Source organism: Lynx canadensis, chromosome C1, assembly GCF_007474595.2.
Source record: "Lynx canadensis isolate LIC74 chromosome C1, mLynCan4.pri.v2, whole genome shotgun sequence".
Lineage (NCBI taxonomy): Eukaryota > Metazoa > Chordata > Mammalia > Carnivora > Felidae > Lynx > Lynx canadensis.
This window is the reverse complement of record NC_044310.1, coordinates 96,152,349-96,296,527: the sequence shown is the minus strand read 5'-3', so window position 1 is coordinate 96,296,527 and position 144,179 is coordinate 96,152,349. Positions and strand designations below refer to the sequence as shown.

General features: G+C 42.3%; 1 protein-coding gene across 3 annotated transcripts; it reads right to left on the bottom strand.

The window, feature by feature from the left end:
- Window positions 1-56,162: 56,162 nt before the first annotated feature.
- Window positions 56,163-121,369, bottom strand: LRIG2 (leucine rich repeats and immunoglobulin like domains 2). 3 transcript variants are annotated; one of them, XM_030324684.2, is made up of 19 exons: window positions 120,900-121,366; window positions 117,566-117,742; window positions 88,144-88,209; window positions 86,499-86,573; window positions 86,200-86,334; window positions 85,553-85,696; window positions 85,291-85,434; window positions 84,413-84,556; window positions 84,064-84,207; window positions 81,662-81,742; window positions 80,449-80,520; window positions 80,243-80,311; window positions 75,596-75,759; window positions 69,898-70,218; window positions 68,321-68,602; window positions 66,388-66,837; window positions 65,412-65,561; window positions 63,478-63,768; window positions 56,163-61,283 (listed from the first exon to the last, which is right to left on the bottom strand). In XM_030324684.2, the coding sequence occupies exons 4-19, from the start codon at window positions 86,567-86,569 to the stop codon at window positions 61,057-61,059; spliced, it is 2,889 nt and encodes a 962-aa protein (XP_030180544.1). In that variant the 5' UTR covers window positions 86,570-86,573; window positions 88,144-88,209; window positions 117,566-117,742; window positions 120,900-121,366; the 3' UTR covers window positions 56,163-61,056. The 3 variants fall into 3 exon arrangements, with proteins under 3 accessions (XP_030180544.1, XP_030180543.1, XP_030180545.1); XM_030324683.1 differs by lacking the exon at window positions 117,566-117,742 and having other exon boundaries at window positions 120,900-121,369; XM_030324685.1 differs by lacking the exon at window positions 120,900-121,366 and having other exon boundaries at window positions 117,566-119,278.
- Window positions 121,370-144,179: the final 22,810 nt, after the last annotated feature.

The following is a 144,179-nucleotide window of genomic DNA, read 5'->3' as shown; positions in this document are numbered from 1 at the left end:
TTGTGCCCCCTCCCCCCGCCCCCAGGGTCTACCACTGTGCTTGGCACACAATTAGCACTCAGTATAAACTAGTTGAATGAGTGGTTCTCTCTCTGGCATGTGAAGTAGGTGGAACAGGTTCTTTTTTTATTTTTATTTTTAATTTTTTGAGAGAAAGAGAGAGCATGTGCACACGCGTGTGCGAGTGGTAGAGGAGCAGAGTGGGGAGAGAGAGAATCTCCAGCAGGCTCCACACTCAGCATGGAGCCACATGCGGGGCTCAATCTCACTGCTGTGAGATCATGACCTGAGCCAAAATCAAGAGTCAGATGCTTAACCGACTGAGCCACCCAGGCGCCCCAGAACAGGTTCTATAATGCCTTTTCTCTGGTAAAGAAACAGAAATGATTCATGACTTGTCCACTGTCACAGCTATCCAATGGTGGAGCTGAGCCTCAAACCCGGGTCTTCTGAGTCCAAATCACAGAGTTCTTCCCATCAAAGTACAGCTTCCCCTTAATAACTGCCAGAAAATCGTGACCATGTCCCCAGCCAGAGGCTGAACTGTGTCCAACCTATCCCCCAAAGTCTCCATTTCACAGAGTGGGGAAATGCATCCAGTTTTCACAGTTTTGAGCTAGAAGGAGGTAAGTTAGAAAGGAAAGATCAGCCTTCATCACTCTGGAAGATAAACCAGTGTTCAGGGAGTGACCTGACACGGGGTTCGGTTCCGTTTGGCCACGCTGACAGAACTATGGGCATCTCTTAGCTGACGTTCCCATACCCCTGGGCTCCCGGCCACACACAATTAGCTACAGGACTTAGGCAAGCTTGGGTCTCCGTGGTGTCCTGCTGCGGGTGAGGCTCTACACGTGTGCCCTGCGGTGCAGTGAGGCTCCACATGCCAGTTGACTGCAGAATGATTTTTCTGTCCAAACCCTCAAGGCTGGCCAAGGAGTAATTGAAACTGGAATTGGTCCAGAAATTCTCAGGCATGCGGCTCCTGGGAAGAGACTGACCTCCCAAATGACTCTCTCTTGTGGTATAATCCTTTTTTTTCCACCCCCCTGCCACTCTTGCATAGAACTTACCTCCTTTATTTTCAGAGGGGACAATTTTTTTCAGGGAGAAATGGTGCCAATTCTTCCACAATAATGTTGCAACTCAAAGGATATTTGTCTTTCTTCCCTTGTTTTGATTTTACATTAAGCCAGTTTCAGTTGGTAATTCTGGTACAGAATCGATAAAGGCAGCCCTTTCAACACTCATGGCTTTAATCACAGAAAAACAAATCTTTTCCCCCCTCTGTTCTTTTTCTTCTCTCTTCTCCCTATCTTTTTCTTAACTCCCTTTCCATTCTCCGTCTCCCATCCCTTCCTTCATGCTCTTCCTTTCTATATAGAACATTTTAAAAGACATTGTTTTATAAAGTGCCTTGTTCATAGAAGACATTGGTTTTATATATTTTTTCAAAAATAGTACACAAGACTGACTTAACCAGATATTTAAAAGGTCCCAGTCATTAAAGCAATGAGATTAGATGGGTCTGATCACGGACAGATCAAGAGCATAAAAATCATACATGGTTGCAAGTATATATGGAAATAAAGTACATTTCTAATATTCACACTTTTTCGAATCAATAGAGAAAAGATGGATTATTCAATAAATGGTGATCAAAAACACTGGCTAGCCATTTGGAAAAAGTAAGCCCAGTTCCAAACCTCATTTTTTATATCAAAATAAAATCCAGAAATATCATTTTAAAAGTTCACGTAACAAGTGAAACCGTGAAAATACTACAAAATAAGTGAGCACTTTTAAATTCGGGCGTGGAAAGAACTTTATGACATTAAAAAATTAAGATTAGAAAGTACTGGTAGATTTTGCAATATAAAAATTAAATCTCCTCACGAAAAGGAAATGTACTCTTAAAAAGTTGAATGATAAGAGGACAAACTAGGAAAATATATGTGACCCACATAAGGTTAATATCAATATGAAAAATGCTTTTATAAATCAATAAAATTTAGTCATCTATCCTTCCATCACAGTAGTAGGATTTGGGATAATTTTTACTTTCTTCTTTATAGTTCTATAGCTATACTTTTGATTTTTTTTAGTATTTTTAATACATCAAATTCATTATCAGTTTGAAAAAAAATACTTAAAAACATGCGAATTGGCATCTTTTTAAAAAATACTTGAATCTAAAGACCAAAATAACTTTTCCAGAATTGTCCCATGGTTCTGCTTTATAATATTAGTCATTACACTTAACCTTCAATATTCTCACATTATAAGACCAACTAAAAAAAATAAGATACACGAGAAATAGTAAGAAAAACTCATAAGACAAAAGAATTTTAAAATGAAAGGGCACACCCCACATTGAAGTTAGGTGTTCTTTCAAAACCTGATTTGAATTTAAATCTTTGGATTAAAATTTGGCCTTTCTTTTTGTAAGGACAAGAGTCCATTGAACAAAGCTCTTTTACCCCTCAAATAGTTATTTTTAGCACTAAGATCTTCTCTTCTTAATGCAGGGTGTTTTTTTTTCCCCTTTTTCCCCTCCCGACCATCTAAGTTGTACCATTAAATGAAATGTATGATTTAAATTTCAATTCTACTGAAGCTGCAGGTAGCATTAAAGCGATCATACAGATGAGCGATTTCATTGAATGTCACTTCACATAAATTTACATAAAGCTGCAAAAATCTACACCGCCTCTAGAAATTCTTCGGAAGGAGAAAAGAGAGAAAAATGTGTATTTATTGAGCACCTACAGTTTGTCAAGCCCTCTCTTGGACTGCTTTATTCATGTCACCTGATCTAATCCTTAAAGCCAAGAGGTGAAATCAGCATTATCATCCTCATTCTATAGGTTAGACAACAGGCTCTGAGAAATTAAAAGATTTGCTGGAAATCACACCCATGTGACTCAAGCACCCACGCATGACCTTTTCCCTATGCCCCTGAACTTTCTCCAGCATATATGTCTTCTATTATAGAAGAGAACTTATACAATCTAAGTTCCCTATGTGGTCCTGGAGGTGTCTCGAATGTTCTGCAGACTACAGATGCATTCTTCCAGCTGCTCTGAGGATCCACATCTCCTTCCTATGCTCAGCTCACTGTGGGGCGTGTCCAGGCTTGGAGTGGGGGGGAGGGTGCATCTTTTGTCTCAGCCAAGGCCACTGCAGCCCTGGCTTCCTTCACCACAGAATCTGACCACCAGCAGCTGCTAACTTCAATGACACTCAGATTTTGTGTTTTGGTTCCTTATGTCATTATTTGTCAGTGCTTATGTCTCATGTCCACAGAAGACTGGCAGAGAGGCCCAGTCACCGGGCTGGCTCTACCAGTTACTAGCTGTGTGCCCCTGAGCACTGACATAAGCTCTCTAAGGCTGTTTCCTTACCTGGAAAAGGGAGGTATCACCTGTACATGCCTGATGCTATTGTGGCCTTAATGACAGAACGCAAGGAAAGTATTTATCACAGTGCCTGGTGCCACCTACGTGCTTCATAAACATGATCTGTTGCAGCCCATCAGCCTGATGTCTAAGGCCCGGAGGTTGGCAGACCTCAAAATCACCCTTTCCTGGGGCACCTGGGCGGCTCAGTCGGTTAAGCGTCTGACTTCGGCTCAGGTCATGATCTCTTGGTTCACGACTCTGAGCCCCGCGTTGGGCTCCATGCTGACAGCTCAGAGCCTGGAGCCTGCTTTGGATTCTGTGTCTCCCTTTCTCTCTTGGCTCCTCCCCTGCTCATGCTCCATCTCTCTCTCTCTCAGAAATAAACACACATAAAAAACTTAAAAAAAATTCATTCTTTCCTGCTGTTCAGGCCATTGTGCCTGAACCAAACCTGACTTCTGCCTTTAGGACCTAACTTGTGCCAGGGAGCTCCATAAGCCCAGGCAGGCCCGCCCTCTCACCGAGGCTATGGCCATTCCAGGCTCACCTGGCTTCTGGGATGGCCCCAATCCAGGCACAAGCCTCATCTGGGGATAGACTCTGGTCTCCCCTAGAACATAAGATAACTAACACAGGGCTGATGTATCATGAAATCAACAATGAATTAAATCGTTCCCTTCTGACAGTTCCTCCTGAAACTTGTTTCAACCAGAGTTAATGGTGGCTAGCTGGTGAATGAGCTTCATCTGGGGGAGCAGTCAGCTACTGATGGTGAGCTGCCTCTATCTCTGCACATCAGAGCTCCCAGCGTGGCTGTCCCGGAGCAAAACAGAGCTGCTGTGAGATACCCTCCTCCCAGGTCTTTCTTGCCGTCCTTAGCGCCATTCACTTTTCTGAACTTCCTTAGCAGATAACTGATGAGTGATAGTCGCTAAAGGCTCACTTTCCCATTACCAGTGGACTGACTGAGAGAAGGACAGGTAAATTCACTGCGAATGTGGTCCACTATGGGCCGGGACTCTAAGAGGCAGAGAGAGGAGCCAGTCGTAAGTTGTTCAGTGTTTCCCAGCCTCACTTGATTGTTTCCTTAACCTATCTGCATTCCTTTGTTTCCAAGTGTTTGCTCATGCCGTTCCCTCTGCATGGAATGCTCTCCTCCTACCTCTGTCCTTGGAAGCCCTCAACATCTCCACAAAGTTTCCAGACACCCACCACCATTATGACCTTCTTGCCCCCTACATTAGCAATACATTCCTCGATGTGTGCATGAGACCTCATATATTTTGATCTAATTGGTTCCCTTGGTTATCTTATTTCATTTTATACACTTGAAAACATCATTCTGAGAAGAGGTCCATACTTTCTCTCATTTCCAAAGACACCAAAAAGGTTAAAAATCCTTGATCTAGGGGTGGGTGCCTGGGGGGCTCAGTCAGTTAAGCATCCAACTCTTGATTTCGGCTCAGGTCACGATCTCATGAGTTTGTGAGATTGAGCCATGTCAGGCTCCATGCTAACAGTGTGGAGGCTGCTTGGGATTCTCTCTCTCCCTCTCTCTCTCCACCCCTCCCCTGCATTTGTGCGTGAGCACACGTGCACGCATTCTCTCTCAAAATAAATAAATAAACTTAAAAAAAAAAAAATCCCTGATCTAGATCGCGTTTAATGACTCAGTAGGGTGGAGACTATGTGGTAGTCCTCTTTGCCCTCTGTGTCTAATACTACCCAGCACACAGTGAGCTCTCAGTGCCTATTTGTTGACTTGAACCGGGTCAATGTCAGCGACAGCACACAACAAACAGTTGTGCCAGTGAGTCCCCAAGCATCATGCACGTGTCTGGTATCAAAGTCCGGGGTCACTCTAATTTTACATGTGCTGCTCGGCCACTCTGGTGACCAGGCCCCAGACTGGCCTTTGGGGCTCCCATGCTGCTGACCCAGCTATGACCACATCGGGCAGGGATCCAGCTGTGAGCATGGACGTGGCTTCTCAAGGTCACACAGAAGACTCCATCTTAGGCCTCAGGAGCTCAAGTACTAAATACAGTTTCAGCAGAATTTCCTTTTGGCTAGTTTGTCTTCTTTAGTGTCCAAGGAGGAAAATCAGACTCATTGTTCTGCTCTTAATCAAATTCAATCTGGAGAAGCAGAAGAAAGCTGGGTATCTGCTCCGTCATGCAAGCCTGCTTTTCACTAAAACTGATTGATAGTTACATGAACATACAAAACTGATATAACTTTTATGTCCCTAGAAATTCCTCATTACACATTTTACCCCTCCTTGAGGATTTTCAGTGCTGAATGGTTCAGATTCAGAAATGTTCTAGGAAAATCTGACTAATGAAATACAAGAAGTTGGAGCCAAGAGGGAAGGCGGAGGGGACAGCTGTCTTTGAGCATTTATTGCACCCCAGAGCCTGCATTAGGCTTGTTACATTCTCTTAGCCACCCTCTGGGCTCAGTATGATGATCCTCACTTTACAAGTGGGCAAGCTATGGTTCAGAGAGTGCAATAAACGTCCGAGGCCACACAGGAGTGAGGAGCAGGGCCAGGTCTGACTTCACCTTATCCTAAAGCCTGTGCACTTTCCTATCTGCCCAATGGCCTAGGGTGAGCGCAGCTTTGAGCTTGACCTACATCCCTGGAGTGACAGGTGTTTGGTTTTGATCTAATTGGTTCCCTTGGTTATCTTATTTCATTTTATACACTTGAAAACATCATTCTGAGAAGATCATCTTTCATCTGGGTCCATCTAATTGTCCACGGCCCCTGGGGCTGTCTGACCCAGTCCTTCCTGACTGGGTAAAACATCCATGGCTTTACGGATGGTAGACTGACCAACAGGCAAAGTAAATGCCAAAAAGCCCCCAGAGCACGTGGCAGCAGCTCTCAGCCAGCCTTCCCCAGAATCATGGACAGAATATTGGCTTTTCTGAAATCCCCAAATTCCTGGCCATCTTTGCCCTTTGGGACTTCTGTCCCTTCCAGCCCCCATCTTTTCTCTTCTCTCAACATCCTGCCAGTGGCTTGCTCTTTTTTTCTTCTTGTAAAGCTGCCCTAGCTAGCAGAAGATAAGGCCTAGACTGTATCCCTCCTAGAGATAGTCATATTTTCCAGGAGCAAAAAAGCCTTATGCAGAAGAAATGAATTTATAACTGTGAAGTCTTTGGAGGCAATGGGTTACAAAACCTGAGAGAAGGGATAGGGACAGGGGAGGGAAGGAACTTCTTCTCTGTGAAGCCCCTGAAATTGTATTTGTTGGGAAGTTGCCCATAGTAAAGTTAGTCCTTTAGAAGGCAGCATCCAGATGGGAATCCTGGGCTCGGTTGCATAACCATTAGACCAGTCTTCCCTGAACCCTTTTCTTGTATCCTTTTAAATTCCCTGTAGGGTTTGCATGGAGCCATTACTTTGCCCTTTGTTCCTGATCTTTGCCTCTGTGCCCTGGTGTCTCTTCTGTAGCCGCCCACCTGGCTGGCAAGTGGTCTGCAAACGTATCAGGATCCTAGGACGAAAGGGAACGTCTGAGGAGCTGGTGCAGGCCTGTAACCGTTATGTCTCCGGCAGGGTCAGCTTCGAGTCAGGCTGGCGACTTCAGGGCAAGACAGAGGCCAAAACTCAGTCCCCACCTCAAGGAGCTTTCAGTCTGGCTGGGGCACGCAGGGACTTGAAAACACATCCACATACCTTGGGTTCGTGGAGGTGGTAGGCTGCCCCAACAAAAACGTGAGAATGGCTTTGGAACCGGGCCCGGTGAGGAAATAAATGCGCACATGGATGGATGGATGAAAACAGGTACAAAAAGAACGTGGCATGTTCTAGGAACTGAAATTATTTTGAATTTACTAGAGCAGGGGGTCTATTTTGACGGGGGACTGCAGGAACTTTCTGCATTCGGAAACTATTTATTGCCAATTTTGTTCCTGATACTACGGTACTAGCTGAGACGGCAGTGATGAGCAGATGCACATGGCCCGGGAGGCTGGCCACGCAAGCTCTCCGTCTTCACAGCCTCCTCTCTTTCCCCTTCTCCTTCGGCTTCACAGACTGTGCACCTCTGCCCCTCATCTCACTCGGCCTCCTCACTCACTCCCTTGGTTTCCAGACGTTTATTTCTGGCCCGGACGCTGCCTGGGCTTGAGTGCACCTCTGGTCTCCGGATGAACTGAGTGCCACGGAGAAAAACCTGGAGGACCCCCTGCTGGGCGCGCCATTGGGCTTCTGTCCTGCTCCCTGGGACACCCAGGCTCAGGGCCAACGATGAGAAGCCCAGTTCATGGGAGAGGTCAGGGTTCTCGCAGGGAAAAGGAAAGAGGAGGCAGGAGTGAAGAGACATTTGTTTCCACTCTCTGGTTGGCAATGTCATGATTATTCCCTGATTCCCCTGGAAATCTTTGGCATATCATCTATTTATATAGGATACTTATTATTAATATAATATCTAGTGTATATTAATGTTAGTAACAATACGTTTACTGTTTATCATTAATATATAATTATATATTTATATATTTAATATAAATCATTAATTTATTAAAATATAAATTGTTAAAAACAAATAATTTAGCATATAATAAATATATAAATATCTATTGAGCACCTACCATGTGACAGGTGCGGTTTATTAACGTGCGGTGGAGCTGGCTCTGGTCAGAGGTGGGGGTGGGGCCACAGTCGAGGCCTTCCATGGGGCCACCCCACAACTGAGTGATGCACCCATTGCCCAAATAGTCATCAAGCAGTTCATGTGTGCTAGGCGCTCTTGTAGGTGCCGGGGAGGCACAACTGGACATGGTAGGCAGAAAGTCCTTTGGGAAGAATAAAGCATCCCTTCTCGTGGCATTTCTATCCAATGGCCATCCCCTTGGGGTCCCACCTCAAATGCAATGTGTCCAACATCCAACTCCCATCCTTACTGCCACCAAACTGGCTTCTTTGGTATTTTCCATCTTGCTTTGGGGCACCTGCGTTCCATGTTTCAGCAAAGAATCTTCTTCTACGTGCGGGCGCTTAAAACACGAACATGGAGCCATCCCTCACTTCTCCTATGAACTCCCTAGCCTACTCTGTGCTGCCACAACCCCATTTGTGAGACAAACGCTAACTGTTGTGTTCTCCTCCATGATCCCTGTATCGTGGCACCTGGCATTTAGAAGCAGCTCAGTAAAGGCTTACCCAATACAGGAAGGAAGGACTTGTAATAAAGTTGGCACAGACAAAATCCATCCCCCAGACCTTGGGAAATGCCTGGTTATGATCCTGCTCCCCTCCTCTCCCTTCTGCCCTCTCCCTCCTGCCGCTCCGAAGGCGCTGGCTCTGGTCAGTTCATGACCAGATTGGTAGCCTCCGATCACTTCACCCTCCGTATTCCCAAATCATCACACCCAGACCTCTCAAAACCCATGCTGAATTCCTGCCAAGGCCCGGGCTCACCCTCACTCCAGGAGCCCACCCTGCCAAACATACCCTTACTTCTCAAGCAGCCTCTTCCATGACTGCTCCCCTCCCCCACCAGGCGTACAGGACACTCTCACTCCAGGGCTACCTGCTCCCCTCAACTCAGCAGCCTATTCAGATATGTTACCTGCATGCATGCATTCATTCTGCACCTCTCCTTGCTCTGCAAAGGGTTTCTGCAGCTTAAGGAGATGGAAGAAAATGGAAAGCCTTAACAGGCCACCACTTTCAGCTGTGCAGGGTGTTCACTGCACAAGAACACCCGTTGAGAGGGAAAATGGGAGCCCAGATACAGGCCTCATCCGTTCACCAAATCATGCAGCCCAGCACAGGTGACACTGGCCCAGAGGGGGCTTCTTTTCCTAGCCTGCCCACCATCTTCCATGGGCCCCCGGGGCAAGAACTAAAAGTAGAACAAAAGAAGAAAGAAATAAGACTGAGGACAAACAGCAGCCAGGTGCTCAAGATGAGAAAACGCCCTAGGGTAGATATGTGCCCAAATCCCTGCCCAAGTGTGTCATGTAGGAAAAAGAGAGCCATAAGTGACTCCCAAGACACATCCATGGGCTTAAGCAAAAAGAAAGGCTAACATTGTCACTCTATGGGAAAAGACAAGCAGGATTTTCAAGAACGCATGCCACACTGCTTTGCATTCTGCCTGCCTTTGGCCTTCTTCCTGCCACAGTGTAACTGGAGAGTCTAAACCAGGTAAAGCAAATCCTTATGGATGCAAAGGCAGTGCCTCTTCCTCCCACGTGTAAAAGTCATCATGGCGAGTTGACTCAAATATATTTACACTGGCAAATGCTTGTGCCTGGGCCCTGGCCACACCCTCCAGCATACCTCCCCGGTGAGCTCAGGATTACGGTGTTATCCTGGATATTTCCCTTTGCCCGTTCCTGCTTCTAACTCTGATACGAATTCTGTAGGTGCAGAGAACAGGCAATAGATTCTGTAAGGCTACAAGACTCTCAAAGGTGAGAAATTAGAATCAGTGGCGCTTCCTAGCCCTCCCATGCCTGGGCCCTACATACTGGCTTCCCTCTACTTGGCAAAACAATTAAAAAGGGCTTTTGCTTGAGGATCTAAGAGTCGGGACTGCAATAATATCTCACTCTAGCTGACTGACATTTTACTGCTATGCTGATAACTCAGAGCTACTCAGGAATTTAACTCATGGATGGGACTGAGAAAGGAGGGTAACCTCTGTTTACTGGCCCAAGGAGCTCCGATTAAGAATTTTATAAGTATTTTGCTTCGTGTGATGTCATGCCTGAGAATAACTACTACAATAGACTGGATGATAGCTTTGTACCTCAGGCCCACATCTCATAAGACACATGGGCACAAAATTATATTAACAAATGCAATCAACAAAAACTACAAAATCTAACATTAACTAAGCAGGTGTTTCAGGAAGGTGATATAGCCCCTCAACTGCCACCCCACTGGGGAGTGCATCTGGCTTTGTGGGTGAGCTGCCACTCCAGGGAAAGCTGGGAATCAGGGAGGTTCTCACACAGGCCACCTTCCTGGATCTCTCCCTTCTATGGGTCTGCAGGCTACCCAGCAGCTCCCACCTACCTGCTGGCCACCTGCCAACTCTCAAAAGCCCAGAGCCACCTCTGGCTTCACCAGATCCTTTCTTTTTTAAATTTATTTGAGACAGAGAGAGAGAGAGAGAGAGAGAGAGAGAGCGCACCCAGGAGGGGCAGAGAGAGAGAGGGAGAGAGAGAATCCCAAGCAGGCTCCACACTGCCAGCACAGAGCCCGACACAGGGCTCGAACTCTCAAACCGTGAGATCATGACCTGAGCTGAAACCACGAGTCAGACGCTTAACCAACTGAGCCACCCAGGTGCCCTTTCCCAAGAGCCTTTTACTCTCTTTTAGGTATTCCCTCAGCATCTGAGTCCGTTAATTTATAAAATAAGAATAATACTCCCCACCCCATACAATTCTTTTGAGGTTTTTTTTTTTGAGATAACATATACCAAGCACTTAAAGTACCTGGCACATTAGCAGATCCTCAATAAATCATAATCTAAGAGAAACAGAAGGGTGGGATGTACAGGTTACTAGTCAAAATCTAGTAACACACTTTCATTGGTGTTCCTCCTCTGGGCTTGCTAGAATCCCAGAAGCTAAAGCAGAAAGGGGGCCTCTTCTTGCTGCATACCAGAGGCTGCATGTGGGTAAAGGCCTGTGTACTGAACACTTGCAATGAAGATTCCTTTGTATTCACAGCATTGTGGGACTGGAGGCTGAACACAGCCTGGAGAAAGGTGCCAGCTCTTGACCTGCAGAAGCAGGTGAGTCTCCTGGAATAGTATATCTTCATCAATAATAAAAGGCTTTTTATACAGATAGGGCAAAAGATACATAACCACGTTTTTTTGTGTGTTTTTTTTATCTGCTCCAAAGAAAGGACAAGAAGCAACCTTTAAGGAAGTGCAATCTGACAATAACACAAACAAAAACATTAAAGGAAGAATAACCGTCAGGCTCTTGTCCAAACCCTCATGATGCGTCTCACAGCAGGGAGAGAAACCCAAGCTGTCGGGCTTACATAGCAGAGGGGAAACAATTCAAGTACCTTGTGCAAAAGGAAACAGAGGATCCTGCAGATCAAATGTTCAAGGGTGCCTCTGCTTATTACCTCTGAAAATTGAGTTAGAAAAGCTTCATTAAGGCCTTGGAGTCAGAACCGACTCTCATTTTGCAAACCTAAATGAAAGTGAAAATTGGAGGAGAAGCCATTCCCCTCAGTGGATCTCGAGCCCCAGTCACAAACCAAACCCAAATGTAAACTGTTACTGTCACTGGGGGAGATAATCCTGGAGTGAACCTGGTCTCCATATTCGGCCCATAGTTAAGTTTTATAAAAATCGGGGCTCCAGCCAAGGGGAAACACGATGGGCTGAGCATGAGAAAGGCTGATGTCTCCGAGGAGGCTTGGTACAAACCCTGCCCCACCAGTCAGGAGTCTCCCCTTCGCAAGTAACAGAAACCCAGCTCTAAAAAGTGTGAGCAGAATAGGAGATACAAACATTGGATACAAACATTTGTCTTTAAGGTCTGCTTTAGCACTCCATCTCTCAGCTCTGTTTCTCCTTGCACATTGGCTTCATTTACTCCAGAGATACGACTTCCTCCGTGACTCTGTATCCTGGAGGAGAGGACTACAGCCAACTCCAAAATCATCCACGCCGTTAGGTAGCCAGAAGGAAGGCGGAGCAACTCTCCCCTGGCTTCTGTATCAATGCCTGAAGCAGAGTGATTGGCTGTGCTTGAGTCACGAGCCTAACTCTGTACCAATCACCGTGTCAAACACAAGAGGGCTATTCTCATTGGCCAGGCTGAAGGCAGGTACAGGAAGGGGAGGTGAGCGCCACCTGACCACGTGGAATAGGTTCCTCCAAGAGAAAGTGTGGTTTTATTTCCGGGAGAAGCGAGAGGTAAGCTGGGCAGGCAAAGACAACAAAAGTTCTCCACTTCAGGTCAATAGGAGGGCTCCGTTTGGAATCCAGGTTTCCAGGAAGAGTACTGAACCCTCTCTCCACCCCCACGCCACTTCCCCCGCACCTTGGAACCATTAGGACCCGGAGTGCTGTGATTGCACTGTTGGGATGGGTTTCGCTCCCCCCACCCCACCCCGCCCGGAGTTGGCTTGCAGGTAGCCTGGGCACATCCACATCCCGAAAGAACCAAAACAGCGTAGCAGGCCCAGACAGCCTGACTTACTGACAACGGCCCTTCTCCATTTTGCTTGCAGTGCCTGAATTCCCAGCTCCTGATGCTGTAGGCTCTGTGCCCTCCCTGTGGGTCAGGCAATGTGTGTGTTTACTAAATAGGACTTGGATTCATTCCACTCCCCAGCACAAGCCCAGGCACCAAGGATGTCCTTGATAGAGGTTTGTTGAGGCCCTTTCCTAGCAGTTAAAGTAAATACTTTGGGAAAAATTTGGAGGAAAGGTGACCGGGCCTCCCTATTGGTAGTTTATCCTTAGGCTGATGAGAGCTTCTTAGAGGATGTGGATGGGGTGTTCCAGAAGACACTCACACGTGTAAACAGATACAAACATCCACACCTGTTTCCCAAGTTAGTAGCTGTTAACTGTTGACAGTTCCTTTGGTGTACAAAAGCATTCCAAGCCAAAAGGAAGACGGGTCATTTATTTGCTAACAAGACTGGAGGCAGAATAGCCTCGGAAGATTCCAGCCCTTCAGCAGCAGGGAATAAGCTCAGAGTTTCTGGCAGGTATCTTGTCTGTATCTTGATGCTATAATGGAAAACAGTCAGCAAGGCACCAAATGCTGAGTAAGTCCAGAAAAATATATGTGCTGCTATGGGCTGAATCTACCCAAAATTCATATGGTGAAGTCCTAAACCCAGGACTTCAGAATATGACTATTTGAAGATGGGGTTTAAAATGAGGTCATTAAGATGGGTCCTAATCCAAATAGGACTGCTGTCCCTACAAGAGGAGGAGATTAGGACACAGACAATGGAAAAACCACTTGAAGACACAGAAGGTGGCCGTCTATAAACCAAGAAGGGGTCTCGGAAGAAATCAGTGCTTAATCTGACCCCTTAACCACAGATTTTCAGCTTCCAGAATTATGAGAAAATAAATTTCTGTTGTTTAAACCACCCAGTCTCTTGTATCTTGTTTTGGCAGCCCTAGTAAAGTAATGCCTATGCTTTACAATTTACAAAGCTATTTTTCATACCTGAGCTCACTTAATTTTCACAACAATCCGGTTGAGCAGAGAGTATTCTCATTTTATTGATGAGGAAACTAAAAAATCCTTTTAGCCTGAAGTGTTAATGAGTGGCAGAGCCTTGGCCTGAACCCAAACTTCCTTTCTCCAGGTCCCATGTTCTTTCCAACAGACTTGCTTCCTATTTGCAAAGCACTCAGTGTCCTTGTTGTCATTCATTTCTCTGCCCATCGGTATTTAGAGGCCAGATACAATGGTTCCCCTTAATCTGAAGAGTGGCTGAGCGATTCCCTCTGCTTTACACAATGGGTTGGTGGCAGAAATGGTATTAAAGTGGCTCCTGAAATTCTGGGTCACTGTTAAGTGATGATTTCTTATTTCTCCTGTTTACTCATCAAATCCAAAGTGTCAAGAGCTTTCCAGCCAGCAGCTCTGTTCCAGTGCGGGACAGTAATGGGCCCCACCTCTCATGCCTGCATCAGATGAGCGTGCTGTGGGTGATCCTGGACTTCAGAAGTTCCTGTGTTTCCAGCTGCATTGCAAAGGGTGGGATTGATTTGGCCCTTAAGGAGCTGCTTTCATCAGTCACCACCCACTGAGAGGAGAATTGAATAGGCAACCCGGTTCATCTGGGGTTTGCTTTCAACCTAAAATAGTCCTGTCTTTTCCTGAGAATATTGATTGAAAAGTTGATATCAAAATAAGCAAAGGAGACAGACTAACAAATTCCAGTGGTTCAGGTTCTTTTTCCTTTTTTGGGGTGGGATGAGAGTATATGAATAGGGCAGTAAGCAAGATTTTAAAACTATTTTTGTATTTAATAGTGCACAAACAGCAGGAATCGTTATCAGAATACATTTTTAAAAGGGGAAATTGTACCCACGATCTTATCACCCCATTTTTTTTCCTCTTTTGGTGTTCCCACCTGCCCTTGCCCAGATGCACAGATAATTTTTACATTACACTCATGGCAAAGACAAGAATTCATATTTTCATTTAACCTTACAACGTAAGGAATTTTCCAAGTTGCCACGTAATTTTCATGATTATATTAAATGGCTCGCTGTTAAAAAAAAAAAAAAAAAGGCTGCCTGTTATCACTACTCAAAGGGACAGAACCATCATCTGCACATTCTTCCCTTAGCCATTTAGGTGGTTTCCAATTTTTTGTTTCAAGCGATATACTCCCTTATAGACTGCAGAAAAACAGCAGATCTTCACCTAGCTGGGAGTTTTCTGGTGTCAAGCAGTAGCTTCATTTACAGGTGGGGACACAGGAGGAGCCCCGCAGCCGCGGTAACCATTGGAGGGGTCACCCTGGAGCGAAGGCTGAGTGCAAAGGGCACCCTGGGAGCTGCCAGGTGAGAGCAGGGCCATGATCATCCATTTCCTCACCCCCACCTCCAGTCTTTCTGGCCTCGCAGGGACCCCTGGCAGCTACTTCAGCTAGCACTGAGGTAGGAAGCAGCCTGTGAACACAGAGGGTCCCAATTCAGCTCTTGCAAGAAACAGGGCCGTCAACAAGCTTCCTGGGAGTCTCTGTGCCTTTGATTCTTTCCACTCCTCCGAGTGCTGCGTCTTCTGAGACTAAACACACAGGAGCCTTGAGGGACCTAACCGTTAATCCTAGGAGCCCAAGCAGAAGAAAAATGGCATGTTTTGCTCATTTTATCAAGCTGCAGTCTGTCTGACCTGATCCTGGCATATTTTCTGCTCCCCTGCAACTTCTGCCTGAGGGGACAGGAGTCCCAGCCCAAATGCAGCCTGAGCACAGCCCCCCAGTCCTGCTGGAGCCAGAAATTCATCCTGGAGCTTCTTGCCTGACCCCTTTGGGAACCCCCCCCCCCCGTAAATGAGAGAATTGCTGACCACTCTGGAAGATGAAAATAAGCAGGAAGGCAGAGAAACTTCCCGTTGCATTTAAAGTCAGCTCCATTTGGAGATGATTCAAAATGCAAACGTACTAATGCAGTTACTGTAGGCCAAATTAATTATTGCCTCCTGGTTACAAAATTGGTCCCGCCCCCTTGGGATGAGTCGCATTTTGGGCAGAATCCTAAAAATCTTCATTATCCTCCTCATGGCCAATCTCAGGGCTTGCTGTGACTAGTAATAATAGAAGACAACACTGACAGAATATTTTTTTAATGTTTATTTATGAGAGACAGAAAGAGAGAGAGAGAGAGCAGGGAAGGGCAGAGAGAGAGAGGGAAACACAGAATCCTAAGTAGGCTCCAGGCTTCGAGCTGTCGGCACAGAGCCCGGCGCAGGGCTCGAACTCACGAACCATGAGATCGTGACCTGAGCCGAAGTCGGACACTCAACCAACTGAGCTACCTAGGCGCCCCAACACTGACAGAATATTTATTGCTAGGTGCTATGCTAACTACCTTACATAAAATATGTCAATCCTCACAACGACCCTATGAAGAAAGAGTTATTATTACCCCCATCCTATAGATGAGAAGACCAAGGCTCAGAAAGGTGAAGTAACCCCAGGTCACAGAGCAGGTGAACAGTATTGATTACGACTCAGGTTCAGGCAGGCTGACTTGAGTGCACAGGCTCCCTGCTGGGAACAACTCCTCCAGCCAGCCTAGCCACACTAAGTCCTAGCTGAACACTTAGTAAATGCCGGGCACTTTGCTAAGGTATTTGCTTGCATTCCCTTAACTCTTGAAGGAGGAAACTGAGAATCAGAGAGGTTAATTCACTTCCCCAAAGTCACACAGTGAGTATAGCAGAGACTGTTTTTCTCTAAAATCTAGTTTCTCCTTCTTCCAGAATCATAGATTCCCATTACAAGCTGAGCACATGGCCTTCTGGAATTAAGACATTTTCCAGACTCTGTTGAAACGAAGCGTGTCCATGTGACTAACTCGTGGGTAACAGGATCTAAACAAAGGCGACTTCCTGGCCTCGTGAGCCTTCTCCCCTTTCCTCCTTCCTGCTGGTGGAATGTAGTTATGAGAGCCAGAGCTGGAGGGGTGCCAGCTTGAGCCATGACATGACAAAGGGTACACAGCAGAGCCACAAGGTAGAAGGAGCCTGGGTCCCCAGAGACTCCGCAGAACTGAGTCAACTCAGCCATCTTGAGATGACCACCCCGAGACTTTTGACATGAAAGAGAAATGAGAGAAATGAACCTGTTTGAGCCACCACTGCTTTGGGTTTTCAGTCCTTCACAGCGAAACCTAATCTTAATTGACATCGTAGTAGAGCTGGAATTTAAACCAGTTGGACTCCAAAGGCCACACACTTCACCACTTGGCATGCTATTTCTACTGTAAGACTTTATGCCCACATTGGTTCATCTTATTATTCCCAACATCTTCCATCCCCTTCATCTGGAGAGTCACTCGATAGATAATTGCCAAGTGCCAGGCTCTGTGCTAGTGAATAAACCAATAATATAAATAAGAATAAGATTTGGTCAGTGCCCTCGAGGAGTTGGCGGTCCATCTCGAAAGGCAGATGGCTAGGCAAATAAATAAAACACAGTGCAGTGAGTCCTGTAATAGGGGCATGCGCCAAGAGCCGTGGAGCACACAGGGTGTAACTCACTGCCTGAGGGTCAAGAAGGCTTCAGCAGAGCGCAGCAGAGGAGCTGGGCATGACAAGTGGCTGCAAGAAAGTATGAAGCGTACTTGGTTCTCATACACCAGTATCGCTGAAACCACTGGCCTGTAGTGGCCACCTTCGGTCTAGAAACGCAGCCCAACTCTCCTTACCTGGAGTTGTTTTTTTTTTTAATTTTTTTTTTAATGTTTTTATTTATTTTTGCAACAGAGAGAGACAGAGCATGAGCAGGGGAGGGACAGAGAGAGAGGGAGACACAGAATCAGAAGCAGGCTCCAGGCTCTGAGCTGTCAGCACAGAGCCCGATGCAGGGCTCGAACCCACAGAGTGTGAGATCATGACCTGAGCCGAAGTCGGACGCTTAACCAGCTGAGCCACCCAGGCGCCCCATTACCTGGAATTTTCGACGAGTTCTTCAGCACCGAACACCCCTCTAACGCTTTGGGAATCCAGACTGCTTCTGCTCCCGCGCCCAAGGTCATGAAGAGAAAAGAATGTGGATCCTTAAGGCCAGCAGCCTCACAACGCGGAAGAAAATGGAAGCGGGAAACCGGGAGGCCCCAGTGGCAGGGCTGGATAAATAAAGATCCTTCAGCAGAGCTGCAGAAGCCAGAATGAGTTCTGTCTGTAATTACCCCGTGCTTGAAAACAGTGTTTCCAACATGACCTTTCTACCTGCAATTCTAACGGTGGGGCTGCTGTCACTGTTAATAAAGCCCAGGCCTGGCTCTCCCTGATTGGAGCCAATTAGAATTACCTGGAGAGGGCAGTCAGGGCAGCTGATGGCTAATGAGGGCAGCTGAGGTACTGGCGTTGGTTTATTTGCCCGGCGACGAGGGGATGGAAAGCTTACCCCACCAAATAGTCCTCTTCTCCCTCCTCCTGCCCCCCTGCATCCAATAATTCTCCTCAACCATTCCATGAGCACCAGCTTTAAATTAAAGCAATGAGGGGCGCCTGGGTGGCTCAGCTGGTTAAACGTCCGACTTCGGCTCAGGTCATGATCAGGTCAGGTTCTTGAGTTCGATCCCCACATCAGGCTCTGTGCTGACAGCTCTGAGCCTGGAGCCTGCTTTGAATTCTGTGTCTCCCTCTCTCTCTGCTCCTCCTCCATTTGCACTCTGTCTCTCTCTCTCTCAAAAATAAATAAAATGTAAAAACAAATTTAAAAAATTAAGGCAATGAGATCTACTGGGGGAGAAGAATATCTCCTGAATAATAAGGCCAAGCAACACTTTTCCCTCACTCAGCATGTATTTAGTAAAGCAACTACTATGTGCCAGGGTTGGTGCCAGGGGGAGCACATAACAGTGAATAAGATACAGACAGAGACAAACTCACCATGAAGTTAAAGATGCTCAGGTTTTAGGGCCTCCCATTGGCACAAGTTCTGAGAGGGGCCCTAGCGGTGTGTTCCCATGGCAACATGTTTTTGTAAACTTTGCAAAAGCAAGCTATTGGATTAGAAGAATAAATATTGTTAAAATGTCAATACTACCCAAAGCAATCTACACCTTCAATACAATCCCAATCAAAATTGCACTGGCATTCTTCTTGAAGCTAGAATAAGCAATCCTAAAATTTGTATGGAACCACAAAAGACCCCGAAGAGCCAAAGTAATATTGAAGAAGAAGACCAAAGTGGGAGGCATCACAATCCCAGACTTTAGCGTCATCTACAAAGCTGTAATCATCAAGACAGCATGGCATTGACACAAAAACAGACACATAGACCAATGGAATAGAATAGACTCCAGAATTGGACCCACAAAAGTATGGCCAACTAATCTTTGACAAAGCAGGAAAGAATAGCCAATGGAAAAAGTCTAACAAATGGTGCTGGGAGAACTGGACAGCAACATGCAGAAGAATGAAACTAGACCACTTTCTTACACCATTCACAAAAATAAACCCAAAATGGATGAAGGACCTGAATATGAGACAGGAAACCATCAAAACCCTAGAGGAGAAAGCAGGAAAAAACCTCTCTGACTTCAGCCGCAGCAATTTCTTACTCGACACATCTCCAAAGGCAAGGGAATTAAAAGCAAAAATGAACTATTGGAACCTCATGAAGATAAAAAGCTTCTGCACTGCAAAGGAAACAATTAACAAAACTAAAAGGCAACTAACGGAATGGGAAAAGATATTTGCAAATGACATATCAGACAAAGGGCTAGTATCCAAAATCTACAAAGAACTCACCAAACTCCACACCCGAAAAACAAATAATTCAGTGAAGAAATGGGCAGGAAACATGAATAGACACTTCTTTAAAGAAGACATCCAGATGGCCAACAGGCACATGAAAAGATGCTCAACGTCACTCCTCATCAGGAAAATACAAATCAAAACCACAATCAGATACCACCTCACGCCAGTCAGAATGGCTAAAATGAACAAATCAGGAGACTATAGGTGCTGGAGAGGATGTAGAGAAACAGAAACCCTCTTGCACTGTTGGTGGGAATGCAAACTCATGCAGCCGCTCTGGAAAACAGTGTGGAGGTTCCTCAAAAAATTAAAAATAGAGGGGCGCCTGGGTGGCTCAGTCGGCTAAGCATCCGACTTCAGCTCAGGTCACGATCTCGCGGTCCACAGGTTTGAGCCCCGCGTCGGGCTCTGGGCTGATGGCTCAGAGCCTGGAGCCTGCTTCCGATTCTGTGCCTCCCTCTCTCTCTGCCCCTCCCCCATTCATGCTGTGTCTCTCTCTGTCTCAAAAATAAATAAATGTTAAAAAAAATTAAAAAAAAAATTAAAAATAGATGTACCCTATGACCCAGCAATAGTGCTGCTAGGAATTTACCCAAGGAACACAGGAGTGTTGATGCATAGGGGCACTTGCACCCCAATGTTTATAGCAGCACTTTCAATAATAGCCAAATTATGGAAAGAGCCTAAATGTCCATCAACTGACAAATGGATAAAGAAGATGTGGTTTATATATACAATGGAATACTACTTGGCAATGAGAAAGAATGAAACATGGCCTTTTGTAGCAACGTGGATGGAACTGGAGAGTGTTATGCTAAGTAAAATAAGTCATACAGAGAAAGACACATACCATATGTTTTCACTCTTGTGGGGATCCTGAGAAACTTACCAGAAGACCATGGGGGAGGGGAAGGAAAAAAAAAGTTAGAGAGGGAGGGAGCCAAACCATAAGAGACTCTTAAAAACTGAGAATAAACTGAGGGTTGATGGGGGGGTGGGTGATGGGCATTGAGGAGGGCACCTGTTGGGATGAGCACTGGGTGTTGTATGGAAACCAATCTGACAATAAATTTCATATTAAAAAAATAAAATTAAAAAAAAAAACAAGCTGTTTCCGCCCACTTGGTTAAGAATGCTGTCTCCTCCCACTCCGCTTTTCCCTCTGTCATGTTTCCCCTGGTGTAGGGTGGCCCTGAAGTGACCAGGGGCTCTTGTGGGATTTGGCACAGGGGAAGTGAAGTCGGGCATGTATGTGGGTCTGTGTTTCGCGGGCTGTATTTAGGTGGTGGGCAGTCACTTTTGCGTATAATCATTTATGCTGGCCCTCTCAGGGTGGTAACAGCTGCCAGGAATCTTCCTACTGCTCATGGTGCCGACTCACTGGGCGCTGTGGCACAAGGAGCAGGGCCAAAGATCGTAGCAGATTGAAGAGTGTCCTATGGAACCTGGCCACCGGGAAGCATGTGGGTAGTGGGGAGAAACACAGTTTGCATTGTATAGCACCAAACGCTAGTCTAGGGGAATTTCTTCCAATCATCAGATGTGCAAGATTTCGTTCTCACAGCTACCTAGTCATATATACTAGGAATATTCAGTGATACAACTCCATGCTATACCTTTTTCTTTCTCCGTGAGAATTATGTCAAATAAGATTTCTCGTTTGTAGAGTACAAACGATCGCAGTCCTACAAGCAGCAAGTATGTCTGGTTGTGAAATCACATGTTTTATGCATCCCAACTATTAATAATAAATACCATTTTTGGCTATTTCAAGGGAAAGACTTCATTTTCTTTCCTATCTCTGTATACAAATCATTACAAAATTGTTGTCATATGAAGAGAACCCAGATAAAAGGGTAGCCAGCGAGGAAGAAAGTCTTATAGCAGTGTGCTAGGCAGTTAATTAATAAAAACATTGTTGGAGTGCCCGGCTGGCTCAGTTGGTGGAGGGTGCAACTCTTGATCTTGGGGTTGTGAGTTCGAGCCCCATGCTGGGTACAGAGAATACCTAAAACGTAAAATCTTTAAAAATAACAAGAAAAATGAAAGCATTGTTATTTTTCTGTATTTTGTGATCTTTTCAGTATTTTCAGCTTTGAAAGCCTTATGATTTAATTGTCCTTTCTTTTCCGCATCCAATAAAGGTCCACTTTCAGGCCTAATTTTTTTTTGTATTTTACTTAACTAGTAAAATTTACTTTCCAGTCCTTATTCCTTGTCACGGTCTAACGGGAGAACCCTATTGCTCCTCTCCCCTCACCACATACGTGATCAGTGCTCACTGCCTGCCGGGCTGTAAGCTAGAGATGGGCACACTGTGGTGGATGAAGCAGATCTGGCACCTTCCCACGTGAAGAGGGGGACACAGATATCAGATAAAACAAATCAGACAGGATGCTGTTTGGCAGAATAAGAGGGGAGAACTCCTTGTAGGAAATAACATTTCAGCTGAGACCCAAAGGCTAAGAGTCAGTCAGATGAAGAATTAAAAAATACATCAAGCAGAAAGAACAGCATAAGTGAAGGCCCTGAGGTGGTAAGAGCGTGAGGCATTACAGGTATTCAATAAATATCTGTTGGATTTTAAAAGTAAATATTATGGTTTGGGCAGGGCCAGGGTGTTATGGGAACATATAGGAGAGGCACTGAAGCCTTGCCAAGGGTAACCAGGAATGAAGGAATGAGGAAGAAGAAAAAGGTTAGAATTGACTTCCTGACTTTCAGGAGACGAAACAGCAGGTGCAACGGCCTGGGGGTCAGAGAGAGATCAAAGAGTAACTCTGTATCACAGTGGGCTGGATTTGGGGAGAAAGGTTTGGCTGGGGGGAGGTTGAAAATAGACAGGGAGGAGAACTGGGTAGAATTGGCAAGAAATGAGGCCAGACCATGAAAATCTGAATAAGCCGTGGTAAGATGCTTGGACTTCATGTTGGCTGCTATGGTGACATAGTCTTAGGACAGGAAATGACAGGCTCAGATCAGCATGTTGAAAGGATCTGGTTGCAAGATAGAGAACAGACTGGATGAGGGGTCAAGGCAGGAAGACCAGTCAGGAAGCTGTTAAGAGAAAGGCAGTCATGAGAAGGTGGTGGCCAGGGGTAGAGGCAGTGGGGGTGGGAAGAAACAGATCCAGAGAAGAAAATTGTGGTACCATTAGCCAGGCAAGATAAAAGAATCACTCAGGGGCTGGTACCAGGCTGATTTGTAGTTCCTCTTCCATCATGAACCCAGCTGGTCTCAAGGGAGGCAGCGTTCTTGTTTACAACGGATGGTTTCTTTCCAGGAATAGGACTGCCTGCGCCTTTGGCCATGGGTCACTGTGTGCTGTTTACCTTCTGGACCCCTTGACCCTGCTCTGTCCTCTCCCTTTTCTTGCTTTTTTTTGAATTTATAACTTGCATATTTTATATTGCAATAAAAGGAACATTCACAGCAGACATAAATTTTAGTAACAGCATATCATCTTAGAAACAAACTCAGAGTCCCAAACTCCACTATAATGGACACAGATAGGATTAGCTGCCTAGCACCCTTTTTTTGTTGTTCTCTTCTTAATTTTATTTTATTTTTTAATTTACATCCAAGTTAGTTAGCATATAGTGCAACGATGATTTCAGGAGTAAATTCCTTAATGCCCCTTACCCATTTAGCCCATCCCCCCTCCAGTAACCCTCTGTTTGTTCTCCATATTTATGAGTCTCTTCTGTTTTGTCCCCCTCCCTGTTTTTATATAGTTTTTGTTTCCCTTCCCTTATGTTCCTCTGTTTTGTCTCTTAAAGTCCTCATAGGAGTGAAGTCATATGATTTTTTTCTTTCTCTGACTAATTTCACTTAGCATAATACCCTCCAGTTCCATCCACGTAGTTGCAAATGGCAAGATTTCATTCTTTTTGATTGCCGAGTAATACTCCATTGTATATATATATACCACATCTTTTTTATCCATTCATCCATCAATGGACATCTGGGCTCTTTCCATACTTTGGCTATTGTTGATAGCACTGCTATAAACATTGGGGTGTATGTGTCCCTTTGAAACAGCACACCTGTATCCCTTGGATAAATACCTAGTAGTGCAATTTTTGGGTTGTAGCGTAGTTCTATTTTTAGTTTTTTGAGGAACCTCTGTACTGTTTTCCAGAGTGGCTGCACCAGCTTACATTCCCACCAACAATGCAAAAGAGATCCTCTTTCTCCACATCCTCGCCAACATCTGTTGTTGCCTGAGTTGTTAATGGTAGCCATTCTGACAGGTGTAAGGTGGTATCTCATGATTTGTATTTCCCTGATGATGAGTGATGTTGAGCATTTTTTCATGTGTCGGTTGGCCATCTGGATGTCTTCTTTGGAGAAGTGTCTATTCACGTCTTTTGCTCATTTCTGGATTATTTGTTATCTGTCCTCTCCCTTTTCACTGGGTTTGACCAAGGGGGAGCTGACAGAAGACTGGAGAGCAAGGAAGTAAGGTCACAGTATTCTCCATTGCATCCCTGTGAGGATGCCCCAGTATCTCTCAAGACAACCTTCTCACCTCTACCTTTCTCTGTCTGATTCTTCTTCCTGGTTTCCTATCTACTTCCCCACCCTTCACTCTGGGCTGACACAGGAGTGGGATCATCCCAACATCCCTGTGGTTCCCCCACGCCTTACCCACGCCTGTGTCAATTCCCCTTCTTCACTTATTCCAATGAAGATGTCATCTGTTTTCTGTTGGGGCCCTAACCCAGTCACGCATGTCCCCGCCCTTCTCCATAACACCGCCTTGTTCTTTTAAACCAGGCCACGCCCCCACACGCCTGGCAGCCAATGAGGCAAAGACCACGCCCATCAGCCCTCTCCTAGTAGCCAACCAGGATTTTCCTGTGCCCCTCCTCTCGGGTCCCACCCCACTCCACCCCTAGACTGGAGTTTGGCTCCACTTCCCTGGCTCTGACCCTTGGGTTTTCCCTAGTGTTTAGCTTCACCCTTGGTCAGCCCCTCGGGGCTTTCCTCCAGCCCTGGTGAGACCTGGGAAGCCAGTCATCAAGTGACCAGTGATCAAGATCCCGCCTGTCCCTCCTCAGAGGGCTGGATAAACCTGCTGAACTGTTCTCAGACTCACGGTCTCTCTAGGCTCCCTCGCTGACCTGTAACCATCTTCTTGATGCCTGTCTGGATACACACGTGTGTGACCTATGACTGTAGCATTTTTTCCTGTTTCCTCCTCCCCGACCCTGAGAGCAGGGATACCAGGTGCTGTATCCCAGCGCCCAGCCCAGTGCCTGGAACATAGTAATTAACTATTTGTCAACTAACAGACTGACCAACTGGCTTCCCATCGTCTGTTACAGTCTTCCCCCAAACAAGATAGAGCACCATTAATTAGGCTTTAGGTTTCCTAACTAGTTTTTTCCAGTCTTGCCTCCCTAAGACCAACCTCTCGCAATAGCGACTATTTCTAGCAACTGCTCAGTCATACATGTATAGGATTCTTCTGGGACATTCCCAGGGCCCAATTAATGGCTTTATCAGCCCTAATCCCTGATAAGTTCACAGGGACTCCTGTCACATGAAATTCAAAATAAAATTTTATCTTTTTGATCTAACAATAAACATTAATTTGTGTTAAAATTTAAAAAACAACAACTTTCTAGAATTTGCAAAATCATGCCTGCAAAATTGTGAGTAAGCTCAATGCAGCTGAACTGACCCTTCTTTCTGGCTGGGGCCCCATGCCATGTGTTTGAGTCTGTCCATTGGGCCCTAGTTACCATGATACAAGGGTGATTCCATTCACTCTGTGTGGGTTTTACTAGTGTGACTTGGCAAAGTCAAGCCAAGGTGGGGTTGGGGGGAGGAGGATCCCGTTTTTCAACTTCTTGGGAGGATGGAGGTGGCAAGGAGGAGTCAATTATCACATGTGTTTTTCAACCTTGGTGCTACTGTCAGGACGATTCTTTGCATGAGACTAACCTCGTCACTGCAAGATATTTATCATTTCTGATTTCCAGGCACTAAATGCTAATAGCACTCCTCAGTCATTGTGACAGCTCACCAAAAAAACCCTCCACAATCTCCCTAGGGGAGCAAGGTAAAAAAACGTGAAGAAGTGTTGTGACCTATGTGGTTGAATACAGGTGGAAAGAATGTTCTCTGAATGGTCTTGTCTTCCCCTATTCTTGTCTGAAATGAACACCCTTTTCTGCCCCTCCCTACTGAACTTGCTGACCCACGTTCTGCAGGACCTTCCTGGGCAAGAGCGTGCCCAGCTTCCCCCCCCACCCCCCGCTTCTTCCCCCAGTCCCCTCCCCATGAGCAATGGTATTGGCAATACCACTCATTTACCATTCTGTCGTGTGGTGTGACTCTTGTTATATCAGCACCTTTAATTTTAATTAAGTCTCAGGGTTTGTTACAGAACATTTCAGGGGCGCCTGGATGGCTCAGTCGGTTAAGCGTCCAACTTCAGCTCAGGTCATGATCTCACGGGTTTGTGAGTTCGAGCCCTGCGTCGGGCTCTGTGCTGACAGCTCAGAGCCTGGAGCCTCCTTCGGATTCTGTGTCTCCCTCTCTCTCTCTGCCCCTGCCCTGCTCACATTCTCCCTCTTTCCCTCTGTCTCTCTCTCCCTCAAAAATGAATAAACTTAAAAAGAATTAAAAAAAAAAAAAAAGAATATTTCGGAACCGGCACATGTATCTCTCTGACCAAATTATAAGCTCCCAGAGGGCAGAGCCCACGTTTCATGCCTCTTTCCTTGCGGGACGAGGGTTTAGGTGGAAGGTGACCCAGGCGGAAGCATCTGGCAAGCTACTTGGACTGCAGGACTGCAGGCTGAGGACAACAGGGAGCTTGGAGCTGCCCACAGGGATAGCTGACAATGTGGTAGAAGAAGGCATGTCATTGGCCCAAAGACACCGCTTGGAGGAATGACCACCTTCAAGGTGTGGGAGGAAAAATAAAGCCCATAAAAGGAAAAGCGTTGTGGGAGGTGACAGGAATGTTGCGGAGTCACAAAAGTCACCAGAGAAGGGACTGGTCATCAGTACCAGAGGAGGCAGGAGGAAAGCTACGAAGTTCACGGTGGCCTTCTGGCCCCTCACAGTGCAGTGGGGAGGGTGGGCCATGCTGTAAGGGCCCAGCAAGTGAGGAAACTAAGGCAGAGATAGCAGGCTTCTGGAAGGGAAGGGAAGGGAGGGCAACCACACGAAAGGACAACTTGGCACATGTGGACATTCCATAAACGTGTCCATTTATATAAATGTGTAATCGATCTGTGTGTTTATTTTTGTAACTGGGTCTGAATATTATAGGAAAGATAGAAACAGTGTTTGTGAGCGGAGTTGGAAGAACCATTTGCAGTGGAGGCTATGCAGATTGAGCCAGCTCTGGGAGGGAGAGCATGGGGTACAGACAGCATGGGGGCCTCAGCCTTGGGAAGGAAAAGGACATTCCTGGGAAACAGGGATGACGACACGCAGGGAATTTTATTTTAAAAGTGGGTACTTTAGGGGCGCCTGGGTGGCGCAGTCGGTTAAACGTCCGACTTCAGCCAGGTCACGATCTCGCGGTCCGTGAGTTCGAGCCCCGCGTCAGGCTCTGGGCTGATGGCTCAGAGCCTGGAGCCTGTTTCCGATTCTGTGTCTCCCTCTCTCTCTGCCCCTCCCCCGTTCATGCTCTGTCTCTCTCTGTCCCAAAAATAAATAAACGTTGAAAAAAAAAAATTTTATAAAAAAAAAAAAAAGTGGGTACTTTAGGGGCGCCTGGGTGGCTCAGTCGGTTGAGCTTCCGACTTCGGCTCAGGTCATGATCTCACAGTTTGTGAGTTCGAGCCCTGTGTCAGGCTCTGTGCTGACAGCTCAGAGCCTGGAGCCTGTTTCGGATCCTCTGTCCCCCCATCTCTCTCTCTGCCCCTCCCCCGATCTCTCTCTCCCCATCTCTCTCTTTCTCAAAAATAAATAAACATTTTTAATGGGTATTTTGAAGTGAATGGGTTGTTTTCCTGGTAATTTTACCAAAAACATGAAGTAACTGACCCTTTCTTATTTATGCAGAGACATTTTGGTGAATCGCAGCAGCCCCTAAGCCTTACAGAATGCAGAATTTCTGTCATTGGATTTAAAATGCTTTTTCTTAGTACATCATAGCTCTAGCTTGGATAGGTCATGTGAGGGCAAGCTCAGAAAAAGGAGGTAACATTACCAAAGTGTCCAGAAAACGAAAATGCTTCCTTCATTCCAAGCACGGAGGTCAGTAATAAAAAAGCGCTTATCATAGATTAATCCACAGCCTGAATGCAAAGGTTTGTTGGGGGAGCAGGTGGGGGGGGGGGGTGCGAAGCAACCCTAAACTATATGACATGCACTCTGCCTTTTTACGACCTTGGCAAAAACAAGCAGGAGACAAATCCCATTTACAAGGACAGCAAAAGCCCAGTCTCCTCTCTGACCCAGGCCCTCTCCATGCATCATAAATATTTCCATAGTCATAAATATCGCTGACGAGGAAGCAGAAGGCTCTTAATTGGCTTCAACTCATTTCATGGTGGAGGAAGCTAGGAAGAATGCACTGAATAAGAATAAGACAGGGTGAGAGATCTCCCAGGAGGAAACTAAAATCGATTCTTCCATCAACATGATGCTCTCTATGTGCACTGACTTCAGCCAGGAAAGAACCTGCTGTTGTGAGGGGTGCCTTCTCCTGCCGGCCCAGGGCCTTCCTGTCCCAGAGGTGCCAAACCCCTTCAGGTCGAGTTTTGTGGTGGTTAATGTTGCTGATGACAAGCTGGTCGTAAGGAAAGAAGGGAGATAACTAGCATTTATTAAAAATTAATAGGAGCATAATGGATAAACAAATGGGGGTGTATTCATCCAATGGAATCCCATCCAGCAATAAAAAAGATGAACCACTAATCACACAACAGCATGGATGAGCTTACATAGAGTACAGACTATATGATTCCATGTATATGACTTTCTGTAATGGGTGATCAGGGCCGAGAAAAAAAAAAAATCCAAACAATGGTTCCTTCTATCAGTGGGTGAGGGATGAACTGGAAAAGGGTTTGAGGGAACTTTTGTAGGGATGGAAAAGTTCTGTATATGTCGACGGGAGTGGGGGTGGGGGGGAGCGGGCTGGATTACACAGGTGTTTGCATTTGTAAAAACTCAGTAAGTGTACAATTAAGATTCATGCATTTCATTACAATTAAATTCTACAGCAAATGAAAAACTAAACAAATCTCGAACCCTACTTAATGATATGCATGCTGAAGTATTTAGGGGGAAGTGTCCTGATGTCTGCAATTTCCTGTGAAATGCATCACTAAAATAAAATAGATTCATGGCTGGATAGAGGGATAGAGAGATGGACTGATATGTGAAGAAGCAGTTTTAGATGTCAATGGTGGGATCTACGTGCTTAGTAGACAGCTGTTCGTTGTACAGTTCTTTCTACTTGGTTGCGTGTTTGAAATGTCTCACAACGAAATGGAAGAAATAAGGATGTTGCAATAAAAGACAAGAAAAGAAAACAGACATCTATGAGTACCTAGGTGTACCAAGTGCCGTAGGTACATTTCCCCAATCCCCACATGGGCTTGATTTTGCAGACCAGCAGGTTGACATTCAGAAAAACAGCCTCAGGATGGAGGGATGTTTCTTCTTTCACAAGCGCCCTCCAGAGGTGGGATCTGGCACTTGTACTTTGGGTAGCAGACAGTCTCGTCCACGGCTGCTCCCCCTCAGCCTTCCTCTCAGCGCTGGCTTCTGATTAACTTCACAAGCGAAGAGCCAGCTTCAACCACCAGCTAATCAATGACTCCACAACTATTAATTGAACACCTACTATGTGGAGGGGATTCCAAGAGCTGTAAAACACAGTCTCTGCCTTCAAGAAGCAACCAGAGTATTAAACCCAGCCTGGAGATCTGGCCCCTAGATGTGACTTGGGCATTAATTATCCGTGGGACCATGAGCAAGTTACACCAGCCCTCAAGCTTCCGCCTCCTCATCTATGAAATCAGGGCTTGAACTAGACCATCTCTCAGGTTCCTGGCACCCCTCATGTTTCTGTGACTTTTGATCCATCAGAATTTTGAGGGTCAATGGCTGGTCCAGGGAGTGTGTGCTAAAGGAACACTGAGGAGGAGAAGTCGCCTTGGACAGGGTGTCGCCTCGTAGGAAATGGGGTCTAAGTGTGCCTGGTGGATGGGGGGAGGAGATGGGGTTCCAGGTGGAAGAAATGCAAACACAGGGCCTAGAGGCAGGGGGACACATGGGGACAGTAAGGAGAAAGTGACTGGAGAGGGGGCTCCGTGTTCAGGTAGCGGAGATGACACTGAGAAAGACACTTTGACTTTAGCTTCTGAGAGAGAGGCAGCCTCCCGTGAGGAACATTAAGCACGGGAACTGTAGACGAGATGGTGTCTGAGGAAGATTCATCTAGTTATTTGCAGTCATGGAGGAAAACGGCAGTGCAAACGTTCACAAATGACAGATTATTAAAACAGTGTGGCAGACTCTGGAACATCCTCAATCTGTGGTTCCCCAGCTATGATCTTCGGAACGTTAGGTTTCCTGGGAAGGGCCTTAGGGACAGTAAGGGGGGGGGGGGGGCGGAGAGGCGAGGGCAAGCGGAGGGAAGGCCGGACCCAGCACCCTCTCTCATCCTGGCCTTGACCTCACCAGCACAACTTGTATTGGATTGATACCTGGAAGCTCCAGATCAAATTTATTTTCAAACAAGAATTCAACAGACCTCAACTGAACCGTATCAACTCATTACAGAAATAAGTAGCCAAACAAACGTGGGGGCTGTTTGAGGAGAATTTGCTGGGCATGCGCCTCGCACTGCTACTTGAGATGATTGCACATTTTCACCAGTGAGATGCCAGCTCTGACAAAGGCGGGGAGTCTCAGGAAGAAGGCAGATTCGGAGGACGGCTGTGCCCGGGCCCCAGGAAGTTACTGAAATGGTCTCATTCTGGGCGTCACCCAGATGCAATGGGCTTTCAGCTGTGAGGCCCTGCAGGCCTGCCTCTCGGTAGTCCTGACTTAATTCCCTCAGCAGGGTCTCCCCACCCCCACCCCCACTCGGTTCCCCTCCTGGTGGGCCCCACCATTGGGTGGGACAGAATCTCTCCCCGAACCTTTGTTGTTTGTCGTCCTAAACAGATATTCAACAGCATCTCACCCCATAAAACTGAACCAGGAGAAAACAAAAGCCGCCAACTTGGAGAAGTTACACAGGTTCTAGATTCTTACAGATATATTTTGGTTGAATCCCCTGGCTCCTGGCTCCTTCACAGGAGACAATAACTGATAAATTCTGCCCTCCACATTTATTCTTAAATAATCTCATTAACAGTCTCTTCTTACCGACCTGCTCCTAGATGCCCACAGGGCAGAGCATTTGCCCTCCCCTTACCTCAGGTGTCCCTCGCCCTCCGTTCCACATGGCAGGGCCACAGTTGAGCACTTCCTCATGGCTGTGCTCCCACCCGCAGTAGCTACCGCGTGCCTGACCTTCTGAGAGGCGTTCTGGTTATCTGTCACCGCCTAACAGATCACCCAACACTCAATGGCTCAAAAAAACCAGCCTCTATTATCTCACATAGTTCCTGTTGGTTAGGAATCTGGGAAGGACTCAGCTGGGTAATTCCGGCCCAGGGTCAGTTTGCAGTCATGTGTTAGCAGGGACAGGAGGATCTACTTCCAAGGTGGCTCACTGACAGGACTGGCAAATTGTCGCTGGCTCTTGTTGGGGGGCCTGAGATCCTGTCCACGTGGGCCTCGCCACATCGCTGCTTGAGAGTCCCCGTGGCATGGCAGCTGGCTTCTCTTGGAAGCCAAGAGGCGAAGCCAGGTGCTGTGATGACTTTAGGGCCTATCTTGAGGCTCATACATTACACCTTCTACTTCATTTTACTGGTCACACAGGGCAAGCCCTGACTCGATGTGAAAGGAGGTGACACAAGAAGGCAAGGGTCTTTGGAGGCTGTCCCACCACACGACAGAAGGGTCAGAAGAAGAGGGATCCCTGTTTGAGCCATTAAGTAGTTTGCAACTTATTTGCAGGGAGAAAACTTACATACTTATACCTATAATACTAAAGGGATTAAAGAAAAGAAGAAGAAGAAGAAGAAAAGAAGAGTAATAATGACAAGGCAGACAGCACACGTCCTGGAATGCAACCTAGGTATTGAGTGAGCAAGATCGATATAGACTCTGCCCTCTGGATGCTTGGAATCTACTGGGAATGACAGGTTTCACATGCAGAATTGCACTTGGAATAAAACCCTATCGCCTTAACCTTACCTTTCTCCATTCTTTTCTTCTACTACTCATCTCCTTTTTCACTGAGCTCCAACCACTTAACCTGTTCTCCATTCCTCCAACAGATTAAGCTCCTCCCTCCCTCGGGACTTTGCACTTGCTGTCCCCCTCCCCCCCCCTGCCCCGACCCCGCCAACCCCGACTGCCCCCCAGGTCTTTGCACAACCAGCTCTTTCTCACCACCCAGGTCTCTGCGTTTAGTTGCCACCTGATCTTGTCCTCCACCTCCCCCAACTAGAATGCGTGAGAACAGAGACTGTGAAACCTCCCTCACTGCTGTGTCTCCAGACAGACCAGGCTGGCACTCGTTCCATAATAAGTGATGAATATATACTACAGTGAGTGAAAGAAGTACCCCCTTTCGGACCATGTTCTAAAACCGTATAAAATCCTCTCTTTAGGATATCAAAAGCTTAAGCTCCAGACCTGTCACTTGGCCATCTCGTAATCCAAACCAAGGTGGGTCAATTGTCTCCGTGGTGGTGAGCAAACAGCATATGCCACACCTGCCTTTTCCCCCACTTCTGGTTTCAGCGGATCCAGCCCAGGCTAACCGTGTTATTTGTACTTCTCCTCCGGGACGGTCCTCAGTCTCTCACTGCCTTTGGTTGGCTTCCCAAAAGCATCCCTCTCCTCCAGGGGAAGGGCAACTCCAGCCTTGTTTTGCTGCACTGGCACTCGGGGGTTCGGCTTTCCTGGGCAAGAAAAATATTGAAAACGGTTGTTCATTAACATCCCAGCTTTCCCGCTTTTCGGGAGAAACCACACGACAAACAGAGACCCCACACGTATTTATTTTGAAAATACGTTTTTTAATTTGAAAGCAAATGGACGCTGCTGGTCTGCAGGTCATTTCACCTGCTGTGGCGTGTGATTAGCGAGGCCTTTTCTCGCTGGGTGGTGGTGCCAGCTAATGGACTCACGCTCCCTCTGTATGTTTATCTTCAGTTAATTAAAATTTTGCCAAGTCTTCCTCGCAGCCCCTGTGCACAGCAAGGCTGACCCTTGGCTTGTGGCACCGATCTGGGCTGGCAGGCTGGGAGGGGGGCGGTCATCCTATTAAATATTAATCTGAAAGGGCAATCGGGCCTGTGGGCTTCCACCCCTGAGGTTCTCTCACTGGGAAGGCACAGATCGATGCCAAAACCCAGTGCCTGTGACAACTCTCCCTGCCAGGCCTGAGTCAGCATCAGATGCAATTTTTCAGAACTGTTATTCGACAATAAATCTGAGCAGAATTCTGGGAGATCTCTCTTAAAAACTGGAATGAATTACACGCACATCCACCTTTGAAGCCATCCTGCGAAACTGTACCTTATAAATGATGAACAGGTCAATTTGCCAGATGAATTTTGAAGTTACGGGTCAGGTTAAGACTAGCACTTCAGATGTTAGTTTTGAAAATCTGCCTTTGCCAGGAAGAGGGGAGGATAGGAAAGACTGAGCTGGCACTCAGCCTTCCATTGCCCTATTTTTGAAAATGCGGGAGCTGCTCCCCACAAGTTCACCTTCCCACCCCCATCCCTTCCTTCCATCACTGTTAGCTAGGTACTACCTACTGAATCACTTCAGCAAACACCTTTGCCAGGAAACTTGGAACAGCACCCTGTTGGGGCGCCTGGGTAGCTCAGTACGTTAAGAGTCTGACTTCGGCTCGGGTCACGATCTCACGGTTCATGGGTTCGAGCCCCGCATTGGGCTCTGTGCCGACAGCTCGGAGCCTGGAGCCTGCTTCAGATTCTGTGTCTCCCTCTCTCTACCTTTCCCCCACTCACTCTCTGTCTTTCTCTCTCTCAAAAATAAATAAGCATTAAAAAAATTAAATAAGGAAGAGCACTCTGTTACGGGTTCAATTGTGTCTCTCGAAACAGTAAGTTGAAGTCCTAATCCCCAAGACCTGTGAATGTGACCTTTGGGGGACTCAGTCAGTCAAGAGTCTGACTTTGGCTCGGGTCATGATCTCAAGTTTCATGAGTTCGAGCCCTGAGTCAGACTCTAAGCTGACAGCGTAGAGCCTGCTTCAGATCCTCTGCCTCCCTCTCTCTCTGCTCCTCTCCTGCTCACATGCACGTGTGCACACGCGCTTTCTTTCTCTCTCAAAAATAAATAAACATTAAGAAGAAGAAGAAGAAGAAGAAGAAGAAGAAGAAGAAGAAGAAAGAAAATAGAATCTTTGCAGGTGTGATTACTTAAGGTGAGGTCATCCTAGCTTGGGTGGGCCTGATCCGATGATCGGTGTCTTTATAAGAAGAGATAACAGAGATACAGAGACACACAGGGAGACCACCATGTGACATTAGAGGCAGAGGTTGAAGCGATGTGTCTACCAGCCAAGGGATGCCAAGGATTCCTGGCAACACCAGAAAGTAGGAAGAGGCAAGGAAGGATCCTCCCCCAGCACTTTCAGAGAGAGCACGGCCCTGGCAGTGCCTTGGTTTTTTTTTTTACTTCCAGCCTCTAGAAATGCGAAGAGGAACGTGTGTTGCTTTAAGGCACCATGTCCGTGGTACTTCGCTGCAGCAGATCTAGGAAACTAATATACACTCTCCTCCGGGTCCTACTGCTGACCGTCTTCCCTGGCTTGCCTCTCTGCCAACCCCATGGATAGGCTTGCTCATTCTGATTCCCTTCCCTTCCCTTTATCTACAATGAAGTCCCAACTTGCTGGGAGGCTTAGGAAGTGGGACACCAGGCCAAGAAGAAAACCTTATCACATCCCACATCTTGCAGATGAGTTTTGAAACATCTCAGTCTACGTTCTTGCCTGAGCAGAAGTCAACGTACATAATGAGATGGCTCTTTGATGATGGAGGATGTCACTCTGCCTCAGGGGTCATCACTCTAAGTTCAGGTCTCCCTGGCTGGCATCACAGATACACAGAGAGCAAGACTTTGGCGTGAATTTGTACTGACCCCAGCATATACTCTGAAGACTGTCTTTGTCTCTTCTGAAATTGAATGTAACAACAACAGAACTAGGAATCAAGATTCTACAATATTCTGTTGTCTTGAAATACCTGTGGGCAGGCATGTTGCACTTGAGGTCAGAAAGCTTGGACCTGAATTCCAGCTCTACCCATCCTCACAATGCATTTGCACAGTAAGTATTATCATCCCCCATTTACGTGTGGCAGGTTGGACAGAGGTCACCTCATCCCACCTGTGGAGAGACACAGTCAAGGAGAGGAACTTCTGCTCGGTCTTTGTTTTGCTGAGTGGGGCACACCAGCTGAGGGTAGAGATGAACTGCTCTGGATGACAGAAGGAGTTTAAAGAAGTCATAGAGGTGAAGGGAAGGAAAGAGGAATTTGGGAGATCTGATGGAGAATTTGACTTAATTTTTATTGTGTGGTATGATCTGTATCTTCTCCCCCGTATCTGCCCAAAAAGATTTCTGGTTAATACATTATGGAATTGGATCTGGTTTGGGAGATGGGCATCAGATAAGAAACAAAGACCACTCACAAGGATCCAATCATCCCAAGGCTGATTAGGAGCTGAAGCTCAGAAACATCGAGTGCCCTGCTCAGGGTTACACAGCCTTAGGTTCTGAAGTCAGATCTGTCTGACTCCACACCTATGTTCCTCCCTCTAACATATGGGTTATTCTCATGGTGGACTTACCAAACTATTTCAGGCCTAGGAGGTAGTCCAGATTGAAAAATTATTTGTATAAATGCCGTGGCCAAAAAGCAATAATAACTTACTGATTGTAGTTTTCATATGGCTAGAGCTTTGCAGTCTGGAAAACTGCCTTCTGTTTACTGAGCATTTAATAAATGCCAAGCTCTTTTCATGTGCATGATGTGATCTAATCTTCTGAGTAGGACTGAGAGGCAGACATTTTTATCCTCATTTTACAAATGAGGAAACACTAAAGAGTGGCTAGCCCAGGTCACTGTTGGGAAGCAGCAGACGCGTGACCTAAATGCCAACAATCATTTAGTTTATTTACTTTCTGAGTAGGTAAGACACACACATACTACGATGTTTAGCAAGGAAAGGGCCAGCAGTGAAAAGTGTCTGTTTCTTCCTCCCCCTCAGTGGCCAGCCTCCCTTCCCTGGCACCCTCAGATCACCGTCTATGACCGGTGTCCTTCAAAGATATACTTGGTATTTACAAATATGACCATGTTCTTCTGATACCACAGTTGCCTCCCTCGGGGAAAAAGAACATTTGAAGTTAACCTGAGGAGACAGTGCCTTCCCTCAGCCTTCCTGGTAAGCTTCTGTTTAAACTTTTAGAGCTGAAGTACCGAAGGAGTAAATATCCTCTTTTTTTAATGTTTATTTTTGAGAGAGACAGAGAGAGACAGAGTGTGAGAGGCGGAGGGGCAGAGAGAGAAGGAGTCACAGTCCGAAGCAGGCTCCAGGCTCTGAGCTGTCAGCACAGAGCCCGACGCAGGGCTCGAACTCACAGACTGTGAGATCGTGACCTGAGCTGAAGTCGGACGCTTAACCGACTGAGCCACCCAGCGCCCCTGGAGTACATATCTTTTTATGTTTTTCTGGGAGCTGGCGGGGGTTGGGGGTGTACTGAAAAGAGCATGGGGTCTGGAATCTCATGGCACTAAGTTCAAGTTCATACCCAGAGGTGACTTCACCTCTTGGAACCATTTCTGCATCTGAGAAATGGAGGCAAACCTCCCTACCTACCTGCTGTGAGGACAATCGAAGAGAAGAAAGTAAAACGCATCTGGCGCCCTCTTTCCTTCTCCCCCTGAAGGAGAGCCTACCATTTCCCTGGGCTTCTTTAAGAACACAGAGACAAGGAAAAAGCAAACTCCCCAAATCTACACACTGTTTAATGATCAGCTTTGACCTAATTCTACTTCAAAGCGTTTCCGTCTCCTTCCTACCTCCCACTACCTCCCACCCAGCTGCCAAGTATAGAGAACACATGAAAACTTAGGCCAAATGGGAACCTGGAATGTTAAAGCCTTTGAGAAAACAGCTGTTTGTTTGTTCATTTATTGCCCTGTTTTTGGCCCTGTCTTGTTTGATTACAAGGGCCTGTGGGGAAGAAGAATCCTTTGCACTTTCGTCTACGCGGTACTCGTACACCCTTCGTTTCACTCCACAACAGTTCTTGTGAGAAAAAGCCAAACTGTGGTTCAGAGGTTAATGCTTTGGTAGGAGGCACAAGGCAGAAACGGGGCTAGAACCCAGGTCTTCCCTCTGATTTCCTCACCTTTCACTGTCTCCATATGTAATTGTTTCTGCCTCAGTTAGGGTGCCTTTGGCTGCTAGCAACAGACCATCCAAGTAACTCTCGCTCATGTACCTGGAAATCAGGCACATGGATAGCTTCAGAATCAGCTTAGGACAGTGGCTTGGCACTCTTTCTCTGCTCCCCTCTTGCTTTTCCCCCCGTCCTCTGTGTATTGGCTGCATTTTCAGGCTGGCTTCCCTCATGCCAGAGTGATTTATTGCTCTCCAGACTCCACATCAACACATCACAATGTCCGGAGAAAAGAGTCTCCTCTTGTGTCCCTTTTATGAATAAAGAGGATCCTTTATAAGAAGTCCCAACAAACAACCCCCTTGTGCCTCATTTTCTCAAACTGGAACAAATCTTGTGGTAGGCATCTGTCATGCTTGCGGTCACCCTGGCTCTTTTGAACACTCATCCTTTGTTACGACAAGTTCAAAATTATAAGTTCCACCTCTCCAAGGTAGAAGCCAGATTTTGTTCTCCCTTTGTTAGGACAAGTTTGAAATTATAAGTCCCACCTCCCCAAAGTAGAAACTAGATGATTCTGCTCTCCCGCTACAGCCTGCCACACACACACACACACACACACACACACACACACACACACACACATACACACAGCAGAGGCATTTGTGGCTGCAGAGTAAAGTCAAGCTCCTGGCACAGATGCATCTAGAATAGTCTGTAGCGCCTTCATCCAGAGCTTGGTGTTGGTGGCACCTGTCAGCTGTGACCTGTGGAATGGTTTGGGCCAGTTTTCCCAGCAGCCTGGCTTTCCAGCTCTCCCTATGATCTTGTGAGCCACCCACTGTCCTTTCTATAAACTTTCCAAGTGCTGAATCACCCAGATGGGCTTCTGCTATTGCAGCTAAGAACCTGATTGATGCATATACCCGTTCCTGAGCACATGGCTGGTGCCAGCCCTGTGCCCTCTGCTGACCGGCTTACACCTGAGTTCCTGAGCCAATGGGTGGCAAGAGACTTGGGATTTCCCTTATGCCAGTCACGACTGGCTCTGAAGTTCAGGGTGTGGTCAGCTTCCCAGGGAGCACAGGAGGACATATGGGAAACCTAAATAAAAACTGGTGTAAGAAACGGGGGAATCGATGCTTTGTGGGCAGCCAACAACGTTACCAAGCCCTGCTGTGTGAGAGGCTCTGCGCCTAACCACGTTCACCCTCGAGCAACTCTATCCCACCTTAAAGACGTGGAAACAGACCCGAGACGTTAAGTAACAAGATGATAGAATTAAAAAGCTGGAATTCAAATGAGGCATGTTTGACTCCAAAGTCACTTACACGTTTATACACTGATGTTTCTGCCTCACAGTTCTGTGGATCATCTGTGGCTCTTTCGGGTTGGGCTCCAGGTACAGGTTGGGTTTGGGTTGACTCCATGAACCTCCTCATTTTTCTTGGACTGGTGGCTACTCAGCGGCTACCCAGATTCTCAAGGTGACAATGGAAAGTTCTAAAATTGGATTGCGCTGTTGGTTACACAACTCTATGAACTTCCTAAAACCCACTAAATTAGACACTTTTAAAAGGTTGCATTTTGTGGTATGTGAGTTCCATCTCAATAAAACTTTTAATAATAACAAAACAAAAAAAAAGAACCCTAAGCAAAGTACCTTCTAGTGTAGGTTGCCCAACGAAGGGAGAGAGCCCTGGCTGCTCAGAGGAGCACCACCTGGAGCTCCGAGGACCTGGTTCAAGTCCCAGGTCTGTTTCTTGACCTCAGTTTCTTCGCTACTAATATAAAGAGGCTTATTAGATCAATGTTCCTCAAATTTTAGTCATTTGTGAACCCCCTTTATGATTTTTCTTCTATCACTGTGCCAGATGAACAAGCATTTACCTATTTTTTAAAATTAACTCACCTTTTGGGGCACCTGGGTGGCTCAGTCGGTTGAGCATCCGATTTTGGTTCAGGTCATGATGTCACAGTTTGTGGGTTCGAGCCCCACGTCGGGCTCTGTGCTGATGGCTCAGAGCCTGGAGCCTGCTTCGGATTCTGTGTCTCCCTCTCTCCCCGCCTCTCCCCCACTCATGCTCTCCCTCTCTCTCTCAAAAATAAATAAACAGTAGCAAAATTTTTTAAATAAAAATTTAAAAAAAAACAAAATTCTTTTTAAAAACCTAACATCATTCTAAACAAAAATGTTCATACAATCTTGAGTTTGCTATGCTACTTGTATTTTCCCAAAACACATCAAAATCACTGATAGATTGCAAAATCAGAAATGTTCATCCACTCCCCATGTCACCAGTGTTACCCCTACCATATGGGAACCCTGACCTAGGGTCGCTAAGGCTTGTCTACAAACTAGCCCATCAGGGAGAGGACAAGCTTCTGCCTTTGCTTGTCCCTCAACCAACATGGACATTTAATCATTGCTTCTTAGGACACAGCCTTGTCTGTGGCCTAACCTTGCTCTGGCTGTGGGGCTTTCTGGTCTCATAGAAGAGGAGGGCTGTCCCAAGGCTGACTCTGTTTAGTAACTCAACTTCCAGTCCCAAGAGGTACCCGCTGAGTCACTAAACAGAGTCAACCTTGCTGGGGATGGTTATTGTTATTCAAATTTTACAGATGGGGAAGTTTCTCTCAGAGACATTAACATACCGGAAGAGGAAGAGGCAGAATTCAAAACCAGATCTTTTCTAAATTCCCATAGTTTTGTAACTGTATCCTACTAGGCCCTGGACCTGGACGTTTTTGGGGTGGATGCATTTGTAGTCTCCATGAAATCAGGCCATGCACATAACTCCCACCTTTGCCTATGGGCGACCTCAGCACTGAGGAATGGTACACAAGTGTGGCTTCTAAGATAAAAATTGTATCCATTGGGGGCGACTGGGTCTCAGTAGACTAAGCATCTGACTCTTGATTTCACCTCAGGTCATGATCTCACAGCGTGTGAGTTCAAGCCCCACATCATGGTGTGGAGCCTTCTTGGGATTCTCTTTCTCTTTCCCTCTCTGCCTCTCTCTCTCTTTCTCAAAAATAAAATAAATAAGCATTTAAAAAAAATGTATCCATTGAATTTCTAGTATTTCTATGTATCAGCAGCAAACAGTGACAATCTCCCCTGTACTTCTTCTTTCATTACACGCATCCCCCTTGTAGTTGCTAGTGCAAAATCTCTACTCCCGCTAGTCAGGGACCATGCCTTTCTCATTAATTGCTGTGTCTGCAACACTCAGCCCAGTATTTGGCACAGAGCAGGTTCCTAATAACTCTGAGTGTAATTCACTAATAGCCCCTGGCCTCCAAGATCCTCTAGCCCAGGGAGGTGGAATGGGGTAGGCGGACTCAAGCCCGCAGACAAGGGGCAGGACTGTGTCCAGGTGCCCGCACAGCAGGCAGGAAGACACTGGTAAGCCGTCAGCCATGTACCCCATACAATCGACATGTATCCCGCATCCTCTGGCCTGGAGCAGACTGCTGCCACCACCTGAGTCCATCTGTGGAAATGGCTTCGATCTGTCCAGACAGGGGAGCAGAGCGGAGAGCAGTGATGCATTTGTTCCATCCAACAAGTAACTATTGACAACCAGCCCCGTGAAAGCCCCGTGCCAGGCACCACAGAGGAGACAAATGTAACTCAGGCCTGCAGTGAGCCCCACGCAGGGCTTCTGAGTACACAAACCAGCAGCCTCGGCCTGCCAATTCCTTGTGCAGTGTTCTTTCCACAAGAGCACCGCCTTCCAAAAGAGATGCCCTAGCTGCCAGAATCAGGAGCTTTCTTCTAGCAGTGTGCTCCAGGAGGCTGCAAGGGAGATTTCTGTATTTGCACAAAAGAAACAGGACTCCTCCTGCTTCAGGGAGCTTCAGTATCTAGATGAGATGCGGGGGTAAGAGGGATCTGCTCCCGGAGACCTGCCAGGCAGATGTGGGGTTCAGTGCCTGGGATGCTGGGAGAAAGGAAGCCACAGGCAGAGTGCGGGGGCGAGGACCAGGTGTGCAGGGGCACGCAGAGCACTCTGTGTGGGGCATCAGTTACCTGGGGTTCTCCGGCCGGCCCTTGTCATGGGATGGGGCGCTGCTCCCCATGTAACAAGCCCAGCAGCTCCTTCTGCAGCCCCTGCCCCTCTTTGGACCCGCAATAACAATGGACATGAAGGCTTTCCGGGTTTCGCTTCCTGCCTTCAGAAATCGTTTCCTGTGAGGTCTGCGCTCTTTGGGCTACGTGAACACCAGCATGCATCCCCTGGAATGCCTGCACTCCTTGACCTGTCAGCATGTGTCGCTCTGGCTACAATCGCCCACCCTATCCTGAGGCATTTTCAGTTAAACAGGCAGATCAAGGACAGAGAACCAGGCTAAAGCGCTTTGCGGAAGCCCAAGGAGATGATATACACTAATGGCTGCTCTACACAGGGTTCCTCAGCCTCAGCACTATTAACTTCTGCGCCAGACCATTCTTTGTTGTGGGGGCTGGCCTGTGCACTGGAGGATGTTTCGCAGGGTCCCTGGGCTCTACTCACTACATAATAGAAGCCACTCTCCAGTTGTGACAATCAAAAATGTCTCCAGGGGCACCTGAGTGGCTCAGTTGGTTAAGCGTCCCACTTTGGCTCAGGTCATGATCTCGCCATCTGTGAGTTCGAGTCCCGCGTCGGGCTCTGTGCTGACAGCTCAGAGCCTGGAGCCTGCTTCAGCTTCTGTGTCTTCCTCTCTCTCTGCCCTTCCTCCTCTCATGCTCTCTCTCTCTCAAAAATAAATAAACATTAAAAAAAATTTTTTTTAAATGTCTCCAGACATTTCCTATATTCCCTGGAGGTAAAAGTTATCCCTGGTTAAGAACCACTGGAGTAGTGGGGCACCTGGCTGGCTCAGTCGGTTAAGTGTCCAACTCTTGATTTCGGTTCAGGTCATGATCTCACAGTTTGGAGTCCAAGTTCTACATCAGGCTCTTTGCAGTGTGGAGCCTGCTTGGGGTTCTCTCTCTCCCTCTCTCTTTGCCCCTCCCACTCTCACTCTCTCTCTCAAAATATATAAATAAACTTAAAAAAAAAAAAGGAACACTGGTGTACTGTCTTTGAGTTTGCATCCTGGCTCTACCATTTGTTAGCTATGTGAGCACAGCAAGTTATTTAACTAATCTGTGCCTCAGTTTTCCTATCTGTAAAGTGGGGATGATAATAATAATCACCTCATAAGATTGTTGTGTTGTTTTCTGCCCTGCTTATTTCTGGTAAACTATTTGAGGCAACTTAAAATAGAAGCACATACACTAACGGGAAATTAAAAAAAAAAAATTTACAACACAAAGGTAAATAATTTTAATACTTGAAGAATTCATACACATTAGTGAACCACTAATTTCACCTAGATTAGAAAGACAGGAGATAAACACAAAAGTTTATAGGAGAAAATAGCTTAACATTGAAAAATGCCCAACAAAGACATAAGAATTTAAATAGCCACCAAAAACAACCTATTAAAAATGTCAGATTAGCAGATAAGAGGGCAATGAAACAGACGCTCTCATATGTTATAGTTAGAAACATGGCAAATTAGGGGCATCTGGGTGACTTGTGTGGCTCACTCGGTTGAATGACTGACTCTTGATATCGGCTCAGGTCATGATCTCACAGTCGTGGGACTGGGCCCGTGTCGGGCTGATCATGGAGATTGCTTGGGATTCTCTCTCTCTCCTTCTGCCCTTAGCCCACTTGCATGCATGTGTGCACACTTTCTCTCCATCAAAATAAATAAGTAAAATTGAAAGAAAAAGAAACATGGCAAATTAAGATTAGTTCAGAGGTTAAATAACCATTAAAACTGGAGGAAAAACTATAGGGAGGAAGCTAATTTTGTCACCAACTCAAAATCAGATGGCGCATTCACTTAAGCAACGAAGAGAATCCTGAACTTCCCAGCAGCCACTGCAAAAATAAGAACACAGCTAAGAGAACTCACCACCGGCACCTCCAGGAGAGAGAAATTGTGTTCACTAGGCCCAAAAGGAAACATGTGAGTTCTAACACAGGGACATGACTCACAGAATTAGACAAGGTCTCAACAGTGATATAACATGTGCCTCAGCTGTAATAAAGCTTATCTAAAGCGCCACACACAACTCCCCTCTGCTCTGGCCAAGAATGTGCCCCTACCCAGCCACTCCCCACCGAAGAATGGATTCCCCGACAAGGGAATGTGGCAGCAAGGGGGGGCCGGCAGGAGAAGCGGCCTCTCTCTCCTACCTGCCTGGCTGAGCTGCAGTCCCCTCCAGGCTCACTGGCCTCAGTAAAGGGAGGTCTATAGTGGAGCTTGGCACCGGGGGAGATGCTGTGGCCAAACCACCCACCTCCCCCAGCTCAGTTCTGAGTGGCTCCCTGGGCTGACAATGAGGGCGGTGTGGAGGGGAAGGAACCAGCTCTAAATGTGTGGAATAAAGGAAGTAGAGGCTCAGAGTGGCCCAAGGAAGGAAAACAATCACCTGAACGTGACATGGTCAAAGTAGCTCCTTGCCCTCTTAGCTTCCCTGTGCCTCGGTTTCCTCTTCTCTAAAATAGGGAAAATATTCACCTCATGGGTTAATGTGAGGATTAAAAGAGTTCGACATGTAAAGTGCTTGGAGCAATGCCTGGCACACAGTAAATGTTAGCTGCTATTATCATTATTATTGTTATTACCCTCAACATGCTTCTGTGTATGTCCTAGACCTAAGCAACATGTCTCCTGGAGGACCGCACAGTGTGGGCGATAGGAGAACCGTGTGAACCATTTAATCGCTGTATAGCTCTCAGCCTAGAGCCAAGCAATGGGACCAAGTACTGGTCCATGATGTGCCAGAGGAGGCCTGAGCCTGGGGATTAGTCCCAGCCCTGCCACTAACTGGTGCCCTGTGCAAGGGCCTTGGGCAAACCCTGGCTCCAATGTGGGCCTCAGTTCACTCACCTGTCAAATGTAGGGACAGGACTAAATATTTCCTAAATTTGATATCAGAACCACTTCAGGACATCGTAAAATGCAGATTCCCAGGCTCTACCAATTGAATCCAAGTCTCTAGAAATGGAAATGAGAATCTGAATTTCAATGAGTTCTTTGGAGGATCTTTTTTTAAATTTTTTTTTCAAGTTTATTTACTTATTCTGAGAGAGAGAGAGAGGGAGAGAGAGAATCCCAAACAGGCTCTGCACGATCAGCTCAGAGCCCCATATGGGTCTCAAACCCACAAACCATGAGATCATGACCTGAGCCGAAACCAAGAGTCAGACGCTCAACTCAATGAGCCCCCGAGGTGCCCCTCTTTGGAGGATCTTGAGGTTCAGTCAGATTTGAAAGCCTCTGACTAGCTGAGCTCTAAGGCCTCTCAGACATTCACGTGCTAATAGTAATTACAGACTCTCCGGGAGCAGGATGGGGCCGGTGAGAGAGCTCCACGAGAGTCAAGCTAGTGCTCTTGGGGCTCTTCCAGGATTTAACCAGCTCTAGCAGCAAGAAGTTTTACTTTCTGCCTAATCAAACACTCCATCTCAGCATTCTACCTCCCACTCTGTGGGGTTCACTCTCATGATTACAGGAAAGTTCTGGTCGGTGTCCTTGAACACAACGCCTCATGAACTTGAGGGCTACTTGAAGCCAGCCTGGTCCTGCCAATACCACCGGTGAGATGGCTCTTGACTCTGGCCCTCCCTTTCCATTCCCATCGCTACTGCCCTCGGTCAGCGTGTTAAAACCTCTTGTTTGGACCATGTAACAGTTTCTTAGCTCTCCTTTCTTCAATCTTTTCTTCACAGTATCAGCAGTTATTTCCCTAACCCCAACTTTGATTGCATTATGTCTCTAGCACACAACCGTCCACATCTCCAACCAAAACCTAACGCCTCAGACTGTCTCAAGGCCTTTCAGAGCCGAAACCAACAGACATTTTTGCTTTCATAGCTTATTACATTTCTCTTCTATAACCTCCTCTGGCCAAGAGCCACCTTGGGCTACAGTTAACTCCTTAAAATTTTCTTGATAGGGGTTTCCCAAACTTGTATACTGTGGAACTCTCTCTCTGTACCCCTGCTTATTTTTCAAGGCAAAAGACCCATAACAGCTCATGGACAGTAAGTGATTCATGGTCCTCCATTTGAGAGACACTCTCTATGCTTTTCCATCTGCTTGTCAATGACTTGACTCTCTAGTCTAGAATCTGCTCAGGTCTTGAACTCCAACTCAGAACAACCATCGAATGTTGTCATGCCAGTTATCTCTCCACCTGACCATTTTTGAATACTGTCAGGGTTCTACAGAGGCAGGGAAACCAGAACACTAGTCTGTCCCCACCCTTATTCCTTCTTTGCCTTCCTTCCTGAGATGGTACCACATTTCCCCCCAAAAGTTGAATTGCTCGACGTCTGTCTTGATTTACTTAAATGAGCATATTTGACCATTCAACCATCTTTGTTTTCCCAACTTCCAAATAAACAGCCTCCACTTCTCATTAGCAACCCAAGCAGGTAAGTATCTACCTCTCCTGGGGCCACTCCCTTTCCTGCATCTCTGACAGACATTGTTGATTGATCACAGCACTTGGTCCTAAGCCCCAGGTGTGATGGTGTAGATTCAGAATCCCTCTCCAACGCAATTCCCCAGGCAGATATCATCCATCAATCAGAGTTGGCATGCCAGTTGAGACAGTCCTACTTACCATCAACGACCTAGCTGATTAAATAGCGAGGGTGTTTACTAGAAAAGCTCTGTTGAGTTTCAATTTCAAGTCCCTCACAGAACCTCAAACTAGAGTAGTCTCTAGTTACACTCCATCTACTCTAAGCCTTTCAGGCTAGAGGATCTGTGTTGTGGGTGAGGATCTATTAGGAGTCTAATTTGGGCTAAGAATTGGAATAAGATTGCCAAGGTCAGAAAGCCTTCCACTGAAGAATTGTCCTGAAGCATTGTCCACCTCCCATCTCTTTCTCTTGCCAAACCTCACAGAGGTGTCTGGTGAGCTGGCTGGTCTCTAGACATAAAGAAGGGCACCAGAGAGGCTAGGCTATCAGACAAAGGACAAACTACCCCTAGAAAAACAACTCTCTGGGGCAGACAGCAATTGGAGATGCCCTCCATGTCCCAGAGCGGCAGAAAGGGTTTCATCTTGGCCTGAGCTGATGCAACCATCAGCAATGGAACCATGTACAGTGGAAAGACTGGTATCTTCGGTCAGATAACAGGCCGCTCCAGTTTCTCCTCTCTCGTCCCCCGCCCTCCTTCTCTGCCAAGCTGATCACATTTCTTTGGTGATTTTCATGCTTAGTCAGTAGGTCTTAGGGGACAAGTGTGAATTCCATAGGGACCTTGTCTGTATAAAGCACTCTGTGCGAATATTATTCTCTGTATCTTCCTTCCTTCCTTCCTTTCTTCCTTCCTTCCTGCCATAAGCATTTATGAAACACCTACTATGTGCTATGTGGTGAGCACTGCTGTAGAAAAGAAAGCACTTGAACTCTGACTGGAGCCACCAGGAGAGGCTGTACATTAAACAAAGATAATGTCACTGCTCCAATCAGCAGAAAAATGCATTTCAAGTTGTTTCTTCTCTTCTTTAGACCTCCAAAGAGCTGTAACTGTGTGGGAGAAAATTGAGAGCCTGGAAGCTAAAAAGCAGGAATTCCAAGGAATGCTACAAAATCATGAAGAGCTCCCAGAGGGTGAACACAAGCCAGTTCTCAAATCCAGGATGCTATAGAGAGATCAGTGGAACACTTCCTAGAGCCTTTAATTATTGCCAGGTACTGTTTTAATTGTTATAATACATATCAATTCCCTAAATCCCTAAAGTAGCTGTATGAATCAAATACTCTTAGGGGCGCCTGAGTGGCTGAGTCGGTTTAATGTCCGACTTAGGCTCAGGTGATGATCTTGTAGTTCGTGGGTTTGAGCCCCGCATAGGGCTCTGTGCTGATAGCTCAGAGCCTGGATCCTGCTTCAGATTCTGTGTCTCCCTCTCTCTCTGCCCCTTACCTGCTCTCTCTCTCTCTCTCTCAAAAATAAATAAACATCTTTTAAAAGGTAAAAAAAAAAATACTCTTACTATCATCACTTAAAAGATAAGAAATCGAGGGACAAAGAAGTTACTGTCTTGCCCAAGGCCAACAGCTAAAAAGTGGGGGGAGCTAGGATTTAAATCTATGTAGTCTCCTTGCAGAGTCCTAAGCTACCTGAAATATGTACATTTAAATAAACAACAGAGTGCTAATTCATGGGTTGGAGTCAGGTAGAGTGGACATCTGGATGAGCTTTTTACCCCCCAGACTGTCTAGCAGTTAAAGACAGCAAGGTTTTGATAGCTGGGAGCTCGGGGTACCTACCATCCCTCCCCCATACTTTTGAGGAAGGCTTCTTAAAGGCTGGCCCCGCCCCCAGACCCGATCACATCCCAAGTCCATCTAACAGACAGCAAACTGGAGCCCTGGCGCCTGACCCAGAGTACAGCTCTCATGTTCTTGAGTGCCGGACATGAAGACAGGTCTGCATGGGTCCCTTTATGTACTAGCAAACTCTACGGCTGACTGAAAAACCACACAATGTCATTAGCACCGAGTACAACCATGTCTCTGGTCCCAGAAGCCTGAAGCTCTGACTTCTACACTGGACTCTACCATGTACTGTCCCTGGATTAGGTTTTTTTCATCCGTAAATATTTATTCATTCAGGGGCACCTGAGTGACTCAGTCGGTTAAGCGTCTGACTTTGGCTCAGGTCACGATCTCACAGTTTGTGGGTTTAAGCCCCGCATTCGGCTCTGTGCTAACAGCTCGGAGTCCGGAGTCTGCTTCAGATTCTGTGTCTCCCTCTCTCTCTGCCCTCCCCCCTGCTCACACTCTGTCTCTCTCTCAGAAATAAACAAACATTAAAAAAATTAAACATATATATTTACTCATTCAGTAAACAATTTTGAACACCTCCAGCGTGCCAAGAACCTAGCACTAAGCCCTGAAACCACCACATTGAATTCAGTAGTTGCCCCCAGGGAACTTGAGATTTGCTGGGAGAGACAGACCAGGAAGGGGATCTTCATGATGCACTGTGTCCTCCCAGGGCTCCTGAGAGCAAGGGAGGGCCCCACCCTGCCCCTCCTCCCGGGGAATTTGTGAGCAGCAAATGAGATCACACAAGAAAAAGTGCTTTGTAAATAGGAGAGGGCGAGAATGAGGTGTGTGGGGGAGCAGAGGGAGAGGATTTAAACCCAAGTGCTATCTACCACGTCTGCAGATCTTGGGCAGGCTGCCGGCCAATCTAAGCACCTCGTCTGGGGCTGTGAGCCTGGGCAAGGCCTCCTGGATGTAAGAAGACGCAGCCTGAAGCTCTGGGCTCGTTATCCCAGCAGGCCAAGCCCAAACCTTGCTGCCCTGGCCAAGCTGCTCTGGGCTCCGTCCCGGCCGGAGCCTAAACCTATGTATGTTCCTTTGCTTGGAGCCAGGAGCTTTTGCGGCCCCCTGCGCCCCCTGACCTCTTCAGGGTCCTAGCTTGAACAGTGACAAAGGCCAGATCTTCCCTGTATCGTGCAGCTAGAGAAGCCTGATTTCCGTGAATCCCCCTTATATAAGGATATCGCCGGAGGTGCTGCCAGCAGCTGCCGTTCGCTGTACTGAAGCGCCCCCTGGAGGCCAGTTCTGGTTCAAACGAATGTGTAGGTGTTTCACAATCTGCCTCAGCAGGATAAAGGGAAAAAAAAAGATGCTCAGAGGATTAAAAGGCAAGAAATGGCAGCGGACCCTGAAGAGGACCACATCAGTCCCTTTACCAGCCTCCCATGGTTTACTGATGAGACAGTCAAGGGCTGAGATGTCTTGGCTTGTCACTGGGACGGGATTTCCTCTGTGGCCAGGGACCTGTGTGACGCCGCTGTTCCTGACATATTCTAAAATCTGGATCTCAAGAGCAAACATGCAAGAAACCCCTCCAGTTTTCCCTGCAGCCCCACCCTGCAGGTGAAAACCCATCTGATCCTCTTCTCCTATCCTAAACCTCAGACTGTCTGGCTAGCTTGGGAAAGGGGATTTTCGGTGGATAAAGCCTCCTTCTGGGGAGAGTTTGCTGATTCTCCTTACATTTCTGAAATGAGCTGCCCTACACCAAGCAAGGACACACATTTCATTGTGAGCCACTTATTCAGTCATAGCTGGGGCGCCTGGGTGGCTCAGTCGGTTAAGCCTCTGACTTTGGCTCAGGTCATGATCTCATGGTTCATGGGTTTGAGCCCTATGTCGGGATCTCTGCTATCAGCACAGAGCCCACTTCAGATCCTCTGTCCTCCTCTCCCTCTGCGCCCCCCCCCCCCCCCCCCCCTCCACCTTGGCTAATGCTCTCTCTCTCTCAAAAATAAACATTAAAAAAAATACTTATTCAGTAGTAGCTTGATGAGTCTATAAAGACATCAATAATAAACCAATAGTTCAAAATCAGCATGGAGTTATTTTTGCCTGAAGAAAATCCAAGCCAGATGGTAGCAGAGTATCAGGAAAAGTAAGCCAAGCTCCCAAACTGAGCAAGGAGATTTTATTTTTAAAAAAATCCTCTTACTTTAGGTTCTTCTGCTCAATCCTTTGCCAGACCAGTAACTTAGCTTCCTACCAACTGGGTTTGTTGAATTCTTGAGTATCACTGGAAAACAAGATACATAAAGTTTTCAAGCTCTCATTGTCGACAAAGCCACAGTTCATGCTACTGGGGGCAGCAGCTGCGTGCAGTATCCAGGGAGGGCCCTCAGAGGACAAGTCTTTGCCTACAAGCTGTTGCTGGGCCCTCTTCAGGCCAAAGACCATTCAAACAAGGGGCACCCTTTAGAGTCAACCCTGAGGAGCCTTGGGTAAACTAGAATGGTGTTTGAATCTATTAAAAAAGCTACATCTGTCCCTCATGGAACAAGTGCAGTCCACTGACTGGCCAAAGGGCTCAGAAGAAGCCATACTCCAAAATAAGTCAGACTGACTGAAACTGAAGTGTTTGCTTCTCCATAGTAGAAACGATTCCACTTGGTGCTCACAACAGTCTTGATGTGAGATCTTGAGGTGAGTATTATTATCACTGCTGTCTTGCAGAGAAGGAAGCGGACACCTAAAGAAATTGAGTGATTTTCCTGTAAGCAAAGTAGCCAAGATTTGAACCAAGGGTTCTGCTTCTAGTTTTCCCTATGGCATCATCTACCTTGGCATGAGGCCAACATATTAAGTAGCGAAGAGAATATTCTGAAAAGCAATTCAGTTTGCCACAGATTGCTGGGAGAGAATTCTTACATAATCATTAGAATAACGTTACAGGGTGGAATCTGTGGTCCGAGGAAGACCCTGATTGAGGAATAGTGCTCATTGGAGGTCAGTTCACACAATATACTTTCTGGGAGGCTCAAAACTTCTCGATTAGGGGCGCCTGGGTGGCGCAGTCGGTTAAGCGTCCGACTTCAGCCAGGTCACGATCTCGCGCTCCGCGAGTTCGAGCCCCGCGTCGGGCTCTGGGCTGATGGCTCAGAGCCTGGAGCCTGCTTCCGATTCTGTGTTTCCCTCTCTCTCTGCCCCTCCTCCGTTCATGCTCTGTCTCTCTGTCCCAAAAATAAATAAACGTTGAAAAAAAAAAAATTAAAAAAAAAAAACTTCTCGATTAAACAATAAGATTTCTCCTTTGTTTCCCACTTCCTTCATTTAAACCACATGGGCACTTTGTCCCCTATAAAGTCCCATGCAAGTGTTTGTGGTTATTATTCTTCGGATAAAGTAAGTTCCCTCTTGGAAGAGTTAAGAAGAACCACTAACAATTGGAAGAAACAAATATACAATGGGGACAGTGGTGAGGGTGGGTTTATGCACCTGGAAAAACTACAGTAAAACTCAGAGCTGGAAGGGGCCTCTTGAGAGCACCTGTTTTGGTGGATGACATTAAGACCCAGCGGTCAAGTGACTTCCCAAGATCATGTGGTCAGCGAGTGGCAGAGCCAGTCAGAATCCCGGTCCAATGGACTCCTGGCTCAGGGCACTTTTCACCTGATCATCATTTGAAGAGACTGTGTCTGGTTTCTAAATAAAATCCAGCTAGCAATCCACATCTCCAGGGCTACCCTTGAATGACTCTTTGAGGAAACTGTTGTGCTGTTCTGGATAGGGAAAGGAAGGAAGGGAAAATGGAGCTCTCCATCCCAAGTCCCCATAACAATAGCTAACAGCCGCCAAAACTTACTGAGTGCAGTGCTGGGCACTGTGCTTAGTACTTTATATGTATTAACTCATCTAATCCTCTCAACAACGGTATCAGGTAGGCGTGATTATTTCTACTTTACAGATAAGGAGAAACTGGTTTCACAAACAACCTAAGGAACTCACTTAAGCTCCCACAAGTGGTCAGAGTGGTAGGGATTGGAAGATTGTAGTCCAACTCTGTTCTACATCAAAGCCAGTGCTCCTAACCACTGACTTCTAAAACCATATGGTAAATGCAGGAGCGCCCAGGGAAACTCAAATTAAATTTTGGCTGACCACAGGGAATCCTCATGCCCTGGCCAGCTGTCCCAGCAGAAAACTGCAGCCCCTGCCTAGCTAAAAGAGGGGATTTCCACCACAGTGGCAGCTTCCAGACTTCAGTTTCTAGCTTCTTCTGCCCAGACTCTCTCACTGGGAGTGGGGGAAGGGTAAGACCAGCAATAAGGGAGGAAACATTCAGAACTGGAGGTTTTAGTAGAGACAGAAAGAAAACAGGCAGGTTTGTTTTCTAAAGCAAAGGTATCCTAAAGCCACACCCTGCCTTCAAGGGCTACACAAGAAATTCTACGCCTTTCGTAAATTCTCCCGCCACCCTCAGGAACCATTTCAACAGGTCTTGGCATCCACTAGAACTTAGGACACAAGAAAGGACTTCAGGGCAAAATGAATCAGTCCTCTTTCAATTGGAATTTCCCTTTATAAAAAACCCCTTCCCCGGAGGGAAGAAAGTAATGTGCCCAGCCAGCTCCTAGGGTCTTCTCTAAATTAAGGCTGCCCAAAGGAAGGAACACTGACACTTTCCACAAGGGAAGATCAAGAGGTGCTTTTCAAACTTCTTACCTCGCTGGGTATTAGTCTTTCAAGCTCAAGGGACCTTTAGGAAATAGCACACATTTGGCAGGTGAGACAGGCAACTAAGGTCTAGACAAGCTGTGGGAAAAAACTGGTGCTTAGGAGGAGTGGGGTCCAGTAGGCAAAAGTCCTGCCAGCACAATGCATTGCTTTTTCTCCGGGTCTGCTGTTTATTGTTATTTTGCGCTTCTCCAAAATTCTCAGCACCGCACACTTGAATCTTAACCTTGAAGTTCCTTTCCAGTGAAAGCATACATGTGTGGTCCCTGAGCCACCCTCAGGTTCCATGTATAAAGAACAGGGTCCCGGAAGCAACAGTAATTCAGTTTGACAATTGTACTGCCTCTCTACACGGTTTCTGGCATAGAATATACACTCGTGCACTTGTCTCTGGAGCTTGCCCAAAAGAATAAATAATTCGCGCTAGCCTAGATCACTGCTGACCTTAACCGCAAGCCTATTGTTTTTGAGATGGATGAATTTGCACTGGTTTTGATGGAACATTTAAAAGGGACATGGAATTAAACTACTTGAGCTGGCAAAGAACTCAAGAGCAGCCGGTCATCCCACACACGGGATTCTACTTATTGATTTAAAAACCTGGTTTCTTGTGAGAGAAGAATAAAATAGGAGCTTAAAGGCACTTACTCTTGAATGCTTCAAATACCTGCCTCTTTGTTCCCAGATGCACTCTACTTGCACTTACGCTGTAAACACACGTCCGTTTCCAGCGTTCTGGCAAGCACTGTTCGGAGCTGCAGTTGCCTTTTGTTTGAATTTCGGTGAGGCTAGTGATGTGTGCACGTTGCATTGCGTCAGAACTACAAGCACGCCAACCAGTGTTCCTCGGTTTCATTTCCAGTTTCTCTACAGGGCTTTTCAGTATATAAAGCACCAACTGGGGTCAGAGGACAATGTGGTCCAGTATAAAGAACATGGGCTCTTGGGAAGCCTGGGTGGCTCACTTGGTTAAGTGTCCAACTTTGGCTCAGGTCATGATGTCACAGTTCATAGATTTGAGCCCCGCATCGGGTTCTGTGCTGACAGCTCAGAGCCTGGAGCCTACTTCGGGTTCTGTGTCTCCCTCTCTCTCTGCCCCTCGCCTGCTCTCTCTCACTCTCTCAAAAATAAACATTAAAAAAAAAAAAAAAATCTGGGCTCTGGAGTACGTGACCACAGGCAAATCACATAGCCTGAGTTACAACAAAATTCTGCCGACCTGCTTGGGTTACTGAAGACTATTAGTTTGCTCGGGCTGGCATAACAAGGTACCCCACACTTGGTGGTTGAAACAACAGTTGATTTTTTTTCACAGTTCTAGGGGCTAGAAGTTCAAGATCAGTGTGTCAGCAGCTTTGATTTCTTCTGAGTTCTCTCTTGTTGGCCTGCGGATGGCTGCCTTCTTGCTACGTCCTCACACGGTCTTTCCTCGGTGAACATGCATGTCTGGTGATTACATTTTTTCCCTTTTATTTTCCTTTAATGTTTACTTATTTTTGATGGGGGAATGCAGAGAGAGAGGGAGAGAATCCCAAGCAGGCTGCATGCTGTCAGCACAAACCATGAGATCATGATCTGAGCCAAAATCAATAGCCGGACACTTAACCAACTCAGGCGCCCCTACATTTCTTCTTAGAAGGACACCAGTCATACTGGATTAGCACCGACCCTAAAGGTCTCATCTTAACCTCATTACCTCTTTAAGAGATTGTCCAGTCACATTCTGAGGTACTAGAGATTGAGGGCTGCAACATATGAATTTGGGGGACACACAGTTCAGCCTCTAACAAAGACTAAATGACAAAGGTGATAAAAGCTCACATTTTCCCTGTCTTTGGCATAAGGAAAAAATGTGTGCTTTGGAATCATGCAGTGTTAATTTCAGCTCCTGGTTCTGTTGCTTGCTAATTAGATAAATTTGGACAAGTTGCTTGTTGGACAAGTTGTAAAATGGGAGTAAGAATATCTCCCTCAAAGGGACAGTTGTGAAGATCAAGGGCCAAAGCACTTAACAGTATCTGGAAAGGGTAGCAGACAGAATGTATTTGCTATTATTGCATTATTTCCTGCTGGCAATAATTGTGATCAATGCTTCCTATTTGCCTCTTTTTGTCAAAGTGCAACTAGTCTTGGTGATGGTCGGTGAACTAAATGAAGTGAGAACCTTCTGTCCTGGGGATTTCAAGAAATATTTCTTGGTTGGCTGAACACCTCCAAAAGCAGCTGAAACTTCCCCAATGGAGCCTTACTATCGCGATTACCCAAGTCCACATCAGATCCCCCGTGTCGGACCATGTCCCTCCCAGCATGATGTACTTCCTCTTCCCTTAGCCTTATGATGACCCATGCACTTCCTTTTCCCCTTAACCTATCTTGTGACAGTTTCCCTTATAACAAAAGTCACAAGCAGCCCAGCCGGAGCGCGTTGGCCAGAAAGACAGCAGGACTGGAAAACAAGCAGGATGCTACCAAAAACTCCACCATGCAGGGTGCCTGGGTGGCTCAGTTGGTTAAGCATCCTGACTTTGGCTCAGGTCATGATCTCACCGTTCGTGAGTTCGAGCCCCACATCGGGCTTTGTGCTGACAGCTCAGAGCCTGGAGCCTGCTTCAGATTCCATTGTCTCCCTCTCTCTCTCTGCCCCTCCCCTGCTTGCGCTGCCTCTCAAAAATAAACATTAAAAAAAAATTAAAAAGCAAAACAAACAAAACACTCCATCATGCAAGCAAGCAGCTTTAGGGCAGGGGTTGGTGGCTGAGCTGAAAAGGTGTTTTAAATCGCTGCTTCCAGTCAGGAAGGCCTCAAGGGACAGAAGCCCAGTCCTCAGTTTCAAACTAGTAAGAATAAAAGGAATCTCCAGAAATGAGGGAGACCAATCCCCATCATGACTCATAACCATGTCATTACGTGGTTACAGCACTGTTCCCGTAAAAGTGGTCTGCAGATCAGTGCCTATCCATAAACTATTTGCTACTGGTCCATGACAAAGCACAGAAATCAAGAGTAACATTTAGAAACTTTAACAGCAGTTTGACAGAGTGATTTTATGTCTGTTAAATCTGTAATTTAGTAAAATTATTAATAAAATTAATAAAATTAATAAAATAATGTAATAAAAATGTTATGGTTGTCTTTTGTCTTGTTTCGTTTTTCTAGAAATTCATTCTTCCTGTACTTTACGCAAGTGTTGGTCCATGGCCACTAGCCCAGCAGCACAGGCAGCTTAAGCACTGGGTCAGAAGCTTCTAAACAGCCGAGTGTGAACAAGTCTCTCGCATAACTCAGCAGGATGCAGCTACTTGGACTCCAGTACATCCCCTTCCAAAACAAAAAATACTGAAGAAACTATAGCATTTTCCTTCATTCCACCTTGTCAGAGAAGAAATTGAGTGTTTTCTTAATCAGGAATATTGTAAAAATCAGCTTCCAGTATACATCCCCGTCCAAACTTCACCATATTGGAAATTATCGATGTCCAGAGGGCTTTGTATTCAAATAGTTCTGAAGACTACAGACACAGTATCTGTCCCGAGCTAGAAGGTATCAGTGGGGCAAATGCTGAATGTGTATCAGAAAATCTGGATTCAAGTCCTGGCTTTACTGCCCAAAAGCGTTTTGACGTGTGTAAATGATCATCTCAAGCCAATTTCCTTAACTACAAAAAAATGGAGATTAAAATGATCTATCCAATCTACATTTTAGAGAAGCTTTGTGAGATTCGAATAGATGATGTCTGTGGAGCGTGCCCCATAAAGTGCAGCAGAAGTGCACGATGGGTCCAGCCCTCAAGGAATAAAAGAGGGGCTTCTGACAGTCTCAAAAGAAATAGCCCCTAACACAGTACAGTGAGGAAGCAGACCAGAAAACAGACCTTCTTCAAGTATTTTGCTAATTTTGAATTCGAAAATGCTGCCTTCAAATCCTTCCTTGTGTAGGAAGCATTCTTATTTTTTAATGAACTATGAAGTGTGTTTCCATTCTGCCAGGCATCGCTAGATGCCAGGGTGGACAATAGGAGGGAGGCAGAGAGCCCCGGCCCTTGGGCAGCTCATGGGTGCAGAGTGTTCCAGAGGCAGGCTCAAGAAAGTCTGTGACTCAAACACAGCAGAAATTAGAGAGGGGCAATAACTTGCACAACTATTTGGAGACCCTCTCAAAGGACCACAAACTGAAAAATGCACCATTTCCCTCCTATACTTCAGGCAAGAGAAGACCAGAAAATGATAATGTATTTTAGCTTTATTGAAGACATATTACAGTAGACAAACAGGTAGACAAACAAACACATGCTTTATAAAATATACATTCTCATGTGTGAGAAAATATAAATAGATACTAGGAAAGGATCACACTGAACACCAACTTGGCTTTTAACACTCTTTAGGTACATCTAGTACCAGGGCTACTTGGACCGATGTCCTCCGGTGGGATAAAGAGGGAAAAGGAGAGGGTAGAAATAGTCTTTCTATGGATCAAGAGGCCACTTTAAGCAGCCAAGAGATATTCCAAGAGCACTTGACCACCTGATGATCAATTTCTCTTTCAAGACAGTTACAGTTGATAAAACATCACTTTACTCTTTGTATCTAAAAACAGGCTCAAATCAAGATGATTTTTCACCTTCACCCCACTCATTGGTGGAGATATTAGGATTGCTAAAACACACTCAACACACAACCTTGAGGGAGCAGGTCCAAAGATTACTACACACACACACACACACACACACACACACACACACACACACACACCCTGACCTCTTATCACTCACAGAATCTCCAGATGATTCATGGGTTCAAGGGTGTTGTTTTGTAAAGAGCAGCTTGTAATACATCTCTTAATTCAGAACCTGTTATTTTTGTCAACAAACCAGGCAGTTGTCCAAAAAAGAAAAAAAAAAAAATTAAGGCTAACTCATGGTGGTTTAGACTGCACTCTATACAAAAAAGTTCTAAGTTAGAAGCAGGAGGGAAAAACATCTGCCAGACTGGAAAGAGGCCATGTCACAGAAGAATGAGACATTCCCTACAGGTTGCCAAAAATCTCAGCACAACCTCATAAGGCCCAACTGCTTCACAATTACCCCTGTAATCTGCACTGAGGAGCAAACTCAGAAGTGGAGCACGTAGCATGAAATGGCAGTAAATTTACCTCTGTGGCTCCATTACCTTCTAGCATTTCTGTGGATATTAAAATTATTTTGGAAAAGGCTGTAACACACTTGGGTAAAATACTGGGTGTGAACACCACAATTCCAACCCCATTCCAATCGGAGTCCTGCTGGTAAGAAGAAACAGGAATAAAATTAAAGAGTAAAAAGGACGGTTATAATATTATATAGACTTTTAAAGTTTTTATTATGGTAATGCCATTTGTGTTAGTAACTAGTTATAGATTTCTGCAGAATAAGCCCAGAGTTTCATGGTTTCAGCCATTAGCACAGAACAGGCTCCTTATGTAAACCCAACACCAAAACTCTTTAGTTGAAAAAAAATGTCTTTAGTGCTCTATACTTACTGTATATAAGACTTTGAAGGAAAAAGTTTTAAGACTGTCAGATTGCTTCTGGAAATTTCCAATGATAAAATTGAGAGAGATCTAACAGTCATCTCGCCCATATTCTCATTCTCAATGTAGAAATTTCTTCAATGCTACGAACCGATGATTATTTGGCTTCTGAGTGTACTTTTCCCACAAAACACTGATTATTCCAATTACTGGACGAATTTGTTAGAGAATTAGTTAATACAGAATTACTGGCAAGTGTATACTGCACTTCCCTGTAACTTCTGCCCCACAGAATGGGGGCAGATACGACCCCGGTCCTCAGGAATAAAAAGAGTGAATTTAATCCTATTTCATGGCAAAACTTCAAGTAATTAAAGACTTATCGCATCTCCCATCTCTTAGGAAAATGGGTAAGAGTCTAAGTTGCTCAATATCTTAATGTTCCTTTTACAACCCACCAACAGGCAGTGTGAAGGCAACTCTTTTTAAATATTAAAGTTACCTTTCGGAAAAATACACATAAAACACTCTGAGATGGCACATTAGAGGGTTTCTGATACTTTGTATCCCATAGAGTAACTTGCACACTAGGGAAAGCACTTTAGAAGCTGCTGAATGACAGAAAGCCAATGGCTTAGGTGTAGACCATGTGCCAGGAAGGCATGGAGTTAAAGAAAGATGCTATTTCTTCTTCTAGATAGACTTAAAGAATCAGTCTAAGAGGGGCACAAATTAAGAGGACTTAGGCATCCCTACTGATACAGGGTGATAACTGGGTGAGGGGTAAGAGAGTATTTCTCTCCGCATTTTGACTTGCTTGGCTTTGCAACATCCCTGATTCAAGAAGCATTAGGCAGACCTTACATGCTGGGAGGAAACACTGATGAGCCACTAACCCTGTCTACGGGTAAGGGTTAAATCACTTCTTGGTCAAAAGCATATGCAATAATGAAAAATTTCAGGAATTTCTTTTCCTAAGATTAGAATTTATTAAATTTATTATTATTTTTTAAGACCATGGGTAAGGCTCTTGATATTTAAACAAATTCTTGACTCGTTTTTTTTTTTTTTTTTTTTTTTTTTTTTTTGGTTATTTAGGCAAGCTAGGAGTATCTAGGAGGACATCTCAGCTGTTTGAGGTGATGTAAGGGTGAACCTGGCTGTTCAGGAGACCAGACCAGTCCTAGAAGTAGTAGGACCATTGCTAGGGCAGAGGCAGCGCTCTTGTCTTCGAAGTTTTCTAGAATACTGGTTCGCAGCCTGTTTGTTGGCCCTGTCACCCTTAACAGTCTTGCTATAACTACACCTTTACACTCAAGAAAGTCTGCCAGATTCTGAGTGGGAGTTCAGGGTAGTGACAGGGTAACCTTGAATACACTGGAAAGGTGAGGGAGTCACGAACTAGCCACAAATCAGCCACAGTGCGGCCTCAACAGACTCTGATGCTGTGGTATGCTGGGGCACTAGCCTTCAGAGCTGCTGCTCGAGAGAGCAGTTGGTGGCTTCCATCGAGTCAAGACTCTTTGTTTGCTGAGACTGGTTCAAAGCAGAGTGTTTCTTCTAGTTGTGAGTATTTCTTACACTGTCACCCCTGCTATGGAGGAAGGGAGTCTGGCTCAAGTCAGAGGAAGCAGCACCACCCCTGTTACTCTAACAAACGTCCCATGAAAGCAGCTTTTTATTGGAGTAGCCTAATCCTCCTTGGCTCCTGGAGGGATCACAGATTCACAAGACGTTACAGCTGGAAAGGGCTTTGGACTAGCTAGCAGAATGCCCTCATTTCATAAGCGAGAAAATCAGGCTGGAAGTGAAGAGACTTGCCCCCGACTGCACAGCCAGTAAGGAGCAGAGCTGGGAACAAAATCCAGGTCCTGACTCTAAGTCAGTCCCGTACAGATCACAGTACACGCTGGTAAGGAAGAAGAGGAGTCACAAACTGGAAGGAGAGAAAAATGGTGATATTTAAGAAGTTCAAAGTAAAAATGAACAGAGGTTGACAGTTTAAAAAGGAAAGAGAGAAAGGCTTGGCAGGAGAAACAGCTAAAGAGGTGCTGCTGTCTATGGGAGAAAAAAACTGAGGATTGAAAACCAGTGTGCAATTCAACTTTCTGGCAAAAAGCGAAGATATTATGTGAGTTTAGAACCCCTGAAATGCGCAGTAACTTAGAAACAGAGATTTGCATTTTAGTGATGGAAGTTATCCAGGATGTAACTAGTGCTCACTAGGTTTGGAGGACAGGATCTGACAGCCTAGGTAAGAAAATCTGAAAGCACAGACAAAAAAAGAACTTTGGTCCATTACATTCCATTAGAGTGTGAAGACCTTTGTTCACAGAAAGTTTTTTGCTATCACAGAAATTCAAGAGAACTTTTTGGCTTAAATAATCACTTGTACAAAACAAGGACCACTCTAAAGCTTTATAATGTAAGAATCTGTGCACATTCAATGACTCCCAAAAGCACTCTTCCCTTCTTAAGATATACCGTGCATTGGTAGAAGAGATATTACTTAAAAAAAACAAACAAATAGAAAAGAAGCAATCTTTGGTTTCCTCGTCAACAACGTACTTTGCTGAAAGAAGATATTCCCAAAAGAAAATTTCCTTTGTCTATGTGCACACGGCTATAACAAGACTGCTAGTCTTTTGAGTCTTTTTATGCTTAGAAAGGTAGTATTACCCGGCACTCGTAAACAGATGGCAAATGACTAGATGTATGAACTTTTAGGTATGAAGAAAGTGGTTAATTACACCAAGATCGTGTTTGTGTGTACGCAATCACTAGGTACCCTGCCTCTGTACATATACTTCTTAACAAATACATTTTTAAAACTTTAAGCAAAGTCTTTAGGTTCGCTAAACCGAGTTATACAAAATCTGTGGTCTGAGAAGCTGCTGTCAATATTATAACTGGATATTATATATAATTTTGGCATATCAAAAATATTTACAATACAGCCAACACATATGGTCAATGAATACAAAAATTATTTATAAATGCACATGTATTTACAATAAGATCCCTGGGCGATAGGGACAAAAAAAAAAAAAGAAAAAAGATTCACAAGAATACAACACCCACTGACATGGTAACAGTTGGTCATGCCTGGGATTCTTATCAAAGACCTTGAATATCAAAGCCCAGTCTCAACTATATGCTTAAAACCACTGAAGAATCCCAGACACACTTCCCAGAGGGCTCCAAAGTTATTTGTATTCCTTGGAAGACAAAACAGAACAGTGATGTTTTCTTAGAATCATTCCGCAGGTTGAGACAATCCAGCATGTTAAGCAGCAATGAGACTCTTCCTAATAGGCAATGCACAACTGGGCACATCCCCGTGGAACCATCAGGAGGCACATTTGTCCTGTATTTTCCTCTGCCCGTGCTGCATGTGTTTTATTAGATGAACCCATTTCTGTCAGCCATTACCCCTTCTTCATCAGGTATAAGCCCAAACAAATGCCCGGCCCACCTTGGTGTGGTCAGATGTAACTGCAGATAGGGAAAGCAAATGCTGACTTCGGGGTTTCTTCTGAACTCTGAGGTAGTAAATACAAAATTAATTACCTTGAGTCTTTGCCCAGATTTCATCCTGGAGTGGGTTTCATGTGCCCTCACAACCGTCTTGAATGTTCCGAGTCCTACTAAAGTCAAAAGCGTGGTCGTGCAACCTGTGACAGGGCATGGAGGATGTGGAACAGTCTGGACCACTCTCTGCCAGACCCTCGCTCTGATGGAGTTGCGGTGACTCAATTACCGGCTGCTGGGAAAAGGGAGGATGAGGCAGGCCTCGTTCTTTGCTTGCGTTCCACAGAGGCCGCTGCAATGTTTCTGACAATGAAAGACAATAATCAGTGGCAAACGGAAGTTCAAAACGAATGGTCTAAAACTTAATTTTCTTCTACCCAAATCCTCCAAAAAAAGATGCTCAATATTCCTGAATAAGGACACTGAGAGCAAATGTATACTTGCCATCTTCTTAGCAACAATTAACAAAAGAAAACAAAATAGAAACGGGAACCATGGTCTTTCAAGCCCTTCTACCCAACAAACTTCACCAATTATTTACTGAAACCAGGAGCTATGTCCTCTCCTTTCATCTATTATTAGTGGTTCTGCCGCTACAAAAATTTAAAAATAAAATGCTTTAGACACATGGAAACAGACTAAAATAGCATCCATATTGTCGTGAAAGTTGCATGACACACAGACAAAAATCGCTCGTTCAATGCAGCCATTACATCTTTAAATAACAAATGCCCATGTTAAAAAAAATTCTTTTAAAAATAAACAACCACTTCCCTCCAGCTTCTAGCATGCCAATAATTCTAACAACAAAATAATAACCCAAAGCAGCAATTTTAAATCAGATTATCTGTACTTTGTGGTTTCAAAAATACTCATTTCTCATTCACCTTATCTACTGCAGTGGTGAACTCTTTCCCCAAATATCAGTTGCTGAAAGTTATATTAACTTCATGGGGATGCATTTTGGAAAAAGTTAGCAAAACATTCTGGAAACAAACATTCAGAAATAAAAACAAAACCCAAGGGAAAAGTAGACCAGCACAGGGCTTTTTAAGCTTTAATATGCATACAAATAACCTGGGGATCTTGTTAAAATGAAGACTCTGGTTCACTGGGTCTGGGGTGGGAACCTTGGTCTGCATTTCTAAAAGCTCCTAGGTGATGCCGAAGCTGACACCACACTTTGAGTGAGAAGGAGCTAGAACACCCCACTTAGGAATGAGCAGGGCACCAGAGCATTCATTTGCACACTTCCTCACTTACAGACCAGCTTAACAATAAGATGTCCCCAAAGTTAGGAAAAAGATGCACTGCATTTTTGCTTTTACTAAAATTTTTTCGTATGTGTGTACCTCTTTCAAGACACAGGAACATGTATTTACCGTTGGCACACTTCTAACATGGGCACTGAACTTCAGTGACAATATACTCTTCTCTGACTTGTATTCTCTTTAGAAATCTTTGGAGAGGCTTTCTTAATTAATTATTATATATTTATTCAAAATTCAGGGGCTCCTGGGTGGCTCAGTCGGTTAAGCGTCCTACTCTTGACTGGCTCAGGTCATGATCTCCTGGTTCGTGAGATCGAGACTTGCTTCAGGCTCTGTGCTGACAATGCAGAGCCTGCTTGAGATTCTTTCTCTCCCTCTCTCTGCCACGCCCTTCCCTCTCAAAATAAATAAACAAACTTAAGAAAAAATGTACTGCTAAAAATAAGAACTTAAATAAAAAAAAAAAAAAGAACAGAGCATGTATCTTAAAAGTCCCATGTCAGATCATTTACTCCCACCAGACCCACCCCAGAATGCACCTATAGTCCTCCCCCTCCCCAATTTCCTGTGCTCTTCCATTTCAGGTTGACAAGAGGGTGACAGATGATGAAAAGCCTGGAGGGACAGGAAGACATGCTAAGGAGGGCCCTTCATGGTCTAGAAAGAGTTGTCAGCAAATGCCTCATCTGCACAATGTAACATATACTTCTTTTCCCAGGCCATGTGGGCCAGCAGACACTATCCCAAAACTGCCTCCTCACTTATGGCCCTGGATCGTAACACCCCACAGCACCAGCTAAGTGATCCTGGCACTCGATGTTTACCTGAGAGAACAGTGACCAAAACATTTTTAAATCTTCTCCATAAAAACCTCCACCGAATTATGCCCAGATTATATCCTTAGCATTTCCAATCTCCATTATTTACATAAAGATGGAAGAAACAATTAACACCCATATGACCCCTTTTAGAAGCTTTCTCTGTACGGCTTCTGAAGCTTTAGGAGTGTGACCTTGATACTCCCACAAAAGCTGTTTCCACCCTACAGATACAGACTTCTTTGTAACCCTTATCCCTAAAAATCTCTGGCTCCAGTTTACACCAGCTAATAGTAGCTCGTTACTACATTATACCAATTGGCTTGCTTCCTGTCAAATCAGAAGGAAAAATCAAGTAGGGGAGGGTAAAAACAAAGCAAAATAAACAAAAAACGCTGTGCCCTTTACCACTGTTCATCTGTGTGGAGGGAAGTTTCTTCTCATTTATCCTCTCATGGTTGGCGGGAAAGGCGGCCAACTCTCTGTCTGCTGATGACACCAGGCTCTCCAAGATAGGGGCATCTTGGGGAGCATGTGCCAAATATGTTTCTTTGGGCATCTGGACCATGAGGCCGGACAGCGTGTGATCCAGAACATCCTCCTCGGCAATATAGGTGTACGGACAGTATTCTCGGGTCCTGGAGTAGATGTTGGCATTGTCGTAACAATCGGAGCAAATAACCCGGGTGCCAGTGCCACCTGATGACAACAAAGGAAAGAATCCTTCAGTTAAGGAATCAGCTTTGCCAATAACCAGTTTCCTTCACCAGCCGCCATCATTATCATCATAGTTGGCACTGATTCAGCACTTATTCAATACACCGTTTCACGGTCTTTCTGTGAATTAACTAATTTAATCCTCACAACCTCCCTATGAGGTAGGTACTATGGTTATCCCCATTTAACAGATGGGATAACTGTAACACAGAGAAATGAGGTAACTTGCTCATAGATGCCTCCACCTTGTTATGGTAAGGAGGTGAAATCTGAACTCAGGCACTCTGGCTCCAGAGCCCATGCTCTTGAATGCTAGGTTAAACCATCTCTGTCCAGCCTGTACAGGTCAGGCCCAAATCAAGGGCCAAGATAAGGCTGCACTGTGCTACAAGTCACATGTTTGAGTTCAGCAAACTAAAGCAGAGAACAAGGAGTTATGATGACTTCACAAAAACCCGCATCCCTTTCGTGCCATCAGGGAGTTAAGCAACACTCATTACTAAAAGTACCCCTCGAGAAGGCCTCTGATGGTCAAGAGTCCTGCCTGATACACACGTGTTTGGCAGAAGTAAAGTTTAATAATGAGCTCCCTGGCCAGTTATGTGTTTTGAAAACTGATGAAAGACAGGAAAGAGAGTGAGAAATAAAGAACAAGTAATTGTTCTTGACCAGGGAACAGTGTTAGAACTGGAAGAGACCTAGAAGTAATTTAGTTTAGCCCAGAAAGCAGTGTTATTGCCCACCAATTTCAAAGAGTAGAGACATTTAAAGATGCTTTTAAATGCTAGCAGTAGCTCCCTTTCCATGGAAAGCCAAAACAAAATCCAATTTATCGATTAAACCGAGAAATTCTGTTAACCCTCGGCCTAAACAATCTCTGTACAAATAGAATAGGCCTTTCATTTGAACAATACTTGAAGAACTACACAGATTTGTTGAAAGGATCTATGAAAATCTTGAGAGAAGTGCTTTATAAGATACTGCTTATTTATTTTAAAAATTAGAAAGTTACAAAGCTCAGATTTAAGTAACTTGTTCGTGGTCCCAGAGCTGTAAAGAGAAACTAGGAATCAAACCCAATTCCTCCATCCCTTAATTCATCTCCCTGAGCTCTGTCACTCCCTGCAGGAAGGGTGGAGCGAGGGAAAGAAGTAGTATTGAGAAGTGGGATTCATTTAACTAGGGAACATGTTGTATCTCTCTGCTGTTCTCCAACATATGCTGATAATCATCACTGCCCTTCAAACTTTAGTATCAACCTGCCAGCAGGAGACCCAAACCTCCCTGGATATGGTCTGAAGAGTGCTCATGCCTTAAAGGATCAGACACCCGAGAAAAGTTTCTAGAGCATCTCCTACTTTGGTTTGGGAGCCTTTGCTGTGTACACCAATCCCTTGATTTGGGATGTGTTTCTCCTTTCTGTCAGATGGTTTTCTTCTCTGTTAAGATTTCCATCCAATCAACTTCCAGTCAATTTCCATCCTATTTTGCATGCAGCCAAATGTTTTCCGTGAGTATCTTACTTTTAAAATGTTGCCTCAGGTTAATGGGGAAAACGGTACACTGAAAACTAAACTCAACAGAATAAGCTGAAATTGTAAGCATATACAACAAAGAGTCATTACCATCAGTGCCTTTGTGTAAATATCCACTGGTGGGAGGCATAAGTTGCTGATGACTGCCTGCCTCAGAGTTACTGTAGCCTTCCTGTGGCTCCGACAGTGTTCCTTGGGAAGACAAGTAGCTGGGAATGTCTGCAGGCAGATTAAGCTCCTCTGTAAAAGAGACATCTATAACTCTCAAATAAAGTTAGGTGACTGAAGCCAACACTCAGAAGACACTGTGCAAATGTGTTCACTTTGATACTCTTGGCCAGGAAAATGCTATGTACCTAGGAACTCGACAGCTCTTAGAATTTTCCCCTAAACTATTTCTCACTAAAATTCTTTTCAAAGCTTCATTTTAAGGGGCACCTTGGTGGCTCAGTCAATTAAGCATCCTACTCCTGATTTCAGCTCAAGTCATGAGATCACAGTTCGTGGGATCGAGCCTTACATTGGGCTATGCACTGAGAGTGCAGAGCCTGCATGGATTCTCTCTCTCTGCCCCTTCCCCGCTCATGTGTGCACGCGCTCTCTCTCAAAATAAATAAACATTAAAAAAAAAAAAAGTATTACTAAAAGAAGCAGAACCTGAAGTCTGAAATCTTATCCATAGGCAAACTTTCACCATCTATCTGACTGAGCCTCTTCTCTTTCAGGATTTCCGGGGGAGGGGTATGAAAGGCTGATCCCAGTCATAAGAGCTCCACTCTTTCCCAAAGGGAAGCTATGATGGAAATGAGCCCTTGGCATTAAAGAAAGAAGGTGTACCTGTAATGTGTTTATGAAAGCAAAGTCTTGGGGGAGTATCTACAAATTCTTAAAATTATTAATCAGAAAGGTTCTATTATATGGAGGAAGTGGACACTTTAAGAAAGAAACTCTTCCTTCTACCACATGTAAAGTATCAAAGCTCCATAGCTTTTTATATTTTACGACAAATCCTACATTATGTTCCTGACTCAAGTACAAGCCATTGGTGTTAACTGGTACCACTCACCTGTGTTTGTGATACTATAGTCTTCATTCTTCCTTCTCATGTGGTAAATAACAATGACCCAGATCAAAGAGGTGCCCACAACACAGCAGACCACAACAATGATGACAATGCCAACTGTGGTCCAGCCATCGTCTTCATGCCCAATGCTACTCTGGGAAGAGTCACAATTGGGGGATGAAATGACATTGAGGTAAATGTGACCACGTTCTGTTCCAAGGGTGTTAGACATGATGCAGGTATATTTTCCAGCATCTTCCAGGCCAGCATCTACAATGATGAGAAGCTGGTTGGCTGCAGCAAAGAAGTGCCGTTCTGTCACCAGCAGTGGCCCATCATCTTTGGTCCAGTTGAGGCGAGGAGCAGGACTTCCTCCCGCTATGCACTGTAATACCGCAGTTTCACCTCGGGTTACTGTCTTGTCCTCCAGGGGTCTGATAAATGAAGGTGTCTCTTACAGAAAGATGTACAAAAGAATCATGTTAAACAATTTTATTTATTGATTTCTACTGAATTAGACAAATGAGTTGTTAATGAAGTAAGTAAGCACTTTCATATGCCCGTAGGAGGATTGAAGTTCATGTTCCAGAAAAGCAAAAGCCTCAAAAATCACTAATTCTACCTTGGGCAAGCTATCCTAAGCAAGGAAGTCAAAGATTTATACACAAAGATGTTTATTATGAAATTGGTGCAATTTTTAAACATAAAAGAAAGAGATCTTTTTTAAAAAAAATTTTTTTTAATGTTTATTTTTGAGAGAGAGAGACAGAGTGTGAGCTGGGGAGGGGCAGAGAGACAGGGAGACACAGAATCTGAAGCAGGCTCCATGCAGGCTCTGAGCTGTCAGCGCAGAGCCTGATGTGGGGCTTGAACTCACAAACTGTGAGATCATGACCCGAGCCGAGGTCGGACGCTCAACCGACTGAGCCACCCAGGTGCCCCAAAAGAAAAAGAAAAGATCTTTAAATCTAGCGGGAAAATGAGTGAGTATAGTACAGCCACATGGTATTCTTTCAAGACTTAATGACAGAGTAACCCTTTTGACACAATATTTAAGAGGAAAGAAGTAGGTATACATAACTACGTGAAAATGTATAAAAAAAAAAAAAAAAAAAAAAAAGGTCCAGAACACGCCAAAATCTTTAACAGTGTTTTGGTGACTTTCCCTTTTTCTAATCTTCTGTATATTCTAAATTTTTAAAACAACAAACTTATTTTTCTGATTATGCGAGTAAATAGCACAAAGCAACAAACTTAAAAAAACCTAACATCTAGGGGAATAGAGAACTAGAAAGCAGACTCTGCCTGTGATTTGAGTCCCATGAAGAAAAGTATTCTCATAAGGAAAAAAAAAAAAAACAGGCTTGTCAAGGGAACTCTTTAGGGAAAAGACACTTTACCAGAACACAGGAAGAAGAGGGACACAATGGAAGGAAAACAGGACATCTAACCAAAAGACAGGTCATTTTTGGTGCATTTAATTAAAAAAAAAAAAAATGAACTAAGGGATGCACTGTATGTTAGCTAACTTGACATTATATTAAAAAATAATAAAATATGGGAAAAACAATTACATTGCCCTGAGTTCCCTATGAAGCAGTATAAAACAACTGCCAACTCACTGCTGAACAGGTAAAAAAACATATATATGAAGTAGAAACCTTCCAGAGGGACAGGATAAAGGGATCCGAATTTTCAATTCATGCGATGAAGATCTCTAATTCTGCCTTCATTACTTTCACAGATTTCAGTTATCTGATCCACAGATATCCTAGGCTGACATAACCCCATGTGTATTGGCAAAATACAGTGACAGAGATACAAGGATCACAATTAAAATCTGAAACTTAGACTTTTTTTTCACCATGAAGATCAGAGCAGGCCCCCTATAAAAAGGTTCCAAGCAAAGCAGGGACCCACAGGGCAGCACACATACCCAATACTGTGAGTGAGGCATTTGCTGAGAGACCTCCTGCTCTGTTTTGTGCCATGCAGCTATAGATTCCCATGTCTTCTATTTTCACGTTGGCAATGAAGAAGACGTCATCTTCGGGCATGACATGCATGCGCCTTTCTCGAGCCGCAGGAAAGTCAGTACCACCATCTTTCTGCCAGGAAATCTGAGGTGCAGGGTGCCCCTCTGCAGCACACTCTAATCTGGCCATGGCACCAGTGCGAATGGTTAGATCCATTGGAGTTTTCAGGAAAGATGGCATCTCTGTTCCAAGAAAAGATTACCGAAAAAAGTGGGTGGGTGGGGAAATACACATACACATATTTACATACACACATAAATGAGACAATCTGTTAGGCACAATACCAACTGTTGTAAATACTCTATTTCTTTGAGAAGACATGCTCTCTGGATGAACAGTAAATACAAGTTCAGAGGGCATCTCTTCTCCCAAAACCTCAGAATACTTGGAGTACAGTGATGACTAAATTCTTCCAGAATGCATGCCACATCCACCTGATGTCTCTGATGGGGACAAGGAAGGCAGAAGGCCACAAACCTTTCTGGGCTCCATATTTTAGAACTCACTATTTGCTATGCTTACTTAAGATACTAAATGGTGTTTTCCAAACTAACATCTACAAAGCTGGCATGGCAAATGCATGATAAGAAAAAATTTATGCTTTCAAAAATCTCATAAAACAACACAGAAGTAACACACAAATACATCCTGGGGCACCTCAGGTGGTTAAGTGTTCAACTTTGGCTCAGGTCATGATCTCACAGTTTGTGAGTTCGAGCCTCACGTCAAGCTCTGTGCTAACAGCTCAGAGCCTGGAACCTGCTTCAGATGGATTCTGTGTCTCCCTCTCTCTCTGCACCTCCCTGGCTCGCATTCTGTCTCTTTCTCTCAAAAACAAACTTCAAAAAAAATTTTTTTTTAAATCTTTAGAAAAAAAAAAAAGAGAAAGACACAAATACATCTTTTGGTTGTACAAAACCCAAAATATTTTAATTATTCAATCTGATAGGGGATAGATTAAACTATTTTGGAGAAGTTTTATTTTCTTTAATTAATTAATTTATTTATTTTTAAAACCACAGTGAAAAAGAGCATTAATTTAAAAAATGATTCTGTGTGACTACACTCAGACAATGATAATGATACTGTACCTAGAAATGCCCTAAATACTCCCAATTATTAGAAAGCCCTGTGAACAGTGTCAGGAATAAATTTCATAGTTTTCAGAGCCAAATTATGGTTCTAGAAAGAATAGAGAATTTCTAAAGAATTTTTTCAAAAGCATAAATAACAATAAATGTAGCCTATTTCCTGGGGCCATGGAATTGCCCCTTATCCTCCACCAAAGAGCAGTTAGGGACAGTAAGTAGGCAAAATGGTAATCCAGTCTATATATTATCACAACCCTAAAGACAAAACAGTAAAATGCCCCCTTAAATGTCAGGTTTAGCCTCATTTTCTTGGTTAGGTGGTTCAAAAATTGAACATGAAAAACACTTCTATAACTATAAAACTATCAGGGAGCAGAATTCCTTACCATTCACAGTCAGTTTGGCTTTAAGAGAATAATTAGAACCAAAGTGGTTAGTAACAATGCACTGATATTTTCCTTCATCTGTGAAATTCACGTTGAAAAGATGTAGGACACTCGTATACTCCAGAGCTTCTCCAGCTTGCTGCTGGTAACGAACAAAATTCTCAACATCGACATCATACAAGATTTCACTGTCTTTGCGCCACACAGTAGACGTGGGCGAATCGCTGCTGCTCACTGCGGTGCATGTCAGAGTCGCGTTCGTGCCTCTTAGAGCAACTGTAGTTTCAGGATGCATTCTTATCTGTGGCTTGAGAAAATCATCTAAGAGAAAAAAAATGGGGCAGGAGCCAAGTCACTTACTTATTTTTGCTTCCACAGCTTTTGAAACAAATAATGTAAAATTGTGCATTGTTTACAAAATGGCATATTAAGACAGAGACTACAGAACTAGCATCCAATTCTTTGGTTTAAGGATGAGGAAAATGAGGCCCAGAGAGGATCAAACAACTTATTCAGAGACATGTGCTGAACTGGAACCCAGGTTTTCAGACTTTAGGGCTTAGCACCATTTTCTACTATCCCTTACAGTCACGTATGCTTAGAATGTCCTTCCTTAAGTATTACCAGTTACAGGGAAAAAAGAAAAACCCAGATTCAAATTTCAAGACAAGTTCTAATCCTATTAGCTCTTGTGTATACACAGAGCTTACATATGAAAATATGTATATAACAACACTCATTCTTTTCTGTGCCAATATAGAAAATAGGGATTATGATTCTATTTTATGGGGAGTAACAAACATAATATACTTTGTATGTGGGTAACTCTCACCTAAAATAGTGAGAAATATCAAACATGTTAAATGTCCAACTGAAGACAGGCTTAGACTTAGAACTGGCTAATATACTATGATTCATAAATAATATGTCATTAATATGTAAAAAAAAAAAATAAGCATTTTGTGGGCCTGAACTTCCAAGTGTCCTCAGTATCTTTAAGGAGATTATAAAAACAGATCTGGCCATACATGGGTATCTAAATGATCAGATACTAGAGACATGCAACACAAACACACTGATCTAAAAGTTCTGCTGCCAAGGCTAAGAACCAGTTATTCCACTTTAAACGAAATGTAAGTGTAAAGGAAAAATGTCCAAGCTTGAGAAAAGAACAATGTAGATATATACTTGAAATTATGAGTGTCAGAATCATGACAACTTTTCCATGACTGTCCACCATTCCCCTCCCAAAAATTCCAACACCTTAGTCTTAAGAAACTGCATGAAAAACAGAAACAACATGAACCTGGTATATTCATCCATTGCTGGTGACAACATAAACAAGTGCTATCTTTCTGTAAAATACCTGGTAGCACTTTTTAAGATCTACTTTAAAAAAAATCATTACTTTTTTGTTTCAGGAATCTTACTACTGGAAATTTATTTTAAGGTTAACAACTCCCTAAAAGTGAAAGGCCTACATTCATAAAGATGCTATTATACTGACATTAAAAATGATCACTGAAGAACACACAGAGGAAAAAAACTACTTATGAAATACTAAGTCAAAGAACACAAAATTTAACCTACGATTAACAACAAGATAAAAATTTCAGAGAAGAACACAGAGAAATGGAAATAGATATGCTAGTGAGAAAGCATTCTGGTTTAATTTCTTTTTTTTTACTTTTGTTATTAAGACAGTGTGTACTATGCATCTTTTCTGACCACAACGCTATGAAATTAGAAATCAACCACAAGAAAAAATCTGGAAAGAGCACAATACATGGGGGTTAAATAACATGCCATTAAAACAATGAATGGGGGGCACCTGGGTGGCTCAGTCCGTTGAGCATCCAACTCCAGATTTCAGCTCAGGTCATGATCCCAGGGTCATGGGATTGAGCCCCGTGTCAGGCTCCACGCTGAGCATGGAGCCTGCTTAGGAATCAATCTCTCTCTCTCTCTCTCTCTCTCTCTCAATCTCTCTCTCTCTCCCTCTTCCCCTGTCCCCTACTTGTGCTTTCTCTCTCTAAAATTAAAAGAAACAAAGACAAAACAAAACAAAAACAATGAATGTGTCAGGCCACGTGGCTGGCTCAGTTGTAGAGCATGCAACTCTTGTCCTCAGGGTCGTTAAGTTTTAGCCCCACCCTGGGTGTAGAGATTACTTAAAAATAAAATCTTTATGCAAATGAATGAATGAATGAATGAGTTAACGAAGAAATAAAAAATTACATGAAAACAAATGAAAATGAAAACATAAGCGTCCAAAATCTTTGGGATGCAGCAAAAGTGGTTCTAAGAGGGAAGTTTATAGCAATACAAGCCTACCTCAAGAAGCAAGAAAAATTTCAAATAAACAACCTAACCTTACATCTAAAGGAACTAGAAAAAGAAGAAAACCAAAACCTAGCAAAAGGAAGGAAACAGTGCCAATTAGAGCAGAAATAAATGACATACAAACTAAAAAAACAATAGAACAGATCAATGAAACCAGGAGCTGGTTCTTTGAAAACCAATAAATTGATAAACCTCTAGGCAAGACTCATTAAAAAAAAGAAGACCCAAATAAACAAAATTACTAATTAAATAGAAATAACAACACCACAGAAATACAAATAACTATAAAAGAATATTATGAAAATCCGTATGCCAACAAATTAGACAACTTAGAAGAAATAGATAAATTTCCAGAAATATATAATCTACCAAAACCAAAGCAGGAAGAAATACAAAATTTGTACAGACTAATTATCAGCAATGAAATTGAATCAATAATCAAAAACCTCCCCAAAAACAAAAGTGCAAGACTAGACAGCCTCACAGATGAATTGCAGCAAACATTTAAAGAGGGGTTAATACCTATCTTTCTCAAACTATTCCAAAAAATACAAGAGGAAGGAAAACTTCCAAATTCATTCTACAAGGCCAGTATCACCCTGATACCAAGTAAAGACACTATAAAAAAAGAGAACTACAGACCACGATCTCTCATGAATATAGACGTAGAAATCCTCAACAAAATATTAGCAAACCAAATCCAAGAATATATTTTAAAAAATCATATACCACAACCAAGAGGGATTTATTCCTGGGATGCAAGCATGGTTTAATATTCACAAAACAATCAATGTGATGCATCACATCAATAAGAGAAAGGAAAGCAATCATATGATCATTTCAATAGATGCAGAAAAACCATTTGACAAAGTACAACATCCATTCATGATAAAAACCCTCTGTAAAGTAGGTTTAGAGGGAATATATCTCAACATAATAAAAACCTTATATGAAAAACCCCACTCAGCATCATACTCAATGGTGAAAAACTGGAAGCTTTTCCCCCAAGGTCAGGAACAAGACACGGACGTCCACTCTCACCACTTTTATTCAACAGACTACTGGAAGTCCTAGCCACAGTAATCAGACAATATAGAGAAGTAAAAGGCATCCAAATTGGTAAGGAAGAAGTAAAACTTTCACTATTTGTGGATGACATGATAATACATATAGAAAACCCTAAGGACTCAACCAAAAAACTACTAGAACTGATAAATGAATTCAGTAAGTTTGCAGGATACAAAACCAATGTACAGATATCTGTTCCATTCCTATACGCTAATAATGAAGCAGCAGAAAGTGAAATTAAGAAAACAATCTCAGGGGCGCCTGGGTGGTGCAGTCGGTTAAGCATCCGACTTCAGCCAGGTCACGATCTCGCGGTCCGTGAGTTCGAGCCCCGCGTCAGGCTCTGGGCTGATGGCTCGGAGCCTGGAGCCTGTTTCCGATTCTGTGTCTCCCTCTCTCTCTGCCCCTCCCCCGTTCATGCTCTGTCTCTCTCTGTCCCAAAAATAAATAAAAAACCTAAAAAAAAAAAAAAAAAAAAAAAAAAACAATCTCATTTACTACTGTACCAAAAATAATAAAACATCTAGGAATAAACTTAACCAAAGAGGTGAAAGACCCGTACTTTGAAAAGTGTAAAACACTGGTGAAAGATATTCAAAGAAATGGAAAGACATTCCATGCTCATGTGTTAGAAAAATATTGTTAAAGTATCTATACTACCCAAAGCAATCTACACATTTAATGCAATCCCAATGAAAATACAAAGAGCACTTTACACAGAACTAGAACAAACAATCCTGAAATCTGAATGGGACTGCAAAAGACCTCAAGTAGCCAAAGCAATCTTAACAAAGAGAAACAAAACTGGAGTATCACACTGCAGAGTTCAAGTTATATTACAAAGTGGTAGTAATTACTATGGTACTGACATAAAAACAGACCTATAAATCAATGGAATAGAACAGAAAACCTAGAAACAACCCCACAACTATATGGTCAATTAATCTTTGACAAAGGAGGAATGAATACACCATGGGAAACAGTCTCTTCAACCAATGGTGTTGGAAAAACTGGACAGCTACATACAAAAGAATGAAATTGAAAATCGAATCACTTTCTGATACCATACACAAACATAAACTCAAAATGGATTAAAGACCTAAAATGTGAGACCCGAAACCATAAAAATCCTTGAATAGAGCACAGGGAGTAATCTCTTTGACACTGGCCACAGCAACATTTTTTCTAGCTATGTCTCCTGAGGCAAGGGAAACAAAAGCAAAAATAAACTATTGGGACTACATCAAAATAAAAAATTTTTGCAGAGCAAAGGAAACCATCAACAAAACTAAAAGGCAACCTATTGAATGGGAGAAGATATTTGCAAATGACATATCTGACAAAGGGTTAATATCCAAAATATATGAAGAATTGATACAAGGGCATACTCCCAAAACAAATAATCCAATTAAAAAATGGGCAGAAGACATGAAAAGACATTTCTCCAAAGACACACAGATGGCCAACAGACACATGAAAAGATGCTCAACAGCAGTCATCATCAGGTAAATGCAAACCAAAACCACAATGAGATATCACCCCTACACATGTCAGAATGGTCAAAATCAAAAACACAAGACATAACAAATGTTGGCGAGGATGTGGAAATTGCACTGTTACACTGTTGAGGAAGTGCAAACTGGTGCAGCCATTGTGGAAGAAGACAGTATGGAAGTTCCTCAAAATATTAAAAACAGAACTACTCTACGATCCAGAAACCACACTACTAGGTATCTACCCAAAGAATACAAAAACACGAACTGAAAGGGATACATGCACCCCTATGTTTACTGCAGCATTATTTACCACAGCCAAATTATGGAAGTAGCACAAGTGTCCATTTATAATGAATGAATAAAGAAGATGTGATACATATACACAATGGGATATTATTCAACCATGAAAAACAATGAAATCTTGCCATCTGCAATGACATGGATGGAGCTAGAGAGTATAATGCTAAGTGAAATAAGTCAGTCAGAGAAAGACGATTACCATATGATTTCACTCATATGTGGAATTTAGGAAACACAACAAGCGAGCAAAGTTTAAAAAATAAAAGAGAGAGAGAGAGAGAGAGAGAGAGAAACCAAGAAACAGATTCTTAGCTATAGAGAACAAACTGATGGTTACCAGAGGTGGGGGGAGAGGTAGGGGAGATAGGGGAAATAGGGGATGGGGATTAAAGAGTATACCTATCATGATGAAAATATAACAATAATAAAATAAAATAATAAAAAAGACAGTAGATGTATAGTATACAAAATTTTAAAACAAAAATACAAACCGCAGACAAAATCTTTCAGATCCACATTCAGGATGCTCTGCCCTGCTAGCCATTCAGGGTGTGCACAGCTTACATTCACAGAATGTTGGAAGTTATTATCAACCAGCCACTGAAGCAACCACTTCAAATGACAGTCACAGAGTAAGCTGCTTGTGTTCAGAATCCTGCGGAAACAAAGAGGAAAACAAATACTCTTTACTTTTCATTCTCAGTTTCTTGACTACTGAGAGCTTACTGCGCACCTATGCACTTTTCTCACCAAAAAAATGTTTAACCTGAATTGAACCACAAGAAAAACTCAAACTGTCAGCCTCGATTCCTCAAATATGTTGGTGTCATGAAAGACATTAAGAAAAAGGTAAAACAAGGGTAAAGGACCTATGTTAGATTAAAGGAGACTAACAAGTCATTACAACCAAATATGGTACATGATTCTTGATTGGAAAAACTATCTATAAGAACACTTTTTGACATTGGGGAAATCTGAGTATGGACTGCAGGTCAATTAATATTACTTTATCAATGTTAATTTCACCGACTAACAGTGCTGTGGCTATACATAGGAAAACACCCTTGTTCTTGGGAAATACATACTGAGATATTTAGGGGTAAATTACGATATCTGCAACTTACTATCAAATGGCTAAGTAAAACAACAGTGTGTGTGAAGAGGAGAGAGAGACAAAGATAGAAAGAGATGGAGAGGGAGAGAGGGAAGGGAGCAGGGAAAGAGAGAAACAGATCACAAATTTAGCAAAAAGTTAACAAGTGGTAAAAAGGGAATATGGTTGTTAACTGTACCTTCTTTTCAATTTTTGAGGTTTAAACTTTTTCCCAGAAAAGTTTGGAGAAAAGTTTACCATATACACTGGAGTACAGAGCATGTCTGTTGTGGAGAGGACAGAACTCTTTTCAAATTATTTCATCAAGACTGAAAACACTTCACCCTGTGACAATGTGTACTGCAACTCTAAGAGGCAGTGAAATTTTGTTTGTTGTCTGTATATAATAGGCCTATAAAACACATCTGAAAAAATCAGATAGCTTTTCTCTTACTGACCCATGAATGTCCCATCCACTTGGCAGCAGTGAGAGCAAATGATTTTGAGAACACTGTAACTTGCTTTGGGTGCATCACCAAGATCCTCATCTAGTTTTAAAGTATCTAAGATTTGATTCCAAAGAAGTTTCAAACAGTCTTCAATGGTATCTCAAAAGGCTTATTTAACTAAGGGTAATTTTACTTAATCAGGCCAAAAGTTACCTTTCAAATGTAATAGGATTCTTAGGTTATATTCATTCACTGACACAGAAATACTTGAGTCTACTATATGTGAGGCACTGTTCTGCGCTGTGGGGATACAGGTCTCACAGAACTTACATTATTCATTAGCGCCAAGCAATAAACAAATAAAGGAAGGTACAGTGTCAGAAAGTAAGTGCCAGCAAGAAAAACAAAGCTAAGGCAAAGATACAGACACGGTAGCTACTGGTTTAGATAAAGTTGTCAGGGTAAGATTCTTTGAAGAGAGGGCATTTGGGCAAAGACCTGAAAGGAGCGAGACCGCAAATCACACGAAGACCTGAGGTTAAGAGTGTCAGAGATACAGGAAATTGTGTGCAAAGGCTTTGGGGCAGACATGCCTAGGGTGCTCAAGGCAAAGCAAGGAGGACACTGAGCCTAGAGCACAGTGAGGGAGGGGACAGCGACAGGAAGAAGGTCAGAGAGCAGGGCAAGGAGGACCAAGCCATGCAAGTGCTTTGCAAACTGAGAAAAGAACTTAAGGTGTTTTCTCCCTATATGTGATGGGAAGCCAATGGAAGGTTAAGAATAGAGAAGTCACATGGTCTGATCTATGCTTTCTTAGGTATAAGCTAGGCTCATGACACCTGGACTCAATCCTAATTCTGCTACTTACCTTAGGCAAAATACTTAATGTCTCCAAAATCTCAATTTCTATTTCTGGAAAATGGGTTTGAGAATGCCTACCTCAAAAAAAAAATTTAAATATAGCATTTAGCATAGTGCCTGGACACAGATACCACTGAATTCACATTACTTCCCTTTACTTCTGTTTCTTTTGCATCTTTCCCCCCTCACACACTAACCAACCTGCCCCCAAGTACCTAACAGAGTACCCTGTTAAAACCTCTCAAAAAGATACACACCAAAATATTAATAGTGGTTGTCTTCAAGTAGTGGGCATCTGGGGACTTGGCTCTCCTTGGTTTAACTGTACTTTCTAATGTTTCTACCATGACTACAGAAGTTTAATGCAAAATATTTTTAATTTACATACAACTCTCCCATCTCCACCTAATATTTATGCAAAGCACTGAAGGATACCAAGAAGCATACCGATATATTTTAATAAATGTTGATGTAACAGTATTGTAAATATGACTTAGATTTAAATCAACCAAAAGCAACCAAAATGTCTCAGTAAAAAAGGTACATTAGAGTCTCCTCCACTAGCATTTTGTTCAAACCAATTCTCAAACTACCAAATGACTAAAGAATGAAACTACACTATTTGCTCTCGCCTACTGTCTAAATTACATTTTACACTGAGTTCTCATGACAAGAGTTAAAACTTCATTGGTGGCCCTCAGATTCTCAAGGGCAAAAAAAAAAAGGTAATACTAATATATGCACTAGGTTGTACCCTTAAAAATTAAGCCTAGGAGAAATATCTCAAATATCTCAACAGACTCCACCCCTCAAAAAAAAGAGCTACCTGAAAGTCTGGCAGAAAATAACTAATGATTATTTCCATAACATTTTTATTTTTATTATTAATATTATTCAACTTTTACTGTGTGCCATGCCAGGCTCTGTACTGAGCATCTTCTCAAAACCCTCCAAAGTTTCCTGAGACATTTAGAGGAAAAAAAAATCCAAACTTCTCATAACTCATTGAGCCCTACTTGGTCTGGTTCCTGCTTAACTCTCTGACCTCATCTCCTAAGCACTCTTCCTCTCGCTCTCTTCCAACCACACTAGTGTCTCTGCTGTTCTTCAAGCATAAGAAACAAGATTCTACCTCAGGGCCTTTGTACTTGCTGTTCTCTGTGCAGAATGCTCTTCAACTAGTATTCAATGCTTTGCCACTCACTAACTCAAATTCTGTTACCTTCAAAAAGGCCTTCCATCACTACTGTATCTAAATAACAATCCCAGGGGCACCTGGGTGGCTCAGTTGGTTGAGCGTCTGACCTCGGCTCAGGTCATAATCTTGTGGTTCATAAATTTGAGCCTCACATTGGGCTTGCTGCTGTCAGCACAGAGACCATTTTGGATTCTGTCTCCAGCTCTCTCTGCCCATCCCCCGCTTGTACTCTCTCTCAAAAATAAACAAACATTTAAAAAAAATAAAAACTAAAATAGCAATCCCCATCACTCTCCATACCTCTGACCCGCCTTTATTTTCCTTCAGAACTCTTATTACTTGATGAGAGATATTATGTATCTACTGATTTATTCTTTGACTTCCTTACCAGAATTTATCGTACTATGCTATGAGAACAGAGACTTTGTCTTGTTCACCACTGTGTTTTTACCACCTAAAACAGTACCTTACATAGCAGATGACAATAACATTATTTCTTGAATGAACAAATTACCTCATTTTATCCTCACATAACTCTAAGAGAGGTACAATGCCCATTCTCAAAAGGGAAATTGAGTTTTAGGCTAAATGTTCCCAATGTCCCATAGCTGTAAAGAATGGAGCAGAATTTGAAACCTAGGCAGTTTGAACTCACACACTTCCAGTGCATCTCAAACTACCTGTGATGAAGAACCACTTTTTAAAATTTCCAATCTGTTGTAGATTAATACTTCTATAAAATTCAACAAAAGTATCACAGTAATGTCAAACTGCTCTAAAAGCTTCTGAATGCTTCCTATGAACTTCTAGCCTTACCTCATCATGTACCAGTTTGGGACCACAGTCCTTCCTCTGAGTAGCTTTCAGGCAAGGCAAGATAAATTGCTTTAGTCTACTGATTCTAACACTGGCTGAGTATTCAAATCACCAAAGGTTAAAATGAATACCAATGCCCAACTAACCGCCCCTCCCCCTGGGAAAACCCTAAACATAATTTTTTTAAAAACCATGAATGAAAAAGGGTATAAAGTGTGTTTTTCCACTACAACTATTTAACAGTGTTTGACCATTTTAGTAGCTTGAACACCCATATCAGAAACATCCCCTCTGACCATTATACTGAAAGTGCTAGATTATATGCAACAAATTACCTAATACCTGAACTGTGATCCACCCTAAGGGGACTGGGAACACATTTTTCCAATAATCCAAAAATAAATGGGAGGTCAGGGGGGATAAGGAACAGGAAGATACACAACAAGCACAAGGAGCAGTGCTAAGGTCTCTTCAACTATAAGCATTAGCAGCACAGGCAAAACAGAAGGTCTTGGTGGCACAAACTCTGGGCTTTTCAATCTTGGGTTATTTAAAAATTATATCCAGCCACTACAGTAACTGAATATTAACACTTTCTCTTTTATTTTTTTCCTGCCTGAATCGTGTGCTTTTGGAAACATATAGGTCACATTCATCATGTTTAGAAACAAGCATGGATAATGATCTAATGATTGGTGACAAAAAGACTGAAGTTACGTACAGTTCTTTCAAGCGAGTCTGAGAGAAAGCATTTTCTTGGATAGACATTATAGCATTGTTGTTCAAATCTCTGAAATGAAGAGAAATGAAACATTACCGGTCACATTTCTACAATTAAGTTATATAAACACTTTAAATGGTCATGAGAACCTCTGCTAATAGCAAAGATTATTTATATACGGAGCAAAATAGATGCAAAATACTTACAGATGCTCAAGGGATTCAAGACCAATGAATGCTTTCTTTGTAATTGACTTAATTTGATTTCCTTGTAAGATCCTGAAATACAAACAGACCTTTCTAATAAAGCCTCCACTAAGCAAAATTTAATTCATTAAAGCAAACATTTACCTATAAAAAGTGAAAATAAGTTTAACATACATTTTTAAGAAAGTTGTGAACCTTTATTACCAACCAATGCAAAACACAGAATGAAGGCTTCTATTAATAGGTTGGAGCTCAACAAGGTGCCTGTGAACAGCCATCTGGACCACTGATGGGCTGCTAGTTTTCATATAATAAACTGGATTATAGTCCCAGTTTCTCCCTTCTTAGCAAAAGATCAGGTCAAAGAAATTCAGACAAGTGTAAAGCCTTGGAGAAATTCTCAGGAGAGAAGATCTAAAATCTTACTTGAGAGAATTCCTCTCTCACTAGATAAATTACCCATAAATCTCTTACGATTAAGAATATAGGGGTGCCTGGGTGGCTCAGTTGGTTAAGCATCCGACTTGTGCTCAGGTCATGATCTTACGGTTCATGAGTTCAAGCCCCACATCAGGCTCACGGCTGTCAGTGCAGAGCCTACTTCAGATCCTCTGTCTCCCCCCTCTCTGCCTCTTCCTCCTCTCTCTCTCTCCCTCTCTCAAAAATAAATAAATATTTAAAAAAATAAAAGAGGAAGAAGAAGAATACTGGTTCAACTCTGGAAGAGCAATTCTAGTTCCATGAATAACTTCTCTTTGAGTGCCCATAAGAAAGCTCTTTCAGTAGAAAGTGTCCCACCAAGGAGCACCTGGGTGGCTCAATCGGTTGAGTGTCCGACTCTTGATTTTGGCCCAGGTCAAGATCTCACAGTTCATGGGTTTGAGCCCTGCACTGGGCTCTGCGCTGACAGTGTGGGAGCCTGCCTGGGATCCTCTCTCCTCTCTCTCTCTCTGCCCCCTCCTCCAGCTCATGCATGCACATGCATGCTCTCGCTAAAATAAATAAACTTAAAAAAAAAGTGTCTTGCCACTAAATAAATAAATAAAATTTAAAACCACTGATAAACAAAAAACTTGATAAACAGTTTCTTCCTTTAGTGGATGAGTCAAGAGGCTGACTTTCCAGACACAGCAAAAAGACAATCCAATCACATATACAACTGCTTCTTAAAAACACACCTTTGTAAACATACATAAATAGTATAAATACATACAATTTAGTGAGACTTGTGAGTCCTGCAAACGCTTCACTAGCATCTTCTATGGCCCATGAAATTTCATTGTTTCTTAAGTTTCTACAAAAATGTTAGGGAAAGACAGATTAGGTTAGTTAACATGACCATTATAGCACCGGGCATCATCCTGGCATGGCGATGCTAATTTTCATCCTTATTTTAACAGTTATTTACGACAAACACTTGACTACGGTTTTTAAAGAATGTCTGCAATAAGCAAGCAAGAACTGATTCTCATAAGCAAAGAATTAAGCTGGCCTTGATAAATAAATTAAGCAACCTGGTAAGAGTATTAATCTTCCCAGCTAACAGCCCCTGATTGTGTTAGCATATTTAAAATTATAGTCAGGGTCCTGCAAAAAGCAGGAGGATTTCAAGACGCAGGGGATATGCCTTACAAATGTGATTTTAGACTAATGGGATTTCTGGGTGACCCAATCCTTCCCGCGGGCCCTTAAACCTAAAATGGCTGACAAAGAATTATGTCAGTAGAGAGCTTCATAGCTTGACAGCAATTAAACATGCCCCCTGGGAAGTGACACTGATACACCCATGCGCTAGAGTGATCACTGTTATTTTTAAAAGGAAAAGTATGGATCTTTTAAAATCCACTGTTGCGTCCTCAGAGGAAATGCAATTGTACTACACAATGCCCTGCTGGAAGAAGTACCAGTTATAGATAATCGCTTTTGCTTCCTTAAGTCATCTCATAATAAACACAAAGCTCTTTTCTTAATGAGACATTTAAAGTTGTGTGAGTAACAGGAGATAGGAGATCACGCTTCCTATTTAGCTATATCTTTACTTGAAGTGAAAGCTAACGGGTTCATTTTATTTTACTAAGCGATAAACACTGAAACAACTGACGACTCAACTCTTCAAGACTTTCCTCCATAGCACAGCATAAATACAACTCACTGGCCAAAATGAGTAAGTACTCCGGCAGGAGTATTGATCTAAAGCCAAAATTTCTCAGATCTTATTCTAATTCTGCCTTAACCATCTCTGTGGCATTAGACAATTATTTACTTCTGCGATTATTTTCCTCAACTTTAATATTAAAAGTAATAATCTGTGGTACTGAAAGAACCTGACTGCCAGTCTTTGAAATGCCAAAAGGCTGCAGCTGCATCTAAGTTCCTGGGTTTAAGCTGGTCTAGGTTCACCTCTAATAATGTAGAAAAAAGAACAACAACAAAACATCACTTTTAACTTTCCAGGGCCAAATCTGAAGGAAAAAATACCTCATTAAGCTAAAAAAAAAAAAAAAAATTCCAATAAACTTGTGCAGGTATATACACACCTTCACAAAACTATCATGCTAACTTTCTCGCTGATGGCTAGGTCTCCAATTTGGGAGCCTGCCTCTTTTCTGAGATCATTTATCAACCCTGAATATGATGACCAAAAAGTCCCCTATTCAGGAACTTTACAATCTACAAATTCTACTAATTAGCCTTTTTCTCTTATTCTGCTCTGTTTGAAATCACTGTATTTCGTTAAAATACCTCTTCTTTCAATTACATTTCATGACAGAGTAAAACACCCAACTTACAGAAACCCAGAATTTTAGAGTGGAAATTGCCTATAGCAACCATTTACTCCTATGCCCCTCCTGCACTGGAGGAAGACAAAAAGAAAATGACACTCACAGAAGGTTAAGTGATTTTGTTTTTCAGGCAGTATGGTAAAAAGCCAGTGTCAAACAGACCTGGCTCATTGACAAGCTGTATGACTTTCCCCTGAACGCACCTGATTCTGTCTGGTCTCTGAAACTAAGCAGGGTCAGGCCTGCTTAGTACTTGGATGAAAGACCACTTGGGAATACAAGTTGTATAACTTTAAGCAAATCATTTTAACCTCTCTGAACCTCAGCCTCCTAATATGGAAAAGAGCAATAATATCCTGTTATTCTGAAAGCACCTAGCACACATGAGCTCATTGATAAATTTAAGGTTTTTTGTCCAAAGTCATGCAGGAAATTAGCAGCACTGAACAGGGCTCCTGCCACAGCTGTTCCCACTACACAGCCTGCATCCTTCTGAACGAGTAGCAGTTTTGAAAGTAGTTCAAGGTCGGAGGAACAAGAAAATGTGCATTCTTGACTAACAACCATGTTTTGTTCCATGGTAACTGAAACAAGAGATGCTCCGTTGTTCGGTTGATTAAATTCTAAATTAAAGTACAAACTGAACTGGCTAGAGACAAGTAAGATTTATGTGTGAGGACAGAGACAAATAAGACTGTCTTGCCCCTAAGTCTAAGATAGAAGAACTGCAAAATGTTAACATAAACATAAATGTGCAGCTTATGATTAGTTATTTTAATTTGCTTTACTGTTTTATAAAAATTAGCAAAAAAGAAAAGACAGATGTACTTACAGTGTCTGAAGATTGGAAAGAAACCTAAATACACCATCAGCAATGTGAGTGACTCTGTTGTCCCCTAAATTCAGTTTCTCCAGTAAGCTCAGACCCACAAAGGCAGATTCATCCAGGCGGGTCAACTGGTTATAGGACAAATCACTAAAAACCGGAAACATGGAAGGTAAGGAATTCATTGTATTTTAATTCAATTTTCCTATTCTCATTCTATTTACATGATAAATTTAGAGCTTTCAACAAACTTCTAATAAAGCAGGATGTTCCACCTCATTATTGGCCATGGGAGTGACTTATCCCAACCTACTCTAGTCTCACAGCCTCCAGCCAAATGCCATCCAGCACTCACAGTTCAGACAGTCTTTGGCAGAACTCCCATGCGTCAGGGCTGATTCTTTCAACAGCATTCTGGCTCACATAGAGCTGTTGTAACATTCGCAAGCCATACAACCACCCCTTGTTCACTTCTGTAAGGTTATTATGCTCTAGTTCTCTGCAGAATTAGAGAAAGAAAGGAGAAAATATGGTTCAGAACAAGACACTGCAATGAGAAGATTCCAAAACTCTTCAAGAGGTCCTGCTCCGTGAGGCCTCTATCTTTGCTAAACCCAAGTAAGCCAACCAATTCTACTTGATAAATATTTAGATTTTACTTAAGATTTATCGCTAGGAGGTAGTAAGACTGTCTAAAATACCAAATCTATAAAATCAACCCACTAAGGGGTTTGATATACCTGTTTGAGGTAAATTCTGGTAATTTTCATTGGCCCCAACATTAATAAAAACTTGTTAGACAAAATGCTTGTAAGAATGACGAAAAAAATACCAGTTCTATATAACAAAGCTTAAAGGGGGCGCCTGAGTGGCTCAGTCAGTTAAGCATCTGACTTTGGCTCAGGTCATGATTCCACCCTTCATGGGTTCGAGCCCTGCGCCGGGCTCTGTGCTGACAGCTTGGAGCCTGGAGCCTGCTTCAGATTCTGTGTCTCCCTCTCTCTCTGTCCCTCCCCTGCTTGGACTCTCTCTGTCTCCCAAAAATAAACAAATACTAAAAACAACAACAACGAAACTTAAAGAGCTCTGTGTATACTTACTTCACATCAGAGAAGCGAGAAAGAACTAATGTACCTGGGTGTAATTAAAGCAAAGATCTTAGCCATTGGGCACTGACAAGTCCCAGTCAGACTCCTTTCCTAACAAGATTCTATTCCAGTTCACAGTACTTACAATTCTTCCATGTTATCCAAGCCAAAAAAAGCTCCATCCTTAAGTTTGCTAATACCATTCCGCTGCATCTTCAAAGACCTTAAGGAGTCAAGCCCTTGGAATGTCAGACCTTCTATCACCTTAATCTTGTTTCTTTTAAGTTCCCTTTAATAAAAATTGTGTTAACAGTCAGAACTTTGGTTTGCTGATTTGCTCTAATAATAATTAAAATAATTTAAAAGAAAAGACAACCTTCTTAAAACCCATCTATTTAGTTACTCACAAGAACTGGAGGTGAGGTAGCTTGAAGATCTTGGGTGGAATCATGCTGATTCTGTTCCTGTTTAACTTTACCACTAGTAAGGAACTAGATAAATTATCAAAGCAACCAGCCTCCAAGATGGTTATCCTATTATTACTCAAATTCCTAAAATAAACAAGAGAACAAAAAAATTTAGTGCAATGGAACATTCTACCACCTGACAGCTACCTGAAGTCTATGACTGACACCCACCTCTACCACTTAGCAACTATACACAACTTTACAAATCATTTAACTGCTTTGTTTATGCAAGTGCAAAATAAGAATACCAACTTCATTTAGGTTCAAATGGTTATGTATGAATACGCTTTGTAAAGTGTAAAACACTATCGCACACGTTAATTATCATTGTATAGGATAAACCACTATTTAACAAACCACTGCTATTTACCTTTTATAAAACTGTTTAGTAAAACACAATCCAGAATTAAATCTCAAAAATTAACCTGCATACTTAATATTTCCTGATAAGAGAAATAACAACAACCTCAAAAAACTGCCCCTAGGTTTGTTTCACATAGGCATATCAAAATCACAATAAATAACAGACATCTCTGGGAAGATAACTATCAATACATAAACATGCACTTTAAAATAAATCTACTTACAGGTATTTAAGCTGCATTCGAGGAAATGAAGATGTCTTGATTTCTGATATTATATTTGAACTGAGATCTAAATTCTCGAGAGCAGGGTAAAACTGAAACGCCTCTGCATTTATTTCTGGGATTAAATTATGGATTCTATTAAAAGAAAAAAAAAAAAAAAGACTGTAATGAAGCGACTGACAGAGACCTACCCCAGACCACAAGGATGTTAAATAATGAGGATCGACAAAAAGGCTACCTAAAACAAACATTCTAAAACTGTACTATTCATAATTTAAAAGATCTGAAATCTTACTTACAATGAGAGTTGAGTAATATTAGAGGTTGGTTCTCCAAAATATGGGATTTCTGTTAGCTCATTATAATTCATTTTCCTAGGCAAGGGGGAAAAACAGATTTAAAAGTTTAGAGAGGGAAATGTTGCCTCTTGAGTTCTGGTTTCTGGCTAATAATTATTCTTTCGGATAGGTGCCAAATTTAAAAAGGCCTATGACTCAGAATGAGATAGACTAAATGCATTATGCTGAGAAACTAAAGATTTTAATAAGAAATGCTTTTTCATGGTGTAGATCTATGATTGATACCAATATTTTGCACATGAAGTATTTTTAATCCCAGCAACGTCCTTGAATTACATTTCTGACAGCTAATTTCAGTCTTCCTTAAAGAAGAAATAACTAAACCATCCATATCTTTTTATACATCTATTTATAAGATAAAAGCTTTAATTAAGTAAATTTTTAAAATACACACACACGTTTTTTGATATTACTCACAGTTAGAGAGGGTTGCTTGGGACCATGGATGAATCTGCCCACTGAGATATGGACCCTATCATTCATTAATTTTACAGATGACGTGACATGTCACGATCTGATCCTAGCAGCTCTTTAAACATATGGTCTCCCATGTTTTAGTACATATCTAATATAATCACATTACATTAATCTGGTTTTCAGTCACTGAACAACCTCAATAATCTAGAATACAAAGAAACCAGAAGTAAAAGGCCTCCAAGAAACAAGGTGAAGTTACAAAGTCCATGTAATAAAGCTCATTCATTTCCCATTGACGCGTTTTCAGGACTTTCTTCAGGGCCTATTCTTTCAGCTCATAAGCTTGTCAACTGTTTATTCAGTGCACAGCAGATCAGAACCAGTCAACTGGGGAGGGGAAGCAGAGAATGCAAGGACAATGACAGCATGAACAAGTTATCCCAGTCAGAAACAAATTAAACTGATAATTAATATCATTTTAGAAAATTCCCTCCAAAAAATACATAATAATACATTTCAATATTAAAGGAAAAACTTCAGTGAAGTAGAAAATGAAACTATCATTAAGAGACTCTTGGATACTGAGGAACAAACTGAGGGTGGATGTGGGTGGGAGAGAGGGGAAAGCGGGCATTGAGGAGGGCACCTGTTGGGATGAGCAATGGATGTTGTATGGAAACCAATCTGTCAATAAATTATATTTTAAAAAAAGAAAATGAAACTATATTAACCACCACATTACAGACAACAACAACAAAAAATACTGTATTTCACGTAAATCTACTTTAGACATGATGCCTCCATCTTGGACAAGTCAAGACATAAAAAAGTTTACACAATAGAGCGTTTCACTGGCTCAAATTGGCAAAAAAACAAGCAAAACATATTTACTCTGAAGATGGAAAAAAAAATCTTATTTTTGGTCCCAAGAAAGTAGATAGAATAATATTTCTACACAGTTTGCAACTAATCACCAACCTCTGGCACGATGTCCAGAGTCAGAAATAGTAGCAAAGCCAAAGACAACAGTTTAGGTTTTTAAACAATGTCTTTTAAATTTTTTCCCTCAATTTTTTGATAGCATTTCTGGATTGAACATCCTCAAATGCATAATTCACCATCAAATCTAAGAGTTTAATAAATATTTAAACAAATAAAAATAACTTACACTTCTTGTAATGTTTGAGACTCCAAGCTGATGTTCCAGTTAGACAACCGATTATGACTCAAATCCCTAATGGAGGACAAAAGATCATTCTTAGTTTAGTGTTGGAAAACAGACTTCAAGGGGCGGGGACTAAAACAATCTAAAAGCCCTATCAAATGTGAATTTTAATACGAAAAAAAAATGTTTCTAAGGGATGAATAAATATCTAGATTTCAAAACAGCTATTTTACATTTCATTTTTATGAGCTTTTTATTTATTTTATTTTTTAAAGTTTATTTAGAGAGACAGAGCATGAATGGGAGAGGGGCAGAAAGAGAGACACACACACACACACACAGAATCTGAAGCAGGCTCCAGCCTCTGAGCTGTCAGCACAGAGCCTGACATGGGGCTCGAACTCATGAACCGTGAGATCATGACCTGAGCCAAAGTTGGATGCCCAACTGTCATTTTTATGAGTTTTTTAATAAGTAACTAGGGAATACATTCACATGGTTCAATAATCAAAAAGTATAAAAGGAAATACAGTAAGTCTCCCACCCTGTCATCAGCCATACAATTTTCCTCCCCAACAGCAACAAATGAAAATATACCATTTCTTGTGCAGCCTGTCAAATATTCTATGCATGTACTAGCAAAATTTTATAAAACTGGTGGAATAATTTACACAGTAATGTGCCCTTTTTTCTCATAACAATGTATCTTGTAGATAGATCATTCCACAGCAGTATTATAGAGTCCCTTCATCCCTTTTAGTGATTATCTTCTACTTTCTTATAATGGACTATACTTTATATATTTTTGAAAGAAAAAAATATACTTTCTTTAAAGTAACATAATATGAATATATAATTTGCATAATAAATATTATAATATGTAATAATATACTACATTATACTTTAGGTGTAAATAAAAGAAGACTGACTTTACAAACAAGATAGTGAGCCTCTATATGAGAATTGAGGTTGGTCATATCCTTGATAGAGATACGGTCTTCCTAAAAAAAGCAATCTAACTTCAGGGAATAAAAATTCATCTCTAAATTATGTTGATGACGATGACTGTTAGTGGTGGCAGTGGCTAACATTTATTAAGGGGTAGGCACTCTCCTACATATTTTATACATGTTAACTGCCTAAAAATCCACACAACAACCTTATGAGGCAAATCCTTTTACAATTCTCACTTGCCCTAGACAGAAACAGGCAGATAAATAATTTGTCAATCCAAGGTCATACAACTAATCAGTAAGGAAGCCATAAACTTGAGATTCCATCTCACTTCTAGCACGTGGTTTGTTAGATATAGCGGAGATTTCACTGAAATTAGTCAGGAGTCTAAATATTTAAATAGGCTTTAAAAATTCACCTTGATGCTTCCTGGCATCTTTACAGGGCTGAAGTGGAATCCAGCCCACTCAAGCTGTCTGCCCAAGAGATGTATTATACATTACAATATGGCTAGCAATAGGGACACACTAGAGAAACATTACAGATCACTTTATCTCACTGTGCCACCACAGGGAGTTGACAGATGCATGCAGGTTTGAATGATGTCTCTATCACAGCAGAACAATTGGTTCACAGCTAGATCCGTGTCTGTCCATATGTAAAATTTCAGCCACTTTCACTTAGGAGCTTAATTCACACATAACATAACTAAGCCTAAATGAAGCCATCACTTTTCCACAACAGTTCTAAACCCTTTACTCCAAGGTATCTGGCTGGCATCAGATATCAGCTCAAGGACACTCATGACTAGAGGTGTGTGCTGGGAAACGTGAGAGAGAAAAATAGGAATTTGCTCCACATAAAAATCTTGTATTTGGATACTTTCATCCAATTCACACTTGCAACTGAACAATAAACACTGAATTTTACACAAAAGATATTTACTGTGGCATTTCAACTAAAGAAGAAATTCAGCTCTTCTAATTTAAGTTAGATAGTCCACTTTCTGCTTCAACATGGTTGGTCTGGCAAGTAGAGAGCGAGTACCATCTGTGTAGCAGGCTAGCACAGTGTGATTTAATTCCATATCTCATGCTTGCTGAAATTTAATTTTTTCCCTTTCATAGATTAAGAGCTTTCATTTTATTATTTTTTTTAATGTTTATTCATTTTTGACAGAGAGAGAGGCAGAGAATGAGCAGGGGAGAGGCAGAGAGAGAGGGAGACACAGAATCCGAAGCAGGCTCCAGGCTCCAAGCTGTCAGCACAGAGCCTGACACAGGGCTTGAACTCACAGACCGCGAGATCACGACCTGAGCTGAGGTCGGATGCTCAACCGACTGAGCCACCCAAGTGCCCCAAGAGCTTTCATTTTAACCATACCAGTGCTTCCAAGGCCTTCCCAAACCCTAATCTCTCTGGCAATGTAACTCTTGACTGTATTCATCTCCTGCAGTTCTCTCGTGGAAGTCAATGACAAGCAGATAATCGCTTTTAAAGGAAACCATAATTTAAAAAATCTAAAGCAACCGAGTTAACCCAACTTACACATAGCATAAACTATTTTGTATTAAGTATCAGTGAAAACTGTCCAGTGTCTCTAATGGGGGAAAGATTAATTTTCTCTATCTCTTTGAAGAACTTCTAAAGGCTTTAAAAATTTTTTTTTAATGTTTTATTTGTTTTTGAGAGAGAGAGCAAGCGAGCACAAGACGGGGAGGGGCAGAGAGAAAGGGAGACACAGAATTAAAAGCAGTCTTTAGGCTCCGAGCTGCCAGCACAGAGCCTGATGCGGGGCTCAAACCCACCAACCGTGAGATCATGAGCTGAGCCAAAGTCGATCAGTCAACCGACCGGGCCACCCAGGTGCCCCAACCTCTAAAGGCTTTTTGATAGAATCCAAAGGATACCTGAAATACTCTGGAGCCTCCCTAGAGGACAATGCTATCTTAAGAATATATACCTCAGATGCCGCAAGTGCACTGGCATGGCGCTTGCTAGGGCTGTCGCCTTACAGAACAGATTGCCTGGGCCCGCAAAAGGATTAATATGCCTTTCTTTGGCTAGAGATTTATAACACTGGCCCTCAATGGAGGAAAAGGAAAAAGAAACAGCTAATTCAAAACCCAAACTCCTATTTTATGGATGTCTGAGCCATGTTCAGACCGTGGTTCTTTGTGTAGGCTGTTCAACTGTGTTGTGCCAGCCAACAGGAGGAAAGGCCAGACTCACAGAAGGGTGTTCATTTAGAAGAAAGCAACACTAATGATCCACAAAACCTCCTGAACTTGTGTTATATCGCCAAAAGCCTAATCAGTTCAGTATTTCCAGTTAATCTACCAAAACAATATTTTAATTCTGTGAGATATACACTAGTGATATCCTATTTTGGTGTCAGTTTTTCAATAAAGTTTTGATTATGGATAAAAAAAAGAATATATGCCTCAGAGGTCAGAACCCCATAATGAGGCTCTGTGGACCCCTTCTGTGACAAATCCACATTAGGTAGAAGTTTAAAAACACTAACAGTGAACTACAATACATTCCTAAAATAGTGCTAGCATTGAAAACAACTACAGTAGTTCCCCCAACCCCCTTATCCACGGTGTGGCTTTGTGTGACTTCAGGTGTTCACAGTCACCCAGGATCTGGAAGCAGATGATCCTAACACTATGCTGCAAATGCCTGCATCGTTCACCTCACTTCATTTCATCATGCAGGCATTTTACCATCCCACAGCATCACAAGAAGGGTGAGTACAGCACAGTGTTTTGAGAGAGACTGCATTCATTTGACTCTTATTATAGTATATTGTTATAACTGTTTTGTTATTATTGCTGTTAATGCCTTACTGTGCCTAATTTATAAATTTTACCATAGGTGTGTATGTGTCAGAAAAAACATGGTAATATATATAGGGTTCAGTGCTATCCATGGTTTCAGGCAACCACTGGGGGTCTTGGAATGTATCTCCTGTGAATAAGGGGGGAGGGGGACTACTATAGTATGAATCAGTATAACTTTAAGTTATCAAAATACCAGCTGTCTGACTAGAATTATATGGATTGATCTGATCATCAGGTACCATGTGCCAGGCACTGTGCTAAATGCTAGGGTTACAAGCTGTCAACTTTAGTAACCTTTTTGTCTTTTTTGAAAGCAACATTGATAGTACTCAGGTGCAGTCACTGGAGAACTAAAGATAGATTCAAGATCAACTTAACCCTTCCCCCTCTTCCCTGGAAATGGGCAAATTCTTTTATACCTAAATTTCACTCTGGAATTTAATCATGACATGTGAATATGGGAGTGCATAGACACATGCTTTCCATAACCATGCCTTTCCTATTTCTTTTTGTAAAGTACTCCAGGGGCGCTTGGATGGTTCAGTTGGTTACGTGTCCAACTTCAGCTCAGGTCGCGATCTCACGGTTCATGGGTTCGAGCCCCAGGTCGGGCTCTGTGCTGACAGCTCAGAGCCTGGACCCTGCTTCGGATTCTGTGTATCCCTCTCTCTCTGCCCTCCCCCACTCAAGCTCTGTCTCTGTCTCAAAAATAAATGCTTTTTAAAAATTAAAAAAAATAATAAAGTACTCCAAAACAGCTGAAGAAGACTAAAATTGGAAGACTTCTATTATCAGATATAAAACTCCTAGATTAAGAATTTGAATGATTTTTTTAAAGTCTCTCATCATCATTCCCAGTGGCCAATCATTAATTCCATTTAGGGTGGATAATAAGCTAATGCTAGTGTTAGGCTTTTTTTTTTTTTAAAGTGGTAGTCCTGAAATGAAGAAGTATCTTTCAAAAATTTTCACTTTGAATATCCCTAAGATGTACTTAAGAACCTGAAGTAATCTAATGCTTGATAAATATAGCCTAAAGAGTCTAGCTTTGTAATAGCCAATTATCTTTCCTTTATTTTTAAACACCACTAATATCTGAGTATTTATGGATATGATGTTTGGAGAGTAAAGGTCTCACAGAAGGCCTTATCTCAATGTTGTCAACTCAGCTCCCACTCATGCCAATTTACAGGGATGTAAGCTGTAATAAGTGATGAATTATTAAAGTTCTTGATATCATGTGGAGCCAGAGGTGCCATTAATGTAGTCGTTTAGTACCATCAGGGTGTAAATAATTTATAGAATGTACAGAGCAATCACAATGCTCTGAGGAGGAAATTAAGGTCTGCAAGGCAATTGCAAAAAATTCCTGCAGCATCAGAGATGCACAGGTTCTCTTCTGCCCGGTCACATGTGTACACTTCTGAGTCATCATCAATCTTTTTTGTTTTTGAGAATCTGCAGCACTAATAGGCTATGCTGTGAACTTCAGCAACAACAATGCTTTAAAAGTGAAAAGGGCCCTTCACTGAAGTTAAAAGGATACATCATATCCACTAGTTTGGGTATGACAATGCTACACGGATTTTATCCAGCAAAATTTGCCCTTTTGTGAATGGAAATCCCTGTCTTGTTAATTAAAGTGTATCTAGTGTAATTTATTTTTAAAAATAATACTCAGGATTAACATTACAATCAATCACCATACTGGTTTTAAACAAGTTGATGGCCTTGAGTACTCCTGGAGTATACGAAAGACAAGGATTCCAAAACAACACTTAAAATTCTGTCTGCTTGTAGGTTTTTCTTCTACTACTACCAGCATTACACCAAAAGCTATTCCTTCTTGGAACTGTTGGCTTTCTTGTCTGTAACGGTGCTACCTGTGGTTTTTCTAATTCATTGCTTCTAATCAACTGTCATAGGTAGGAAACCCCAGTGCATGTTAGAAATATCTGAAATGGAAGTAAATGAGATCTGAGTGAGAGTCTGAGCAGCTCCGTTTATGAAGAAATGCTTCCTGGAAGCATTTTTGTTTTTTGGTTGAACCAGAGATGGCTAGAGATGTTGGGTAAATTATCTTTAGGATAAATGAGATTTTATTATAGCATGAAGCATAATGCAATTCCAAATTAAATAGTCTATCCTTCACTTACATCACTTATTCGTAATATAATGTATATGAATCCAAAAAGTTGGAGGTGGTAAGAAGATGGCAGCATTCATTTCAAGAATCAGAGGCATGTTTTGTTTTCTTCCATTATCTTTTGCTGGATTCTTTTTTTTTTTTTTTTAATTTTTTTTTTCAACGTTTATTTATTTTTGGGACAGAGAGAGACAGAGCATGAACGGGGGAGGGGCAGAGAGAGAGGGAGACACAGAATCAGAAACAGGCTCCAGGCTCTGAGCCATCAGCCCAGAGCCTGACGCGGGGCTCGAACTCACGGACCACGAGATCGTGACCTGGCTGAAGTCGGACACTTAACCGACTGCGCCACCCAGGCGCCCCTCTTTTGCTGGATTCTTAATGACTGAAAATGTCGCTTCACTGGAAGGAATACAATTTTAGTATATGTGCTACCGAAGCAAGCACCCATTGGAAGGAATACAACAAAAAAACCAGGAAATATGAATTCTACAGTTACACTTAGGAATAGAGTTTCCATGTGCCCAGTTCTGGGCCCCTGGGCGAGGCATTCAACCTGTCTAATCTTCAGTCTCTTCTACATTTAACTGTACCAAACTCACCCAACTGCTCAGATTTCAAAAAATAACTATATATATAAAATGCTTAGAAGACAAATGAGCATGTATATAGTAAGTTACTACTGGATGGCCCAGCATTATCACTTTTTCTGAGTATTTATCTATTTTATACACAGATATAATCCACTTCCCAAGCCAATTAATTAATTGGAACTACTCCCCTACATTAACTTATAAGTAGTAAACTAAATATTGCTTACGAGCTCCAATTTTAAACTTTTTTTTAAGTGTTTATTTTTGAGAGAGAGAGAGAGAGAGAGAGAGAGAGAGAGAGCGAGCGAGCATGAGCAGGGGCGGGGCAGAGAGAGAGGGAGACACAGATTCCAAAGCAGGCTCCAGGATCTGAGCTGTCAGCATAGAGCCTGATGTGAGGCTTGAACTCAGGAACAGTGAGATCATGACCTGAACCAAAGTCGGACACTGAACCACCCAGGCACCTAACTCAAATTTTATGAGAAAGATTCCAATAACAAGGCAGTCCACCAAAGGTTTGGTTAACTTACTGAAATACATACCTATATCACAAGATTTGATGTTTTAGAATAACCCAGTGATCTTTGGATCTATTCTATATATAGACACAGAATTACGAAGAGATATCTACCAGGAACTTATTAGAAGAGGAAAATCATAAAATAAAAAGAAACCTAAATATTTATCAAAATGGGATCACTAAAATAACTTATGAAAGTTCCATACAACAGATATCTCTGCAGCAATAACACATTTATTTATGCATGGTACACTATATGGCTTCCTTCATGTGTGTGCATACATGTGTGCACACGTTTAAAAAAAAAAGAAAAAAGATATAGGGGCGCCTGGGTGGCGCAGTCGGTTAAGCGTCCGACTTCAGCCAGGTCACGATCTCGCGGTCCGTGAGTTCGAGCCCCGCGTCAGGCTCTGGGCTGATGGCTCAGAGCCTGGAGCCTGTTTCTGATTCTGTGTCTCCCTCTCTCTCTGCCCCTCCCCCCGTTCATGCTCTGTCTCTCTCTGTCTCAAAAATAAATAAACGTTAAAAAAAAATTAAAAAAAAAAAAAAAAAGAAAAAAGATATATATGTGTGTAGAACTTTGAGAAGTATACCCAAGAAACAGTTGACAGTGGGTTTTCCTTAAGTGGGACAAAGGAACTGTTATTTTTCCACTTTATATGCTTTAACAGTTTACTATGGGAAAATGCTGTCTAAAATTAAACTCACAAAATCTATCTTCAACCAGGGTGCCTGGGTGGCTCAGTCAGTTAAGTGTACGACTTCGGTTCAGGTCATGATCTCACAGTTGAGTTTGAGCCCCAAGTCAAGCTCTGTGCTAACACTGTGGAGCCTTAAGCCCGCTTATTCTGTGTCTCCCTCTCTCTCTGCCCCTCTCCCACGTGCTCTCTCTCAAAAATAAAATAAAAACATTAATAATTTTTTTTTTAGAAAATCTATCTTCAACCAAGAATGTAACTAGGAAAGATTTTAATTCTGTTACTCTTCTAAGAAATTAGAATTCTTCCCACAGAATGTTTTTCAGAATAACCCCCTAAATTGACCAAATTAGGCTAATTACAAACTGGACAAAAGGAGAAAAAAAACAAAAACTAGATGTTTTCTTGTGTTCCTAATCAGTAATATACCTCAGAAAGACAGTAGAAAATGCAAACATACTAGACTTAGTTTTTGGACTGATTTATGAAACACTAAACTCCACTGTAGAACCCAGTGAGCAGGTAAAATTTAAGCAAGCAGCACAAAACCATTGCATACTAATAAAATAATAATTCAGCAATTGAAGAACAAATGCTGTTACTTAGACATGAAAATATACAGAAAGCTATGCATTTTTCCATCATCATTAGTAAGCATTTTCTGGGTATCAACTGGGTTCACACCTTTATATCAGATTATTTATGTATTATTGGTGTTATAAAGATTTTTAGGGGGCGCCTGGGTGGCTCAGTTGGTTAGGCGGCCGACTTCGGCTCAGGTCATGATCTCGCGGTCCGTGAGTTCGAGCCCCGCGTCGGGCTCTGTGCTGATGGCTCAGAGCCTGGAGCCTGTTTCAGATTCTGTGTCTCCCTCTCTCTGACCCTCCCCTGTTCATGTTCTGTCTCTCTCTGTCTCAAAAATAAACGTTAAAAAAAAAATTAAAAAAAAAAAGATTTTTAGGAGTGAATGGATATTAAAACAAGTTATCTTATCATTTACATCATTGATAGAAAAGGAAGGTCTAACCAAAGCCAAGCATTGGCTGGGTTTTTCATTATTAATGTAACCCATCATTCCTTAACATCCACCTAGCTTAACCTGGCACAAAGTCTAGTATCTCCTCAAATAAGCATATCGACGCTCTGGGTTGGTTATGCTTTTCTTGCAGCAACCTGCCAAGATTTTGATTATATAAGCAAGACATAATAGTGATTTTGCAAACAGATATGTGAAAAATAAAAATGTAAGAGAAACCCAAAGCTAAGAAGTATTGTTACACATTTATTTATGCCACACTTCACTGATGTTGCACTATTTATGGTTTAACTTTAAAACTGCTAATCACCATTAGTTACTCTGATAGTTATTCCTACAGTTAAGTTTGTTACAAATGACATAAGTTATTTCTGGGGGAAAAACTGGGGAAGGACAAGGAAAGGAGAAAGGTAAAAAAAAAAAAAAAAAGCACACACTTAAAAAAAAAAAAAAAAAAGGCTTATAGCAAGGTAAAACTTGTATTAACTATTCTGCTCCTCTGGTTTTTGTCCCAAATATAAAATTAAAAATTTAGATGGGATCTAGTTACTTAAACTGATTTTTTATTTGCATGAGCTGAACATCTTAACATTTTTGATGACTGGAATATTACAGAATAAACCAGGTAAGTCACTTACTTTGGCATGGAAAAGAAAATAGTGCATAAGAATGCTGCATAAGATTCCAGATTTTTTAAAAAATATTTTTGTTACACTTTTAATAGGATGTGTTTTCTCTGCTAAATGCCAGTTTTCCATTAGTATTTAAGGACCTTTAAAACATAAAATGTACCATATAAAATGTCATGGACCAAAGATGAGGGAAATGTATTTTCTAGCATCAGGATTCTTTGAATATCCATGTGCAGACTATATATGTTGTGTATTAAGAAAAGCAAAATATTTTTAATATATTAAAACATAAGCAGGACAATATTCCCTATAAAAATGTAAATGTCCTCCAAAGCATAAAGGACTTCTAAAGAATTAAGCACACATCTCAAATAACATTCAATAAGCAACAACTGCCCATGGTTCAGTACTTCTCTACTACTGCTGCAGCATCATCAGAGAAGACCCTAACATACTGATGCTAGGGTCTCACCCCAGACCAATCAAATCAGAATCACTGGGGTGTGGGGCTCAAGTAACAGTATTTTGTAAAAGCTCTCCAAGTGACAGTCAGCCCTGAGAACGATTGCACTCATCCAGAAATCTAATACACCAAAGTCTATGGCCAGAGGATGCTCTGTTGAGATTCTTTCAATTCTTTCCCTTTTCTTGGACCTATAATAAACCTGTCAACAAAGATTTGACACCTACCATTTGCCAGGCAACACGCTAAGCAAACATGAACAAAACAGACATTTTGGGAGTTTATATGATCCCTCTTGGAGTTTACAGGATCACCTTGAAGTCTCACTGACACCCAGATGCCACTAAATTATATTTACTATCAAGATGAAATTCCTATAAAATAAATTCCTATTTGTAACACAGGAAGGAAGGATAAAAGGGGTAAAGGAAGTTATGGATGCTTTTATTTCTATTTAATACATTTGTTTTGCTTTTTTTTTTTTAAATTGAAATCCAAGTTAGTTAACATATAGTGTAATAACAATTTCAGGAATAGAACTTAGTGATTCATCACTTAACACATCATCCAGAGCTCATCCCAACAAGCGTACTCCTTAATGCTCCTAGCCCATTTAACCCATCCCCCCACCCAACACGCCACCAGCAACCCTCAGGTTGTTCTCCATATTTAAGAGTCTCTTATGGTTTGTCTCCCTCTCTGTTTTTATCTTATTTTTGCTTCCCTTCCCTATGTTCATCTATTTTGTTTCTTAAATTCCACATATGAGTGAAGTCATATTAGTCTTTCTCTGACTTATTTTGCTTGGCATAACACCCTCTAGTTCCATCCACATTGTTGCAAATCGCAAGTATTCATTCTTTTTGATCGCCAAGTAATATTCCAATGTGTGTAGACACACACGCGCACGCGCGCGCACACACACACATATCACATCTTCTTCATCCAGTCATCAGTCGATGGACATTTGGGCTCTTTTTATACTTTGGCTATTGTTGACAGCACTGCTATAAACATTGGGGTGCATATGTCCCTTCAAATCAGCATTTTGTACCCTTTGGACAAATACCCAGTAGTGCAATTGCTGGGTTGTAGGGTAGTTCTATTTTTAATTTTTTGAGGAACCTCCATACTGTTTTCCAAAGTGGCTGCAGTTCCACTTCAGAGTGGCTGCAGTGTTTTCCTGTTTACATCCCCATCAGCAGTACAAAAGAGATCCTCTTTCTCCGCATCCTTACCATTACCTGTTGTTGCCTGAGTTGTTAATGTTAGCCATTCTGACAAGTGTGAGGTGGTATCTCATTGTGGTTTTGATTTGTTTTTCCCTGATGATGAGTGATGTGGAGCTTCTTTTTATGTGTGTGTTAGCCATCTGGATGTCTTCTTTGGAAAAGTGTCTATTCATGTCTTTCACCCATTTCCTCACTGGATTATTTGTTTTTTGAGTGTTTAGTTTGATAAGGTCTTTATAGATTTTGGATACTAGCCCTTTTCTTGATATGTCACTTGCAAATAACTTCTCCTATCCCATTGGTTGCGTTTTAGTTTTGCTGACTGTTTCCCTCTCTGTGCAGAAGATTTTACCTCAATCCCAATAGTTCATTTTTGCTTTTGTTTCTCTTGCCTCCAGAGACATGTCAAGTAAGAAATTGCTGCAGCTGAGGTCAAAGAGGTTGTTGCCTGCTTTCTCCTTAAGCATTTTGATGGCTTCCTGTCTTACGTTTAGGTCTTTCATCCATTGAGTTTACTTTTGTGTATGGTGTAAGAGAGTGGTCCAGGTTCATTCTTCTGCATGTCGCTGTCCAGTTTTCTCAGCACCATTTGCTGAAGAGACTCTTTTTTTCCTGGATATTCTTTCCTGCTTTGTCAAAGATTAGTTGGCTATACATGTGTGGGTCTATTTCTGGGTTCTCTATTCTGTTCCATTGACATAAGTGTCTGTTTTTGTGCCAGTACCACACTGTTTTGATGATTACAGCTTTGTAATACAGCCTGAAGTCTGGAATTGTAATGCCTCCAGGTTTTCTTTTTCAGGATTGCTTTGGCTATTCAGGGTCTTTTCTGGTCCCATACAAATTTTATAATTGTTTGTTCTAGCTCTGTGAAGAATGCTGGTGTTATTTTGATAGGGACTGCACATTTGTTTTGCTTTTTAAAAAATGAGTATATATGCCCTTTTATAATTTATGTATGCTTTTAAAAAAATTTTTATTTTGAGAGAGCGAGAAAGAAAGCGAGAACGTGCGTGAGCAGGGGAGAAGGGCCAGGGGGAGGGGGCAGAGGAAGAGAGGCTCCATGCTCAGCACTGAGCCTGATGCGGGGCTCAATCCCATGATCCTGAACAGAGATCATGACCTGAGCCGAAATCAAGAGTCAGACACTCAACTGAATGAGCGACCCAGATGCCCCTATGTAAGCTTTTTAAAATAAGATTTTTTTTTTTTCAAGATTTTACTTTTAGGTAATCTCTACACCCAACATGGGGCTCAAACTTACAACCCTAAGATCAAGAGTCACAAGCTCCACCAACTGAGCCAGCCAGGTACCCCAAATAAGATTTTAAATTTATTCACTTATTTGGAGAGAGCACACCTGCATGAGCGCAAGCAGGAGAGACAGAGAGAGAGAGAAAGAGAGAGAATCCCAAGCAGGTTTTGCACCATCAGGGCAGAGCCCAAACTCGATGCTGGGCTCAAACTCATGAATCATGAGATGATGTCCTGAGCCAAAACCAAGAGCCAGATGCTCAACAGACTAAGCCATCCAGGTGCCCCACCCCCACCCAAACCAGGATTTTCAAAATCAATTTGTAGTTACATGCAGCAAAAAATATTAGTTAATTCTTGGATAATCCTTGGCTACATAATTTCACTGGGGAGGACTGGGATTTGGGCTTGGGTATGAGAGTCCATAGCAAAGCTAATGACCCTAGGTTTCTTTCCTTTTTGCAGTAAAGAAGTAAATCCCTTAACTATTGTTTCCATGCCTAGCAAGATCTTATCTGAAAGGGCAAAGGTTGAAGGTAAAAATCCTTAGGGGTTTACTAAGCGTGCTATCACTCTTCTTTCCAAGTGGTTCTGACATCTAAAATTAAGTATCACTCAGGGCAAGGCAAACACTGGAGGCAAAGTTAATTAAGAGAAACAAACAGACTGCACAAAGAAAACTAATTAAAGCAATACCACTTCCCCCTACCAAGTTATCAAAAACAAAACTTTTAATAATAATCAATGCTAGATAAAGTGTGTTAAGACAGGCACTTTCAGGGGGACCTGGGTGCCTCAGTCGGTTAAGTGTCCGACTTTGGCTCAGGTCATGATCTCGTGGTTTGTGAGTTTGAGCCCTGCATCGGGCTCTATGCTGACAGCACAGAGCCTGGAGCCTGCTTTGGATTCTGTGTCTCCCCCTCTCTCTGCCCCTCCCATGCTCATGCTCTGTGTCTGTCTCTAAATAATAAATGTTTAAAAAAAAAAAAAAAAAAGACAGGCATTTTCATAGTGCCAAAACAAGTTTAAATTATGCTGGGCTCAATGTAAAATATCAAGATAATTCAGGGTAGACCTCTGTTAACAACCAGTCCTAAATGATCTGTATCAGATATATATTAGTTCAGATATAAGGTTCTCTCATTGTAGACTTTCTCACTTGGTATCTTCTGAACTAATAAAAATGCCTTGAAGATCGCAAAAGATTTCATGGGATCACATCTGTTTGCCACTTCCCCAGACAGACCAAGATAAAAATGAAATATGTTAAATCTTTAGTACAATGAAAGAAAAGCATATTGTATAAGCTTTGAAATGATTTCTGGAAGTCAAACAATTCATTATAACAGTAGTATGCAAGCCAAGGACAATATATATTTGATTCTGGAAACACTATAGTAGTATATTCCCATCCCCCCCAAAACGTACTTTAGGAATTTTCCAGCAGGTCTGTTTCTTTTGAAGAATAAAACTGGTGTTTCTCCTAGCGCCTAGAAAGACAGGGCATGTGAAAGACAAAATGCCTTTTGAAGTACCCCAACTCTAGAACAGATGGCTGCTGTACAGTTAGGAATGAGGTTGTACAGGCTATTAAAAACTCCTCAAACCACAGCTGTAAACCATGACACTCTATGTGCTACTGATTATTCATTAATATTTAGTAAATATCTAATAGATGCTACAAAGTCCTATAAAAACAAAAATTATTTGTGCATGGAAAAAAGTTTTTCTGAATTTTAGTACACTTACACAAAACACCTCAGACAGAGTAGGATGGGAGCTACAGTTAGTAGTAACTTAGTGTGCCTATATTTAGAATTTTTCTCTTTTGGAAAAAAAAAAAAAAAAAAAAGAAAAGAAAAAGAAAAAGAAAACGAAAAAAAAAGATGATGTTAAAATACAAATAATTAGCTAATACCCTGATTCATTCACAATGTTTCCTATGGAAAATGAGATGCCTTAAAAAGAAATCATCTAATAAGATATATAAAAGACTAGAGAAGCAAATGAGTAGACTGCTTTAAATTTATCCTGATCTTCTCAGAAGGCAAAATCACACACTTTAATTCAATTACTTACTACATTCATTCAACGAATGTTTTTGAGTACCTACTACTGCTGATCACTGTTCATCTACAGCAACGAACAAAAATCCACACCCTCATATTTACAATCTACTTAAAAGAAGACAAGGGGCGCCTGGGTGGCGCAGTCGGTTAAGCGTCCGACTTCAGCCAGGTCATGATCTCGCGGTCTGTGAGTTCGAGCCCCGCGTCAGGCTCTGGGCTGATGGCTCAGAGCCTGGAGCCTGTTTCCGATTCTGTGTCTCCTTCTCTCTCTGCCCCTCCCCCGTTCATGCTCTGTCTCTCTCTGTCCCAAAAATAAATAAACGTTGAAAAAAAAAAAATTAAAAAAAAAAAAAAAAGAAGAAGACAAAGTAAAATATGTAGCATGTCAGAAGATGATGCCTGCTAAAGGCAAAAAGAGGGCCAAGGGAGTTGGGGCTGTCTCTGGGAGAGGAGAGATGACCTGAAGGTCCTGAGATTGTGGAGACTGGTGTAAACAAGAATCAAGGGCATAATGAGACTGGTGGTGATGGTCTCCTGGCAGACACTAGTTGGTGGTGAGAATGTGACAGGTAAGGGGAATGATGGGGTAGGGAATCTTTCCAGTTCTTTACTCCGAAGTGTAGACTCGGAACAGAGTGATATTATCCACAGCAAAAAGAGTTTCCTCTGATTTCTGACCTATGGAAGCCTAGAGGCCAAGAGAAGGACGTTCTATCTGGGTTTGATCAGAGTAAACCAGGCTTCTTAAACCACTGCAGGCGGGGCGCCTGGGTGCCTCAGTCAGGCATCCCATTTCGGCTCAGGGTGTGATCTCAAGCCCCATGTCATGCTCTGTGCTGACGGCTCAGAGCCTGGAGCCTACTTTGGATTCTCCCCCATTTACATTCTGTCTCTCTCCCAAAAATAAATAAACGTTAAAAAAAAAATTAAACCACGGCAGGCTCAGTTTCATGACCTCTGTGTAAGCAGGCTCAGGCTCAGCCCTCTGTGTAAGAAGTACAGTGAGGGGCGCCTGGGTGGCTCAGTCAGTTGAGCGTCTAACTTTGGCTCAGGTCATGATCTCACAGTATGGGGTTGGAGCCCCGCATCAGTCTCTGTGCTGACAGCTCAGAGCCTGGAGCCTGCTTCAGATTCTGTGTCTCCCTATCTCTGCCCCTCCCCTGCTTGCTCTCTCTCTCTCTCTCTCTCTCTCTCTCTCTCTCTCTCAGAAATAAACATAAAAAATTTAAAAAAAAATAGTATGGTGAAAAGTATCATGGACACAACAAAATGGATGGAGGAAGTGGAAAATAACAGTTGATTGTAATAAATGAGGTAAATGAAGGACCTCAGAAGAAAGGAAATCACATCCGCACTTTTTAAAAGGACTCATTTTCAGTTCACCACCTTGTGGTTTAAAGCAATTAAAGTTCTTTTCACATTCCAGCTAGATTATACAACCAAAGAGTATCAAGTTATGTCAAAGTTATGGTCCTGCCTCTCATAGTTTTTTTCATAACATACAATGGAAGACTGATAGTTCATTTTCAGAAAACATATGTACATGAAATGAGCTTAGGAGGCCCTCAAATCAACTCCCCTAACATATCACTTTCTAAAACCTAAAAATGTTTTCCAAAGAGTATCTTAATCCTTACCAGTATCACTATAAATGCAGAACAGAAGGATATTACAGATTACCTGCCCCTTTAGAAAGGAAGTATGAAGTACAGACAAAGCTATGCAGTTTTTCCTTGACGTCACACAAGTTACTGAGAGTGAGCTCAGGACCTTTGAAGGGATAAAGGATGGCTCCACCTGTTAACTAACAGTGAAAGCATTTTGCCAATGTCACTTAACAGCAAGACACTGACCTTTGTGTAAATTTGGACTTCCTAGAATTATTCTACATAAGTTAATGTCCTCTTTGTATGCTAAAGAACTCATCAACTCACAACTATTCTCAAAGAACAAATGCAAACAAATCTTTTTTTTTTTAATGTTTATTTTTGAGAGAGAGAGCGAGAGAGAGAGCGCGCGCGCGCACTGACACCAGTGCAACTGGCGGTGGGGGGGGGGTGTGTGGGGGGGGTGGGAACAGAGGATTCAAAGCTGGCTCTGCACTGACAGCAGTGAGCCCAATGTAGGGCTCGACTCGCGAACTGAGATCACGACCTGAGCTGAAGTCGGATGCTCAACCAACTGAGCCACCCAGGCGCCCCACACACAAATCTTAAAGTTGCTATAATGAGAACAGAAAAGAAACTATAATTAACTAAATACGTATGAAAACTCATTAATCTAATACAGCAGTGATTCCCTAATTCCCTAATACATGATAAAAGTTTTTACCAGTCCACAGCGAAATGAAAACTGTAAGGACAAGGTTACAAGTTTTCCATAAAGCTAAATATATTTAATGTACAGACTTGTCCTTATTTCTAAAATTATGTGATCCCTAATTTTGGGGGGCTGTCATGAAATGACCATGACAACAAATAACTGGAGGAGAGGAGGATTTTTTTGTGTGTACTTTGTTGTTTTTGTTTTGTTTTGTTTTGTTTTGAGACTGTGCACCCACGAGCAGGGGAAGGGCAGAGGGGGAGGTCAAGGGCGAAGGGTGAGGGGCAAGGGAGAGGGAGAGGGAATCTTTAAGCAGGCTTCACGCCCAGTACAGAGCCCAATGTGGAGCTTGATCTCACAACTGTGAGATCATGACCTGAGCCGAAATCAAGAGTCAGATGCTCAGCTGACTGAGCCACCCAGGCACCCACAGGAAAGGGGTTCTAAAGGTGTCACTTGGCAAAACAGAAGCTGAGTAATACATCTGGTCCTCCAGTGTGTGTGTGTGTGTGTGTGTGTGTGTGTGTGTGTGTGTGCTGTGTGTGTGTAAAACCAGAACAATGTACTACGGAGCTGAGCACCCATGGACAATCCAGTCAAATTTTATATTAACCAATAAAATTTGAAAGAGTTTTTTTTTTTAAGAGTTTCTGATATAGAGAAGCATAAAGACGGTATCTAAATAGGTTTCTGTCTCAGAAAAACTCCATTCCTTTCTTTGTCACACAGACAATACTCCTGACACCAGATGTAGGATTTTTTTTCCCCACACCAACCAATTTTCCAACACCAACTGAATGTCCCACAATTCAGTTCTGACATTCATGGGAGTTAGAGAAGACCCTACAAAAGTTCAGTCCCACAAGACTGCCCCCCACTTCAACCCCACAGCCAATCTTACTTCTCTGTAAGAAGTGTGGTGAAAATATCACAGATACAAACTCTAAGTACAAGTAGTAGATCCCCATAACTTCTATCCAGTTTGACTACAAATCCAAGGCTCCCATGATCCCATCTTTGGATACAACCATCTGCTAGAACAGCTTACAGAACTCAAGGAAGCAGGTTTACTGATTTATTATACAATACAGAATGTAGTAAAGAACACAGATTAACAGCCAGATAAAGAGATCCATAGGGTGAGATCCGGAAGGGTCGGTCTGGTGCAGGAGCTTCTGTCCCTGTGGAGCTGAGGTCTGGCACCCTCCCGGCACATAGATATATATGTTCACCACCCTAGAAGCTCTTCAAAGCTCATACTTTTAGAATTTTTATGGCATATTTATCGCATGGGTATCACCAATTATTAACTCAACCTCTAGCCCTTCTTCCTTTCTAGGAGAATGGGAGTGGGGCTGAAAGTTCCAAGCTTCTAATCATGGCTTCTTGGTCTTTCTGATGACTGGCCCCCATACTGAAGTTATCCAAGAGCCCACCAAGAGTTGCCTCTCGATCAAAAGATACTCATGTCACCCAGGAAATTCCAAGGGATTAACGAGCTCTGTGTCCAGAATCAGGGTCAAAGACCACGTATTAGAACACAAGATGCTCCCGGTGCTCTCATCACTTAGGAAAGGTTTTCAGGAGCTCTGTGCCACCAACCAGAGTGAGAGACCAATATATATATTTTCTATTATTTCACAGCCCACCTTGCTCTCTGGCCACAGACCACCTTACAAGCAAAAAGATACACAACTCAAAAGATTGAGACACATTAGAATCCCGTTTAGTCATTAATAATTGCACTAGTCCAACATCATTATCATATGAAAATGCTTTCCAGGCAAGGCCACTCTGGCTTGCAAGCTTCCAATCTTGTCAGGTAACAAAAGCAGCAGTGGTGTTAGTTTCACCCTTTCAGGCATCTGGTATAACTGAGCTAAGAGATGATACTGTCTCTCACTCTGAGCCCCTTCTGAGGTGTTAACATTGGATTTTCCTCATTATACAATCCACTGATTCATTCCTTTACCCTCAGATACTACTGCCCCTTCTCTCCATTTATACTCAAACTCTTCTACCTTTGGAAGGGACACGAGGTTCAGCTACTGTGCTGATCTAGATTGCCAAGAGCAATAATATTCTAGCAGGTACCTCCCCCTCGGTCCACGCATTCAGTTATGAAAGGTTACACAGATGTAGAACCACTGGGCTATTTTTACCACCAAGCAATATAGTGGCATTCACCGTTAACCTCAATTTCGCCAGATGAGGCGAAGGCACAACCCACCCTACCAGGCCCTTAGGAATTCTAACCCAAGTTTAAGAATACAGTTTCTTGCTTAGGAATCATCACTTATTTTCAGAACTTTGTATTTGTAACACTGGTCCTATGACCAGTGTATCATGCACAAAAGAAAAAAGCTGAGGTGATGTGAGGAAGAAAGGAAAAGTAGAGACATTACACGAGGATACTCCTCCGTTGGTAAGAACTGCATACTCATCCTGGCATCCTTCACCACCCTCTCATCCCTTCAGGCCTACCAGAAAAAGAGGACTCGATCCAGTGGTGCCGCTCCATCAGCCCTACCTCATGTTGAGCGAAAGCACAATCTCAGGAACTTATGTAAGCCATACGTTCAGGTCTTTATCTCCCATTTTTTTTTTTAATTTTTTTTTTAACGTTTATTTATTTTTGAGACAGAGAGAGACAGAGCATGAACGGGGGAGGGTCAGAGAGAGGGAGACACAGAATCCGAAACAGGCTCCAGGCTCCGAGCTGTCAGCACAGAGCCCGATGCGGGGCTCGAACTCACGGACTGCGAAATTGTGACCTGAGCCGAAGTCGGCCGCTCAACCAACTGAGCCACCCAGGCGCCCCTTTATCTCCCATTTTAAACAACCAATGTTTTAACTGACCATTCAATTCTCTATTAAAGTAGTACTCTGAAAAGGATCTCTCTCTGCCCATTTGTTGGACATTATGGGCTGTGTATTCCTCGGTCTGAAGAAATCATAGTTAGCCATCCAAACTGTTACAATTATCTTCTGTTCCTGTTCTTTTATAGTATCGTGGGCATTTGCATCTACTGTCAGAGAAGCCAAGCCCAGTCCAGAGTCTGTTCTACTCCTGGTTACAGCATCAGTCTCATTTTCTGGCTATATTCAAGGCCTTCCCAACAGGGAATCTGCCACCTAGCCATCTAACAGTCTCTATTGTGCTTGCAGGTATAAAGTTCTTACTGGCATTTTGTGCCTCAGAAAGTACAAGGGGATTAGGTCTAGATTCATTTGTCTTTGCGTTACTGCATACCCCATATCCACTTATGTCATGGCCCCAGGTGGTCACCTCAAGCTAGTGCACAGGGATACTTGCTTGTTGATTCCAGTCGCCTTACAAACCTGAAAGAGGGTTCTTCTGATGAGCATCGACATGTCCTACTTTAATGCACGCTTCAAATTCCCACAGCGATTTCCAGAAGGCTGTGCCCCATATGGGCAGTCCTTTAAGAGGCCAGGTTTCTATTGTTCTTCTGCCTAGCCATATGACCAAGCCTTTGGCTACTGCCTGTCAGTAAAAACCCAAACATAGGGGCTTTTGCCACTGTTCAATTTTTCCATTACTGCTAAGAAAACAGGATGCAATTCAGCCCACCAAGCTAATTTGTCTTTACCTTTTCCAATCAGAGTGGTGGCCTTCCAAAAAGGATGGTGTCTGTTCACCTTGGAAATGCACCCACAAACCAAGCAGCTCTTTGTTGGTCAGTTATAAGCTTATAGGACACTTGCCCAAGTGACAATAAAATCCAGCAGCTCCTCACACAGTTCCACAATCAGTCCTAGGGGGAAAGAGGCTCCCTTCTCTTGAGTATCTCCTCCTTGCATTTCCATTTTGTTACAGAACTCTTCTGGGCACTGCCCTACCTACTGAAGTGTTTACCCAACATTATGCAAGACATCATGAGTATTTCAGTTTTCAAGATTATTTTTATGACTTCTAGTCACAGTGGCTGTTTCAATTACTGTCCAATGGTAAGCCAATAATTGCCCTTAAAGTGGGAATTTTCTAGTCCAAAGTCCAGTAAGCCACTGCTGGCAGGCACTCACAGGCTTTTGCCATAAACCCCAGTCTATGGTACACTACAAAACACTATACACAGAGAATTTGCCCATACCAGCACTTCAACTTCTATTCTACATTGTGTGGTCTTGGGCAATCTTACTGGCTCCCATTTAACATATCCAAATTAATATTGAAGGGTGGATTTACACGACTTGTTTTACAGTAATAGATAGAAGAAACACCTGCCAGGCATATCTCCCTAATACAATCAGGAAAAAGCCTGTTCAAACACACCAATCAATTCTCTCACAAACTTTTACCTGACAGTCCTACCTATAGTCTCCATTAGGACCTTATTAATGGGTTTTGGTTTTACAATACTAGGAAAAGTGTTTCCCAAGCCAGACATAACTCATTCCCATAAAACATTCAGGCAAAGGAGACACAACTTCTTTACAAAAAGCCTTGTTTAAACTTCCCAACTTCCATAATCCTATCAACCCTTGCATGGTTTTGTTCTCTCAACAGCATCAAGGCTTTATCAATGGGTTTTGGTATTTGGTACCACAGTACAAGAAGTTCCCATATCAAGGTATCCTGGGAACTTTTCTTCTCCACCTCCTGATCATTTTACTCACTCTTGTGCAAAAGGCGTTGGGTCTTGCCCAGGGGTTAAGCCAAAAGACCCTGACCCTTTGTCAATTTAATCTATCTAACCAATGCCCCAAGCAATTGCTGGTCACATTACTCACTGTAATCACTGCATTCAGATTTTTAAATTTCTCCAAACTGGGGAAAACAGAATAGACTTGTTTGGGGCCCTTTAATGTTGGGGGGACCAGAAAGATGTCCCTTTAGGACTTTAGCTAGTGTTGTACTAAAAACTTTGTTTTAACCCCATCAATTGTCTGTTTTATTAATCCCACTTTTTTAAAGATTTGACTAATTTCTACACCCAACATGGGACTCAAACTCACAATCCTGAGATCAAGAATTGCACACTCTTTCTACTGAGCCAGCCAGGCACCCCCATCCCATTTCTTAATAACCATCTAAAGCTTTCCATTCTGATGGATTGAGTCTGTGATTCTTCCCTTTCTTTTTCCTTTGTTTTGTTCCAAATGGTATTTGCTTTATTCACCTTCTTTCTTAAAAACTATTTAAAATTTTCCACCTTGGGGGTGTGTGGATGGCTCAGTCAGTTAAACGTCCAACTCTCAATCTCAGCTCAGGTTTCAATCTCAGGGTCATGAGTTCAAGCCCTGCACTGAGCTCCATGAGGACCATGGGGTCTACTTAACAATAAGATAAAAGTTTCCACCTTGCTAAGACCAGTCAGTCCCTCAGCTCTCTCCTTTGCCTTTCCTCGTTCTTTTGTTAATTAACCTAATGCTTTTTTAACATCTATAAAACCTGAGAGGGGAAGCTGAAAGAGCAAATACACAAGGCTTCCTCAAGTGTCCCTAGGTTTTGCAGCAGTTAAGGTGATATGGGGTGTTCATGTAAGAGTTCTCCAGGGCGCCTAGGTGATTGTCAGTTGAGTTTCTGACTGCTGACTTCCGCTCAGGTCATGATGCCAGGATTGTGGGATATAGGCCCGCACTGGGCTCCACACTGAGCATGAAGCCTGCTTAAGATTCTCTCTCCCTCTGCCCCTCTCACCCACTCACGTGCTTGCTCTCTCAAAAAAAAAAAAAAAAAAGAGAGAGAGAGAGAGAGAGACTTTCCCTTAGCCACAACATTCACTATCAACTGAGTGACAGACATATTCAGCAGATGAATTATCCCAATTATTATAAAGATAATCCCACATAGCTTGTATATGAAACATACCATCTGCTTCATAGGGGATGTTCCACTTGGCATTTACAAGGCAAGGTGGGCAGTCCCCATTCTCAGGATAAATAAGACATTACACTGGCTTTTATCCAGTCCACCAAGCTGGCTGTTCCCTCAGGAATAACCTCCTTTGTGTCTGGATCACAAATACCTATCTGTGATTGTTCCATAGTGAGCTGTAGATCCTGTCCTGAACCCAAACATGGTCTTCCACACTGCAGCATTTCAAACCAGAAACTACACCTAAGTTAATTACACTCACAATCCACTTTAATAAAGGTTCTTCAGGAAGCTAGTGCTACTGATCCACAAAATAAAAACAACTCCTCAGACAATATTCCCTGGTTTCAATAGCTTCCTGGCTTTGCCCTCCCCCTACACCAACAGCCTTCTTGGTGACCAGAGGTCTTAGAGGTACTTTTTCTTGTCTTTGCATAATTTTTCCCCTGGGGGACAGCTTTGAGGCTAGTAACCAAAACTCAGACTCGCTGAAATCTGACCTCGGTTTAGCATCAAGGTCTGACCCAGAATTCTAATTTCATTTTAGCTATTACAAATAACCATAACCAGCGGCGCCTGGGTGGCTCAGTTGGTTGAGCGTCCGACTTCAGCTCAGGTCACGATCTCACGGACCGTGAGTTCGAGCCCTGCGTCGGGCTCTGGGCTGACAGCTCAGAGCCTGGAGCCTGCTTCCGGTTCTGTCTCCCTCTCTCTCTGCCCCTCCCCCATTCATGCTCTGTCTCTCTCTGTCTCAAAAATAAATAAACGTTAAAAAAAATTAAAAAAAAAAAAAAGACTGACAAATAACCATAACCAAAGGACTAAACATTTCACTTTTTCCTTATTAGCATCTATTTCCTTACACATCCAGTGAACCAAAGTGCTGGGAAATGGATCTATCTCTAAATTCCATTTGTAACTTTTACTTTGAGTATCTGGGAGCAGCACAACCTCTGCTCCATACCACAGGTGGACACAAAGCCACCTGGGAATCAACGGTTCTACATTCTCCATCCTTTTGCCCTTTCTCTTCCCAAACCAGATTTCCATAAGCCAGGGCCATTCTAGTAAATCTCACTTCTGTGACACCAATGTCTAAGAAGAACTCACTGTGTTAAAAGGCAAAAATATTCAACGACACGTGTTAACACCTCGTGAGGAAGACTTTATTCAAGGTGGTGCAGGTTATCTCTTCAGGTAGAGGGACTACTGCAATGACATTTTACAGTGACAGGAGACTGGGCTCAACTCCAAATACTGCATGGGCCAAGTGGGAATTTATAGCTAAGGAGCAGGGTAGTCAGCCATTATCAGTGGATGGAAAATCACTAAGAGGAAAAACAGGGATAAATAAGGTAGGTGCTGGATAAATAGACCTAACTGCTTATTGCTGAAGATAAGCCAGGGAGATGAGACATCACCTGGAGGATGTCAGAAGATAAGGAACCTTATCACGTATCAAGGATAATCAGGTATCAAGGGTGAGGGCTTCTTGCTAAAATGACTTAGCAGGGCTCTTGCTAAAACTGCATTTTACAAGGACATAAACAAATGAGCCCAGAAGGTGGTTCAGGAGTCTAAAATTTGGCCAAGCAAAGAATCTCTGTCCCCTCTCTTATTCAAGGAAAGAGGCATTCTCTCTTTCCTCTGAACAACAGAAGTCTATTTTTTTATTCAGTAGCCTTTTGTTCATTAAGGAACAAGTGAAGTTTCTGTTGGGACCTGGAATTAGAGGGTATCTATCTGCTCAATGATGCTAGTAGTCAGGCATTTAACGAGGGGAGTTTTCTACGAAAACACAGAAAAACAAAAAAATAATAGATTAGAAACCTAGTTTCTGAGTCCAGAGGTTAGCGAGTTGAGATTTTCCCACTTGAGCTCGAAGCAATTTTAAATGGAAGAGTGAGGGTGGCAATAACCATCTGAAGAATTTTCCTAGTTTGCAGTCTGAATGTCTCTGATGATGGCATTTGGTGTTCTGGTGAACCTTTGAATGGTCCATACAGCAGGAGGCACAGAAGTTGCCCACGTATGATATGCGGTAGTAATTTTTTTTTTTTTAAGTTTATTTCAAGGACCCAGCTTCAGCTTGCAGGATTTCAGGAAAAGGGCAGTTTTAGTTCTCAGTGATACCAAGTCAGGAGGGTGGGAGAAAAACTGGAAACATTAGTTTGGAAAATGATAGCCAGATACTGCAGGAAACCCGAGTTGAGTATTTGGTAAGGACTTGCAAAATGTGCAAGACAGAACCAACAAGGGGTTTTGCACTGAATCAAAGAAAAAAAAAATTTCTACGGTCAACCTTTTAATTCTTCCTTACCTAAGAATTCCGGTCTCATTAGATTTGTCCTGATTATTTTACATAGGTGCACCAAGAATAGTGACTGACCACACAGCCTCTTTCTGAGTTTGCTTCGCTGGAACTTTTCATAAGGAAATCTCAGATTAAACATTTAAAAGCCTCTCGAGGTTAGGAAGCCAATCCAGGAAGTAGCCACCAGACTTTATCTTCCCATACCTATAGGCAGGAGTAAATTCCTCTTTCCTCGAGGTCCCCAAGATATCCTGAGACTCTTCGGCCTGCAAGGAAGTGACCGTTCTTACTCACCTGTAAGGCTGGGCACCCTGTAAGCCAGGTACCAGGCCAGTCTTCCCAAGAGCACTGGCTCCATGAAGACAACCTTAGTCCCTTAAACCAGATTCTATCCATGTGACTCTCAAATATAATATTCCAGTCAAAACCTTGGTAATAAAACCAATGTTTCCAATTATATCCTGTTACAAGAACAAATACTTATTCACCTTACACAAGTAACTACAGTATCGTGAAAGTTAAGAGTATTCACTACAAGTTTCCAAATTCCAGAGGAATAAGGAGAAAAAGTAATTGTTTCATCTTTGTTCACAGCTTAAGAGGAAAAAAAGTTCTTTAAATCTGAAAAACATTACAGAAGTAGTACTGTTTCAAAGAGTCATAATAACCATCTTCATCAGGTCATTCAGTCCCACGTAATTCTTATTCTGCTTGATCTTGGGTTAGCAGTTTTATGACTCCATCAGCTTCTTCACTGGTTCTGGAAACTCTCAGTCTAATACATGATCTTAAAATTATTCAACCGATACCATTATGGAGCATTCTTGCCTGTCGCCTATTGGAAGTGATCTCAGAGAGGAAGGAGAGTAAAACAACAACCTGTCACACAGTATTTTAACATACTAACTGGACACCAACTGTGAACTTCAAACATTCCTGGAATGCCAATATTAGTAACATGGATCCATACACAAATAACCTAAGAAGGTTTGTCATCATTTCTTATTTGACAATGCTTCCCATGTAATCATCTAACATTGCAAATAAACCTAATTAGTTTAAATCTCTCTCTTACAGGGTGAGCAACAAATCCCTTGAAAATTTTCAGAGACCTCTGGAATATCTCAAAGTTAGTTTTGAGATCATAGAAAAGTCCATTTAGGGGGCTCGTGGGTGGCTCAGTCGGTAGAGAGTCCAACTTCGGCTCAGGTCATGATCTCACAGTTTCATGAGTTTGAGACCCACATCAGGCTCTCTGCTGTTGGCATGGACCATGCTTCAGATCCTCTCTCTCCCTTTCTCTCTGCCCCTCCCCTGTCTCTCCCCGTCTCTCTCTCTCTCAAAAATAAACAAATCTTTTTTTAAATTCCATTTAGAATTTGATTTGGGGAAGTTGTCAAAAATGTCAAATGTCTTAAACACTTTAGGTAACAGGTCACTGTGAATAATACTTATTCACTTAAAGTGGCAATTAAAAGATTTCAAAGGCAAATATAGGAAGCTACATAGTTGGAAAAAAAAAATTTTAGTTTTTGTAATACTGATAAGTCTCAATTTTTTAAAGTAATCAAAAAACCTGATAAGCACAAGAAGCACAGAAAATCATTTTAATTGGACTTTAATTGGATTTTTAATTAAAATCTTTGTTTCCTAGGTAAATTACATAATAGGTGAAGGAAAATCTTTTTATAGTTTATTAATAAGAGATCAATAATCCAAGAAAACTTTGACATTCTAGTTTTACATCAGTAATAAATCTATTTTATTTAACCTTAGCAACTTGAGCACACATAAAATTCCTGTTCTGCAAATCTATAACCATTTTTCTAATATCCATTCAGCTTTTGTCCTATATTTTTGCTTCTTTCTTACTGTGGAACAACCAGTCTGCCTTAGAATAAAATTACTTTTTTTCCCTAAACAAAAACACATTCTTCATACCTTGCATACTCTGCATACAAAGTTGTTTTGCTTTATTCTTACAGTTTCTAGTAGTTCCACCTACATGTACTGATCACAAGTTTTAACCATTAATAATCTTTCTTTTACAGAGAAAACTATGAAGTAGACAAGTACGGTCATGTATCAGTATTCTGTAGATTAGAAAATTTATGAATATACAATTTCACAATTGCTAGAAGCATGATTCCTCACAATATAATTTTTCAATGTGGCAAGCAACAGGTTTACTAAGAGATCCAAGTATCTTAGTTTCTACACCACATAGAAACAAGATACCAAAAATACAAACCCAAACTTAGGTTCAGTAATGAATGTCTCAACAGTTTATCTTACTTAGAAATGACCTACATTTATTTTAGGCAGATAGTAACACCAAACTAAACTAGCCATCATCTCAAGCTATTTCCCTATTAACTATTTTTATAACATATGCATGGAAGGCAAGCATCACAAAAGTAAAAAACCGAGAAAGATTAAATATACAGTCTGTCCCCCCACCTTTTTTTTTTTTTAACTGCAGTGCTTAACATATATCAAGCAGTTCATTTTTATTGTATGTTTTATTCCTAGTTTGGAATTATAATTTTATAATCTTAAATACCTAGTAGAGATTACATAAGCTTGACTAATAAGCTTAGGTAGAAGACAAATTATTTTCTGTATTATATTTAATGCTGACAACTCTGAAGACATGCCTGTTTTTATTTTACCAACGATTTTCAAAATAGCTTTATTTACAAAAAAAAATTATCCCAAATCATGTGAACTTAATTCAGGAATACTTAATTTATATAAGTGCCCATTTATCTCTAAGGCAGCTTGAATAGAGCTCCTTTTTAAGGGATTTTATAAAGTAATTTGGTAACACCATCCAAAGGTGTAAAAAATACAACACATCTACAAGATACATACATATATACATGTAAACACACATACATACAGACACAAATAGAGAGCTATTGTTTTCAATCTAAAATTTTAGACACGCGTTAGTAAAACATAGTAATACAAATTCACTGGTTTATATAAAATAATTAGTTCTTGCCTTTTCTCCACTATTTTTTTTTTTATTTTTTTGTTTATTTTTGAGAGAGAGAGGGAGAGAGAGTGCACTCATGCGGGAGTGAGGGGCAGAGAGAGAGGGAGACACAGGATCCGAAGCAGGCTCTAGGCTCTGAGCTGTCAGCACAGAGCCTGACGCAGGGCTCGAACTCATAAACCGTGAGATCATGACCTAAGCCATGCTCAGATGCTTAACCAACTGAGCAACTCAGGTGCCCACCACTTTCTATTTTTATACAAATTGTGTTTCTGGAAAATGTCAGGCCATATTAATGTTACTTGTTTACCAATTGTGTAAAGACCACCTTTAACATTTTCCCTTGCACGCACCTGGGTGGCTCAGTGAGTTAAACATCCAACTTCGGCTCAGGTCATGACCTCATGTTTGTGAGTTTAAGCCCCTCATCAGGCTCTACACTGAAGCTCGGAGCCTGCTTTGGACTTTCTGTCTGTCTCTCTCTCTCTCTCTCTCTCTCTCTCTCTCTATGCCCTACCCCCACAAGTGCATGCTCTCTCTCAAAAATAAATAAATAAACATTTTAAAAGGAAAAAAAAAAAAAAAAGACCTTCCCTTGCACTGATATGTAATTTTATGGAGGCTGTGGACCAAATTTCAAGTGGGTGACCAAGGAAGACATCTAGCAGCTGTCTGGATATCTCCAAAACCCATCCAACTGGCCAATTTCCAGTCTATTTCCAATTAGTCTTTTTCCTTTTCAGCTCAAGTAGTTGCTTTTGGGGGCCCCTAAGTCCCCTGAAGAGTCCCCAGTGGCGGGCAAGGGGCCCAAAATTCAAGTGACTATAAAGACTGAAGTGGAAAAAGTTCTGACGGGGGTAGAGAGGAGGAAGGAATTTGGAAAGGGATCTAAGAAAGGATTCAACGGAACTGGAGGGAAGACTGAAGGTGGTAAAAGGAAGAAGGAGGAGCAACAATGGGAAGGGAGAGCTCTTTGAAAAGCCATTCTGGGGCCCAAAAGAGGCCAATGAAGTTCTGTATTATTCTCAGCAAAAGCATGCCAACAGGAATGGAAGTAGACAGCACTGGCAGAAAACATAGTTAGTAGGGGTTCAAGAAGAGTATTTGAGTCAACTGAGAAGTTCCCACAGAAGAGGCAGGATCCAACAAAGAAAATTATGAGGTGTTATAGAGAGCCAGGAAGACAGACTTCCAGTGCAAGGAGTTAAGGAAAAGAAAAAAAAAGAAGAGATTTCCAGTCTAGAGAATCAGAGAATAATCCTCATTCAGGGAAAAAAGAGCCAGGAATAAGAGATTTACAGACTGATAGGCAGCTTTCAAACGAAGAAGCCTAGGACTCTAACCTAGCTTCTTACAAACAGCTGTTTGCCTGGTACTCTAACTGAGCCTCTTACAGGGGACAAACATGGGACTCTAACCCAGTCTCCAGCCTGTGTTTATCTGGGACTCCATCCCATTTTCTAGGGTATAGTCAGACTGTTAACAATCAAAATCTGTCCTTACCAGCTTCCACGGACATTTGTCCGGAGCAATGGTTCAGGAGTCGGACTCACCAATGGATCCCCGAACAATCAGTCAGGAGTGAAGATAAAGCTTTCAAAGGTACACACTTAGGGTCCTGGGTGAGAGGTCTGGGGGTCCAATGATGAATCTGATCCTATCCAGTTTGTGGCACCAAAACTGTTAAAAGGAAAAAAATATTCAATGATACTCGTTGAAGCATGGTAAGGAAGACTTTGGGGGATGGTGAGGCTATGAAATTTTGTAGTAGGGGAAGGAGATTAGACTCAACCCTGAACACTGCATGGGCAAGAGGGATCTTATAGCTAAGGTGAAGGGTGGAGTCAACGAATGGAAAACTATTAAGAGGAAACATGAGGGGCCGGGGGGCTCCAAAAGGATTCTTGCTGAAGATAGGCCAGGGCAATCAGACATCACCTTTACGATGGTGTAGAAGGAGGAACCCAATTAGGTATTAAGGGGGAGTGCTTCTTGCTAAACTGACTTAGCAAGGTTCTTGCTAAAACCGCATTTTACAAGGATGTGTACATATGGCCCAGGAAAGGTTCAGAAGCCTGACTAAAGCCTCAAGTGAAGAGCTTTTGTCACCTGTTTCTTCCTTTTATTCCACACATAATACTCCTGACACCAGACATGTGGGGGTTTTTTCTCCCACACCAACCAATTCTAGACACCAGCTGCAATTCAATTGAATTCTGACACTAACCGGAGTTACAGACCTCATGACCTAAGAGCTCAGTCTCATAAGACTGTCCCCCACTTCAGACACCAATCACAAGAAGTGGGTCTCCATGTTACCTACAACTTGTCTGACTTGGTTACAATTGGGAGGTTCCCAAGACCCCCTCACTGATTGAATCACTTGCTAGAACAGTTCACAGAACTTAGGAAAACACTTACTTACGTTTACTGGTTTATTACATAAGAAAGGATATGGTAAAGAACACAGATGAACAGCCAGACGAAGAGATACATAAGGTGAGATCTGGAAGGGTCTGGCACAGGAGTTTCTGTCCCTGTAAAGTTGGGGTGTGCCACTCTCTCAGCATGTAGACATGTTCACCATCCTAGAAGCTCTTCAAAGTCCACACTTTTGGGATTTTACGAAGGCTTAATCGTACAGGCACAAGCAATTATTAAGCCCCTCTCCCCTTCCAGGAGAATGGGGACAGGGCTGAAAGTTCCAAGCTTCTAATCATGGCTTGGTCTTTCTGGGGACTGACCCCATCTATCCAGTATCTTACCAAGAGTCACCTCATTAAGTCAAAAGACACTCCTATCACCCAGGAAATACCAAGGGATTTAGGAGCCCTGTGTCAGGAATTAGTCAAAGACCTAAGGGTTAGAACAGAAGATGCTTATAGAGCTCTTGTCATTTAGGAAATTACAAGAGTTTCAGGAACTCTGTACTAGGAACCAGGGACAGATACATGCATATTTCAAAAACCAAGATTAATGGATTTCATCTATAATCTTTTTGATGATGGCCACAAGTTTCAGCATTTGAGTCTGAATCACTTATGTGTTTACAGCATTATGTCTACTTTGAACACTCAAAATTACATTAAAAAAAACCCCATGTGTACCTGGTGGTTTTATAGCTGAAAGCAATTACTGAAGATGTTACATTTCTCAGTTTAAAACAGCACAATGCCATCTTTTAATATTCCAAGAGTTGTTCTGCTAATGTAAGACTTCCATCCAATTACACTTCTACAACAGAATTGCTCTCCAAGGCATTTTACTTCAACTGAAAATGTCAATTTCATTATAGGACATTTAAAATTTGGGGATGTCATTTGGCTTTAGGAAATTTGTCTAGATTACACAGAAATCAAACCCAAACACAAACTAATTGTACGTTACATAAAACTATTCCCAATTATTGTTTACCTACCAATGGAGGATCTTAAAAGTAAGCCACATTTTTTTCAATTACAGCTAAATAAACTTGTGTTGGTTTTAAACCTGCACCAGATAATCACGTAGCTGTTCCAAGAATTTCTTAGAAAGAGGCACTTGCCGCATTACAAAAATGCTGTGCTAGGTTCAATTCAGATTATGCTGCTCACCGATATCAATTTTTAAATTTAATCTGGGTCAACAGAACCAGAATTAGCTACAGATGCCACTATCATAAAAACAACAGAAACATCTTATTTTATGACAGATCTATGCTACTACAACAGTTGGTTATTTAAGTTACCTTAGTTTTCTCAAAGAATTCCTGAAATAGCTTTCCTTCCTATCTATCTTAACCTATTTGTAAATGTCTAATTACTTTAAACAGCAGCAGAGAGATCTATTTGTATTCTACTTCCAAGGAAAATCCAAATAGCCCCTCATATTTTAATTGCACCTCAAACTATACTTTTTTGGGACACTTCTTTTAGAGAAGACTCTATTAGAAGTCTGTCAATTAATAAATTCGGTGCTCAGTTAGCAGCAGAGAAATAACTGTATGTTAGTGGTTAAGAAACCCCATAATTGCAGCATTTAATACCTACTGTTGCTCCTAATGCCACCAGGCTGACTCAGACTAATGAGCTCTCCAGGTGCCACACAGGCCTGTCAAGATGAGCACACAGCAGTGGAGTCTCCAGAAGAATTAATCCAATCACTGTACTTGTTTGTCACGCATAAACAAAGAGAACTGATTTTTAGGTTCTTTGCCACAAAGAAATGCACTGAAAACAATTAAAGTAACACATGATTTGGGAAAGAATACTCCTTCCCTTCTTTCCAGTGAGTCCTGAATTAGATTTTTAAAACGCTACTTATAAAGGTATTTGCTCAAAGTGTTGGATCTCCTAAGCCATTATGTTTTAACCCTGTTAAGCATCAAAACTATGGCACCAAATGTGCAAATGCGAACTAGGGACAAAAGGACCGTTCTTATGTCATTGGCGATCGTGGTTATCAAATCACGTACCTGGGGAGCATTCAAGTTGAGTTACACACTGGATGATGCAGCCCAAAGTGGGCGAGGATCCCCAACCATCCAGAGTCAAGGTCGGTGCCCAGGTCCAGTGAGCCCTTAACAATATCCCCTTTCCAACTCCTCCCCAGTGCAGGAATCACAAACTCCCTGGCCCCAAGAATCTTAATTAACCCTGGTTTTCGTGCTAATTTTCATAACCTTAACTCCAGGGTTTTTAGGCTCCCACCCCACCTCACAAAAAGTTCACACAGTATAATGGCATTTTTCTTCAGTACTTCAATTCGCAACCGCGACCTTCATCCAACTGTGTCTCCCTCCTGTCCCCTTGGAGGGAGCTCCCTTTCCTTTGGATCCCCGCCCGGCAACTCTACTCACAGGCTGGCAGTGTCGGGGGGCAGCGGGCTCGACAGCGCCCTCCAACTCGGCACTGGTAGTTTCCTGCGACTGCAGTCCAGCAGAGGGATGCGGCAGGAGCAGGGCGCGGGGCAGAGACCTGCCCGAGCGGCCGGCAGCAAAAGGAAGACAGCCTGGGCGAGGAAGAGGAGCCGGGAAAGTAGTCCGGACCGACAATCCAGCAGCGGCTCCTCCCGGACGCCTTGGGGCGCCGGCGCCATTTTCCCCCCGACCTGGACCCAGCCGAGAAGAACCGCCAGCTAGAAGAGACAGCTTGGCGGAGACGTTTGGTGGCTACGCTGCCACCCCAGGGCCCGGCTGTCGCCTGTACCCTCTAAAGGGAAAAGAGGGGCGGATACGGCGCAGCAGTGGGGGCGGCGGCCGAGGACACACGGCTGAAGCCCTACGGACAACGCTCCTCCGCCCCGCCCCGCGACGCAACGTCTTCACGCACAAGAGCCAACCAATCGGTGCCACACAAAGAGGTCGCGTCGGGGGCGGGACTCCGCGAGGAGGTGGAGCCAGTGACAGGGAGTTTCTTAAGGACGACTTTAAGGTGTCCGTCACTTTGCAGCGCCTCACTGGGGTTCCGCCGCTGGTCCTCCACTGGAGGGCGTAGTGGCTCCTTAAGAGGAACAGCGGCTAAAGCTTTGCGAGTCCCAAGTCCTGATTTGAGGGATGTCTACTATGGTAATAGAAAAGGATCTTTTTTCTGGACTCCAAAGGGAATGATAGAAGGGCTACCTTCCAACTTGCGAGCACTGAAAGGGCCCTGGAACTTCCACCTGGCATTGGCCTCCAGAGCCCAGCTGGGGCCACCACTGCCCGCTCCTGCTTGTCTGCAGCTCCTGCAGTCCTGCAAGTGGGCGGCAACTCCTTTTAACTCGAAGCGTATTATCACTACTGGTTGCTGGACCCCTAAGCTCCCGAAGGCAGAGACCCTGTTTATTCATCTGTGTACCTCCAGCTTCTGTTTAGCTTGGAGTTTAAGAAATGTTGATGGGACTGCACCTGCAAGGCATGTCTCTAAGGAAAATACTCTTCTGTTTCAGCGAAGCTGTCCTATATCCTCACATTCAGAAAAGCAAGTCTGTGTGTCTATGTGTGTCTCTCTCTCCCTGCCTCTCCCCCACTCGTGCTTGCTCTCTTTCTCTCTCAAAAATAAATAAATGTTAAAAAAAAAAAAGGGAAAAATTCAACTGAGTAAATTTGAAGGTCTAGTTGGCTTTATACAACATTCATGAACGAGGATGCATCCCACCTAGCAAGTTAAAAAGAGCTCTGAGAAGCTGTAAAAAATGGAAGGCTTTGTAGGCAGAAGTTAGCAGAAAAAAGAAGTTTCTAGCAAAAGGTCACCCTCCTTTGGGGGGAAAGTGGGATCTAACAGGCACATTACCTCACTAGTGCTGACCAGGTAATTCCAGACTGACTGATTAAAAGTCACAGTCCTGGGAGAGGTTGAAACTGAAATTAGGCTAGGTATTTAATCTTAGTTTGCTGATATGGGGCTTAGCACAAGTGACTCCATTTTGGATTTGTTATTTCTATTTCAACACCAGTTACCTGGAGACAGAGGCAGGCTGGCATTATTATATGTTTTCTGACTTTTACGAATTAAAAGACTGAGCAGGTTAAAAAAAAAAAGTCAGAATGCCTAGGGCATACTGTTGCCCTAGAAAGTAACTGAAATCAATCTTTCCATGGCAGGTTTGGAGTCACAACTATGCTTTTAAAACCCTTTTTCCATTTTTAAAATTGAAATATTTCTTGGAATCAAAGACATATCCAATGCTCCAATCTAAACTAAACTTTTAAAACCAAGACAGCAGGGTGAAACTCACTCTTAGTCTCCCTTCCCTGTCTGTTGAACATGCTTCACAACCTCCACTAAGAAATTGGGCATAGGCAGGAGTATCTTAGTACCTCTCTGGATTATAGTTTCAGAGCTTCTCTTTGGGCATGATAGAAAATCATGCTCTCTATCCTGTGTCCTCTCCAATAAATTGTACAGGTTACACCATCCAGGAGTCCCTCCCAGCCCTTAATTCCTCCTGCACATTATTTTTTACCATTCTTATATAGCACATATGTGCATCTTATATACCTCTGTATTCCCCATACAGGCTAGCACAGTACCTGGCATATAATAGACACTCAATAAATGTATGATATGTGAATAGATGATGACATTATTTTACTCCCTACTTGATAAAATGACCTAATTTTTTTTCTTTTTAAACTTTTAGTATGGAGGTGCCAGGGTGGCTCAGTTGGGTGAGCGTCCAACTCTTGACTTCAGCTCAGGTCATGATCTCATGGTTGGTGAGTTTGAGTCCCACATCGGGCTCTGTGCTGATGGTGTGGAGCCTGCTTGGGATTCTCTTTCTCCCCCTCTCTCTCTGCCCCTTCCCCACTCTCTCTCTCTCTCTTTCAAAATAAATAAACTTAAAAAAAGCTTTTAGTATGAATTTTTACTTTACAGCAATAAAAAGAATCATAGAATAAGCCCATATGCCCAACTTTACTAAATAATGTGTTTTTAATAAAGTTTAGTGACCTGTTTCTCATTAACAATGGAATAAAGAGTTTTTACATTTATTGTCCTAAAACTGTCTAATTAATCCTTGGGTGCCAAGTACCTGAGCAGAGTTTTTAGAATTCAGTGTGCCCATAAGCTAAGAATACCCCAACTCCAGACTCCTAAAGAAAATGGCTCACTTTGGATCCCTTGTTGCAGATGTTTCTATAAACACCAGACTTTTGTATAAACACCATCCCTTAAAATTTAGCTGCCCCATCTCCCCCTATCTCAGGACTTTGCTCTTTGCTAAGTCATAGCTAACTAATCTGGCCAATTCTATTCTCCTAAACTAGAGATCCCAAAGTTACTCACACTTTCCCCTCTTTCTTTCCTCCCACATCCAGTCAGTCACTGGGCTCTCTTGATTTCTCCTAAGGAGTGTCTGAGATCTTTCCCCACCTCTCCATCCACACTACTCTTGTCTCTGTTCAGACTTTCCTCTCTCTATGGGTATTAATACAATAACTTCTGAACTCATCTCCTGTCCTCCATTTCTCCCCTCTGTCAGAACTATTTTTCCAAAGAATACTGATATAGGTATGTTGTTAGCTTCTCCCTACATAGAAACATTTGAGCCTGGTTGGCTCAGTTAGTAAAGCATGTGACTCCTGATCTTGGGGTTGTGAGTTCAAGCCTCACATTGGGAACAGAGGTTACTTAAAAATAAAATCTTAAAAAAAATTTTTTTATGTTCCCAGTGGTTTTTATTTTGTTTTTGATATTTTCCCCCAATGTTTTATAATGAAAATGGATTATTTCAGAAAACAGGAAAAAATATTTTTTTAATTAATGACTTCCAATATCGAATTCCAAATTCTTGTTTCTACCATTGAAGATTCCACAGTTAGGGCCCAGACTAACTACCTCCCACATTTCCCATTACCTCCTCACCATCTTCTCCATATTCCAGCCACAGGAAATTATTTTCCTTTCATAAATTGGGCCACGCATGTCTATACTTACTTGTACATGCTGTTCCTTCTACAGGTTGTCCTTTCCCACTTTCTCTGGCCAGACATTTCTTACTCTCCTTCTATGTTCTCCCTCTTTAAAGATTTCTCTGACTATTCTAGACATTTAGTGGTTTCCACTTCCATTTTTCAACCACAGTCCATGGCATTCCTCTATATATTCATATATATTAATTACATCCCATTGTGCTGAAAATAACTTTTTCTGGTTGTCCTCCCGCTAAGTAAGAAATCCCCATACTCATTTTATCTCCCTGGTGCTAAGTGCAGTGTCAGGAATATAAGAGATTGTAAATGAATATTTGTTACTGAATAAATTATTGTTAACTTCACTATTTCTCATTATCTACAATAGCCAAATTATGGAAGCAGCCCAAGTGTCCATCTGGAGATGACTGGATGAATAAAATATGATGTGATATTATCATATGATACACACACATATATATATATACATATATAATGTTATTCATCCATAAAAAAGAATGAAATCTTGCCATTTGCAACAACATGGATGGAGCTGGAGAGTATAATGCTAAGCAAACAAATACCATATGATTTCATTCAAATGTGGAATTTAAGAAACAAAACAAATGAGCAAATGAAAAAAGAGAAAGGCAAACTAAGAAGCAGACTCTTAACTACAGAGAACAAACTGATGGTTACCAGAGGAGAGGGGGGAGGGGAATGGGTTAAATACATGATGAGGATTAAGGAGTGCACTTGCTGTGATGAGCACCGGGTGTTGCTTGGAAGTATTGAATCATTATATTGTACACCTAAAACTAACATTACATTGTACGTTAAATATACTGGGATTAAAATTAAAAGCTTAATTTTTAAAAAATGAAATAAAAAACTTCACTGCTTCTCTTACTGAATAAGCACAAATCTATTTAGAATGCATTTGTCTCCTTCCATCTCTTCCTACCTCTATCTCCTTTTCCTGCAAAAGCAAAGAAGAAATAATAATAATTACTCATTGATGCAAAATATAAAGCCAGAAAAAAACAGATAAATTGAGCTTCATCAACATTAAAAACTTTTGTGTAGCAAAGGATCCTAGCAACAGAGTGAAAAGACAATGTTTGGGATGGGAGAAAGTATTTGTAAATCATGTATCTCATAAAGGGTTAATATCCAGAATGTATAAAGAACTCCTGCAATGCAATAATGCAAAAAAAAATTTTTTTGAAAAATGGGCAAAGGACTTAGATACTTCTCCAAAGAAGATATACAGAGCACCTGGGTGGCTCAGTCGGTTGTGCATCCAACTTCAGCTCAGGTCATAATCTCACAAGTTCGTGGGTTTGAGCTCCGTGTCTGGACTCTGTGCTGACAGCTGAGAGCCTGGAGCCTGCTTCAGATTCTGTGTCTCCCTTTATCTCTGCCCCTCCCACACTCACGCTCTGTCTCTCTCAAAAATAAAATAAACATTAAAAAAATTTTTTTTTAAAGAAGATATACAATGGTCAATAAGCACATGAAAAAATGCTCAACATTCCTAATCATTAAGGAAATGCAAATCAAAACACAGTGAGATACCACCTCATACCCATCAGGATGGCTATTATAGAGTAAATAATAAATAAAATAACATAAAATAACATAAAATAAAATAAAATAATAAAATAAATAAAGAGTGATATGAAATTGGAACTCTTGTGCACTGTTGGTGGGAATGTAAAATGGTGCAGCTACTATGGAAAATGGTATGGCATTTCCTCAAAAATATAAACAATAGGGGCACTTGGGTGGCTCAGTCGGTTAAGCATCTGACTTGATTTTAGCTCAGGTAATGATCTTGCAATTCATGGGTTCAAGCCCCGCGATGGGCTCTGTGCTAACAGCTTGGAGTCTGCTTGGAATTCTCTGTCTCCCTCTCTCTCTGCCCCTTCCCTGCTCTCTCTCTCTCTCTCTCTCTCTCTGTCTCAAAAATAAATGAATATTTTTCTGGGTGCCTGGGTGGCTCAGTCAATTAAGCATCTGACTTCGGCTCAGGTCATGATCTCACGGCTTGGGAGTTCGAGCCCCGTGTCAGGCTCTGTGCCAACAGCTAAGAGCTTGGAGCCTGCTTTGGATTCTGTGTCTCCCTCTTCCTTTGTCCCTCCCCCACTCATGCTCTGTCTCTCTCTGTCTCTCAAAAATAAATAAACATTTATTTATTTTTTTTTTAATTTTTTTTTCAACGTTTATTTATTTTTGGGACAGAGAGAGACAGAGCATGAACGGGGGAGGGGCAGAGAGAGAGGGAGACACAGAATCGGAAACAGGCTCCAGGCTCTGAGCCATCAGCCCAGAGCCCGACGCGGGGCTCGAACCCACGGACCGCGAGATCGTGACCTGGCTGAAGTCGGACGCTTAACCGACTGCGCCACCCAGGCGCCCCTTTTTTTTTTTTTTAATTTTTTTTTTCAACGTTTATTTATTTTTGGGACAGAGAGAGACAGAGCATGAACGGGGGAGGGGCAGAGAGAGAGGGAGACACAGAATCGGAAACAGGAATAAATAAACATTTAAAAGAAATTTTTTTAATAAATAAATATTTTTAAAAGAAAAAAGATTATTCTTTAAAAAACAAAAAAAGCAAGGACTTGAAGACATATTTGCACACCCATGGTCATAGCAGCATTATTCACAGTAACCAAAAGGTGGAAGCAACCCAAGTGACCATCAACAGATGAATGGATAAAGAAAATGTATTATATACACTCAATGCAATATTATTCAGCCTTGAAAAGGAAGGGAATTCTGACACATGCTACAACATGGATGAAACTTGAAGACATTATACTAAGTGAAATAAAAACCAGTCACAAAAAAAATAAATATCATTAATTCCATTTACATGAGGTACCTAAAGTAGTCAAATTCATAGGGACAGAAAATAAAATGGTGGTTGTCAGAGGCTGCGGGGGAGGAGGAGATAGGGAGTTCTTGTTTAATAGATACTAAGTTTCAGTTGGGATGATGAAAAACTTCTGGAGATGGGTAGTGCTGATGGTCCCAAAACAACACAAATGTATTTAATGACACTGAACTGTGACTTAAAAATGGTTGAAATAGTCAATTTTATGTTATGTATATTTTACCACAATTTTTTTTAATCTAAAACCAGAAATTTAAGACTTCTCTTTGAGTCTTCCCTTTCCCTTTATTCTCCATCTGCTCCCAACTCTTACCCCATTATCCAGTCCATCAGCAAATCTAAAATATACCTTAAAACTGACTGCTTCTTAGGAAAGAATATCCAATGGAAAAAAGACAGTCTCTTCAACAATGGTGTTGGGAAAACTGGACTGTGACATGCAGAAGAATGAAACTGGACCACTTTCTTACACCATATACAAAAATAAATTCAAAATAGATGAAAGACCTAAATGTGAGACAGGAAACCATCAGAATCCTAGAGGAGAACACAGGCAGCAACCTCTTTGACCTCAGCTGTAGTACTTCTTACTAGACATGCCTCTGGAGACAAGGGAAACAAAAGCAAAAGTGAACTATTGGAACTTCTGTGCAGTAAAGGAAATGATCAACAAAACTAAAAGGCAACCTATGGAATGGATGAAGATATTTGCAAATGACACATTGGATAAAGGGCTAGTATCCAAAATCTATAAAGAACTTATCAAACTCAACACCCAAAAAATGAATAATCCTATTAAGAAATGGGCAGAAGATGGGGCACCTGGGTGACTCAGTTGGTTAAGCGTCTGCCTTCAGCTCAGGTCACAGTCTCACAGTTCGTGAGTTCAAGTTCAGCATTGGGCTCTCTGCTGTCCATGCAGAGCTCGCTTCAGATCCTCTGTCTTCCTCTCTCTCTGCCCCTCCCCCACTTGCTCACTCTCTCTCTATCTCTCTCTTTCTCTCTCAAAAAGAAAAAAAAAAATGGGCAGAAGACATTAACAGACATTTCTCCAGAGAAGACATGCAAATGGTTAACAAACACATGAAAAAATGTTCAACATCACTCATCATCAGGGAAATACAAATCAAAACCACAATAAGATACCACCTGACATTTGTCAGGATGGCTAAAATTAACAACTCAGGAAACAACAGACGCTGTTGAGGATGTGAGGAAAGGGGAATCCTCTTACACTGTTGGTGGGAATGCCAACTGGTATAGCCACTCTGGAAAACTGTATGGAGATTCCTGAATAAACTAAAAATAAAACTACTCTACAACCCAGCAACTGCACCACTAAGTATTTATACAAAGGATGCAACAATACAGATTCAAAGGAGCGCATGCATTCCTATGTTTAGAGCAGCACTATCAACAATAGACAAGTTATGGGAAGAGTCCAGATGTCCATCCACTGATGAATGGGTAAAGAAGATGTGGTATATATACACAATGGAGTATTACTCAGCCTTCATGAAGAATGAATCTTACCATTTGCAATGACATGGATGGAACTATAGGGTATTATGCTAAGTGAAATAAGTCAGAGAAAGAAAAATACCATATATAGAATTTAAGAAACGAGACAGAAGAACATAGGGGAAGGGAAGGAAAAATAAAGTAAGATAAAAACAGAGAGGGAGACAAACCATAAAAGACTCTTAACTATAGAGAACTAATTGAGGGATGCTGGAGGGGAGGTGGGGGGGGATGAGTTAAATGGGTGATGGGCATTAATGAGGGCACTTGTTCTGATGAACACTGTGTGTTATATGTAAGTGATTAATAACTAAATTCTATTCCTGAAACCAATACTACATTATATGTTTACTAACTTGAACTTTTTAAAAAATGTTTTAATGTTTGTTTATTTTTGAGAGAGAGAGAAAGAGAGACAGTGTGAGTGGGGGAAGGGCAGAGAGAGGAAGACACAGAATCCAAAGTAGGCTCCAGGCTCTGAGCTGTCAGCACAGAGCCCAATGTGGGGCTCAAACTCATGAACCACAAGATCATGACCTGAGACGAAGTCAGATGCTTAACCGACTGAGCCACCCAGGCACCTCTTAACTAACTTGAATTTAAATAAAATCTTGGAAGAAAAAAAACCTGACTGCTTTTCTCCATCTCTGTTACCGCCACACCAGCTCAAGGCACAAGCATGTCTGACCTATGCCACTTCAGTAGCCTCCTAACTGAACTCTTTTTTCCAACCTTATTCCCCTCAAAACCATCTGCACAGCAAACAGCATGAATGCACTCCTTAATAAGTAAATCAGAGTGCCAGCAACTTACTACATTATCAGATATAGTATGTATGTACATACATGTTATATGTATTACATATATCTTATAAATATAATGTATATCATATATTTTTTCATTTACTAAAATACCTGTATGGTTTTTCTTCTTTAACACATATATACACTATATGATATATAATATAGATCACATATGCCATAAGATATATGTAAATACCTACTATATGAGAGATATCATATATCATATATGTGTGTTAGACATAATATTCCGGACATATTACAGACATATTATAAATACTCTTTTCCAACTTGAGACACAATGAACTTCCTTAAGCTGATAAAATATATTTACCAAAACCTGCAGCAAACATCATACTTACTATTAACATTAAAAATAAAATATAATAGGGGTACTGGGTGGCTCAATCAGTTAAGTATCTGACTCAGTTTCAGTTCAGGTCATGATCTCACAGTTCCGGAGTTCAAACCCCACATCGGGCTCCATGCTGATGGTGTGAGAATCCCCCTGCTTGGGATTCTCTCTCTCTCTCTCTCTCTCAAAATAAATAAATAAACTTTATTTAAAAAATACAATATCCTAGGGGTGCCTGGCTGACTCAGTCCATAGAGTGTTCAATTCTTGATTTCGGGGTTATGAGTTTGAGCCCCATGTTAGGTGTAGAGAATACTTTTTTAAAAAGCTCTTTAAAAATGAAATATAATAGGGCTCAGTCAGTTGAGTGACCAACTCTTGATTTGGGCTCAGGTCATGATCTCACAGTTCGTGACTTTGAGCCTGGCATTGGGCTCTCTCAAAATAAATAAATAAACTTTTAAAAAATGCAATATTAAAAAAATGCAATATAATATAAACATTAAAAATATTCATTATACTGGGACACTTGGGTGGTTTGGTCGGTTAAGCATCTGACTCTAGATCTCTGCTCAGGTCTTGATCTCAGGGTCATGAGTTCAAGCCCCATGTTGGGCTCCATGCTAGGTGTGTAGTCTACTTTTAAAAAAGATAATTAGGGGTACCTAGGTAGCTGTATCTCAGTCCATTGAGCAACCAACTTCAGATCAGGTCATGATCTCACAGTTTGTGGGTTCCAGCCCCACACTGGGCTCTCTGCTGTCGGTGCAGAGCTCGCTTGAGATCCTCTGACCCCTCTCTCTCTGTCCCTCCCTTGCTCTCTCTCTTTCTCTCTCTCAAAAATAAGTAAACATTAAAAAAATCTTTTTAAGCTAATTAAATATTTTTTAAATGTTTGTTTATTTATTTTGAGAGAGAGTATGCACACATGCACACACAAGCCAAGGAGGGGCAGAAAGACAGAATCCCAAGCAGGCTTCACAAGCTCCACACAAGGCTCCTTCTCATGAACCATGAGATCATGACCTGAGCCAAAATCAAGAGCCAGACACTTAACTGACTGAGCCACCCAGGCACCCCACTAATTAAATATTTCTTAAAATTCTCATTTTACATTTAGGTTAAAGACAAAGATGTCTATTACTGCTTCCATACAACAGAGTACTAGAGGTTGTAACGAGTGCAGAAGGAGGTCCTAACCAGTGCAAGCAAAGTTATCAAAGGTTTAAGGATTTTAAGAGAAGATACAAAACTACCCTTACTCATACAGGATATGATTGAAGAAAAGCATCCAAAAGAATCTTCAAGTAAACTACTGGAATTATTAAAAAGACTTAACAGGGGCGCCTGGGTGGCGCAGTCGGTTAAGTGTCCGACTTCAGCCAGGTCACGATCTCGCGGTCCGTGAGTTTGAGCCCCGCGTCAGGCTCTGGGCTGATGGCTCAGAGCCTGGAGCCTGTTTCCGATTCTGTGTCTCCCTCTCTCTCTGCCCCTCCCCCGTTCATGCTCTGTCTCTCTCTGTCCCAAAAATAAATAAACGTTGAAAAAAAAAAAAAGACTTAACAAATCTCTGACTACAGGATCCACAAACTAAAATCAATTGTTAATGTAATAAATCAGCAATTATAAAATATAATTTTTAAAAGACGTCATGTGCAATAGCAATAAAAATTACAAGACATCTAGGATAGAACTAAAAGATACCGCAATCAAACAAAGAAGTGCAAGAGAAAAAGCGTATGGAGAACATAATACAACATTATTGAGGGTCTCTTGGGTGGCTCAGTCGATTAAGCACCCAATTCTTGATTTTGGCTCAGGTCATGATCTCATGGTTTGTGAGTTCAAGCGTGTCGGGCCCTGTGCTGACAGTGCAGGGCCTGCTTAAGATTCTGTCTCTTTTCTCCCGCTGCCCCTCCCCTACTTCTCTCTCTCTCAAAAATAAATAAATAAGCATTAAAAAAAAAAAAAACATTATTGAAAAGTATTTCTTAAAATGCCTAAGTAGCTGGAGAGTTATACTCTGCTTTTAGATTGGAAAAGTCATTACCATAAAGATATCAATTCTCCCAGATTGATTGTAGACTTAATGCAATCCTAGTAAAAATCCCAAATGTACATGGTATTGCAAGGGAAAAATACCAGCAGGAAATGTAGAAAAATTTGCTTTACCAGATACCAAGTTAGATGTTAAGGGGCCACCTGGCTGTCTCAGTCAGAAGAAAGTGCAAGTCTTTACCTGGGGGTGATGAGTTTGAGTCCCACGTTGGGTGTAGAGATTACTAAAAAAATAAATAAATGTAAGAAAGAAAGAAAGAAAGAAAGAAAGAAAGAGAAAGAAAGAAAAAAGATAAGCATTAAAACTATAGTGATTAGGGGGCACCTGGGTGCCCCAGTCAGTTAAGTGTCCGACTTTGGCTCAGGTCATGATCTTATGGTTCGTGGGTTCGAGCCCCGTGTCAGGCTCTGTGCTGACAGCTGGGGGCCTGGACCCTGCTTCAGATTCTGTGTCTCCCTCTCTCTCTCTGTCCTTCCCCTGCTCATGCTCTGTCTCTCTCTTTAAAAAATAAATAAACATTAAAAAAATTTAATGAAAATAAAATAAAACTATAATGGTAGTATGTAGTACTGCCACAGGGAAATTTAGGTAGATTTTTGGTACATTTCAGAGACTTAGCCATACATTTGATTTTTTGACCCAGGTAGAACTTCAGATCATTGGAGAAAGGATAGACTTTTTAATAAATGGAACGGAGCTCATAAGATAATCATACAGGAAAAAAAATGAAACTGGATTCCTTCTCACACCATGTACAAAAATCAACTCAAGGCCTAATAATGAAAAGTAAAACCATGAAGCTTTCAGAAGAGAACAGTAAAGACTATCTTTTTCATTTTGGAATAGGGAAGGATATCTTAAAACAAACAAACAAAAATCATTCACCATAAAAGAAAACAATGATAAATATGAATACATCAAAATAAACTTCACAAAACATACATAAAAAAGATATTTACAACATACATAACCAACAAACTATCCTGAATTTGCAAAGAATAACTGAGATAAGGCAAACAATCCAAAAGAAAAATGGGCGTAAAATTTTCAGGTGCACTTCAAAACAAACAAACAAACAAATAGCCAAAAAGCACGTGAAATACTGTCTGAGATCTTTATGTGTCAGGGAAGTGGAATATTAAAACCACAATGAAATAGCATTACACTTATCAGACTGGTGAAAATTATAAAACCCGACAATCCCGAGTGTTGGTAAGAAAATGGAGCAATGACAGGAGCCTGGGTGGCTCAGTTGGTTGAGCAACCGACTTTGGTTCAGGTCATGATCTTGTGGTTCGCAAGTTTGAGCCCCACATCTAGCTCACTGCTGTCAGCAGAGCCCACTTGGGATCCTCTGTACCCCTCTTACTTCCTTCCCCCACTTGCACTCGCTTGCTCGCTCTCTCTCTCACTCTCTCAACAATAAATAAATAAACATTTAAATTTTTTCAAAAAAAAGCAGAAAAGAAAATAGAGCAATGAGGTGTCTCATCAAAGGCTAATGGGAATGGGAATTAGCACCATCACTTCAGAAAACAGCATGGGATTATCTAATAAAGCTGAAATGTACATGTATCATAAGGCAGCAATTCCACTTTTAGGTATACACTTTAGAGATAGGCATGCTTATGTACCTAGGCACATGCACCAAAATGTAGATGGCAGCCTTATTATAATTGCTCAACACTGGAAACAACCCAAACATAATATTGAGCCAATGATCCAAATTACTTTTTTAATATAAAGCTTACAAAGGAAATGTTATTGAGAGATGCATACACGGACAGTAAACTATAAAGATAAGGTAATTATTCCTAGAAAAGCTAAGGGTGGTGACCTCTAATGCAGGAGGAGAATGATTGTGATTGGTAAGCAACATACAGGGAACTTCTGGAGTTCCAGCAATATTCTGTTTCTTGACCTGGAAGGTGGTTGACATCGGTTTTGCTTGACAACCAAAATGTAGATTTCTATTTTTTACACTTTTACATATGTCATAGTGTGTCATAGAAAGGTTAAGACTGACAAATCTGCCAAAATGAATCCATAAGTGCAGCACAATTCCAAGAAAGAATTTTATGAAACTTGACAAGTTGATTCTAAAATTATAAAGAGCAAAGGTCCAAGAAGAACCAAGACTATCTTTATAAAAAAAACAGCTAAGTCAAGGAGCTGATTCTTCCAAACAATACGACTTATAAAATACTACTCTAGTGATTAAGAAAGTGGGGAAGAGGTATAGGGATAAACAACAAGAACAGAATACAGAGTCCAGAAATCAAGTCACGCCCACAGGGAGATTGATATAAGACACAGGTCACAATACAAACAACAAATATGCTGGAATGTAAAAAAATAAAAGAGATCCCTAGCTCACATTATAACAAACATAAAACCCTAATGGAATAAAGACCTTGGGTAGAGAAGGTAGACAGAAACTACTCTTTGCTCACCAAATCTACTCTCCTATTCTTCCATAATAATCACATTGCAGATAGGTCTCATAATGAAATCAATTTCTTACAATGGGATATAAGCAGAAATGCTGACTGCCAATTACAGCTCTGGAACTTGACATTAGGTATGCCTCCACCACGCCCTCCTTCCCTTTCCTGCTGGTTGGAATTTGAATATGGCAGCAATTCAACTTTGATTATAACCATGGTGATATGCCCAAGGGGATGGCAGACTCACCAGATGGCATGAACCCGGGTCCCTGAATGTCTATGTTCAGCAAAGCCACCTCAGCAATCTTCGGGACTGTTTTGTGAAAGAATAAATGTATCTGTTCTTTAAATTTTTTTTTTCCAACGTTTATTTATTTTTGGGACAGAGAGAGACAGAGCATGAACAGGGGAGGGGCAGAGACAGAGGGAGACACAGAATCGGAAACAGGCTCCAGGCTCTGAGCCATCAGCCCAGAGCCTGACGCGGGGCTCGAACTCACGGACCGCGAGATCGTGACCTGGCTGAAGTCGGACGCTTAACCGACTGCGCCACCCAGGCGCCCCTGTTCTTTAATGCACAGCATTTTGGGGTCTCTTTGTTATGGCATCTCAGCCTTCACTGACACAGAAATCTTTTGTAACCATGACTCAAAGAGCACCAACTAGATGGAAAAATGTCGATAAATCTGACTATATTAAAATGAAAAACATCCAAACCACAAAACACCATAAATCATGTGAAAATAGTAGCTATGAATGAAAGAAGAAATTTATAATGCCTACCCAGAGTATGTAAAAAATTCCTCAGGGCTCCTGAGTGGCTCAGTCAGTTAAGCATCCAGCTCTTGATTTCGGCTCAGGTCGTGATCTCACAGTTTGTGAGATCTGAGATCGAGCCCCGTATTAGGCTCTGTACTGACAAAAGCATGGAGTCTGCTTGGGCTTCTCTCCCTCCCTCTCTCTCTTCCTCTCCCTGCTTGTGCTCTATCTTAAAAATAAATAAACATTAAAAAAAATCCTCACTTCACTAGAGAAAAGATAAACAACCCAATAGAAAAACAAAGGAAAGAAATAAACATGAAATCACAGAATTAACCAAATGGCCAAATAAACATTATAAAAAATATTCAACTTTAATATTAATCAGATGAATGCAAACTAAAACTACCCCCCAAAAAATACCATTCACATCTAAAAATTGACAAATGTAACATAAATATTAAAGTCTAACAATACCAAATGTTGGCCATGAGCAACAGGAACTCTTATACCTTATTATTGCAGCAGCATAAATTAATATAACCACTTCAAAGAATAATTTGGATCTAGCAAAGTTGAAGATTCACACTACTATAATCCAGTAATTCCATTCATAGGTATATACCCTAGAGAAACTCTTTTTTAATTTATTTATTATTTAGTTTACATCCAAGTTAGTTAGCATATAGTACAACAATGATTTCAGGAGTAAATTCCTTAATGTCCCTTACCCATTTAGCCTATCCCCCCTCCCACAACCCCTCCAGCAACCCTCTGTTTGTTCTCTATATTTAAGAGTCTCTTATGTTTTGTCTCCCTCCTTGTTTTTATATTTTTTTGCTTCCCTTCCCTTATGCTCATATGTTTAGTATCTTAAATTCCTCATATGAGTAAAGTCATATGATATTTGTCTTTCTCTAATTTCACTTAGCATAATACCCTCCAGTTCCAACCATGTAGTTGGAAATGGCAAGATTTCATTCTTTTTGATTGTTGAGTAACACTCCATTGTATATATACACCACATCTTTATCCATTCATCTGTCGACGGACATTTGGGCTCTTTCCGTACTTTGGCTATTGTCGATAGTGCTGCTATAAACATGGGGGTGCAGGGGCGCCTGGGTGGCGCAGTCGGTTAAGCGTCCAACTTCAGCCAGGTCACGATCTCGCGGTCCGTGAGTTCGAGCCCCGCGTCAGGCTCTGGGCTGATGGCTCAGAGCCTGGAGCCTGTTTCCGATTCTGTGTCTCCCTCTCTCTCTGCTCCTCCCCCGTTCATGCTCTTTCTCTCTCTGTCCCAAAAATAAATAAACGTTGAAAAAAAAATTAAAAAAAATAAAATAAAATAAACATGGGGGTGCATGTGTCCCTTTGAAACAGCACACCTGTATCCCTTGGATAAATGCCTAGTAGTGCAATTGCTGGGTCATAGGGTAGTTCTATTTTGAGTTTGTTGAGGACCTGCATACTGTTTTCCAGAGTGACTGCACCAGTTTGCATTCCCACCAACAGTGTAAAAAAGATCCTCTTTCTCCACATCCTCGCCAACATAGGTTGTTGCCTGAGTTGTTAATGTTAGCCATTCCGACTGGTGTGAGGTGGTATCTCCATGTGGTTTTGATTTGTATTTCCCTGATGATGAGTGATGTTGGGCATTTTTTCATGTGTTCACCATCTGGCTGTCTTCTTTGGAGAAGTGTTTATTCATGTCTTTTGCCCATTTCCTCACTGGATTATTTGTTTTTTGGGTATTGAGTTTGATAAGTTCTGTATAGATTTTGGATACTAACCCTTTATCTGATATGTCATTTGTAAATATCTTCTCCCATTCTGTTGGTTGCCTTTTAGTTTTGCTGATTGTTTTCTTCGCCGTGCAGAAGCTTTTTATTTTGCTGAGGTCCCAGTAGTTCATTTTTGCTTTTGTTTCCCTTTCCTCCGGAGATATGTTGAGTAAGAAGTTGCTGTGGTCAAAGTGGTCAAAGTGGTTTTGTCTGCTTTCTCCTGGAGGATTTTGATGGCTTCCTGTCTTACGTTTAGGTCTTACATCCATTTTGAGTTTATTTTTGTGTATGATGTAAGAAAGTGGTCCAGGTTCATTCTTCTGCATGTCGCTCTCCAGTTTTCCCAGCACCACTTGCTGAAGAGACTGTCTTTATTCCATTGGACATTCTTTCCTACTTTGTCAAAGATTAGTTGGCCATACGTTTGTGGGACCATTTCTGGGTTCTCTATTGTGTTCCATTGATCTGAGTGTCTGTTTTTGTGCCAGTACCATACTGTCTTGATGATTACAGCTTTGTATTATGTCTTGAAGTCTGGGAGTGTGATGCCTCTGGCTTCAGTTTTCTTTTTCAAGATTTCTTTGGCTATTCAGGGTCTTTTCTGGTTCCATACAAATTTTAGAATTGTTTGTCCTAGCTCTGTGAAGAATGCTGGTGTTATTTTGATAGGGATTGCTATCTTAGAGAAACTCTTATACATCGACATACTTGAGTGTTAGTTGCAGGATTATTTATAATAGTTGAAAGTTGAATGTTAACTAACTATAATTTAGTTTTTAATGTCTATTTTTGAGAGAGAGAGAGAGTGGGGAGGGGCAAAGAGAGAGGGGGACAGAGGATCTGAAGCAGGCTCCACACCAATAGCAGCGAGCCCAATGCGGGGCTCAGTTCTCACAAACCGTGAAATCATGACCTGAGCTGAAGGCGGATGCTCAGTTGACTGAGCCACCCAGGCACCCCTTAACTAACTAGAATTCAAATAAAAATTTGGGGAAAAAAAGGAAATTGGATCAATCTAAAAGTCCACCAACAAAAAAATAGATGTAGTAGCACCTAAAATAAATCTCAAAACTTAATGACAAATGAAAAAAGCAAACTGCCAGCATTTATGTCTGGTATGTCCAAAATACACAAAGTTTAAAATATGCAAAAAATTATATGTAGTAAATATGTAATAAAAGCATGCATGTAAATGGTAAACACCAAATTCAAGAATGTTGTGGCCTCTGTAGAGAAAAGGTGGGGAATGGGTTCTCGTGTGTGTGTGTGTGCATGCGCGTGTGTGCATGTGTGTGTGTGTGGTATGTGTGTAAGCACATGCTTAGGATTGTTTTTATATATGGGAAGAAATCAACCTCTTCATGTGGGCCTCCAGAGAGGGAAGCAAAACTCCATGAAAGCCCCTTTTTATATTCCTATGGGCTTGTAAACAGTCCTATTTACAATTCTGCTTGAATTTAGTCTCCTTACCTATACTGTGATTTTTTTCAAGGTATCTTCAAACATACAGTAATGGTCCTTAAATTTCAGCAGGTATCAGAATCGCTTGAAGGGCTTGTTAATAAACAAATTGTTGGGCTGGCTCCCAGAATTTCTAATTCTGTAGGCCTGGGGTAATGCTGAAGAATCTGTATTTCTAACAAGTTCCCAGGTGATGATGATGCAGCTGGCCCATGGACTATATTTTGAGAACCACACTCGGAGACCTACCGTGAAGTCTATTATACACAGCACGTGTGTTTTTGTGGTTGTGGGGAATTAGACAAAGAAGTGAAAGAAAACGTATCCCTCTCCACATTCAGCTTGGGCTAAGGCCAGCATGGAAGCTCATAATTCTGGGTGGCAAATAGAAGTGCTGATAGGGCAGCAGGTGAGAGCCAGGTGTCAGCACAATGACTTTGATAGGAACCCCGTTTCCCCTAAATGTATGCCTGAACAGGTATGAATGATATAACTGGCTGGGGAAATAACTTCCCATCAAACCATGCCCCCTACCCTCCCCTGTCCTCAGCATAAACTCCAGTTTCACACTATAGGATGTCAGGGAGGAGGCTGTGAATGCTGACTCCATTGTGTACCTAGCAAACCAACCTGTCCCCGGGCTGCTGGAGCTTCTGAGCTAACCCAGTAGTCCCATCTTCTTGTTTTCAGCTAGCTGGGCCACTCCCCAGGCCTGGTCCTTTATCTTTCCAAGGCTGGGGAGGTGGGGGACTGCTCTCACTAGGGATGAGACACTTGTGATGGTTTAATGGGCTCTTGGGAACCTCAGGGCTTGGTTATTCTCAGCAATCAGCAGGAGCAGTCGTGCGTTTCTGGGCCCTCCAGCATCAGCTTCACTCAGCTCACCAGCCTTCCAGGACTGGAATGTACCCACAAACTCTTCAGCTTACTAAAAGCCCAAGGAAATTGTGTGCGTGCCTGCATTGTCTGTGTGTGTGTGTGTGTGTACATGTTCAAGGGGGAGCTGAAGGCCAGTGCGTGGAAAGCCAGAGGCCTCAGGCCAGAACCTTCCAGCCCATAAATGGGACCCTGGTGATGTGCCAAACAGCCAGACTCTCATTCTGGATAATGAAGTTCTCACTGATTATCCTGTTGATGTTCTACGAGACTGGGGCCCAGGGAGGTCCATCTCCTGCCAACCCCAGGTCCTTGTTCCACTCCCCTGTGGAAATGAGGGTGCCCCACAATTCACTTCCCCAGCATAATGGCGCATCCACAAGGGACGCGGGTCCTGGGGCTGAACTGAAGTGACAGCAACAGTTTATTAATTGGACTAATGAGAGGCCTAGGCAGGGAGACAAGGAGAAGCTGGAAGAGCGAGAAAGGAGATGAAGACGGAACACCTTACAGGACAGGATTTCAGGAGTAGATATGGGATTAGAACTTGTTCATTCTCTGAGCCTTTGGGGACTGGGCAGCCAGGGGTTTAGAGCTGGTTTTGCAAAACTCCTATGTTTTACAGGAAACATGCCAATTTTTCATCAGCAAACTGTAAACGCCCCCATTTCCTGAATGCCTGTGTCCAGGCACCTTACTGTTTTGTGTGCATGATGCCAGCTCATCTTTACAAGATTCCATATGAGATGGGAATCCTTATATCCATTTTGCCTGGGAGAAAACGGAAGCCCAATGAGGTTTGCTCAAAGTCACACGTGTAATAAATAACAGAGCCCAAATTCTGAACCACTGCCATTGTGGGATATGAGTGCTAATGAGACCCATACAGGTCACACTGACTGACCCTTCCTCTTTCCAAACGGACAGTACGAAGCCCTTTATAAGTCGCAGCACCTCCAACCCTATAAGGCACCAAGTTTATTTTCCCTGTCTTACAGATGAGGAAGTTTAGGTTCAGAGAGGTGAAGTAATTTCCCTATGGCCACACAGCCAGGAAGTGTCAGAGCTATCATCTACCAGGAACTCTCACCTTATTTCCTTGCCTTCCTTAATCTCTCTTTTCCCTGAGCTCTTTCCAGCATCCTGCATAAGAGAAGGCAAGCTGCCCGAATGGTGGGGAGGTTTATTTTGCTGTAGAGGAGGCTCCAGTTTCACGGAGGGGGTCAGGATCGCCATGAGATTACGTAGCCAAAGCCGTAAGCAAGTGTGGAGGACAAGTCATCAGGACCTGGGACTGGAGGCTTGTAAAGGCTTGTTAACACAGGCAAGTGCAAAGGTTCCTCCAGGGCAACCTAAAGCTGGCTCGTTCCCCTCTCCAGGAAGAGGCTTGAGGAGTTATTAATAGCATGAAGTTCTCCTCAATGTTGTAAGATTTAAATTTTTTTTTTTTCTGTCAATGAGGCCAATGAGGGAAGCTGCTTCACAGGCTGCTGTGTCCTTCCTGTTTGTCGTCAGGAAGCAGTTCCAGCTGACCAGCCACCAGGAACCTGCTGCTTAAGCAGCTGGTAATGGACTGCGAAGCAGCACAGCACGAGGAGGGCCAGCACGAGGAGGGCCTGCCAGGCAAGGGTCAGCACCCTCCCGGGACCGCTGGGCCTGCCTGCAGAGAGGAGCCAAGGATTAAGAACACAGGAGCACGGCTGATGTGTGCACATCTAGCTATCCTCTGCATTTCTCTCTCTCTCTCTCTCTCTCTCTTTTTTTGCAAAAAATGCCTGTAGGCAAAAGTTCAAATCACCCAGAAGAATATAAAGTAAAAAGCGAAACTTCGCCTCCCAGACACTGCCACCCGCCAGGGATAACCACTGCTATTCGTTATCTACCTTTTCTATCTTTTTCTGCTAAATCTTGGTATAAATATGAGCTTACATTTTTAAATTTTGTATTTATCACAAAATGGGATCGCTATGGGGAGCCTGGGTGGCTCAGTTGGCTAAGCGTCTGACTTCAGCTCAGGTCATGATCTGGCAGTCTGTGAGTCTGAGCCCTGAGTCGCACTCTGTGCTGACAGCTCAGAGCCTGGAGCCTGCTTCGGATTCTGTGTCTCCCTCTCTCTGCCCCTCCCCCACTCGCTCTCCCTCTCTCTCCAAAATAAATAAACATTTTAAAAAAATGGGATTGCTAGACTGATCTCCAATGTAAGGAGTAGGTCTCCAAAATGTTAGTGCAATTTACATCTCAACTGTGTATAAAAAGGCCCATTTCCTTCCATCTGAGCCAACGGTGACTTCCTTTATAGTAAAACAACATGGCACTATGTAAGTTGTAAAGCTCATAAAAATGCCTCTCCCACTCTTTCCCTTTCCTCTGTCCTTTCCTCTGCTTTCTATTAAATTCACGACCTCTGATCCATGCATATTGTACAGAATCCAAAGGTTTGTCAGTAGATGAGAAAGCAAGGGGAGGGGGACCTCACGGCTCATCACTGGGAGACACAGAAACTCAGTATTACTCTGTAAAAGACGATGCCAACCCATCATATGTATTTACAGCTCATTAGCCAGCAAAATATGTACGCCCAAGACTCCTTGCTGCATTTGGGATCCCATTTGATCCTCAGATAATCATGCAGTTAGAAAAAGCAAGCATTGGGGCACCTGGGTGGCTCCGTCAGTTAAGTGTCCGACTTCGGCTCAGGTCATGATCTCACGGTTTGTGAGTTCGATGACCGGCTCTGTGCTGACAGCTCAGAGCCTGGAGCCTGCTTCGGATTCTGTGTCTCCCTCTCTCTCTGACCCTTCCCCCCTCACGTTGTGTCTTTCTCTCTCTCTCTCTCTCTCAAAAATAAATAAACATTAAAAAAATTAAAAGAGGGGCGCCTGGGTGGCGCAGTCGGTTAAGCGTTCGACTTCAGCCAGGTCACGATCTCGCGGTCCGTGAGTTCGAGCCCCGCGTCGGGCTCTGGGCTGATGGCTCAGAGCCTGGAGCCTGCTTCCGATTCTGTGTCTCCCTCTCTCTCTGCCCCTCCCCCGTTCATGCTCTGTCTCTCTCTGTCCCAAAAATAAATAAACGTTGAAAAAAAAAAATTAAAAAAAAAAAATTAAAAGAAAAGCAAGCATCATTTTCCCATTTTAGAGATGAGAAAAAGGAATTAGCAAATTTAGGTTGATTTGCCTAAGGTCACAGTGCTAGTCCTGTTCTCTCCCTTACACAGTATCGACAACTTTTATATGTGTATGAAATATAGGTGTGTGTACAGATATAAACACCAAATGCACAGTGTGTAATTTGTGAACACATATTTAGGTTACACCCCATTTTATACCTATAGATATACACTGGGTGTAATCTGTGTGTGTGTAATACAAGGTATATAAAATGTGGTAGGTGGCATAAGAGACACTAAGAGGTGGCTTAAAAATAAAACCCACCCAAATGTCACCTGGCAGAGCCTGACAAAAAAATGTATCAGGGCCTAAAAACGGTTGGGAAATGAACCATAAATGAGATCTCTCATACTCATGGCTCCAAACAATGTATAACAGGTTAAGTGCATGGAACTGTGGAGTCCGATCTACCTGGGTTCAAGTCCTATTTTAACCACATCCTAGATGCAGGACCTTGGACAACTAAGCTAAGTTCTCTGGGTCTCAGTTTTCTCACCTGTGAAAAAGAGATATTATTCTCTATCTCAATAAGATGGTTGAGTGGATACAATGAGATAATGCATGTAAAACACCTTGCAATGTGCAAGGAACATGTAAATCTGAATTAGTGTTAGTTATTACTAATTTTTATTATGTTTGCCTATATTCTTCTTATTTGTTTAGATTCAGCCCACTTCAGCTGTACATAAAACCGAACCTGAGACTGGAGAAGTGGCCTTAATAAAAGATAACAGCAGTGGTTCTCAGCTCTGGCTGTCCACTAGAATCATCTGGTGAGCTGAAAACACAATACTGATGTCTCAGCCAATGAACTCAGAATCTCTGAGGGTGTTAGGAATCACTGGATTAAATAGAGGTTGCCGGAAGTATGAAGTTTGGGGGGGGGGGGCACTAACAACGATGAAGGAGGTTATGTGAAAACCAAGGCTTTAACTGAGCGAGTCCTCTGAACCTCTAATACCTGACTGCCGAAGAAGGCTGTTCATTGACCCCTTTTCACTTTTCCAGTAGTCCTGTTTTATTTACGTTTGGAAGTCTGTGTGGCCCTAGGGAAGACAACTCTTTTCCTGACTTCAGAGGTCAAGCAGTAGACCCCTGAAAGCTAAGGTAATCACTGCATTTTATCCACTGCCACTATGATTGATTTAAAGGGTGCATGTGACCAAAGCTGTTGTAATCAGGGTGACTCTCAGACAAAGACAAAGATGCTCTCTTTCCTGCTGAGTGTGAATGAGAAAGCAGGTAGCCCTGGGAGCTGTGTTAAGTCATCCTGGGACCCCAAAGGGAGTCAGCTTTCTTAAGAAGAGAACAGGGAAGAAGAGAAAGGCATTGTTTTTGCTGCTAGATCGAGCCTCACCTGAAACTAGCCGCCTCTGGACTTTCTAACATCATGAGCTGATAAATTCCTTATGCAACTCGATTTTTCTCTCAGTTGCAGCTAAAGGCATCCCAACAGAGTACCTCTCATGTGGGTAGCAATAACAATGGACAAGCGAGCCTACGTGGTGTTCTTTCTATTTCACAGGAAAATAGCTAGTATTTTGCTAGGGCAGCTTCCTGCCCCTTCTAGAACCAACAGCCCAAGCAAAAACAAATCAACGATAAACAGAGCTAG

Bases quoted from the DNA above. Each gene is read 5' to 3' on its own strand.
- LRIG2 (XM_030324683.1), bottom strand. From the start codon at position 121,138: ATGGCGCCGGCGCCCCAAGGCGTCCGGGAGGAGCCGCTGCTGGATTGT. The intron at 81,743-84,063 runs GTAAGTACATCT...ACATTTTTGTAG, and splicing joins CTTTCCAATCTTCAGACACT to AAACTTAAGAAACAATGAAA. The intron at 80,312-80,448 runs GTAAGTATTTTG...TCTTCATTTCAG, and splicing joins CTTGAATCCCTTGAGCATCT to AGATTTGAACAACAATGCTA.